Source organism: Oncorhynchus mykiss, chromosome 11 (assembly GCF_057628025.1).
Source record: "Oncorhynchus mykiss isolate SJ-2025 chromosome 11, ASM5762802v1, whole genome shotgun sequence".
Lineage (NCBI taxonomy): Eukaryota > Metazoa > Chordata > Actinopteri > Salmoniformes > Salmonidae > Oncorhynchus > Oncorhynchus mykiss.
This window is the reverse complement of record NC_143032.1, coordinates 23,809,062-23,939,953: the sequence shown is the minus strand read 5'-3', so window position 1 is coordinate 23,939,953 and position 130,892 is coordinate 23,809,062. Positions and strand designations below refer to the sequence as shown.

Below are 130,892 nucleotides of genomic sequence, written 5' to 3'. Positions count from 1 at the left end.
AGTTGGGCGCTATAACTGCGTGGACTTCAGCCAGATAGCGACAGACTGCAGATCAGAAGCTTGCTGGGAAGCGTCGTAGGCTATAGGTCGCGCTAATCCCCGGGCGAATGTGCATTGTCATCCTGAGAAATTAGTCCCCGGATGCACGAGACCATGCAAATACAAAACATGATTTGACAGGTTACCTTCAAAGAGCTCTGTTGAAAATACATGTTCCGTATCCACTCAGATATCATGGATAGGCTAATTGAATTCACTTGCCTTAAAGATCTATAAAACTACAGTAAAACAATGTCCAATCAGTCGTCTACATTTTAGGTCTCAACGTAATCGCTACATTTTAGTTTAGCATACTTGTGAATGGCGCATTCCCTGATAGTTCTGCGCTGGGGCAAGATGTGTAGTAGGCCTATCGCTGGGTCAAATATTGTACCTTTCAATTGAAAACCAATGCATATTTGAAGATAATTAAGTTTATTAACAAACATTTTCCAAAGAAGAACCATTAAGAACTAATATAGACTAGCTACAAAGGTTTTAAAATGAAATACAGAATATGAGCCATTACCTTCTAATATCTAGTACTAATGAAATACAGAGTACTAGTCATTACCTACTAATATCTAGTACTAATGAAATACAGAGTACCAGCCATTACCTTCTAATATCTAGTACTAATGAAATACAGAGTACTAGTCATTACCTACTAATATCTAGTACAAATGAAATACAGAGTACCAGCCATTACCTACTAATATCTAGTACAAATGAAATACAGAGTACCAGCCATTACCTGCTAATATCTAGTACTAATTAAATATAGAGTACCAGCCATTACCTGCTAATATCTAGTACTAATTAAATATAGAGTACCAGCCATTACCTGCTAATATCTAGTACTAATGAAATAGGAACACCTCTAGCTTTTGACAGACTGGTGCAAAAATGATACCTGTGAATTAACAAGTGCTTTTGATGAGCTTGTAATTCTTGGGCTGCATATGTAAGTGTCATATAACCCAGAGTGGTGATATTTCACATGATGAAGAGAGAAAGAGCCTAGCAGACAGCATATGTTCCTATTTCAGGAGACAAAACTGTCTCCTGACAGAGGCCCACAAAGGAGCAGAAAAAACTCAATGTGTACTACATCTATCCAAGCCTTTTTGTCACTTAGTTACTGTATTAACAACTTCAAGATTGATGTGTGTTATGCTATATAAAAGGTGTTATAAGAATTAACTGTAAAATGTGGCTGAGAAAAGCCTACCATATCCGCATCCACTTAACTTTCTTTCTTTGCCAATGGAACCTGGGACAGTTTTCACTTATCACATTTTAGGGCTGACCTATGATCTGTAGAAGAGTGGTTTATTGACCTAAAGCCAGCTAACCGATACCAGCCTTTCATCAATGCCCTTAGTACGGATAGCTCTGTGTGTGTGTGTGTGTGTGTGTGTGTGTGTTGGGGGTTAACAGACACCTGAGTACCTCTATAGAGAAACATCCTCCTGAATGAATAGCCTGTTAATAATACCGTCCCCGTAATTACAAGTGAAACATGTTGTGCTCCTGTGATGTTGATTTATCTGTGTGGGGCTCCATGACGGTGGCCCACTCTCCACCTCTACTTCTACTTGGCTCAGAGATGTCCCCCTCTCTTTCTCTCACCCCTCACACACACTCTCTCTCTCTCTCTCTCTCTCTCTCTATCCCCATCTCTCTCTCTCTCTCTCTCTCTCTCTCTCTCTCTCTCTCCCTCCCTCTCTCCCTCTCTCCCTCTTTTTGTCACCGTTCCCACAATTTTGCCACAAGTCCAGGGTCTCAGATGGTGTGCGATGCAAAATGTCCCCCATTAAATTCCTAATAATCTTTTTGGGTGGGTTGCAGTGGGGGTCTTGGCGAAGAGATTTCTTGTTTTAATTAGAAGGTTTAAGGAGCTAAGCCCTTCAGAAAAGCAGGTCCTCTGAGAGGTGGTGTGTGTATGTGAGTGTGTGTGTGTGTGTGTGCCCTTGGAGAGGTGGTGGGTGCAGGTGATCCTCCTAACAGAAGTTGCACCACATCGGCAGCCAATAACTCGTTTAAATATTAGATTGGTGTCGGCTTGGCACCCTTCCTGGTCCTGGTCCGTAAAATAACCCCCCCCCCCCCCCCCCCTATTTCTACACTTGGCACATTCTCACATTTTGTCTTGGCATCAGGGAAATTAAATCAGGGGTTCTTAGGTTCTAATACTACTGAGAGGTAGGCCTAACTAGTAATGTCTGCACATAAAATGGAACAGAATTATACGATAATGTGGTATGGTAGACCTACAATTGTTGTATTGGCTGAAATGTTCTGGAATGAGCTATATGACATGTTGGGATGTTCGGCATGGTGTATGAAAACAGAAAGCGACAACACCGTTGGTATAAAACAAATATTCTAACTTTAGACTTCTTCAGTATATTATCTGAACTTCTGTATCTGGGGGTGTCACTTTTGTGTGCAACATCCCTTTCAACTGCCAACAAGTTACAGTTCAGTCTAGTGGAATGAGAGAATATAGCCCAACCATTGACCTCATCCATCTACAGGACCATTAGTAGAACTAGAGAACCAGAGATTAAATATGTAAGAACTCTTCCTATCTGGACAAATTGCATGAAGTTTGTCTGCACTAGACACAGGCTAATCAGGGCCACATTAACAGTCATTTGGAAAGGGGTTGTCAGACACTTAAAGCCATTTATATTATCTGCTAATGCTAAGCACAAAAATGCTAATGAACTAAAGTCCCTGAACAATGTCATCAGTTTCATTCTGCGCTAATTTAGCACACAAAGACACATCTAGTGCAATATCGGAGTAGACTGCTGCTAGATGCATCTACTTCTGAACAGTATGGTCACTGCATGGTCCAGAGGTTAGCTCACTGAAATGGTCCAAAAGGTTGCTGGCCTAAATCTGCATTGGCGTAACGCATTTAACCTTGACTTATCCATCCGTTATCAGAAATCACTGTCAATGCTAGAGCCCTGTTCTGTTTCAGCTACAAGGCCAAATATGCCGTTGGAGCTCTACCATTTAATGATGATTTTGTTTTGTCATTCATCTACACAAAATACTCTATAATGTCAAAGTTTTATTTTTGTATTTTTGTATTTTTACAAATGTTTACCAATCAATACTAATTAAATAGCTAAAATATTGTTGTTGCATAAGTATTTCATCCTCTTTGTTTAGGCAAGCCTAAATTAGTTCAGGAGTAAAAGTTGGCTTAACAATTCAAATAATAAGTTACATGATTTTTAAATGACTACCCCCTTCCTCTGTCCCCCATAGATAAAACATCTGTAAGGTCCCTCAGTCAAACATTGAATTTCAAGCAGATTCAAATACAAAGACCCGGGAGCTTTTCAACGCCTCATAAAGAAGGGCAGTGATTGGTAGATGAGTAACATTAACAAATCAGACATTGCATATCTCTTTAAGCTTGGTCAAGTTAATAACTATGCTGTGGAGGATGTATTAAACCACCCAGACACAACAAAGATACAGTCGTCCTTCTGAACTGAGCTGTAGGACAGGAAGGAAACTGCTCAGTGATGTTACCATGAGGCCATTGGTCATCTTAAAACAGCTACAGAGATCAATGGCTGTGATGTTAGAAAACTGAGGATGAGATCAACAACATTGAAGTTACTCCACAATAATGACATAAATTACAGAGTGAAAAGAAGGATACAAACATACATAATCAAAATATTTCAAAACATGTATCCTGTTTGCAACAAGGCACTAAAGTAATACTGCTAGAAAAACACGGCAAAGGAATGAACATGTTGGCCTAAATGCAAAGCCTTATGCCTCCTTATTTTCAAGCATGGTGGTGGCTGCATCATGGTATGGGTATGTTTGATATCGGCAAAGTCTGGGGAGTTTTTTGGGATAAAAATAAACGGGTTAGAGATAAGCACAGGTAAAATCCTAGAGGAAATCCTGATTCAGTCTGCTTTCCACCAGACACTCGGGAGAAATGTACCTTTCAGCAGGACAATAACCTGCAACCTACGCGTCGAGAAAATTCAAATTAAAGGTACACCAAATTTAAAGGGATGGCTTTTAAAAAATGTACAGAAAACCCTATTGAATAAAAACTTCACAATAAATTATGTTGACCAGCAAGTGGGAGGGTTTTCAGTGGTTGAATTACATTTATTCAGCACATGCAAGGGAACCACGCCAACAAAGCCCATTAAGCACCTGCATACGGTAAGTCTGAATACCAACTACTGACATTTGCGTAGGAAAGGCGTACATTTCCTAAGTCTGAATCGGGCCCGTAGAGACTAACCCATTGCCGAAATTGCCACAGGGAATGGGGGAACAATAGGCAAGCAGCTTGGTGAGGCAACAACTGTTGGCGCAATTATTAGCAAATGGAAGAAGTTCAAGATGACGGTCAATCACCCTCGGTCTGGGGCTCCATGCAAGATCTCACCTCGTGGGGCATCAATGATCATGAGGAAGGTGAGGGATCAGGCCAGAATTACATGGCAGGACCTGGTCAATGACCCGAAGAGAGCTGGGACCACAGTCGCAAAGAAAACCACACTACGCCGTCATGGATTAAAATCCTGCAGCGCACGCAAGGTCCCCCTGCTCAAGCCAGAGCATGTCCAGGCCCGTCTGAAGTTTGCCAATGACCACCTGGATGATCCAGAGAAGGAATGGGAGAAGGTCATGTGGTCTGATGAGACAAAAATAGAGCTTTTTGGTCTAAACTCCACTCGCCGTGTTTGGAGGAAGAAGAAGGATGAGTACAACCCCAAGGACACCATCCCAACTGGGAAGCATGGAGGTGGAAACATCATTCTTTGGGGATGCTTTTCTGCAAAGGGGACAGGACGACTGCACCATATTGAGGGGAGGATGGATGGGGCCATGTATCGCGAGATCTTGGCCAACAACCTCCTTCCCTCAGTAAGAGCATTGAAGATGGGTCGTGGCTAGGTCTTCCAGCATGACAACGACCCGAAACACACAGCCAGGGCAACTAAGGAGTGGCTCCATAAGAATCATCTCAAGGTCCTGGAGTGGCCTAGCCAGTCTCCAGACCTGAACCCAATAGAAAATCTTTGGAGGGAGCTGAAAGTCCATATTGCCCAGTGACAGCCCCGAAACCTGAAGGATCTGGAGAAGGTCTGTATGGAGGAGTGGGCCAAAAACCCTGCTGCAGTGTGTGCAAACCTGGTCCAGAACTACAGGAAACGTATGATCTCTGTAATTGCAAACAAAGGTTTCTGTACCAAATATTAAGTTCTGCTTTTCTGATGTATCAAATACTTATGTCATGCAATAAAATGCAAATTAATTACTTAAAAATCATGCAATGATATTTTCTGGATTTTTGTTTTAGATTCCGGCTCTCACAGTTGAAGTGTACCTATGATAGAAATGACAGACCTCTACATGCTTTGTAAGTAGGAAAACCTGCAAAATCGGCAGTGTCTCAAATACCTGTTCTCCCCATTGTATATACATATTTTTTTTCATTTGTTTTGGTGGGTTGGGGGCCCCCAGATAGCATATGAAAACGTCATAAGCAATGGCCAAATATGCAGAGTTGCAGAAAATGTGCATTAACGGTCGACTTTGTGCATGATAACCGGTCCAACACCTCTTTCTTAATTTTCAAACAGAAATGGGGTGTGCCTTTGGGGGTTCATCAAAGTGTCATTCTGGTTATGAGCACCACAATCGACATAGCTAGTCCATTAGCTAATCTAGCCACTTGTAGCTAGCCAGCAAACTGCTCCAGTATGTGTTGACGCCAAATTGACAGGATTTTTTGGTAGACAGAAGCTGTAGAGATTGGTAAGAAATGGCACTTCTGTAGCCAAATATCTTATTCATCCATTTAGTTTTTGTTTTTAAGCAATACATGACCTGATATGATGGTGCATTGATCAGTTATACAGTTTAAATATGTTATTTTATCATTTTTACCTTTAAAGTAACTGTCCAGTGTTTCCAGATTTCTATGAAATATGACCTATAATTGATTACAATATGAGTGAAATAGTTTTCCTTCCAAAAAATGCCAATTAAGTATGTTAAAATGCTGCTTTTCTGTGTTGGAATGGTACTGGTGTACCCCAACAACAGAAAGGTGTGACCGTATACCAGTCATTAAAAATATTAATGTAAGGAGACCAATGATTGGCCAGCACATCCTCCTCCTCTGGAGGATGACATCATCATCTATGAGGAAATAGCAAGCATTTTTGAAATGGCCTGTTAGAGATACAAGTTTGAAGTTTTTTTTCTCCAGTTTATGCTTTGCCACAAATATGAGTATAGGATGAGTCAACAGCATTATTTGGGTGTGAGTTTACAGAATATGAACTTTTAAAAGTGATATTTTCACAAGACAGTTACCCTAACCCTCCTGCTGTGTTCTGATCGAATTGGACCGATTTACAAGTTTTCTTTCTGAAAAATGTAGTAAATTTAATCTGATTGTCATAAGGTTCCATGACTTTGTCCACACAGGGAATCTGAACACACAAAATACATTTTCATAAAAATGTGGGTGTTTTATTTAACCTTTGTACACCTGTGGTGTTGACGTTTAACAATGGTAACGGAATGGGTGAGACTACAATTAGTGTATAAAATTGAGTTCAGGCACATGCCCATTCATCAGATGGACACACTTCCTCTCCCAGAACCCCACGTGCATGTGTGTTTGAGCACACACACACACACACACACACACACACACACACACACACACACACACACACACACACACACACACACACACACACACACACACACACACACACACACACACAATGACAATGACCAAACGATATACTGCATATGAGACTTTGATCATGACGCTGGTGAGGAGGAATGTGTAGAGCAGCAGGAAATGATCTTCGAAACTGCTCAATTTTCTCTCATCCTCATGGCAAAATATGAAGAATAGCATGAAATGAGCTATATGAAAAAAGCATTTGTTTTTCTCTCTGCCACATGGCAAAATGTGTAAAATTGCATGGAATTAGCTTTAAAACTACAAAATCTGCAGAATAGCATTTTAAAACTGCAAATGTTTCTCTCAGCCACATGGAAAAATGTGTTGAAATGCAGGAAGTTAGTTGTTTTCCTAAAACAAATACAGTACCAGTCAAACATTTTGGACACACCTACTCAATCAAGGGTTTTTCTTTATTTTTACTATTGTACATTGTAGAATAATAGTCAAAACTATGAAATAACACATATGGAATCACGTAGTAACCAAATATTTTTAAAGAAATCTAAATATGTTTTACATTTGAGATTCTTCAGAGAAGCCACCCTTTGCCTTGATGACAGCTTTGCCTACTCTTGGCATTCTCTCAACCAGCTTCATGAGGTAGTCACCAGGAATGCATTTCAATTAACAGGTTGTTAAAAGTGAATTTATGTAATTTATTTTCTTCTTAATACATTTGAGCCAATCAGTTGTGCTGTGACAAGGTAGGGGTGGTACACAGAAGATAGCCCTATTTGGTAAAAGACCAAATCCATATTATGGCAAGAACAGCTCAAATAGGCAGAGAGAAAAGACCATCATTACTTTAAGACATGAAGGTCATTCAATCCGGAAAATGTCAAGAACTTTGAAAGTTTCTTCAAGACCCAGAGTTACCTCTACTGCAGAGGATAAGTTCATTAGAGTTACCAGCTTCAGAAATTGCAGCCCAAATAAATGCGCCACAGAGTTCAACATCAACTGTTCAGAGGAGAATGCATGAATCAGGCCTTCATGGTCAAATTGCTGCAAAGAAACCACTACTAAAGGACACCAATAATAATAAGAGACTTGCTTGAGCCAAGAAACATGAGCAATGGACATTTGACAGGTAGAAATCTATCCTTTGGTCTGATGGGTCCAAATTTGACATTTTTGGTTCCAACCGCCAACCGCTGATCTCTGCATGTGTGATTCCCACCGTGAAGCATAGAGGAGGAGGTGTGATGGTGTGGGGATGCTTTGCTAGTGACCCTATCTGTGATTTATTTAGAATTTAAGGCACATTTAACCAGCATGGCTACCACAGCATTCTGCAGTGATATACCATCCCATCTGGTTTGCGCTTAGTGGGACTATCATTAGTTTTTCAATAGAACAATGACACAACACACCTCACGGCTGTGTAAGGGCTATTTAACCAAGAATGAGAGGAATGGAGTGCTGCATCAGATGACCTGGCCTGCACTATCACCCGAGCTCAACCCAATTGAGATGGTTTGGGATGAGTTGGACCGCAGAGTGAAGGAAAAGCATCCAACAAGTGCTCATCATATGTGGGAACTCTTTCAAGACTGTTGGAAAAGCATTCCAGGTGAAGCTGGTTGAGAGAATGCCAAGAGTGTGAAAAGCTGTCCTCAAGGCAAAGGGTGGCTACTTTGAAGAATATAAAACATATTTTGATTTGTTTAACACTTTTTTTGGTTACAACATGATTCCATATGTTTAATTTCATAGTTTCGATGTCTTCACTATTATTGTACAATGTAGAAAATTGTAAAATTAAAGAAAAACCCTTGAATGTAGGTATGGCCAAACTTTTTACTGGTATTGTATGTTGGAAGACACATTTCATTTGAAGGCATTCAACTGACTAGGTATCCTGCTTTCATTTCCTTTCCTTTGACCTAAAAACAGATTTTGGGGGGTTGGGGGGCCTTCTACTTATCATTACACTTATACTGTGTTTTCCTCCATATACCTCCATATACCCCACCAAATATCCCTCAAGAGAGACATAATGAGTCATGTCAAACTGTGTAGAATTGCAGGAAAAAATGTCTGGGGGAGGACCCCCGGGACTCTTTGTCCCCCCTCCCAAATGTCTACACCACATTTTTGCCCTTGGACTATCTCAAAAAGACTCACAGCTGTAATTGTTGCCAAAGTTTTTTCTAGCATGTGGATACCTATCTATTCAAAGTATATTAGATTTTACTTTTTCTTTCATTTTTAAGAAATACAGAGTATTATTTGCAGATGTTTGTATCCCACTTTGTAACATAATACAATTTACTGAAATCCAAAGGGGTTGAATATGTATGATACCCAAAATAGAACAATTTTGAAGGCTATACAGAACCTTTTGGTTGTTCCTAGATATAGAACAGTAGCTTTTGGCATTTCTAGAGACCTGCTACAGATCAACTGAACAATACTATATGTGTTATTGTTCAGATTAGACTGATAGGAAGCAGTATTATCCATCTCAGTTGTAAACTAACTACTTGATTTGAGCTTTGCTTATTGTCAAGGAACAAACAGTCACCAGGTTGTGTTCTCCCTATTCTCTCTCTTCTCGCACAAGTGTTGGCTGATTTGCAGGAGTTGTTGCCTGCACATATGTTGCACATTTCTGCATGTGCACATGTGTGGGTGGTTGTGAAGGGGGTGGTGGTACCTTGTAAGATATAGCGCTGAATTTTTATATCTTGTTTTTCATAAGCATCTAATTGCAAGAGCCAACCTGTGAAATAAATAAAAAAAAACACCACTCCCAACACCACATTGGGTCTAAACATATTCCTCCTCCTATGCAACATACAGTGCACAAACACAACTACCCTGACTATATACAGTCATCTATAGGGGATGCTAGCCTGCGATGGACCATGGTACTCTCCTTCTGGCATGGTGCCATCTCCCTCCTTCACTATACCATGCCCTCCTGGGGGACCAACTACTATCCCAGGATTCCACTGGTATACATGCCTCACTGCTGCTGCCTTGTCTGCCCCACCATGGAGGCATAAGAGAGGGGGAGGAGGTGTGTGTTTGCGCATGTGTGTGCATGCGTGCGTGCGTGCGGGCGTGTGCGTGCGTGTGCGTGCGCGCGTGTGTGCGCGCGTGCGTGTGTGTGTGTGTGTGTAGGGAAGGCCTGAGGAAACAAAGAGGGGGAGGGTGGAGGGGTCTGCAGTCTGTACATGATGGGTGGAGGAGTGGAGGGTGGGGGGAGGAAGAATAATAGGGTTGTCGTTTGGTCGTGGTCCAACAAAATGTCATGCTAGTCAATGTATCACCAGTGGAGGCACAGACAGAGGCACTAGAGGCAGACACACACACACACAGAGTTAGAGCCTCCGACAGCCTCTGCAGGCCCAGACACCACCCATCTGGGAAAGACAGGAGCACAAAGACTGCAATAGGCTAAACATGTTCACCAATAAAGATCTTAAAGTCCATAGTCTACAGAATGTGAACTGTTCACCAATCGACAGAGGATTGAGGTTCCTTCACGTCGGAAACAAAGGATGGACTTCTGTAGAAACATTTACAATTATAAAAAAAATGTAATGTCAAGGAATTCTGTTATAATTATGAAATGTATTGTGTACGACAGACAGAGTTACATGTTTGGGCCATTGCTAATCATTCTTATACAACAATGGTAACAATGCCAGAATGTAATTAAAGCACCATGGGTGATTTCCTTGTTCACTATGTGTATATGTGGTTTATATCAGGTTTATCTTTAACTCCAATGTCAGTGAAAGTTTTTTTTGTGTTAATTTTGGCACAAATTTAAAGTCATTTCCTCCAATTATTTCCTCATGTCCGAAGACACAGTGTCGTATTATTGTGGAAATGAAACAAACACACACACCACCCATCACTCCCGGCAACAAATTCATTCTCCTCTCAACCCATTTTTTGTTGTTGTTGATTCCATTAAAGTGGTCTTTTTAAAGAGAAAAAAAAAAGAAAAAAAAAGAAAAAAAAAAGGGATGAATAAAAAAAGTGTGAGCGATAAACATGCAGGCAGGTGTTGACGATGCAAATGAAACAGAGGACAGATGGTTAGCGGCTCCATCACTCACTCAGAGGAAGGAGGATAATAAATAGAGGTAATCAAATTCCCTCAGTGGGTTTGGGACTTTCTTCAGAACTTTCCTGTCTGTGCCACCATCAAACAGGCACCGTGTGGCACAGCTCTGGAGGATAGCCTAAACGGGATGATGGCCTAAACTTCTGAGAGGCTTTTGAGAGTTTTTCTACCAATGCCATTTTGCTCTCCCGCATCGCCTGGAAATGTGCCAACCTCAAAAACTTCAAGTTTTTTGTTTTGAAATCATAGTAAAAAAGAGGGGTTCTGTGTGTGTGTGTGTGTGTGTGTGCCTGTGGTGGCCTAAGGGTGTCAGAGAGGAGCAGACATATAGATATGGTTATGGTGTGGTATTGTGCTTGATTACAAACATCAAGCTCAAAAACAAAAGCACTCACATGCACATACACAGTTATATAGTATTGTGTGACCATTAGGCAATACAAAAACACAGAAAAGGCCTTCAGTATGTCAATACATATGTAGACGTCATTGAAGGTGTCACAGTCATTTGTATACAGTCATAAATACACACACACACACACACACACACACACACACACACACACACACACACACACACACACACACACACACACACACACACACACACACACACACACACACACACACACACACACACACACACACACACACACACACACACACACACACACACACACACACACACACACACACACACACGTGTGGGGGGCGGTGCAGCCATGGAGCTGCTTGGTTGCAGGAATGCTGCCTGGTATCCTCGGGCACCACACGTGCCAAGCTGCCAGTCTGTGCCGTCACACCTTGCTACCTTTTAAGATTGCCCTGCAGAGACGGCGGGGGGGAATGCCAGCCTCTACCCGCCGCAGTCTGGAGGCCCTGGAGAACCATGAGTCAGGGACCGTTGCCAACATTATACCCAGGAGAGCAGCTGAGGCAGGGGGACTAGGGGAGCTACAGCCTCCTGTCCCGCACCCCAGGACCAGGCACCACACAGCGGGTCCAGATAGTAGCAGCGACATTCTCTGGATGAATCTCCCATTACACTATACATCAAGATAGATTTCACTAGTGAATCTATAACATGTGTGACATACATATCTACAACATCTATACATCAGTCTGAGGCTGTGGATGATCCATTAAGAGAAGTGTGCAGTATCTGTGAGTACGTCACTTTTTTTTGGTCTCATCTTCGTCTACAAATGGCGTCGGATGGCAGAATGTAAATTAGATGGTTATTACGGCAGTGTTCATCAAGCCAGGCTGGAGAGACTTCAATAGCTTGATGAATATGCATGCAAATTTGTTAATTAAGTTAATTATTCTGCTGAAAATTCATTTGTCTTCCAAGGACTTCTCCTGCAATGATTCGAACATGTTTCTGTCATTAGTCATGCACCATGCTATTTAAAATCACTTTGGTCCACTTTTTAAAAGTTTGACAGGGCCAAAAAAGACAGAGGGGGAAGTGTAAGACCAAAAAAAGAGGGTGAGCGATAGAACGATAAAGGAGGGATGGAATCTGTTTTTAGCAACTGAAATATTTCTGGACTGCTCCAAGGGAAGGGGCTGACTGGTTGCCAGTAAAGATGGCAGAGCAGAACAGAGCTTAAATACATTGGGTGAAACGTTTACCACTAAAGTACAAACCCATTGACCACCCAAACCCCTTCATATCAGAGATGTTTTAGTTCCCTACATTTAATGAGTTTTACTGTATAAGACATTAAGTGTAGCTGGGAGTTCAATAACAAAATAGAGAGGTATTTTGATGAGCTGTAATGTATTATTTACAAGTTGGTGTTCACAATATATCAATAAAGCTATTCGTGGGGGAGCCTTCTTCTTCCAGGCTTCTTGTTCTTTTGGTCAGGCTTTGTTGTGTACATTTTTAGGGATTCTCCCAGTGGGGAGTGACTTCGCCTTAGATGGCAGCTGTCCACTGTTATGTGGTGCTGAAGTTCTTCATTCTGACGCCGTCGATGTCAGTGGTGCTGAATCTCTGATAGGCTAAGGCTTACCTACATGAAGTTTATGACTCAACATAGTTTGTGTAAGACTATCCTCAAACAAAACTTGATCGGTTGTTTTTGTTGTTGTTGTGGGCTTCCTGTCAGCATATAGACCTTACTCAAGAAGTGTGAGGAAGAAAGCTCACGAAGTATAACGGCCCCCGCTGAGCGCCGCTACCGCAGTGACAGGTGTTTGAGAAAATACCGCGTGTTTGAACGTTGTGTAACTCCCACCGTTGGAGGGACATCTGAAAACCACACCTCACAGCTGCCACAACAAGTGGACTAAGGTAATAATGCCAAACGGTGTTTCTTCTTCCTAATTTCAGATTCAGGCAGCCTACATTTTCTGTTGAGAGAGAGAGAGAGTGATAGGTCAGTTTGCCTAATGTACATACACACAAAATATTCTTCACAGGCCTACTTTACTTCTCATCTCTTAAATGGAATGCTCAGAGGAACATATTGCAACATAACCGAACCCAACCATTCTCTGGCAGCGACCGCAGCAGTGTTCACGGGCCAATGAAAACACCTAGTCCCCTGTCTCCACTTTTAATTGGGGATCTTTAGTGCTATTAGCTGCAGAGGCTGCTTGCCTGCATTGGCTCCCTCAGTAGTGTCACTACCACTGTGTCTCTACTGACTATCACTTTATGTGTCTTGGCACAGCTCCTCAAGTGGGCACGCACACACATTATCCATTCTGTGCTGTAACACACACACACACACACACACTTGGGGAATACTGTTTAATCAATGATATAATTTTTTAAAATTAATTTATTTGTTCAATCATTAATTTGTGGTACATATGGAAATATAAGCTATAAACGTATATGATAAAAGGCAACATCATCCATAAACAGGTGAAAATGCTTTAGAGGAAGTTGTCTCCTACAAATAAAAATGTGTGAGATGGCCTCCCAATGATTCCCCTGACTGCTAATGCTTATCAATTAAACATCGCCATCTGGTGGGAGCAAGAGACATGACAAGTAAATAAATTCAACTAGACAGGAGTTGTTTGACTCAGAGCCAAATGCAAACCACTGGTACTGAACCTGAACCAGCACGTATCCAGTAATACCATGAGATTTATTTGCGCCAGATGTGTTCTGCTGAGAGTTCACTTTCTCAACATTGCACGTTATACCCATAAATAATGATAAACTTTAAATCAGCAACCCTGGCACAGAACATGCACAGTAACAGGTCTAAGTGTGTGTAAGGAGCTACATTCTTAGCTTGTACATATAGCTACGTAATATAGCTTTGGTGTCCATTTGATGTTGCACATACAGTGAATTTGCATCTATAGGCTGACGTCATTGGATTTAGCCAAGTTGTCAACAATCTCACTACCTTCAAACTAGTGAATAGGCTTACTGAATACTGAATGATGGATGGCTTAGGTTATAGTTTAGCAAAACTCCATGCAAACAATAGAACAAACATCATAATGTCCAAACAATAGAACATAGCACATAACACTAGCTGACACATCCACACTGAGTGTTTGTCAGCCTGATAGAATTCTGTTGGTTACCCGAACAGCTGTTATGATCACAGGGTTACACAGCCACACTCCAGATGTGAGGAGCATCAATTACAGATGCACCTGAGTCTGGTGATTGCATAAATTATTAAGTACAATATTGATGTCTAGAGCCGGTAGTCTCCTCAAGGGAGCAGGATTTAGGTAATATGAACTTTATCAAAGGCCCACTAGGCTTAAGTGGTTTTACTGTCTGTCTGTGAAATAAAATGCATTACTACAAAGATGATAATGTGGAATATCTACAGGACTCATTTGCAACACACATTTGATGACGCTTCTGATAAACAGCATCACAGACTAATTGCTTGAACAGACAGATGGTATAGGCTTAAGATTTTAGAGAATAACCCCAGGGGCTACAAAATAAATGCACAGATGTGCAATAACCAAACACATAAAGAAATATTGGATGAAAGGAGAGGAACGAAATAAAGAAGAAATAGAAACGTATGGGCTGTTTTCTTTTGTTTTCTCACTTCTATCTCTCTGGCATCTGTTGATGAAGAGTAATGTTAACAATACCAACTTACTAAAGGACCAATCCAGGCTAAGGTAAGAGGTGACATAAACTTTCCCTTACCCCCTCTGGTGGTCACAGCCTATACATACAGTTGGCATGAGCATGACGACTTAGCCTGAGAAACTGATTTACCGGCCATCTAACAGCAGGAGTTGAACATGTTTTTTTTTCTTCTCTAGAGTCTGGCACAACATTTTGAGGTAGTAATACACAAACAAATCATCGTAGGTTTGATATTTTTCGGTGCCCATGCTTTTGATGAATTATACTTTTTGTTGATAACCCTGATCATGTGTGGGCTTCTGCATCTGCAATGAAGTGGACTGAAATGCGTGAAATGTTCAGGAGGCAAGGAATGTGACATTAGGAGGGAGTGTTCAAATCAATCAAGTAAAAAAAAAAAAAAACATCTGCATTTGCCTCTAGCAAATATCCGACAAAACACTAGATGCTATTGACTGCCAAATCTAGTACCCAATAATTGTGTTGTTTTACATGTGTTGGCACCTCTACCAAATGCATATATGCATATGCATTAGCATTCAGCACCTTTTTGTCTGAAATATCTCAACACAATCTCAATTTTAATTGCTGTTAAATGCAAGTTTAATTCAATCGCTTACAATAAAAAGGCAAAATTCAATTGAGGCATCTTGCATTCTGACATAAATGTTGTTGTCATTAATAGTACGTATGGAAGAGAGAGAGAGAACAAGTGCCTGGTGAGGACTATAAGACATCCATCATTAACTTTGCCCATTTCTCTGTCGTCTTCTAGGGTGAATTAATAGAGTGTCACAGGGAGGACGGTGGGTTGCCTGAGGCTCCGAGGCAACACTCCCTCCACCGTCTGTTCCTGCTGCTGCGTTCTCACAACTCAACTGATGACGATTATTAGCTCACTGACTAGTCTCTTCTCACAGGCACTGTGCAGGATGCCCCGAGTCTGACGAGAGAGACGACGTACAGACAGACTGAAAGGAGTGAATCTCACCCTGACTTAACTGTCTGGCAGGCACAACAAGTCGACAGACACCACAGCTGGTGGTGGTTAAGAGACAATGGAATTCTAAAATAGCTACTGATGGGGAGTGTCTTCTGATAGAGTACCTCTAAAAAAAGAGTTAAAGTATATACTTTCAGGATGTTCCTCGGTATATATGTCATTGAGTCAGTGTCTCTGTTATCAGAAAGAAGTCATAAAACCCCTGTTGTAAAGTATAGAGAGGAACCTAAACTATGCTTGTCTGTTAATGAGGAGATGGCGTTTGTGGAAAAATAAATACTCTCTTGTAGTACATTTCAAAGGAGTGGACAAATGTCCTTTAGAATTGTCTGTATTTAAAGTAAGCCTCTGCTTCAAATTTCATATAGGTGCACTAGAGCGAAGTCTAGCCAACATCACAGTTAGCGGTTGTTGTCCACGGGCAGCCTGAATCTTTTCCTCTTATGGTCTGGCTGGCAGGCAGCAGTCATTCCCTACCACAGCCCCCCCACACACGCCTCCTCTAGCCTGTTTAAGAGGATTATGGGCATGTTTTGACCCTGTAGGACGGTCAGGAGACTGGCTGTGGATGAGACCAGAAGTAACCCGATTAAAGGCTAGAGCTCCAGAATGGAGGCAAATGCACAGTATGACAGAACCAGAGGTGAACCAAAATGAAACGCAACATCTATGTTTTAAGTGAGAAGTTACACTGGTCCGAAGCCGAAAAAATAAAGGAAATTCACATGAGAAACAGAAGGGACAATTTCACCCAGGCACTATCAAGGTTTTCCAGCACAGAGCTTTGACCTAGGACTCGTGTTGGGTTACTACTGTGCTGACAAACAAACATGGCAAATTCAAACAATGTATTGTGCAATTACATTTGTCATTAGAAGATATTATCATTGGGTCATATACAGTTTGCTCATAACAAGTCACACGGTCAATTGTAGATATGAGAGGAAATTGAAACATAGATTGTAACCTGATGGTATTATAGTATTAAGGTTAATATAGAGGATATGCTATTAAAAACTGTTCAGGGTCATTGATATGATAAATTAAATGAATAAAAGGTAAATACAGTATTTTGTCATGCAAGGAAGGAAGGATTTGTTACATATATAGGGCATGGTTTTCCATATCAAATATTCATAAAACAAACTGCACTTACTGCATTTTTACAACAAAAAAACATTTAGCAACAAATCTCTGAGATCCATGATTAGACTATAATAAAACCCATTATATTGCTTTGTAGTTTGTAGTAACAAAATGACACATTCTAACAGCCCTATTCCCTAATAGGCACTAGAGATTAAGATGAGAAAGGTGATCAAATGCCCTGGGATTTTATCCTGTAATCCTGAACGTCAGACATCAAAAATCCACCCCCACCCCCCCCCAAAAAAGGTAGCCTGGTAACCCAAAATACACTGCTCACATTCTGTTGTGAAGTAAAACAAAAGGCAAACATAACATTTCAGTTTGGTTCCAAGCTATGATCAATTCCAATAGTATCAAAGTATGCGAGTGATTTGTCTTCAACAACTACCAAGTAACAAGTGATGGGATCGTTCGTAAACGACCGGCTTTTTGGTGAATGTCGGGAACCGAATCACATTAGTGAAAAAGCCATTAATTTGGTATACTGTTGCTACTGCTTTTAGAGTTCCAGACAATTATCTGCAGATAAATTATATAAACATCCTCTGAAGATTGTAATTCCTCACTGCAGGAGCAACAGTGAGGAGACATTTTCAGGTCCACACACATTATGCAACTTTGTAGATTAGCCATTTTTTCAGTTTGAGGTAGTTTTAAGCGCTACTGAACAAAGAGCCATTTGGGAGCCAATTGAAATGCTCTTTTAGATGAACAGAGCCAAATAAGCAGGCTCACTGAAAAGACCTGAAACGCCAATCACTACTGGTCCCTATTCAGATGATCACCTGTACATAGTTCATCTTGGGAGAGTGATAGTTTAGATAAGTATTTTCTTTGAGGCAAAAAAACACAATGATCTCCCTAATATCATAAATACAGTTTAAACGGATTACACTTTTTGGCCAAATATGAACACAATGCACTTGTTAGGTTTGTCCATGGAAGACATCTGGGAGGCATCGATTGAGTCACTCACTTTTCCTTTGCTTGTTCGTACACCGAACACAGAATCTGATTACCCTGTGGCTCTAGCTACGTGTGGGATTTGTAGAAATTAATAGTGCAGCTAGGGCCCTTCTGTTCTGCTGCAGACTCCCCAATATAGGCTGGTTAACGCTGCAGTGTTTAATCTGGTTTAACCAGGGTATCCAGAAAAAGCAGACAACACATCAAGCTCTGACTGACTAATAACATGACCAAGAGTATCCATCCATTACTCTACAGCTGTGCAGGTCTGATAATCTAGGATATTGCATAGATGACAGGAATTGGCTAAGTGGAATTTTGTACCTCTGATAAGACCGCTTCCTGACAGCACCATTTTACATGCAGATGTTTCACTGGGCAGTGATGTTAAGAAAAACATGGGCCAGGTTACAGTCCAACACTGGACTCCTGTCAGACCCAATACCCATCTGTTACAGGCCACAATGGGCAAACACTGCATGCTTGGGTGTGCTGAAGGTAATGTTGCATACATACAGGACATTGGGAGTTAATTTACATTTTCAACAATTGTACATGTTTCTATAATCAGATCCGAGATGGAGGATACGGTGTGAATAAGAGGCGAGATTGTGTTATGCGCTTTAAAAAATGTGACATTGTGTTTTTATTGCCTCAGAGTTTTACATCAGACATGCGGCTGAACTTTATTGGTCAATACATAACAGAAAAGTCTAAAAGCTGATGAGGTCCTGGTCTTGAAGCAACAGCATTACTTTAAAATCCGTGGACCTTCAACTGCTCCTCCCTGACAATGCCGATCTGTGTGGGGGGGGGGGGGGTAGACACAAATTAGGCTACACAGTGACAGTAAGACCACAGGACACACTAACAATACAAACAACAGCCAGTAGGTTACAGTCGATGTGACTACAGAGCCAAGAGTATGTGGGGAAAAAAGCCCATGTTATGGGACCAATATTAGCATTTTTCAAACATCATGGTAAAAACATCTATACATGACTGAGCTTCACAAATCGATTTTTCGATACTTCCAGATGATTTGGACAATGATACACGAAAAATTGTAATATCGGTCCCATGACTTGAGTGGGATTTGTGTCACAAATGCTAAAACTTTAGCAGGTGGAAACAGTGCCAGGGAAAATAAACCAAATCTTGGATTGCTGTCATACCTTGTCCGTAGACTGCTTACAGGGTAAGAAAACCAATGAATGATTTTATCATTTGGGTGAATTACCCCTTTAAGGATTCCAGCATTAAGTTTCTGCACCACTGACAACCCTGTTTTTTTTTTTTAAAGGGGCTACCAGATTCTTTCTAGGTGAAGTTCTACCTCAGAATCAAAACATTGTCACAACTTTGATAATGCTCCACTACAGTTTGGTTTTTCTATTGGTTTTCTGTTAAGTATTCATTTTAGACTATGCTTAAGTAGTATAGAGTATGTGTGTGACCAAGTTGTGTGAAATGCAGCAAAGTATCTAACATCTGATTACTTGAAGGCATTTACTTATCCAGAGAGACTTACAATCAGTGCATTCAACAAGTGTAGGTAAAACAACCACACATCTGAAAGAAGCTTACCTCCATGAGAAACTGGCAGATGTTTTTTCTCTGGTCTCCCTGCAGCTGGATGACCTCACCGTACTCAGGGTGTTCAATCACAGTACCATTGCAGGCAAATTTCTGTCAGGCACAGACACAACCCCAGTAAATCACATGATTAGCTTTGTGTAAATTAGCTGACATTGGCATGAAAAGTTGAAATAGTAAACAAACACTGTCTTGGGTATTTGTTTTGTAACACATTACAATTAGAGACATCTGAAAACATGACCAGTTAAATAATAGAAGACACAGGGAGAGGTTGAGAGGGGCATGTGGCCAAGTAACCTTTCTATTAGCATTCAGTGCAGGACAAGCCCAAAACCCCTTTCAAGCACTAGCTAGCTACATCTTCGTGTGTGTGTGTGTGGGGGGGGGGGGGGGGGGGGGGGGGGGGGGGAACCCCAGTAAATTCCCCAGTGATAACTGGTGGCTTATGGAATAAAACAGACCTATTGATGCTGCAAATAGATTTTCCACTCTGCAAAGGGTAATAGCCATAGGGGTTCAGCATCATGCACTTTGAGTGTTGCTTGTCATTACAAATGGATGTAAACAAAAAGTCCTCAAGCTAATCCCTGCCTACACATACCTCAATACTCCAGTATCTCTGCACATTCGGTACTGACAGTGTATATAGCTTCGTTTGTTTTCTTAGACTTTAATGTTGAATGTTTCACTAGGCTGGGGCTTGCAAGTTAAGATTCTTGTACATAAAAAAAATACAACTTGAATACGTCTAGACCGCATCATCACCTTCTTGAAGGCCTTCACAAGCTTCTTCTTGTCGTAATCGGCCGCGATCCCTTGAACAGTGGTTAGGGTCTTGCGTCCGTTTCGTTGCTGTATCCTTATGTGGATTTTATCTTCTGTCCCTGCCGGGAGTAAGTCGTCACCCTTGGTTGCATCAGCAAAGGGATCTGAAAAGCGAGGGGGGGGGGGGGGGGGAGATCCTACGCGTTTATTTAGCTACTCATGCAAGGCTAAATTCGGTGACGGGTGTCATATCAAATATGCACTGTTAATAGCTAAAAAAAAAAAAAAACATTTTACCTAGAAATACCACTTTCTCTCGTCCTGGCTGGCTACTGTAATCTATTAGATGGTTAGCTAGCTTGGATTCAACGTTCACTAGGTGACTGACTGGTCGTCTTGCCCCGTTTAGACACCCAACACGATAGAAGCGTAAAACATGGATAACATCCCTAACCAACGTTAACGCGTAAGTTAATGACAGACCGTAGCTAACAGTTCAGCAGTTGCCATGGGAAGTTGGCCAGCCAACGTTAGCGCCAGCTTTTAGCTATACAACTAGTTTACAATAATTTAGCCGGGCCATCGTATTTCATTAAGCTGTTTATTTTCAAAACAGCCGTGGCTAAATTGTACCATCAAGTCAAGGATGGTCTAAATGTACATTTGCTAACGTAGTAACGCTACAGTCAATTAACGTCAGCCTTTCTAGCTGGCTAGAATTTGCGCTTTAACTTACCAAAAGATTGGAGGTTCTGAATAGAGGACATGCGATATTAGGACGATAACTTTGTGGAGATGAAATATCTCGGCGATGTAATGCCGTGCCTATTTATACGAGTATTATTTAACAAAGTAGCTCAAATAAAAGGACAAAAGCAACCTCAGCGCACGACTCGTATCCTTGACAAAATGGCTTCGAACAAAAAGTATTCGAATCCGTTTGCTTTTGTTCGACTTCATCGTTGGTGCTGCTAGCAAGACATCCACCACAATGAATCTTTGGACTCAATACTGCCATCCACCTTGTTGGAGGGACGTTGCCTAACCAGTAACTTTGGTGAATATAAATAGGAAATGCATAGTTTGCACAATTGTTTATTACACATTTTGAACAATTACTTTATTATAAGTCACTTACAGTATTAATAATGATATACATGTAATTTAAACATTATGGGTGAAGTCAATTTAAAATACCGTTTTATCATCCAGTGTAAACAAGGTATCACAACTATTTTCGGTATGATTCTGAGCATAACGTTATAAAATGTCAAATATACAGTCAAAGTGAGCTATATTATAGAAATATCATGACAGCGCATCTGTCCATTGCTCAGCAGCTCATGACATGGCAATTCCAACAAGTAGTGCTCCCAAAAAGGCCATATTTCCTAGGAAAAACAGGACCAGTAGTAACAAAGCCTTGCATGCCTGTGGGGAGAAATGAAAAGTCAAATCACACCTTAACAGAATAGTTAAGAATGTATCACTTTACAAATCATTAATAAAGTAAGCATTTAAAAATGTGATTCAATGGTGGGATTCAGCCTACCGATTCAGAAGCACCCTCTTCGTTATCTAGAAAAAGGAAAAAAAGTTAATTGATGTAGTATTTTTAAAGAAAAGTGAAACCTGTACACTGCTGTTGCTGGTATTCGTTTGTTTATTCAAGCTTATGTGTCGCCTATCGTCCTTCATCAGAGCTTTAGACAAAGGCCAAGAGTCATATTTTTTTGGGGGGGGAAGAAATCGTCTTTAAGATACAAACCCCTACAATATTGAGCAACCTAATATTGTGGATAGCATTAACCGGAATTTAATATTGTATATATTGTATATTTGTTTTCGCTCACCACTGCACTTGCAGCGCATGTGAACATCTAGCAGGATGTACAGTGTTGCCTCCCATCCAACAAAACCACCCATCACCTTCAGAAGCCACTTATCCTCAGAGCTGTCAATCAACGACAACCCAGTGAATATGGCCACCACTGGAAGAAAATGTGAACACAATTACTAACATGTCCATAGAGCAACAAACGTCTGACAAATACTGACTGAGAAAATAAACACTTTGTACTACGCAAATAAAAAATATATCACAATTCCTTACCAGCTAAAACTTTTATCGCCACTGCATTTAAAGCATGCGACCAATTAAAGAGGAATCGCCTGTGAAAAACAGATAAAATATGGCACATAGTTTATAGACAATTACACATACGCAAACTCCCATACAGGAGGTATGATTATAGATCCCTTACCAGCGATGGTGAGGTCCACATCGGAACATGGCAACGATCGGCTGGAAGAAGGCCAGAATCATCATGACGCAGCCCAACACAGGATGGGCTCCCTATGAACACACTGGCCTCATAAAGTGTCTCGTAACCATTTCAATTATCTGAGCCTTCCATAATGAAGTAGGTTTGTTTTAGTAAGAAAACTGTAGGCTAGCCAGCATTAGTCAACTTCATTCAGAAGAAATTGGCTATTAAGACTGACGTTTGTTTTAATAATAAATGTATAGGCGCAATAAAAAGGTTTGATTACATACCCCACTCCAGCCTCTAACATGTGAGAAGGACAAGATGAAGGCAATGATGGTGGCAGCAACAGTTAGTGTCATAAGAAACACGTGTACCTGATGAACATAAAAGCCAAGAGGACATAATGTGGCATCATTATTTAGTACTAAGAACTTTCCACCTAATACAATCTAGACCAGGAGTTCTTAAACTTGATCAACTCCAATGAGAAATGTACCATCCTCCCGTGACGCAAATAGTCTTCCAACAAGCCAAATTAAGGCAAGGCGCGACAGGGTGAAATTACATTTTGCATTGGTCCTTTAATATTAGAAAACAAAATCAAACTTGATGCAAACTCTTTTGTTTTATCATACTGTCAATGTTATGGAATTTGAACCACATTCAAATTGACATCGATAATTTCAAAGCTCAATACATTAAATCACAATCTAAAAGCCCATTACATAGAGAACGTTACAAACTAATATCTACATAGTAACTTACTTTGTGACGGTGATATATATATACATATACTTTTTTTTATGTGTGCGATTGATTGGCTAAATTCGGCAGAGTTGTCTTTAACTGCCATTTTCCCGAAAGTTGGACGGTTCAACTAATTTCTCATCTATCGTCATTCAAAGTGTGGTTACATTAGATAATCTTTGTACACGTTGAATATACTGATGTGGCAAAACATTTATTCTAGATAACATTTTAATTTTTAAAAAATGCACTTCATGTACACGTGTTTAGTATTTTGCATTGAAAGATTAAGTTACACCAAGTATACCAAACATTGGGAACACCTTCCTAATATGGAGTTGTGCTTTTTGTCTCAGAACGGCCCCAGTTCATCGGGGCATGGACTCTTACAACGTGTCGAAAGTGTTCCACAGGGATGCTGGCCTATGTTGACTACAATGCTTCCCCTAGTTGTCTGGATGGTGGCTCATTCTTGATACACATGGGAAACTGTTGAGCGTGAAAAACCCAGCAGTGTAGCAGTTCTTGACAAACCGATGCACCTGCTATCTACTACCATACCCTGTTCAAAGGCACTTGCCTTACCCATTCACCTCCTGAATGGCAAACAATCCATGTCTTAATTGCCTCCTTTATCCTATCCTGCCCCCCACCAGGGTGTGTTGCCTCGCCTTAAAAACAAAGTGTTTGATTATAGATGTATTCTCATAACTACGACACACCTCACATGCCTAGGGCCCACATCCTGACCCATAGACAAAGAAACCGTTATCTAGACGTGCCAATGTGATTGACATCTATGTGCTGGCTTAATATAGCTTCAGATGTCTGCGACTGGGAGTTCCAGGATTTCGGCCTCGCAAACACACGTGACAGCCCGCTTGACACTTAGCCAATCATGCTATAGTAAAAGGTACCAATTCGATAGCAGTGGGGTGGAGACATTTCAATCTAAGGCGGGCGATTAATCGAACGCCGTTATACTGTACCCAATATGTTAGTGTAACAGAAACTCACCAGAAACCAAACATCGTGCCAACATTCCTTCCCATTGGCCACACCTTTGAGATACCTGGCTGTGATCATTCCTAGACTACCTGTGGTCATCCATGCTATCAACATCAGGGCACCTGAAGCGCAACAGGATAACCAGTCATCAATACACTAGTATCTGTAGTTATAATCAGTATATTACAATAACGTTTGAGGTTATGCATGAAAAGTCTGCTCCCTAGGACAACAGTAACATTACCATGTGCTTTGATAATAGGAGGCTGGATTGCATTGGTGATGCCCTGAGGTCTTGAAATATCCATCTTAGTGTCACTGAGGAAGGTGCTTGTATGATGCCCAATTTCCCCTGTAAAAGTCAACCAAAAAGAGAAATAGGATAACCTTAGTTCAGCATTCATGTGTGTCGTATGTTGGCTTGACGTCATCGGTACCACGCCCAAAATATTATAATTAAGCAATAAGGCCTTAGGGGGTTGTGGTACATGTGCCTTCGGGAAAGTATTCAGACACCTTGACTCAGGTTCCAGCCTTACTCTAAAATGTATTAATTTGTTCCCCCCAAATGTGACACTTGGCATTCAGTCCAAAGAGTTCCATCTTGGTTTCATCACACCAGAGAATCTTGTTTCTCATGGCCTGAGTCTTTTAGGTGCGTTTTGGCAAACTCCAAGTGGTCTGTTATCTGCCTTTTACTGAAGAGTGGCTTCCGTCTGGTCACGCTACCATAAAGGCCTGATTGGTAGAGTGCTGCAGAGATGATTGTCCTTCTGGAAGGTTCTCCCATCTCTACAGAGGAACTCTAGAGCTCTGTCAGAGTGACCATAGGGATCTTGGTCACCTCCCTGACAAAGGCCCTTCTCCCCCGATTGCTCAGTTTGGCCGGGCGGCCAGCTCTAGGAAGAATCTTGGTGGTTCCAAACTTCTTCCATTTCAGAATGATGGCAACCACTGTTCTTGGGGACCTTCAGTGCTGCAGACATTTTTAGTACCCTTCCCCAGATCGGTGTCTCGACACAATCCTGTCTAGGAGCTCGACGGACAATTCCTTCGAACTCATGGTTTGGGTTTTGCACCAACATGCACTGTCAACTGTGGGACCTAATATAGACAGGTGAGTTGCTTTCCAAATCATGTCCAATCAACTGAATTTACCACAGGTGGCCTCCAATCAAGTTGCAAAAACAAGGATGAGCAATAGAAACAGGATGCACCTGAGCTCAATTTCAAGTCTCATAGCAAAGTGTCTGAATACTTGTTTTTTACTTAACACATTTGCTAACATTTCTAAACCTGTTTTCGATCTGTTATTATGGGTTAGTGTGTAGATTGATAAGGAAAAATAATTAAATACATTTTAGAATTAGGCTGTAACGTTACAAAATGTGATGGAAGGGGTCTGAATACTTTCCGAATGTACTGTACCAGGGCTAAAGGCTGGTCTTCTGCACGACAAGGCTTGGATAGCCCTTAGCCTTGGTATATTGGACATATTCGCAAAGCACCTTATTGCTATTATAAACTGGTTACCAATGTAATTAGAAGTGAAAATAGTCATACCCGTGGTATACAGCCTGATATACCACGGCTTTCAGCCAATCAGCACTCATTGTTCGAACCAACTAGTTCATATTCCTTGTTAGATAACAAATCTGTTATAGTAATCTGAAAATCAAATGGAAGAGGGATACAACCATGTCCTCTCCCTCATACTCTACCATTACTGGTTGGTCCGTGAGCAAACATGAGGTAGTAGGGGGAACTGGACCGTACCGATCGCGGAATTGAGATGGGGCTCCTAGTCGTGAAGGAACAGCTAATGATATCATCCTGCATTGAGGATTTAACATCAGAAACTTTTCCCTACAAAATGACAAACAAGAAACATTTGCATCAATACCGATTGTTTTAGGATTTATTAAGCATCAGGGTTGTGGTCAATTCCATTTAGATTCAGTCAAATCAGGAAGTAAACAGAAATCCCAATCATTGGAATGGACCCCAACCCTATTAAGCTTTATGTAAACACCTACGTCATTCATGTCATAATAACAAGCGAGCGTGAGAGAAGTGCAATACCAGAGGAACTATGTCCGGCCGCCTTCTTCCTGTTGAATAGGCATGTTGCAATTGGATGAACCCGTTACTGTCCCGGCCACAAATAAAGATATCATCATTTCCCTTATGGGAAGAGGAGAGGAACACAGTCACATCTGTTGAATTTGCTCATTCAAATGTAGAGACATTCAGTCCAGTTACTTTTATATAAATGAAAAAGGAACAAGTTTAGTTAGAAAATTGTTTAAGGGATAGCCTGGTTACAGATCTGCTAGCCCAGTCTTGCCAACTCCTAATGGGCATTGTCATGCCAAACATGTTTGACCATTATGAGTACCAGGCTAGATGAGGGCAGGTTGAAGGCAGTGAGCGTTACCATCATCTGGTCATCTGAGAAGCCGATGGCGATGTAGCCATCTGAAGGGCCAGTCATTTCCAAATGGATGGCTGCATCCCTGGTAGAGGTCATAGCAGATAGGAAGTAACAGTCTGGGCTGACCCCAGGGTCACAGTTCAGAGGTTGCCTGAAACAGACCTTACTGCTGCCACATCCAGCACTCGAGATGGACAACTGTTGCAAACAAATCAATCTTACTGTAAAGCACTTGGGACAACTGATGTAAGTTCTTAAAAATATATAAGTCTGAAAATCTAATATGGCAATATTGTCAGAGAGTCAGTTACGTGTGATACATTAAGACAGATGTTTCAAATACTATTATCCAACACCATACGTACTGAGGATTGGGATGGAAATACTGCTGTAGATGAGGCGGAGGTGGTCGAGGTGATGGGTATGGATGTGCTGTTAGCTGGTGTTGCAGTAGTGCCACTGAACGTGACTGGATAACTTGTCACGCCAACCCAGAAGGTGGAGAAATCTATTACAAAGGATGCACTAGCAGAACAAATAGTTAATGTAATAGCATCAAGGATTGTTTTCCCAGACTCAGTATTACACTAAAAATCATGTTCAATGGTGGTTCTCCATTGAAAGTGCTTTTTAGTCTAGGACTAGGCTTAATCTGTGTCCAGGAAACCAGATCTGAGGGTATAAGTACTGAACATTCTGGTTCAGGAGCTACAGGATGGATGAATCACCTGAATTGGATAGAGTTAAGGCCATCTGATGTGGGGGCCCTCCATGTTCCCTGGATGGATAATTTAGCTGATGCTGATGTGTGAGAAACTGCAGACTTCTGGGAACAGGAACAAAATGATCCATGAATATTTAGTTAGGCTTTATTCCGACGCAGCAGGGTGATTCCACACCAGGAAGGCCTAAAAATGTCTGGTATCGCAGATTTTCTATGTGAGAATTACCAGAAGACGTTCTAGAAAGGATGTTTTATATTCTTTTTACATTTGTCTCAAACCATGAAGAAAGTGGCCATTTTAGACCTATACATGCCTCCTGTAAGACCCTATCAATCGTACATGACATAGACATGCTGTCATTTGTTTTACATTAACATCAAATCTAATTTATTTATATAGCCCTTCGTACATCAGCTGATATCTCAAAGTGCTGTACAGAAACCCAGCCTAAAACCCCAAAAAGCAAGCAATGCAGGTGAACATGAATTTATTTAACATTATATATATATATATATACACACATACACAAAAAGATGCATGCCTAAAGAAAACAGAGCACACTTGCCATGGGACAACCACAGCAGGTTCAACTTGCCCGGCTCCCATTCTTTGTCCATCTTTCACCAACGTGGATGAACAAGAGCTCAGTTTTAGGCTTACTGGAATTCAGTAAGCCGCAAGTTATTTTTTTTAATTAAAAAATAACAATTGTTTAAAGGTCCCTGCTACTACTAGGTCTCAGAGTTTAACCTGGTCTCCACACACACACACACCTTAGACTTGTGGTGCAACCTCTAAATTATGAGCACCACCAACACAGTTAATGGAAGCACTGGTTAAAAGGGAACTCCCTCTGCTAGTGATTCGCTGAATGTGCGATCTTAGAGGGCTGTGGTTAACAACCTATAATGTCAATTTATATCTATAAAACTGGCATCATCTTCAAAAGAAATAGCCCACTGGAAATTTGAGCAAATTGAAGAGAATGTAAATAAAACATTTTAAAAAATCAAATTATTTATATATTAAAAGGGTACTTGAGATTCAGATTTCATGTTAATTTATTCAATGTGAAAAAAGATTTGAATCTTGACATATTCCATATTTAGATCACTGTTAGGAGTATAATGACACCAAGATAGCTGCATCATGTATGGTTCACCGATCATAGGGTCTTACAGGAAGCATGTTTAGGGCTAAAAGGCCTAAAATCATAATGATTTTCCCCCCAAAAGATTGTAATAAATATGCCCTCCCAAATTAAGTTCCTATGTGAAAATTTCCAGGCCAATCAGATGCCCCCCAAAAATTGCCTTCCTGGGGTCAAATGGCCCAAAACATATTTCATGAGCAAACTACATAATGTAGGCTAGTGGGTTTGGGGTAGCAGGAACAGCAATGTGGGAACAGGATATTTGATCACTTTGTAAATAGAGCGTTTCTTACATCTCAAATACATTTAGGGCTAAAAAGGGTTAAAAAAAAATACCCTTTCAATGTTATGTAATACTGTAGCTCTCATAACAGCAAAACAGGCTATAGGCCATGTGGGAAGACATAATTAAATTACACAATCTCTATGGGAAAAGACTCACAGGTTGCCCGTTGCAGGTGAGGAGCTGGGCCTCTCCACCTGTTACAGTGAAGACTCCCAGAGGACTGCTTCCATTAACTGCTCTGGCTTGTAACATGAACCCAATGAATGGAGTGGAATCTGCCAGGAGCCGGACTGTCAACACAGTGTGTAATTGATTTAAAACACCAGTTGCGTCACCATAGAAAATGGAGACAGAGATTCAGCTAAACCATAACATGAGTAAAAACTATAGTGGTGAGTGTTCAAGATCACTGCATGAAAAATATGACATGACTTTTCACCTGTGATTTCATCGCCCTCCTTGAAGCTGGACCGGTCAGCGGTGACAGAGAATGGTGCAGGGCTCTGCTGTGCGGTTACGAAGTGTTGCGGTGTCATATCGTCACACGCCTCAGTCACCTCTCCGGAGCTGTAGCACCGCACGATCCGCAGAACACACGCAATGATCAATATGTATCGATCCATCTAGATTAAATGAAACCGAAAAATAATTAAGAACAGGCTACTGATGGAGAGCGTGGCGTACCTGAGTCGACAAGTTAGGGTGTTTGGGTGAGGGCAGAATTTCTAGTTTAGTGCCTTGTGTGAGGTTAACGTTAAGACAGAGAGAGGACCTCCCTTCTGGATACTAGTGTGACAAGTACGGCGGTTGCCTTAAGCACTTAACCCTGTGAGACCAAAGTGTTTTTACAACACAAAAATACAGCTAGTTCTGGCTCAGAACAGTTCGTGTCATTACTATTTATTTTCTACATAAACACTACATCTTATAGAAGACAACAGTTGCTACTATACACCTGGGTATAAGGACATGAATTATGTAATACAAGTAAACTGAGGATGCAACTTAATAGAAATACTTAATTGCGCAAAATAGATTGGTATTAGGTGATCAAACAAAAGCTCGCCTTTCAGACAAACACACTACACAGGGAGTCTCCAACCCTGTCCCTGGAAAGTTACCCTTCTGTAGGTTTTCACTCCAACCCCAGTTGTAACTAACCTGATTCATCTGATCAACCAGGTCATTATTAGAATCAGGTGCGGTAGATTAGGGTTGGAGAAAAAACGTACTGCATGGTAAACTCTCCAGGAAGAAGGTTGGAGAGCCCTGATATAGAACAATCTGAAAACACCATTGTTGCTCTATCTGGCTTGAGCAATTAAATAATCAGGTACACCTGAAGTGTTACCTACCATGCAAAATTAAGCCAATAAAAATGAATACAATTTAAATACTTAAAGTAACTGTCCATTGTTTCCAGATTTCTATGCAATATATTACATATAATGAATTACAATATGAGTGAAATAGTTTTTCTTCCAGAAAATGGTAATTATATTAAAACGCCACTTTTCTGTGTTGGAATGGTGTAGGCGTACCCCAACAACAGAATGGCATGGAATTATACCATCATTAAACATATAGATGTGAGTGGACCGCTGATTAGCCAGCTCAGCCAATGAGCTAATATGACATGTTCTTTGAGGAAATAGCAAGCAGTTTAAAAACTGTTTGGATTGAGGTGTGGTTTTATAAGTGTTTTTTCTCTAATGTATGCTTTTGCCACAAATACAACAATAGGACAAGTCAACAACTTTATTTGGGTATGAGTTATATACAAAATTTTAAGTGACATTTTAACTGGACATTTATTTTAATTTAACTGTTGGTAGTTGGGACTTATACACTGCTCAAAAAAATAAAGGGAACACTTAAACAACACAATGTAATTCCAAGTCAATCATACTTCTGTGAAATCAAACTGTCCACTTAGGAAGCAACACTGATTGACAATACATTTCACATGCTGTTGTGCAAATGGAATAGACAACAGGTGGAAATTATAGGCAATTAGCAAGACACCCCCAATAAAGAAGTGGTTCTGCAGGTGGTGACCACAGACCACTTCTCAGTTCCTATGCTTCCTGGCTGATGTTTTGGTCACTTTTGGTCACTCAGGTAGTGCAGCTCATCCAGGATGGAACATCAATGCGAGCTGTGGCAAGAAGGTTTGCTGTGTCTGTCAGCGTAGTGTCCAGAGCATGGAGGCGCTACCAGGAGACAGGCCAGTACATCAGGAGACGTGGAAGAGGCCGTAGGAGGGCAACAACCCAGCAGCAGGACCGCTACCTCCACCTTTGTGCAAGGAGGAGCAGGAGGAGCACTGCCAGAGCCCTGCAAAATTACCTCCAGCAGGCCACAAATGTGCATGTGTCTGCTCAAACGGTCAGACACAGACTCCATGAGGGTGGTATGAGGGCCTGACGTCCACAGGTGCGGGTTGTGCTTACAGCCCAACACCATGCAGGACGTTTGGCATTTGCCAGAGAACACCAAGATTGGCAAATTCGCCCTGTGCTCTTCACAGATGAAAGCAGGTTCACACTGAGCACGTGACAGATGTGACAGAGTCTGGAGAGGCCGTGGAGAACGTTCTGCTGCCTGCAACATCCTCCAGCATGACCGGTTTGGCGGTGGGTCAGTCATGGTGTGGGGTGGCATTTCTTTGGGGGCCACACAGCCCTCCATGTGCTCGCCAGAGGTAGCCTGACTGCCATTAGGTACCGACATAAGATCCTCAGACCCCTTGTGAGACCATATGCTGGTGCAGTTGGCCCTGAGTTCCTCCTAATGCAAGAAAATGCTAGACCTCATGTGGCTGGTGTGTCAGCAGTTCCCTGCAAGAGGAAGGCATTGATGCTATGGACTGGCCTGTCCGTTCCCCAGACCTGAATCCAATTGAGCACATCTGGGACATCATGTCTCGCTCCATCCACCAATGCCACGTTGCACCACAGACTGTCCAGGAGTTGGCGGATGCTTTAGTCCAGGTCTGGGAGGAGATCCCTCAGGAGACCATCTGCCACCTCATCAGGAGCATGCCCAGGCGTTGTAGGGAGGTCATACAGACACGTGGAGGCCACACACACTACTGAGCCTCATTTTGACTTGTTTTAAGGACATTACATCAAAGTTGGATCAGCCTGTAGTGTGGTTTTCCACTTTAATTTTGAGTGTGACTCCAAATCCAGACCTCCATGGGTTGATACATTTGATTTCCATTGATAATCTGTGTGAGATTTTGTTGTCAGCACATTAAACTATGTAAAGAAAAAAGTATTTAATAAGAATATTTCATTCAGATTTAGGATGTTATTTTAGTGTTCTCTTTTTTTTTAGCAGTGTAGTAAGCACTGTTTATGGAAGGATTTGAATGTTGATGAATGAATACAAAATATACAATTATAGTTGCTTTAAATTAATAACTTTCATACACATTTAAAGAGTCCAATGATGTCTCTAGTGAAGGAGCCTCTCCTTCAAAGCTAGCCTACATGACATCATCCCAACTTAAAGAGCTTCAGAAGGACTTTATTACAAGAATACTGTCAAAATAATTTAAAATATATACAATACTTAACTTTTTAGATGGACATGTTACATATTTAAATACAGCATTTGTTAAAGCTTACATTTAAATGTATCTACTATCAGCTCATAATAACACTAAAGGGCATTGAGAATAAATAGTTGAAATAAGGTTATTGTTCACTTTATACTAACTTCCAATAGCAGGCCTATGTTACCATTGGTAAGTGATGTTATTTCACTAGGTGGAAGGCTACTCCTCACTCTGCGCTGCAGACTTACTTGGATGCTGTCCTGGACACAATTAAAAAGGAAGTGTCTGGTGAACAAGACTGGGGAGAATCTCAATTGCCTACTTCTTGTGTCCCCTCTGATCGCATCTTTCTCAAAATCCATTAGAGAAGGTCAGAGGGGAGGGACCTCTTGCGTTCTCATCCAATGGGTTTTGAGGAGGTGAGGAGAGGGTGTGAGGAGTATGCAATTGAGATTCTCCCTAGGACATACAGTGCGTCAGAAAGTATTCAGACCCCTTGACTTTTCCACATTTTGTTATGCTACAGCCTTATCCTAAAATTGTTTAAATACAAACATTATCTCAATCTACACACAATACCCAATGACAAGGCAAAAATACTTTTAGAAATGTGTGCATAAGTATTCAAAATAAAAAACGGCAATACCTTATGTAAGTATTCAGACCCTTTGCTATAAGACTCAAATTGAGCTCAGGTGCACCCTGTTTCCATTGATCATCCTTGAGATATTTCTACAACAACTTGGAGTCCACCTGTTGTAAATTAAATTGATTGGAAACGTACACTCATATCTATATAAGGTCCCACAGTTGACAGTGCATGTCTGAGCAAAAACCAAGCCACGAGGTTGAAAAAAAATTGTCCGTAGAGCGCAGAGACAAGATTGTGTCAAGGCACAGATCTGGGGAAGGGTACCAAAACATTTCTGCAGTATTGAAGGCCCCCAAATACAGTTTGGAACCACCAAGACTCTTCCTAGAGCTGGCTGCCTGGCCAAACTGAGCAATCAGGGGAGAAGGGCCTTGGTCAGGGAGGTGACCAAGAACTTGATGGTCACTCTGACAGAGCTCTAGAGTTCCTCTGTGGAAACGGGAGAATGTTCCAGAAGGACAACTATCTCTGCAGCACTCCCACAATCAGGCCCTTATGGTAGAGTGGCCAGACGGAAGCCACTCCTCAGTAAGAAGGCAGATGACAGCCCGCTTCGAGTTTGCCAAAAGGCACCTAAACACGCTCAGACCATGAGAAACAAGATTCTCTGGTCTGATGAAACCAAGATTGAACTTCATTGGACTGACTGAATGCCAAGCGTCACGTCTGGAGGAAACCTGGCACCATTCCTACGGTGAAGCATGGTGGTGGCAGGATCATGCTGTGGGGATGTTTTTCAGCGGCAGGGACTGGGAGACTAGTCAGGTTCGAGGCAAAGATGAATGGAGCAAAATATAGAGATCCTTGATGAAAACCTGCTCCAGAGCACTCAGGACCTCAGACTGGGGCGAAGGTTCACCTTCAACAGGACAATGACCCTAAGCACACAGCCAAGACAATGCAGGAGTGTCTTTGGGACTGAATGTCCTTGAGTGGCCCAGCCAGAGCCCGGACTTGAAACCGATCGAACATCTCTGGAGAGACCTGAAAATAGCTGTGCAGCGATGCTCCCCATCCAACCTGACAGTGCTTGCGAGGACCTACAGAGAGGAATGGGAGAAAATCCCCAAAAACAGGTGTGCCAAGCATGTAGCGTCCTACCCAAGAAGACTCTAGGCTGTAATCGCTGCTTCAACAAAGTACTGAGTAAATGGTCTGAATACTTATGTAAATTTGATTTCAGTTTTTGCTTGTCATCATGGGGTATTGTGTGTAGATTGATGAGGAAAATAAACAATTCAATCAATTTTAGAATAAGGCTGTAACGTAACAGAATGTGGAAAAAAGGAGTCTGAATACTTTCTGAATTCACTGTATGTGCTGAAACACCCACACTTCCCATTAGTGACAATAAAAGACAACGTGAGCGAAGCCTGGAGCCGAGGCTTTAGAAAGACGAACTGTGTCCACAGAAGATTTAATTTTACCTTTATTTTACTAGGCAAGTCAGTTAAGAACTAATTCTTATTTTCAATGACGGCCTAGGAACAGTGGGTTAACTGCCTGTTCAGGGGCAGAACGACAGATTTGTACCTTTGTCAGCTCGGGGATTCTAACTTGCAACCTTTCGGGTTACTAGTCCAACGCTGGACTAGTAACTTTGTATGGCAAGAACTGTTTGAATCAACATTGTTTCACGTAATTTCTTAAATAAATAACCAAAATCCAATGGCAGGGTGATATTTCTTTGATTTCACATTGAATACATGGAAGTTGACAACTCAACCAAATGTAAATCAAAACTAGACGTTGAACTGACATCTGTGCCAGGTGGGACCCTTGCTATTCCCAACAATAGGTAGAACATTATAATAATTTCACTGAAATGACTGAATACAATCTACCACCAATCTATGACAAAGGTGCCAAGGGTGATGACTGGAATTATACAAGAGTGTTTTCCTTTTTGTAATGATTAATATTGACAGGATAATTGAAAATGACAGGATGTGAGTGGCACTGAAACTGTGCTGTTGGTTGAGTCTCCTTTGTTTCTACACAGCTAATTGGTAAAAATGTCAGTACGTTGGGCAATGCCACTTCCAGTATGTACAGTAAGAATCCATAGGGGGTGAGGTCTTCCAGTAACAGGGGATAAGTGAACCATGACTTTGCAGAAAAGAGGGGGTGAATCATGACATTGCACAAAACAGCAAGAGAGGATTACTTCATGATTTATTTCTACTGGTGTTATCCACACAAGTTTGGACTGGAACACAAATGTGATTTTTTTTAAATACATTTTTTATTATGGTGGTGTAGCATGTGAAGCATATTCTTGTGGTGGATCTGATTCATATTTCTGATTCACAGTTCAACGTCTCATCAGTCACAAGGACAAAATAATATATATGAGACAGCATTTAGAATGGGAAGAAGGGACAATTCATCCCTGCAGCGATGAGAATGCAGAATTAAGAAAAAAGTACTTCTGAATGTATTGAATAGTCTAACCGATTTTAAAGCAATTAAATATGTATTGACTACAATGAACATGCAAGCCACATTTATGAAAGCATACATTGACATGGATATCAACATGTAACAAAGAGGTTTAGGGGTTTGTTGTTTAAGGCAGTTTTGTAGAGATGGCCACATGGTTCTAGCTACGGTATGTGATAATGGTTAAAAGGGCTTCACGAAAATATTGCATAAAGGAAATATTTTTGAAAACTGCAAAAGAAAATAAGATATTCTCCATCTACAGATCATGCAGCACCTCCAGTATGGTGGCGATAGACCAGGCCTGAGTCTCACAGCTGAAGGGACAGTACTGGCCATTCTCATTAGTCAGCTCAGGTAGACCCTTCCAAGACGATCTGGTGGGTGATAAAAGACAATACTGATTATGTGACAATTATAATCAATCACATAAATTGAGTGAAACAATAAAACAAAGTAATGTACACCTTCTTAAGGATAGGGGGCAGCATTTTCACTTTTGGATAAATAGCGTGCACAATTTTAACTTCCTGCTACTCATGCCAGGAATATATTAAATGCATATGATTAGTAGGTGTGGATAGAAAACACTCTGAAGTTTCTAAAACTGTTTCAATCATGTCTGTGACTATAACAGAACTTATGTAGCAGGCAAAACCCAGAGGAAAAACTGTTCAGAGTTTTTTTTTTTTTTTTTGCCTGACCGTTCCATCAGATGTCTTTGCCAAGGGATATTTGATAGCGTCCATTTTACAGTTCCTACAACTTCCACAGGATGTCACCAGTCTTTGGAATTGGGTTGAAGTTAATCATTGGTGCAACGAAGAAGAAGCACATCCTGGAACAACCTTACACTGTTGAAAGTTACGCAGGATGAAAAAAGGTGCATGGTTTGTTTACTTGCTCTATTGAATACAGATTGCCCCGTCTACAATTTGATCGATTATTAACCTAAAGTTGTATTACAAAAGTAGTTTGAAATATTTTGGCAAAGTTTATAGGCAACTTTTGAAATGTTTTGTAGTGATGTTGTGTTTTGGCAAGCAGTTTTTTTCTGGATCAAACTTGCTTTATAAATGGACATTTTGGGTATACATGGACGGAATTAATCGAAAAAAAAAGGACCAATTGTGATGTTTATGGGACATATTGGAGTACCAACAAAGAAGCTGGTCAAAGGTAATGCATGTTTTATATTTTATTTCAGTGTTTTGTGCAGCGCCTGCTACGCTAGTTCTTTTGTTTACTACTGGTTGATGGGTGCATGCTATCAGATAATTTGCTTTCGCCGAAAAGCATTTTTAAAATCTGACATGTTGGCTGGATTCACAATGAGTGTAGCTTTAATTGAGTATCTTGCATGTGTGATTTAATGAAAGTTTGAATGTTATAGAATTGTATTTGAATCTGGCGCTCTGCATTTCCCCAGGCAATTGGCCACTTGAGACGCTAGCGTCTCAGTATCCTCAAGAGGGTACCTTTCACCTGAATTGTTGTTAAAACAATTGAGAACATTATAGCATTTGAAGTCACCTAACAAGTCTTTGTGCTTGTGTCTTACCTCTCGAAGTGGATGTTATGCCTAGAGAGGACATTCTTCACCAGGTACACAGTCTTGTCATATATATCTGGCCCCATCTTCTTGGCAAAGTACAGTTTGGCTCGTAGGAAATAGCCGACTGGCCAGAGCCACTCCTAAGAGAGGGAAACACACATTTACAGTTACCATAGTGCAGGGGCTACCAAACTTTATTGGCCCGTGGCCCCATCCAGGCTGTATCACAACCGGCCGGGATTGGGAGTCCCATAGGGTGGTGCATAATTTGCCCAGCGTTGTCCGGGTTTGGCCGGTGTAGGCCGTCATTGTAAATAAGAATTTGTTCTTAACGGACTTGCCTAGTTAAATAAAAAGGTGAAATGTAAAAACATTTTTTTTATATAAAAATATTAGTGATATTTAAAAAAAAGCACGACCGCACCATGCAAAAACAGTGATGCAATCAGCAGCCAATGTAACTTTTTTATTTGGGGCCTTGACAGTATTACAAATCAGTCAGATTACGTTGAAAGAATCTTAATCTGAAGTAAGTACGGCTTGAAGTGGATAAAATGCATCCCAGTACCACCCACGTGACTGCAGTGAAACATCACTCTGTGGGGGCTCCTAAACAACTATTGCCTGATGATCTTTTGAATTTCCCAATAGGTTTCTATTGTGAAATTCAAAAGATCATCAGGCAATAGTTGTTTAGGAGCCCCCACAGAGTGATGTTTCACTGCAGTCACGTGGGTGGTACTGGGATCCCCTAAATCTGCTGTTGGAGCCCATTCAAATTAGCCCCAACATTGCCTTGCTAAATCTAGTTAATTCTCTTAAAATGAAATACCATGACTGTTTTCTCATTAGTTTGACATTTTATTTGAAATGTCTGATACAACATACTCTGGTGATATCGTTATCTACAGTGCCTTGCGAAAGTATTCGGCCCCCTTGAACTTTGCGACCTTTTGCCACATTTCAGGCTTCAAACATAAAGATATAAAACTGTATTTTTTTGTGAAGAATCAACAACAAGTGGGACAAAATCATGAAGTGGAAAGACATTTATTGGATATTTCAAACTTTTTTAACAAATCAAAAACTGAAAAATTGGGCGTGCAAAATTATTCAGCCCCTTTACTTTCAGTGCAGCAAACTCGCTCCAGAAGTTCAGTGAGGATCTCTGAATGATCCAATGTTGACCTAAATGACTAATGATGATAAATACAATCCACCTGTGTGTAATCAAGTCTCCGTATAAATGCACCTGCACTGTGATAGTCTCAGAGGTCCGTCAAAAGCGCAGAGAGCATCATGAAGAACAAGGAACACACCAGGCAGGTCCGAGATACTGTTGTGAAGAAGTTTAAAGCCGGATTTGGATACAAAAAGACTTCCCAAGCTTTAAACATCCCAAGGAGCACTGTGTAAGCGATAATATTGAAATGGAAGGAGTATCAGACCACTGCAAATCTACCAAGACCTGGCCGTCCCTCTAAACTTTCAGCTCATACAAGGAGAAGACTGATCAGAGATGCAGCCAAGAGGCCCATGATCACTCTGGATGAACTGCAGAGATCTACAGCTGAGGTGGGAGACTCTGTCCACAGGACAACAATCAGTCGTATATTGCACAAATCTGGCCTTTATGGAAGAGTGGCAAGAAGAAAGCCATTTCTTAAAGATATCCATAAAAAGTGCTGTTTAAAGTTTGCCACAAGCCACCTGGGAGACACACCAAACATGTGGAAGAAGGTGTTCTGGTCAGATGAAACCAAAATTGAACTTTTTGGCAACAATGCAAAACGTTATGTTTGGCGTAAAAGCAACACAGCTCATCACCCTGAACACACCATCCCCACTGTCAAACATGGTGGTGGCAGTATCATGGTTTGGGCCTGCTTTTCTTCAGCAGGGACAGGGAAGATGGTTAAAATTGATGGGAAGATGGATGTAGCCAAATACAGGACCATTCTGGAAGAAAACCAGATGGAGTCTGCAAAAGACCTGAGACTGGGACGGAGATTTGTCTTCCAACAAGACAATGATCCAAAACATAAAGCAAAATCTACAATGGAAAGGTTAAAAAATAAACATATCCAGGTGTTAGAATGGCCAAGTCAAAGTCCAGACCTGAATCCAATCGAGAATCTGTGGAAAGAACTGAAAACTGCTGTTCACAAATGCTCTCCATCCAACCTCACTGAGCTCGAGCTGTTTTGCAAGGAGGAATGGGAAAAAAAATCAGTCTCTCGATGTGCACAACTGATAGAGACATACCCCAAGCGACTTACAGCTGTAATCGCAGCAAAAGGTGGCGCTACAAAGTATTAACTTAGGGGGCTGAATAATTTTGCACGCCCAATTTTTCAGTTTTTGATTTGTTTGAAATATCCAATAAATGTCGTTCCACTTCATGATTGTGTCCCACTTGTTGTTGATTCTTCACAAAAAAATACAGTTTTATATCTTTATGTTTGAAGCCTGAAATGTGGCAAAAGGTCGCAAAGTTCAAGGGGGGCGAATACTTTCGCAAGGCACTGTACCTACTGCATACCCCTTAAAAATATACATTTTTGTGTACATGGTGTGCTATTAGCATGCTAACACTCATTAAAACAGACTGGTAGAATAGCTAGCCATTGTTAGCATTCATTGGTTGAAGTAACTTTTGGAGTTAGAGTTTACTGGTGACTATGACATGAATATATATAATTCACAACATTTAGACAGGAGCTATAATCCAGTTACAATACAAAACCTTTTTAGTTTTTACTTTGTGTCATTATCGCTTGAATTCAGGCTTGGCTGAACTGGTTTCAATAGGGAAACATTTCTTCTGTACCCCGCTTCCATAATTTTAGTTGAAAACATCACTTTACAGTGTCGACCTGATGACTTTCTGTGTAGAAAAGAACATCCAGGTATTGACATTAAGGGTTGACCCATTGCCTGAAGCAAGTGAACTGAGCAGTCACATAAATTAAGCCTGCTCTGAGGTTGCACCATTCGGCAGGTGATTGAGTTTTTTGTATTAATAAATCATTCTAGTAGCCTAAAAACTGATCTTTGTGGTTCCTCCACATCGACAGATAATTTATGGAATTCATGGCAGTCAGCATGCAGTGAGAATTATTTAACTGACAACCAAAATACAAATAATTACAGTAATGATCTTCTTGGTTCCCCCTTATGTCATACTAATACAATTGCTCAGAGAAAGAGATTTTCTTTAACAAGTAGTAAAACAAAGTCTAACAAAAATATAGTTTAATACTCCAGCACCCTCATGATGCTGTTGACTTTAACAAGGGCCACAGGACAAGTGGAAGCAAAATAGCCCCATAACATCAATGATGCACCACCATATTTTACTGTAGGTTTGAGGTACTTTTCTGTATATGCTTCCTTTTTGAGACGCCAAACACACAACTCGTGTGCGTGTATCCAAAGAGCTTTTTTTCTTCATGTCATCTGACCATAGCGCCGCCTGGAGTTTGATAAACGGCATTGGCACTTGGATTGGAACCGGTGCTATGGTCAGATGACATGAAAATAGAGCTCTTTGGCCACACAGTGGTGGGTTTGGTGTTGAAAAACAGAAGCATATGCAGAATATATACTGTAAAAAATATGTTGGATATTTGATGCTATGGGGCTATTTTTGCTTCCACTGGTCATGGCGCCCATGTCTAATTTTCATTTTCTGGCAAGTGATCATAATTTTTTTGGAAATCCCAACATACTATTGTCTTGCATGATGGGCAAGTGCCTTTCAGACCTTAATGTCAATCCCTGTCATCATTGCTTTCAATGTTCTTTTTTGCCCAGTTTGATTTGGTGCCTGGTCCTGTCCACTCTTCTAACGAGTCCTGCTTGGCTTCTGAGGATCGTGGAGGAATACAGAACGTCCATATTCATGAGAGTCTAAGCTTTCAGGATTGTGGTCATGACAGCATATAGCTTCAACCGTTCAAAAGTTAGAGCTACATTTGTTGGAAGAAAACAGAAACCATTATGTTTGCCACAACAGCATTTAGCAGATGTTAGAGGTTACTCACGTAACCGCGGTTCTATGAACCAAGTTTCTCTGGCGACCTCATTTTCAAATCAGGTGACCCCACATGGGAACACGAACCCTAGTTTGGTACCATACAATCACCATTAAGTTCCTGTCTACTGACTAATGTTTATGTGGGCTGCAATAAATGTACTTACAGGTCCTTGATGGTAGTTGAAGCCCTTAGCAACATTGAAATTCTCACTATCCAGAGCATTATCGTAGACACCACAGTACTTCATGTCACTTTATGAGGGGAAAGAAAGAGAGAAAATGTTAACTGTGGGACAAGGAGGACAGGAATGAGATAAAGAATGACTGTGGTGCCAGAACTGGGTCTAGTCCAGCTTTTCCCAAACTCAGTCCTCGGGACCACAAGACGTGCACGTTATGGTTTTTGCCCTAACACTACACAGAGTTTGGGAAAGCCTGGTCTAGTCTAATGTGTGTAAACCCTACATGAAGGACAGGGGGCGCTGTTTTGAAGCCCTGCACACCCATTTTTCTAATCTTCCACCATTGTAAAAAAAAGAGTTGAAGCTTTAAAAATGCATTTACTAATGTCTACATTCATTTTTGCTAAATATATTACAGACAACTTAATAAATACTTTTAAATTATATTATGTGAACTGAACATATTATAAATATAACATTTACCTTAAAAAGGTGTATTTTTTGAGAGTACTACCGTTACTGCATGTCCCCACTACAATAAATATATTCCTAAATACCTGTCAATTTGTCCATTAAATAATGAATTGGAATACTATAGAATACCATTTGTTCCTACGGAGGACTGCTTCTTGTGAGGAGTACCAATGCGGTGGCCGGTGGCTTCAAAGCCTCTCATTGGCCAATACATAGCATCAGAAATCCAGGGTTTGTATACACCATTGGTCTAGTCTAGTAGGTCTCCAAGACTACTTTGTAGCGAATTCCTGATACGCCACCAATTTCGTAACTGTTGATCTTCTTGATCTGTCCTCTACCCTCTCTGCAGTTCCGAGCTGTCTAAATAAAGCAACAGAGTGAATGTGTTACTGTAAATGAGGGTATGGATGAAGCATCCCACTCACTCTGGATCTAACGTCTTCATTCCCAGGGGGCCGAGCAGCTTCTTCTCTGCCATCTCTAGTGCCTCCCAGGCCCTTTCCACTGTGAACAGCTCTGGAGCCTGGAGAACACAGAGAGAGAAGGTACACACAGAGCTGAGATACTTGACCTAAGACGACAACTTGTACAAGTGATACATCTTTGTAAATTGGGTTTGCAAGACTCAAATAATGTTCAGCACAAATACATTGGTAACCTCAGTACACCCACATTGAGAGGGTTAGTGTTAACCAGAGCACTGACTAGCCTAGTCTTTACAACACCGATGAGGTAAGTAGGTAAGCCTCATCAGTGCCAGATCGGCCCATATAGTAGGGGCCTATCTTCCCGTTTCTTTAGCATGAGGCAGTTTGATGTTGTCCATTCCTTGGACAGGACGCTAGGACATTAGTTACAAGGCCAATGAGGCAGTTAAAAGGAGCCGTGCTTACCACCACCATGGTGATAGCAAAGTTGGGCCTGAGCTGGTAGTCACACCAGGGACTGGAGGCCCCATAGCTGTCCTTGTAGATGCCTCTCTTGTGCACCAGGTCTGGGTGTTTCTCATTGGGGTCCTGAAGGTTGTGAGACACGTAAAACATCTTCTCAAAGTTCTCCTGGATCTTTCTGTTCCACTCTTCATAGGACACAGAGATGTTACGACCTAGAAGAGAACAGATATGTCTAGCTTCACTATGGCTAAAAAAAAACAGCAATTTTACAATTTTAGTGAGGTTATTGTTTAAAATACAAATTTCAACATCTGAAATTACTATGTAGTAGTATCCCAATTGTCATAATTGTCTAATTTTTTAACATTTGAGAATGTGAGAAAGCTGGGAAAAACATGAAGATTTGGGTTTATTCCAGAACGTACCATCACTAAGGATGGTGAGGGTTGCGTAAGGGAAGAAGCCGTGCGTATGAAGGTCCACTAACCAGCGCACTGTGGACTTACAGAGACCCACTATCTCCACTGCAGAGCCATCCCTGGAAGACACACAGGCACAAACATGCACACCCTTGTGAAAACACTTAACTCGAGGGGAAAAGAACAAGCACTGCACATACTACAATAGAGTACTATGGATATGTAGGCTTGTCCTAGACTGAGTGAAGACAAGCAACTCTTTACCAAAGGAGAGGAAAACAGTACCTAGGTGTAGCTGGGATTCCTTTGTTATGAGCCTTGTCACTCTCTCCCATCTTGTCCATCCATGTCCCGCAGTTGAAGCGATTTCCTCCATAGACAAACCCAGTGTCTTCATTCACCTTGGCCTCAACATTAAACCCTGGTAGGGAAAGACAAAAATCGGTATGATAAAACACGTAAATAGCTGATCAACCACGCCTCTAGATTTGCATGTGTGTCTAATGTGTGTGTGCGCGTGTTTATCTTGCCTTCATCGGTCATGTTGCGATCTATCTGTGGTCCAGTGTTCCTCTCCCTGAACTCCGTCCCCTGCATATGACGCGTCATCGCCTCATGAATGACATCATACAGGGGCTGGATCTGCAGAGTTAACATCACAGATACAATTTAACATGGGCAGACATTAAGGAATGACTAAATGGTCCTGTCTAAAAGTGCTTGTTTGAACTTTAACAATAAGCACATTTTTTTGGACTGCATCGTCAGATCTACACAGAGTATGACATATCAATAGGCTGCTATAACCAAGCTGTTTGACCCCAGACATGCCCTAGTCTCATGAGCCAGACTTAAAGTCTTGCGGTGACGAAGCGAGACCACCATGCCCCTTACTCATGCGCTGGCGGGCTGTAGAGTGTGTGTGTGTGTGTGTTTGTGTTTGTGTGAACCCACCCAGGCTCCAGCGGGCTGTGGCTGGGACACATTGGTGGGATACATCCTTGACACAGGGCACATGAGGATGTTGACTCCGTCAGGCACCATGTTGCAGTAGTCCTGGATGCACTGCAGCCACCACCATACTGCGTCACGGCAGTTATAGCGGGCGCCAGTCCCCTGTCCCAGCAGGTTGGGGATCAGGCCATACCTCAGGGTGCCAGCGAACGCCAGGATTATGTTTCTATGGAAAACAGTGACAGAAATTAAAGGATTCATCTTTATAACTCTGATGAAGGGCAAACAAAACACTGGTGTGAAATCCATTCAATTGTTTGGCAGCATCCAAGACCACAGGTGTACTGGAGTTTGTTACTTTAAAAAAAAATCATACTTTAATTGAAATATATACCCATTCATCAGATAGGACACCGATGTTTTACTGGAGAATGTGACACGTACCTGGCCTCCAGGTGTCTTCCTGTCACCAGCATCAGACCTCGCAGTGCCATGAAAGTGTCCCGGCCCCAGCAACGGACCATCCCAGTCGCAAAATGAGGAAGACCTGTGACATCAGACAGACAACCATTAGCCAACCGGTAACACACACAGAGACAGAGAGAGAGAGAGAGAGAAAGAGAGAGAGAGAGAAAGAAAAAGAGAGAGGGAGCTAAAGTGTGTGGATGTATCTGTAAGTGTATAGACTGATTGGCTGGTCCCCAGTAGGGATTGCCCAGAATAAAGTTGTATTGAATTGAATGAAATGCCTTACCTGCAGCCAGTGACACACAGCACTGCTCTTTCTCGTTGGTTATGCCATTGAGACGGTAGGGCACGTCAAGCAGGGTGGGTGCCAGGGGGGGAAGGGCGGGGTGCAGGCCCACTCCACACATCTGTACTGAGCCCAGAGCTAACTGCTTCACCAGGGTGGAACCGGTCTGGATGAAGCTTAGAGAACCAGAGGACAAACACACAGAGATGACAAGCTGAATTTAGAAGTTTGAGGAATGATTTCAAGTTTCACCTTTCATTCAGAACAGAATTATTTTTGTACAATTGTTTTTTATTTTTAAGTACTACAAATTCAGATGTTTCTATTTAATTTATGAATAGGAATAGCTGGTTGTTATTCAACCTACTTTGACATTTTATTGAACACAATATCCAAGGCGGTGGTATAAGCCCCAACAATGATGGAGTCGAAGTAGCATGGCACCAGGTAGCGAGGGATCCGCTTCAGATAGGTAAACATGGCCTGGAACCACTTGCCTACCTGAAGGGACATCAAGAGACATATTAATTAAAACGGCAAAGCTGTGTGTGTCCATGGCCAGTTAGCAGGCTAAATAGACATAATCAATGCAATACAACAATGATGCTGAGTGTATGAGTGGTAAGGCTTGGTAAGGATCTGTAAAGTTCCAATTGAAGAATCACCATGGCTCTCAAAAACATTTGAGTGGACTCAAAGGAATAGACATCATCTTGACCAGATCTGGGTGCCAAATAGCAGCCTACTCTCTATGAACAGTAGTGCACTACTTTTGAGAGGTGCACTACATAGGGAACAGAGTGCCATTTGGGATGCCAGCATGGTGAGGTTCGTCATGTCTTACCTCGCCCAGTGCTCCTCCCTTGATGACCAGCCGGTTGCTGACGTAGTCGATCATCCAATCGCCCCGTCTCAGGTTGTCACAGAAGGGGTGTCCCAGGTCGTTTTTGGGACGAATGTCCCCCATCACTGACATCAGACCTGTGAGTGTCAAAAGAGGTTACTCCATCTGACAAACAAACTCATCATACATATCCATTTCAATGTAATTAGTCCCGAAAAGGAGGAAGGGTAGCTTGGCGGTCCTGACTGGTAAATGGAAGATCATAGTTTTACGGTTCCCGGCACAAAACGGTTAACACTGCAATATGCATGCAGTAGGAGTCATGATTTTCCTGAAAGCCCCCCCCCCCCGTTTTGTACCTTGCAGGCCTCCGTACTTGAGACTCATCCAGGAAGGGATGTTGTAGCAGCCTCCACCGTCCTCCTGCTCTTCAGCGTCACAACGGAACAGCAACACGTTCATGTCCGCCAGGGTCACCTTGGACATAATACTGGGAGGGAGCAGACAGGTAGGAAGATTAAATGTAGGCTGGATTAACATTTACCAGTGGAAGACAGCCTATGAAAAAGTCTTACAGCAGTTGCTTAATTAGTTAACATGTCTTATGTTGCAAATGCATGGGTCAGATATTAGCAGAGATATGGGCTGAGATTCCTTACAAAAGTAACCATCAATTTACCAAGTGAAAGAATTATCTAGAATATACGTACGCTGCCAGTGGAGTAGTGAGTATGGCTGGGGCGTTGTTGTCAGGCATACTGCCCGTCTTGTAATGGTCACTGAACTGGACCAGGTGTCTCCTCAGAACCCCCACCAGCTCCTGGGACCTGGGGTCCAGACTCACCCTGGGGACAAAGACCACGGGTTACAGACTCGTAAGGCATGACTCAAGAGTAGGAGTGCCGATTTAGGATCAGTTTTGGTTTTTCCGATCATAAATGCATATGGTATGGACACGGGGGAGACTCCAACTCCTAGACACTTGATATATACAGCACGTGAAATGACCTCAATAGGACAGTGTATTCTTACCTGAACACTATCACACTACCAGGGCTGAGGTGTTCGAATTCAATCTCCTGGACAAATTCACTGCGGCCCTTACACATGACATCATCCTGTTTCACAATCTTGCTGTCATGTAGCTGCAAGACAGTTGGAGTAGAAAGTGTTCACACCATCAGTGTCTTTCAAATTAAGTAGAATTCATATACAGGTGGTTAGACTGAAGAGACCCGAGAACAAAACCTGTTTTGTGCTACACTACACTCTGTAATTTACCAAGTGTGTATGAGACTACCATAACCATTCAACAAGAAAACAAACATTGCCAACTCTGCGACCTGAGCAAATCCTGGCCCACTTCTTTCAAAAGAAAGGAATGATAGACTAGAGGGATAAGCTTGCAACTAGTATTCTAAACCAGGGTGTAAAGTAGTAATTCCATGGTGCTATTCTCGTGTTACCTGGATGTGTTCTCTGATCTCTAATGTGTGATCAGGGAGACCGTTGATGCTCTTCCGGTCTTTCTGGTACGACCCAGCTATCCTCTCCACGGTCCTGGCCTCCAGTACCACCTCCTCTATTTTACCTGCAGGAGAACACAGTCGACACTGACCTGATCTGGGTTTTCATGGAAACTACAAAAGGAAGTGATATCAAGATGATTAGTGATAGATAGCCTACTGCGGTGATACTCAATCTGGCTCCTGGAGAGCCACAGTAGTTCTGGCTTTTGTTCTGTTGGCTGTGGCTCTACAGGAGTAGGATTGAGGGAAACTGGGGTACTGTACCTGGGATGCACATGGGGGGAACCTCCTGTCTATATTGATAGGTCTTGGGGTTCCTGAAGGCAGTGTGACACACAGCTACCACAGACTGGTGTGTGCTGGGACAATGTCTGGTTACTGCCACTATGTCCTCATCCACCTGGTCCACATAGACCTGCAAACACACACACTCTTCTTTGTTGTGTTCTTCAGTAGAAGCACTTACTCTGCAACTCTACAATTCAATATTCCCTAAAAAGTGTTTCCGCTTCTCTCAGGTTAAGTCCCTTGCTGAGCAATTCAGTTTAGTTCCCCATGTCCAGTTTCTGGATGGCCATTTTCAATAAGCCTGGTCCTGGACTAGAAAGCACTTTCCATCAAGATTCTGTATTGAGCATGCTTTATAGTCCAGGTTTAGGCTAAATCTGGATCTGGGAAAACAGTCAAAAGACATTTGCTGGCTGCCCATCCGTACCCATGGCTATGTGCCCAGTGCATGTCTCAGAGTGGATCTTAGAAGTCCCTCTAACCTGCGAGAAGCCCTTAGAGGCCAGTTCCTGGTGCAACTTGTTGAGTGCCAGTTTCCCAGCGATGATACCACTCTGGGAGTTCACCTCCCCTGCAGAGGAGGGCTTGGCCTCCGAGTTCCACTTTGGATAGAAGCGCTCCTCCTTCACAACAGAGATCTGCACAAGAACACACAGGAAGTTGGAATCAAACGTAGAACTAAACACTGTCCGTTTCATACATTGTCAGCAGTTTCAATATAGACGAGATACATATAGAAGAGATTTTAGCTTACAGTTTTGTCTTTGAAGTGAACTCACTTTACAACACGCTCACAAACACACACACTTTTGATAATCATGGCCCTTATTCATACCTGGTGAGGGACCAGCTCGTCATATCCTCTAGTACTGCCTGTAGCACAACTGGCCATGGAGACGATAGCAGAGCTCGGGAGGGAGTCGTACACAGAGCGAATCTACAACACAGAAGAGGAATAGTAAATAAATAACACCAACAAACAGTCACAACATCGATCAACAATAACACTACTACAAACTCAGCAAAAAAAAGAAACGTCCCATTTTCAGGACCCTGTCTTTCAAAGATAATTAGTAAAAATCCAAATAACTTCACAGATCTTCATCTTCAATGAGCCATAAACAATTAATGAACATGCACCTGTGGAGCGGTCGTTAAGACACTAACAGCTTACAGACAGTAGGCAATTAAGGTCACAGTTATGAAGACTTAGGACACTAAAGAGGCCTTTCTATTGACTCTGAAAAACACCAAACGAAAAATGCTCAGGGTCCCTGCTCATCTGCAAAGACTTTACTCAACATTCAATTATCTGGCAACATCTCTGGTGGACATTCCTGCAGCCAGCATGACAATTCCTCAAAACTTGAGACATCTGTGGCATTGTGTTGTGTAATGAAACTGCACATTTTAGAGTGGCCTTTTGTCCCCAGCACAAGGTGCACCTGTGTAATGATCATGTTTATTCAGCTTCTTGATATTCCACACCTGTCAGGTGGATGGATTATCTTGGCAAAGGAGAAATTCTAACTAACAGAGATGTAAACAAATTTGTGCCCAAAATCTGAGAGAAATAAGCTTTTTGTGCTTATGGAAAAAAATTGATATTTTAAGTCAGTTCCCGAAACAAACCCTTTACATGTTGTGTTTATATTTTAATTCGGTATAAATACGGATGTTGACAAATTCCAGTGACATATTGTATACTACCTAATTAGGACACTCATTGTCATGGGTAACAACATACTGTACACTACCTGAATAGGGGGACTTGTCATGGGTAACCCCAGCTACATACTGCAAACTACCTGGACAGGGCACTCGTTGTCATGAGTAACATCCAGGAACATGGCATGGGCGATAGAGGGCACCAGAGGTCTGAGGCTGGGCTGGACGAAAGAGCCCACAGGCTCTCCACCAAACCTGTAGACCAGCCTGCCCTCCTCATGACTGTCCCCTGCACTCATAGCCTCTGAGGAAGACAGAGAGACAGATTATATTGTTATTGTAGAACAGGCAAATGGTTATAGCCAATATGGTCATTGCAGTCATTTATAAGAAAACAAATAACCCAGGCTGATTTAAATAGTGAATGAATTCAGTTAACTTCAAATATTACCACCAACGGTCCTTTTTTAGCCAAGAGGCGATCAATTGCAGATTCATTCAGTTTCCAGTGTATCAATATTTTATAAAAAAGGTATTTCATACCATGAACAAAGCCAGTAGCCAACTTCACTAAACACATATCCATGCCACATGTTGAAGCAAAACAGAAAACAGTAAACATGTATTTTTCTATTTCTATCAAATGTGTAGACTGGTCTCAGATCTGTTTGTGATCGTCAACTCCATTGCTCATTGTCAAGGAGTTGGCGAGACTGCACAAATAGACTGGCAGACAGGCTATAGATTAAGTGCCATTTGTGCATTACCCAGGCTCTTACCTCTGATGAGGGAGGTAATGGCCAGTCTAGTGACAAAGACATTGTCCAGCTCCTCGCTGCCCGTGAACAGCTCAGCCACCACATACAGGTCAGGCTTCAGCTCGCGAGCTCTCTCCAACATGTACTACACACAGCACAGCCACCCACACCACAGGCCAAAGCCAGGGCATGCAATGCAAGAAAGGCATGTGGGGGGGAGATCAGACAGAGATGAAAAAAGATAGGAGGAACAGTTGAAAGAAGGGGATTTAGAAAGTGAGATTAGATATGAGACAAGAGAGGAGGAGAGATGTGAAGGGGGACAGGCTAGGCAAGAAAGAGGGAAAATATGAAAACATCTCACACAGGGGGTGGGGGGTAGACATGCAAAGTGTCAATTACCATGCAACAAAATGTTAAGAGGGAAAGGAGGAGAGAGTGGTGTTGGGAAAGGTAGTAAAGATATATATTAATGAAGGAGAATTTGATCAGGATAAGTATGATGAAAATATCAGATTCAAAGTAAGCCCGTGGCAGAAGAGGGGAATAAGATTATTGAAAGAAAGAAAGAGAAGGAAAGAAAGAACCAACATTTAGCATCATGCTCAGTCAGAATGCATCAGTCCAGTTCCCACAGTCCTACAGTACGATAAGGCAGAAGCAGTACCTCTGACCAGACTGGTAATCCCCAGGCGGTTTACAAACACATTGTCAATCAGCTCGCTGCCCGTAAAGAGTTCAGCTATCACATAGAGGTTAGGTCTGACCCCCCTGGCTGTTGCCAGCATCGCCTACAGAGCACAAGGTAAAACTTCACTTAGAGTGGTGACATGTAGCATTCATAAAGCCTTAATATGCATGATGATGTGTCATAATTCCCTACATAATAACATTAAGGGCTACATGGGGTTCAATTGTTTTGTTGAATACTACGTACATATTTATTTGACACTAGCTATTTTAACATTCTGAATACCCATGTAAATAAAGTATTGCCGTTTTATTTTAAAGATATATACACATTTGCAAAATAAAAAAATAAAAACTGTTTTTTCACTTTGTCCTTATTGGATATTGTGTGTAGACTGATGAAGAAATTACATTTAATCCATATTAGAAAAAGGCTGTAACGTAACAAGATGTGGAAAAAGTCAAGGGGTCTGAATACTTTATGAATGCACAAGGGCAGGAACAGCCAATAGAATCTCACATTCTGAGACTAGGGGAACCCAATTTTGAATCTAGAAAACTTTTAAATATCTTCAGAAAGTTGTTCCCCGAGCAATAAAAATAAGATCATTTTTTAAAAAACCTTTATTTAACTAGGCATGTCAGTTAAGAACAAATTAGAATGTACAATGATGGACTACTCCGGCCAAACCCGGACGACACTGGGCCAATTGTGGGCCTAGAATCGAACCAGGGACTGTAGTGATGCCTCTTGCACTGAGATGCAGTGCCTTAGACCACTGCTCCACTCGGGAGCCCAAGAATAGTAGCTACTGTATGTTTCCATGAATTTGTCCAGTGTTTTTTTCCCCTCTACATTAGAAAGTTAGAAAATATTCTGAACAAAAATATAAAAAGGCAATATGCAACAAGTTCACTGATTTACAGTTCATCTAAGGAAATCAGTCAATTTAAATCCATTTATTAGACCCTAATTTATGGATTTCACATGACTGGGTAGGGGTGCAGCCATGGGCCTGGAAGTGTTTTTCCCCACAAAAGGGCTGGTCTCAGACAATCAAGCAGGTGAAGAAGACAGATGTGGAGGTCCTGGACTAGCGTGGATACACGTTGTCTGCGGTTGTGAGGCTGGTTGGATGTACTGCTAAATTCTCTAAAACGACGTTGGAGGCAGCTTATGTTAGAGAAAGGCACATTCTATTCTTCGGCAACAGCTCATGAAACATGGGACCAACACTTTACATGTTGCATTGATATTTTTGTTGAGTACAGATGCAACAATTTCCTGCTAGGGTGCATTTCCATTTAACTATCTCGCATCAGTAAAAACAGCTGGACATAATGACGTAATTATTTTTTTGTTTTTTGCAAGTGTCGAATAAAAACCACAAAAGTCAGCAATTTATTAATGTAGGCTGAATGTCCTCCTACCTATTTGTTTAATGTCTCAGGTAGCCAGCAAAAGCCAGCACAGATAGAATGCAACATTATTTTTATAGCCTAGTTGAAAAATTTGATAAAGCAAGCAGTAGACATTTAGAATGAAATGTGGAGTGGAGCTTTATAGTTATCACGTGCTCAGCGTACTATGACTTATTATGACTTCCAATGTGGCACCGTCATAGGATGCCACCTTTCCAACGAGTCAGTTCGTCAAATTTCAGCCCTGCTAGAGCTGCCCCGGTCAACTGTAAGTGCTGTTATTGTTAAGTGGAAAGTCTAGGAGCAACAACGGCTCAGCCGCGAAGTGGTAGGCCACACAAGCTCACAGATGTATACAATGTAAAAAAGAAATTGCCAACGTTTACTGACACCGGTCATATTCAGAGGGTGTTGCGTGTTCGTAAATTCATCAGTTATTCTGCGCTCTCGCACTCTCAGATGAGAGTGCTCTGAAATCGGAGTAGATAGCCAAAGTGAATTTACGAACGCACCCTAAGTGTATCACTGAAAATATTCACCAGGATATGTAGCTATGAATGATGCACCTACAGTCAGATCAGCATACTGTACCTCGGCCACATGTAGAGGAGTGGAGTGACAGTTGTCCAAGCGCACGCCCGCAAAGTGTTGGGCTGTGACCTCTGTATACTTCTTCATGTGGGCCCACAGGTAGGGACAGTCCGCTGGTTTCTCACCGTAACGCAGCTTCACACTGTCTCCCCAGCAGATCAGCTCCCTCCTCAGGTACACGTTAGAGCCTAGAGACAGGGAGGACACAGGGGAGTTGCACACCATCACACTAGTTGGGTTGAAATCAATGATATCTAAACCTTATATTAGAAAATAGTCACATTTCTCAAGGAAAAGTACATTATCATCTGGCATAGGATGGATATAACAATCCTAATGTACCATAAATCAAATGTTTTTATTTCACCTATAAAGGTGAAATAAAAACATTTGATTTATGGTACATTAGGATTGTAGGCAAGTCAGTTAAGAACAAATTCTTATTTACAATGACGGCCTACACCAGCCAAACCCGGACGACGCTGGGCCAATTGTGCGCCGGCCTATGGGACTCCCAGTCACGACCCATCGTGACTCAGCCTGGATTCGAACCAGGGTGCTTGTAGTGACGTCTCTATGACTGAGATAGAGACGGCCTTAGACCGCTGCGCCACTCGGGCACTACATATTTTCATGACAAGTGGTCAGTAAATACACAGGGGGTGTGAAAACATGTAGTGCCCGCGTGGCGCAGCGGTCTAAGGCCATCTCTATCTCAGTCATAGAGACGTCACTACAAGCACCCTGGTTCGAATCCAGGCTGAGTCACGATGGGTCGTGACTGGGAGTCCCATAGGCCGGCGCACAATTACAAACTTTTCAAAGACAAGTATGTGAATACTGAGCATGTTCTATCTGTTTAACTCGACCGGTCTGTAGAAATAGTTAGTTCTGTTCTATCAGCTGACCTGGCTCTGCAAAGTTCCTCAGGGGGTCGTCTGACATCACCCAGCCGTTGTGGGCCAGGAAGTGACACGCTTTGTCTGTCTGGCTCATCAGCTGCATTTCCTGGTCAAAGGTCAAGTTGTCCTCAAACGGGAAGGTGAAATATCCACACACCACTGGATGGTTCCTGGTAATAGGTCCCAACTTAGGCCCGTGGTCTGCAAGGCGTTCGTACACTACATTTCCCACAATGCAGTTGGTGGCCTGTTCCTCATGGTAGTGCATCTCCTTATAGCTCTCCACATTCAACTCCTCCAGTCTGTTCCTCAACCAGTTACAACACTCTTGGATGGATGAGGGCTCATTGCTGGAAATCAAAATCGAATTTTATTGGTCACATCCACATATTTAGCAGATGTTATGCCGGGTGTAGCAATATGTAACTATATGAGTGGCACAGAAGCATTTGTAGACCCAACAGTGGTGACAAAGCAAATCCCATCTTAAGATAAATCGGGATCATTGCTTCAAAGAATTCCTGTTTATCTCAAATGGGTTTAAAGCACCCTTGCAAAGTGTCTTAGCGGATGCAAAGATGGGTTAACAAGCATAGTAATTGTCTTATAGAAGGTAGAATACGCTACAAGAAAGGTGATCGGCATAGCAGTGACTCTATGAGCAGGTCTGCTGCTGTATTTATTATAGATCCCCATCAGTTCCTGCCAAGGCATCAGCTAGTCTTCCTGTGGTACAGTTATACATTACAGTACATTCATAACAGATTTCACAACATTAAGTGTGTGAACTCGGGCCTTTACTCTACTACTATTTATCTACTACACAAAATCCATGTGTACATGTGCGTATAGTATCGTGTGTTCGTATACATGTGTCTATGTTTGTGTTGCTTCACAGTTGCTGTTCCCTAAGGTCTATTTTTAAATCAAATTTTACTGCTTGCATGAGTTACTTGATGTGGAATAGAGTTCCATGTAGTCATGGCTCTATGTAGTACTGTGAGCCTCTCATAGTCTGTTCTGGACATGGGGACTGAAGAGACCTCTGGTTGCATGTCTTGTGGGGTATGTATGGTTGTCCGAGCTGTGTGCCAGTAGTTCAAACAGACAGCTTGGTGCAATCAAAATGTCAATACCTCCCACAAATACAAGTAGTAGTGAAGTTAATCGCTCCTCCACTTTGGACCAGGAGAGATTGACATGCATATAATTAATGTTAGCCCTATGTGCTCTCTGTAATGGTGTATCCTAAAGCGAACCCACCCATTGGGTATGAAGGTCTCCAAGGCTGAGGTCATGTCCACGGTGTTACCGAAGCGTCGACAATGGGGGTCCGGGAGGATCCTCAGACGCTTCTTATCCTCATTCTCTAATCTCACTGCTTTGCCTCCTGGGTAGAAAACATCAAACACAAAAATACTGAAGAAGATTAGTGCACCAGATGTTTAGTGCGAGCTGATTGCTACTTCAACAGTGGAAGCACAATATCTGGAACACAAATAACTTGGCTCAAAAGAGATATTAAAAACATCATTCACCATTCATCCCATTCAACATAATTCAATGTAATGACACTGAAATACAAGTCCTGAGTGGTTGGTAGCCCTTACCTGCCTGAAGCAGCTTCCTGAACTGTTCCACAGCCTTCTCCACGTTCACCTGGTAGAACTCCCACAGCTTGGTCCTGGGGTAGATCTCATCCCACAGGACACCTCGCAGCATCTACAAGAGGAGGCAATCAATCAATCCAACTTTGTCCTAAGAGGGACACTTGGGTTGAAAGTAGGGTTACTCAAAATATCTCTTCATTAATTGGATTGACAATTTTCCTATTTCAATACAGTACAAAACAGAAGGGTAACCCAACCAACTCACGTGGAGTTGGTGTTCATTCTCGATGTGAGCAGGAACACCATGGCCACTGTACTTCCCGTCTGCGATGTCACAGGTGAGGTGCCACAGAGCCCTGTCCAGCACCCAGGCTGGCTTCAGGTGAGGCGAGTTCACCAGATTATAGCCACACTCAGGGTGTAGACATAACCACCTACTGTTAGCAGCTAGGGAGAGAGAGGGGGCTGTTACTAACTGTTACTAGGTTGTAGCCATACCCACTGGGCACAGACGTCACTTCATTGAAATGACGCAGAAACAACGTTGATTCAACCAGTGTGTGCCCAGTAGGTGCAGCCACAACAACTTACTCACAGCTAGGAGGGAAAGAAGGTAAGTTGTTAAAAATGACAGAGGAAGAATGGATCCAACCCCAGTAGGGAATTCTCTCCAATGTCATGGAGTAAGACATATTTGGAACACATTCAACAATGGTCATTTGCGGGTCGTACTTAAGTACCAGAGATCAATAAACTTAAAAACACTAAAGGGGTAGGAGTTGTGCAGTGCACCCTAACACCGTTGCCCTTTACATAGGACAAACATTGCAGAGGCAGCTGTGGCTCTTGCATCATGGTCTCAGTTTCCTCGGTCAGCATTTAGCCTCTTCACATTGAAGGTCAGATTGAAGTATTCCCCTTTGCAATGAACCAGCCAATCACTCCATGACACTGCCTGTGTCCCAAATGGCACCCCATCTCCTATATAGTACACAACTTTTGACCAGAAGATAGTGCAGGGAATAGGGAATATGATGCCATTTGGGATGCATCCTGTGTCTTCAAAGGCAACTGAGTGAGGGGGGTTTAAAATGTTGCCACACTGCCACACCATGTTCACACCTTCATTAGTTATTGGTGCTTATGATAGGGGTGGAAAGATAACCATGGCTCCCCCATGTCTGCAGCACAATGTGTGAAGCTGAGCTTCTGATTACATTTTTGCCTAATAGTGGATTGTAATAAATGTGGTTGTTTGACTGTGCGCTCTCTGTGACATGATTATGTTTCAATTTATGACTAAGTGCTTCAACTTTCACCGTTGCTATGGACATCCAACACATGATTGTTCTATTAATTTGTACTGTTAGTGTTATCACAATGGTTACCACCATTGATTTGGTGACAAGAAGTCAAACATGTTTATTAAATCAGTATTTTCATTGTGTACTTCTAGTAAGGATATAGGATAACCTGCTGTTCACATACCATCTTCCTCTGTCCATTAACACGTGATGTAAAGGTTGCAAATCTCTCCTCGCATACTGGCTAATGCATTGGCAGTAGTCCTGCTGACCATACTTGAGTGGATGCCAAAGTCCACTACAACCTGGCACCAGTTTCTCTGTCATAGCCTTTAGACTACTAGAAGGGCATGAGTCACCATGACCCTGCAATATATTCATGATACAATTTTGATAAATATACATGCATTTCCTTTTAAGCTGGACTCTTGGGTAACATTGTTTGTTTTGCTGTATAAAAACACCCTGTATTGGGCCTCCTGAGTGGGGTTCGATCCCGGGTTGTATCACAACCAGCTGTGATCGGGAGTCCCATAGGGAGGCGCACAATTGTCCCAGCGTTGTCCGGGTTAGGGGAGGGTTTGGCAGGGTGGGCTTTACTAGGCTCATCGCGTTCTTGTGGCAGGCCAGGCACCTGCAGGCTGACCTCAGTCATCAGTTGAAAGGCGTTTCCTCTGAACACATTGGTGAGGCTGCCTTCCGGGGTAAGCAGGCGGGTGTTAAGAACCGCGGTTTGGCGAGTCATGTTTCCAAGGACGCATGACTTGACCTTCGCCTCCTGAACCCGCTGGGGAGTTGCAGCGATGAGGCAAGATCGAAATTGAGGAGAAAAAAGGGGGTTAAACACCCCCAAAAAATAACACACTGTATTTGGTATATTTGAAAGGGATTGGGGGTAAGAAACATGGGACATTTTCAGTCAGGTATTGAGCTCTTGATATTTACCCCATTGCATTTTATGATGGGTTCACACCATGACTATGAAAGATTTACAAGCATATGTTTTGTGTTGGATTCTAAACTTGTGAAGTATGCACTTGTCCTTTTCAAAGATCTGAACATCCTGGACACTAAAGCCACTTGCTGTCCTGAAGATTATGAAGAGTATTAAGGCTATTTTAAAAAGGGAGCTACTACATATCACCTCTGCAAAGTTATATATTATATCAAACCCAGGTTATCTGAGAAGAGACTTTGCTAACCAATATTTTACTATCAGTCAGTCCTGCAAGCCTTCCCTGTGGCTTGGGAATAGTACCCAGAAGGTCACAGTCATAACTCTTCATGAAACATTATCTTCTGAAGAGCTTAGAGATGAGATCCCCTGTCTCTATAAATGGCAGCATGGATAGGTATGTTACATATCCAAGCGGTATGTTACATAGCCTACCACACCACCATTCACAAAATGGGAATGCATTCATCCTACAGTGTCGAGAGAGTGTGAGCCGATGCTCATGTGTAGAGTGCACCAAATGATGCCCTATTCCTTTAATAGTTCATGACTTTTGACCAGGGACTATAGTAGTGCACTTTACACTAAAACAATACCTGTATGGTTGTAGACCACGTCAGTGATGCAGACCATGTTCCACTCTTTCTTCAGTTTCTCCACCAGGTTGCCCACATCCATCCAGGTGTAGTTCTTCCCTTCAGTAGAGAACTCTGGGTTGAGCTCCAGTTGGTCGGCCAGAGAATAGCAGGAGCGAGACATCCCTAACTTCTGCAGCGGGGTGAAGTGGATCATGTTATAACCTATGGAGAGAGAGAGAGTTTAGATAAAAATATATTATGAATGAGAAATGTGAATCTATGAACGCACAGTAACAATTATGCTATAGGTACGTTACATGTTTTGCAATGAACCCAATGCGTGTCTGGACAGACAGATACTAAGAAACGGCAAACACTGCAAATATTTTTCGCAGATATTAGAATGGGTCAATGCCCACCAGTATAACCAAACAGATCTCAACCACTGTGTGATTATCCCCCAAACCACAACTCTTTGTACAGCACAATCTATACGATGAACCAATAAAGATGAACTCTGTATTTGTTAGTATCTGTACTTTTGAACTGCAGGCACATGATTAAGAACAAGCAAAAACAATTGCTGTGCTTTCAGAAATAATTATTTACTTCAGCAATTTAAACCAAATTAAATATGTGACAGTGTGACACTTATGAGTAAGGACAGGAATTTTTCCTGACCACGTAACCCGAGCAGGAGAAAAACCCATTTATATTGACGAAGACAATAGCCATGCTTCTGATTGTTGGCCAGCTGACTATGGTATCCCATTCTGCCTCTCACCGGTCTCCTTGGCAACCCTGAGCCTGTCCTGCCATTCGTCCAGAGGCCCCAGGCACTTGGCCAGGTATGTCTGAATGGCAATACAGTCCAGGGGTAGGACATGGTTATCAGCACCCACACGCAGCACTGGGTCCACCACTATGTAGCCACTACCAGTCTTCTCTTCAGTCCTGGGAATCACACAGACCACATCAGGCAATACAACAGGCAACGAGATCAATCAACAGCATAACGTGTATGGGATAAAAGGGTTGACTATTGAGGTTGAGCCCCAAAATCACCTGTAGGTTTGTTAAATAATAATATTTATTATTAGAATTATTATTAGGGTTATAGGGTGCTTATATAGTCCTGTTTCACTGCATGTGCAAGTGGGTAACCTGTACAAGTGTGAGGCGTGAAATGGAAATACGTTTTTTGCATATCTCACTCCCCCTGAGACACTCTCGGAGACTGGTGTCACAGACAGGGATTTAACTGTGATTCACCAGTTTACATTGTGACTCTTATGTCTTGTTTTCAATCAAACACATCATGATTAGATGTCAGAAATCAAAAAGAACAGTGCATAAACAGTGCTGGCTTACCACCACCACATATCTAGTACATTTTGATTCAATGTGAAAGTACTGCACACAGAACAGTGAACGGGAATCTATCTTGTACCCTGCAAATAACTAGATGTGTGTACACTCCTTCTGAACAAGAAACAGTGCTTTCTTACCCAGCACAAAAGTAATACTGGTAGGACCCTGCCACCTGCAGGTCCAGTTTGCAGTACTTGTCCGAGTCATCGTCTCTCCCCGTTGGGTTTATCCAGTTCAGAGGCCAGAACTTAAGCCGGTCAAACTTCTCTCCCTCCGCAGGGTAGTTAGTGTGGACCTGCACATGCCTCCCCTGCAGAGTGGGCCCCAACCGGAACTGGAGCTCAAAGCCTGATGGTACATAATAATAGTATGTCATTATCATTACATAATAACAAGTAATACACAAGCAGGATATGTGCTAAAAGCACTGCTGGAGTCTACAGTGAAATCAGAAAGGTTCACCCTGGACAATGACTGGAACTAATAATGTCCTAATGGGAAAATGTAAACTTGGATAACACATAGGCAGCTGTTATGGTGTCCTGCCAATCAAATGTGCATTAAAACTCAGTTTAAAAACAAATCCAATGTCTGAAGTGATGCCCGCCCAAGCAATTGATCTTGCCAAACAGTAGAAACAGTACAGCTAAGCCACAGAGAACACAAGGCCTTTTACCTTGCTATTTATAGCTGCAAACTTTTCACTAGAATATTTCAAGATAGGCTACTTCACTCAAGTGTCAAATGCATAGCAATGTTCAGCCCATGCCTAGCCTACCACTCCCCCATTAACTAAATGTGCATTTCAATGTCTATATTTTCAACAGCAGGAATAATATCCATCCTGGGGGTAAAATACAAGCAAGATAGCACCATACAAAAAAAAAAATGTGTCTAATAATGACAAACTTCAAATAGCCTATAATTCGCTGGGGGGGTGGTGTCTGTTCCAAAAACTTCGTAAATAACAAGGTTGCCAACGAACAACGCATACAAAGTTGTATAGCGGCAGAATAAGATACTGCAGTGGGCAGTTTAATTATCTTTTTCACTCACCACGTTAATTAAAACGTTAAGAATAAACTACGTGGTTAGTTGATACCTATTCTGCAGCTAGTTAGCGAGGTGAATTGGTCATGCTACTTTGTATGCGTTGTTTGTTGGCATCCTTGTACTTTACGAAGTTTTTGGAACAGATTGCTGTTGGAACGTTCCACAAATTATACCCAGTAGTTTTTGTTTGTATTATTCGCAAGTGCAAATGTGAAGTTGCCCAGGATTTGAATGGCCATTGCCTACATACCTTGCTCTAGTCGGAACAGAGTCCTCTCTAGTCGCTCCATGTCATTCAGGAACAGTACTCTGGTCTGTCTGCTTCGAACCATTTTGACGTTCCTTTTTTAGGGTGTCCTTTTCAAGCAGGAAGCGGTGCCCCCAGATTCCTACATGACACTCACTTCAATAGGGGGAGAGACCGAAGTCATGAGAGATAACGCCACCGTGTGAAAGAACACGCTATCCTGCAGCACAACGTAAATTCATTAGGCTAGCCTACGTGCATGTATGTGTGTCCATGGGTTTCATATGTACATAACTGGCCACGGTAGCCTATTCATAAATGTCTCTCTCTAAACGTAAGGAACAGCATAGGCCTATACATGTCGCTTTTATTGCTGTTCACACACGTTCGTGATTTTTATTCAGATCCCCATTAGCTGTTCAAGAAGCAGGAGAAATTCTTCCTGGGGACCACATTCATCAAAAGTAAGTTAAATAATAGTTGCTCTCTTACTAAAAACAACACAAAAACTGTTTGGCTGTATTGAAATATAGATTTATATTTATATCTTCAGCCCTGGTAGAAGAAACGACACATTGTAACTATGAACGATTTTACACGTTACAATAGTTGCAACATAATAGTAACATGTTTCTTTGCTAGAGGTGATTCATCTTGTTTTTCCGTGTGCTCACTGCCAGTGTTGCCAACTCATTTTCAGGGTAGGTTGCTGGAGGCAGGTTTATTTTGTTGCTAAAATGACGTTGTGATGTCATTGCGTGATAACGTAAAACTGTGTCATTACGTAGAATACACATTAACGTTACTCAAATTGAATACCGGTACATTGATATCAAAATATTTACCCCTGATACGAACCTTGTTAGAGCATCCTACTGGAAGCTAAATAGCTCATTATTAAATAATGATATAGTTAAATTTGAGGTTAAAGATCTGCTCTCACACGTTTGGGAAAGGGCTTGTGAAGAAAAATCTTATTGCAAGAACTGGGAGCTCTTTAAATTTGAGGTGTCCAAATACCTTAGAAAATATGGTAGTAATCTTGCTAAGACCAGAAGAGCTGAGGAGGAGAAGGTGATCATTAAGATAACTTCCCTTTCTCAGAGGTCCCCAGCCGACCTCTTGGGGGAGGAGAAGATGGAACTAATTGAGTTACAAAATAAACTGGATAATACAGTATATATAAATTAAAAGCAGAAGGAGCCTTTATTAGATCTAGGAAAAAAATTGATTGAGGAGGGAGAACAGAATTCATCCTATTTCTTTAGACTTGAGAAATTTCACTCTAAAAATAACACTTATCCATAAGTTAAACATTGATAGTGTTATTACAGATGACCAAAAATGAATTGCTAAATACTGTAGCAATTTTTACAGAAAATTGTATAGCTCTACGTACTGTCAGGAATCCACAGATTTGTTTTTTTAACTCACTGAATAATGTTCACTCTATCAGTGATATAGAATCTAAACAGTGCGATGAACCCATCAAAGTTGAAGAGATTATAGAGTCTATCAAACATCTAAAGAACAATAAATCACCAGGTGTTGATGGAATTACATCAGAATTTTACAAATTATTTTCTGAACAAGTAGCTCCCTTCCTATTTGAAGTCTTTTTAGAGAGTATTAAAAACAATGTTCTCCCTCCTACAATGAGTCAGGGGTTAATAACACTGATACCTAAGCCTAAAAAAGAAGTGCTGCTCATCGATAACTGGCGTCCAATTTGTCTTCTTAATAATGACTATAAGATATTAGCCTTACTACTTTCAAAAATAATTAAAGAAGTCCTGGATGCAATCATTGATGAAACACAGTCTGGCTTCATGAGGAACAGACATATTTCTAACAATGTCAGACTAGTATTAGACATACTTGACTACTCAGACCTAATAACTGAGGATAGCTTCATATAATTTTTTTGATTCTTATAAAGCATTTGACACAGTAGAGCATCAGTTCCTCTTCCACTCCCTTGAGAGACTTGGCTTTGGGGATTTTTTCTGTAAGGCTATTAAGACTCTCTATGCAAATGGTAACAGCTCTATCAAATTGAAACATGGCACCTCACCGAGATTTGAGTTAAAGAGAGGAATTAGGCAAGGTTGTCCTATCTCTCCGTACCTGTTTTTATTAATCACCCAACTTGCAAATTCTTTAAATAATATTCCTGTACAAGGTATTTCCATAGCTGGTAAAGAAATTATTATAAGCCAGCTGGCTGACGATACTACACTTTTTCTGAATGACGCTAACCAAATTCCCATATAGATCAAATCAAATCAAATGTATTTGTCACATACACATGGTTAGCAGATGTTAATGCGAGTGTAGCGAAATGCTTGTGCTTCTAGTTCCGACAATGCAGTAATAACCAACAAGTAATCTAGCTAACAATTCCATAACTACTACCTTATAGACACAAGTGTAAGGGGATAAAGAATATGTACATAAAGATATATGAATGAGTGATGGTACAGAGCGGCATAGGCAAGATACAGTAGATGGTATTGAGTGCAGTATATACATATGAGATGAGTATGTAAACAAAGTGGCATAGTTAAAGTGGCTAGTGATACATGTATTACATAAAGATGCAGTAGATGATATAGAGTACAGTATATACGTATACATATGAGATGAATAATGTAGGGTATGTAAACATTATATTAGGTAACATTGTTTAAAGTGGCTAGTGATATATTTTACATCATTTCCCATCAATTCCCATTATTAAAGTGGCTGGAGTTGAGTCAGTGTGTTGGCAGCAGCCACTCAATGTTAGTGGTGGCTGTTTAACAGTCCGATGGCCTTGAGAAAGAAGCTGTTTTTCAGTCTCTCGGTCCCAGCTTTGATGCACCTGTACTGACCTCGCCTTCTGGATGATAGCGGGGTGAACAGGCAGTGGTTCGGGTGGTTGTTGTCCTTGATGATCTTTATGGCCTTCCTGTGACATCGGGTGGTGTAGGTGTCCTGGAGGGCAGGTAGTTTGCCCCGGTGATGCGTTGTGCAGACCTCACTATCCTCCGGAGAGCCTTACGGTTATGGGCAGAGCAGTTGCCGTACCAGGCAGTGATACAGCCCGACAGGATGTTCTCGATTGTGCATCTGTAGAAGTTTGTGAGTGCTTTTGGTGACAAGCCAAATTTCTTCTGCCTCCTGAGGTTGAAGAGGCGCTGCTGCGCCTTCTTCACGATGCTGTCTGTGTGGGTGGACCAATTCAGTTTGTCTGTGATGTGTACGCCGAGGAACTTAAAACTTACTACCCTCTCCACTACTGTTCCATCGATGTGGATAGGGGGGTGTTCCCTCTGCTGATCAATGTGATACAATCCTTTTCCAACGCGTCTGGTTTATATCTTAACATTAATAAATGTGAACTCATAGCTGTCAAAGATTGTGTGACACCTTCATATTATGGTATTCCAGTAAAATAAGAACTTACATATTTAGGCATAACCATTACAAAGGATCAGAAGTCTAGAGGCTCACTAAATTTTAACCCTCTTATTAAAAAAACCTAGAAGAAACTAAATCAGTGGCTACAGAGGGACTTATCTTTAAAAGGTAGAGTCCTAATAACCAAGGCTGAATGTATCTCTAGACTAACATATGGTGCTCTATCTTTATATATTGACAGTAAAATAAGCAAGGAGATAGACCAGATGCTTTTCAACTTTCTTTGGAGAAACCGTACCCATTACATTAGGAAAACTGTTGTAATGAACACTTATGAGAATGGTGGACTGAATTTTCTGGACTTTAAATAATACTTTTAAGATCAATTGGATAAAACAATTCCTAAGAAGACTCACTTATATCTGGAATTTTATTCCTCATCATGTCTTCTCTACTTTTGGTGGCCTTAACTTCATGTTGTTTTGCAATTATAATATTGACAAAGTTCCAATGCAACTTTCTGCTTTTCATCGGCAGGTTTTCTTGTCATGGTCCTTAATTTAAAAACACAATTTTTTTCCACACAGATATTATATATGGAATAATCGGGATATATTGTATAAAAATACCTCTTATATTGGTTCCAAAATAATATCCTATTGGTGAGCCAACTGGTAAATGCAGAGGGTCTTTTACTCAGTTATAAATAATTATTATCACTTTACAAGGTCCCTGTAACACCTAAAGATTTTGCAATTGTTTTAGATGCCATTCCCTCAGGTGTTGCTATGTTATTCAGGAACGTGTCAAGACCTGACCCTCAGAGCCTACCTTCTATTGACCCTGTTGACTCATCAGTAGGAAAGATTTGTTTCTCTTTTGGTCCATTCAACAACAGAGCAATACGATCCTTGCTTCAGCAGGATATTGTATCTATACCTTATGTCATGCCTTATTGGAATGGATTTATTGATAATATCTGTTGGAAAAAAGTTTGGATGTTGCCACACACATACCTACTACTTGTTAACAAAATTAAGGAAGTTTCCTTTAAAATGATTCATAAATATTATCCTGCCAACCACTATATGAAGAAGTTTAAGGAAAACATAAACTCAAATGGCTCCTTTTGTAATGACCACCCAGAAACAGTGTTGCATCTTTTTTGGCATTGTATGCATGTAAGAAACCTGTAGCAAGACATCAGTGGGTTTATAATTGAACACATTTATGAAGATTTTACACTATTGTGGAGAGATGTACTGTTTGGATTCTTTACATACAAAATAAATAAGCTGAAACATTTTTATGTAATTAATTTCATTTTTCTTTTGGCCAAATTTCATATACACAAATGTAAATTTACAAACAGAAAACCACATTTTCGTACCCTACAAAAATAAATTGAACTGTATTTTAAGACGGTTAAATTCTCTACTAACAAAAAAGCTGTTAGAATTGTAAGTATATGCATGTCCCTTAAGGTCCTTGTGTAATTGTGATATTGTACCCCCAAGCTCGATTGTCCATTGTTTGTAATCTATGTATGCTTGTGTTCCCTCATGTGCTTTATGTATTGATTTGTTGTTAATAAAAATAATAAAAAATTCAATTCAATTTAAAATTACTCAAATTGACTGGCCATCTCGGCAAAAAAATATGATTTGACATTTGTTCAGGTACAGAGTCCAACTCTTTTTCTGTACAATTTTGATTGAGACTTGTTGATTTATGTTGTAAGTTCTGTTCAAGATCAAACATTCGTGACCAACTATATTGGGTTTGGCTCGTTGAACCCGTACTACTGCTGCTGCAGTCAGCCAACAATGATTTGCAATTTGCTGAAATTGCTGCTGGCCTGCTGCTGCCTGGGCACGAGCTGAGCGGCTGCTGGTGACGTCACTCACAAAGCACTTTTGCAGTTGTGTGTTGTGACTGAGTGTGTAACATAAATCGTTTTTTGTGTCATTTAGAGGGAAAATTCATGCATTTTAGCGTTTGAGTCACTTTTCAAAAGTTGCTAAAAGTTCCAAATATATTTTTTTAAATAGCTACATTTGTTGCTAGGTGCTGTTTGAAAAAAATATCTTGCCAGGGTAGTCTGAAAAGTTGATAAATCTAGCAACAAAATTGCTAAATTGGCATCACTGCTCACTAAGCAGGATCTGGGGTGTATTCATTACGTCATAAAATGTTTACCGTTAAGAACCAAACGGAAGCAAACGGGAAAACGGGGAGGGTCTCACCCGAATTTATCCAATAGAAACTCTCGTTTTCGTTGCAAACAGAGGAAAAGTTTTGCAACAGAATCTGTTAAGCAAACGGAACGAAACGGGGCGGTACCTACCTAAATGTGTCCAATAGAAACTCTCGTTTTGCTGTTCGCTTCCCTTTGGTTCGTAAATGGTTTCCATAATGAATACAAATGCTTGGCAGCTAGGTAATATTTCCCCTCCAAAAAATTTGGGTTGGATTATTTATGCTAACACGTTTGCAATCCCTTTAGCTTTGCTTACAAGCTTGCACTTTTTGGACAATTTTGGATGATCCACACTTGGATGAAGACAGTGTGCAATATTCTAAATTGTCAGACAATGGTGGTGGAAAATGGTGCTTAATAAAGAAAGTAGCGTGAATTCGGGAAAATAAGTGGGACACGTTTTGCATTTCTGTCTTCTGTACCCTCTTTTGACATCTATTCAACACATTAGCCCAACACATGATCAATTTCTGGAATACTCAAGATGTTACCTAATCTCACACACACACAAATGTTTTTGACATCATATTCACAGGAGGCATGACACACCCATTTGTGTACACTGAGTCAAAAACTAATTCAGTTGGCATTTGATATACTGGGACACTATTATCATAATCCTATTTGTATCCCAATGATAATACAATTCACTCAAATAACAGTACTACAAGAAAATTATCAGAATATAGTACAAGAACAAGAGCCTTGCCTAACCCTAATGTAAACTGGATCTCCTTGCTCTTTTGGAAAAGTCTAGAAGACTGTACCACTTTAGCTATTCCATGCTGTCCTACTTTATGGTTGACATAGGGGGACAACACAAAAAAAGACAATTACAAAATGTAAACATAATATTGGCAACTTTTTTTGTATTTTGATGCACCAGTACATATTATGCATATTTACATCACAATTTTGCACAGTAGCTTATTTATGACCTTTTATAACCTTAAAACCTAACAGAAATAAACTGTCACTGATCATACTGTGTGCTTTGTGGAGTGAGCTTCCTGTTTGAAGCTTGCTCCGCCCCTCTCTAGGATGTCAAACCAATGAAATTATGTGATTTTGATCATGTGGTTTCTCTGCAATATTGTGGTTTCTCTGGTTTCTTAGCAACAATAGTTTAGATTTTTCTCCTCAGACTAGAGGTCAACCGAATATGATTTTTCAACGCTGATACCGATACTGATTATTGGAGGACTAAAAAAGCAGAAACCGATTAATCAACCGATTAATTTTTTAAAATTTGTAATAATGACAATTACAACAATACTGAATGAACACTTATTTTAACTTAATATAATACATCAATAAAATACATTTAGCCTCAAGTAAATAATGAAACATGTTCAATTTGGTTTAAATAATGCAAAAACAAAGTGTTGGAGAAGAAAGTAAAAGTGCAATATGTGCTATGTAAGAAAGCTAACGTTTCAGTTCCTTGCTCAGAACATATGAAAGCTGCTGGTTCCTTTTAACATGAGTCTTCAATATTCCCAGGTAAGGAGTTTTACGTTGTAGTTATTATAGGAATTATAGGACTATTTCCCTCTATACCATTTGTATTTCATTATCCTTTGACTATTGGATGTTCTTATAGGCACTTTATTATTGCCAGTGTAACAGTATAGCTTCCGTCCCTCTCCTCGCTCCTCCCTGGGCTCGAACCAGCAACACAACGACAACAGCCACCATCGAAGCAGCGTTAGCCATGCAGAGCAAGGGGAACAACTACTAGAAGGCTCAGAGCGAGTGATGTTTGAAACGCTATTAGCGCGCGCTAACTAGCTAGCCATTTCACTTCGGTTACACCAGCCTCATCTCGGGAGTTGAAAGGCTTTCAAGTCATAAACAACGCAATGCTTGAAGCACAACGAAGAGCTGCTGGCAAAACGCACGAAAGTGCTGTTTGAATGAATGTTTACACGCCTGCTTCTGCCTACCACTGCTCAGTCAGACACTTAGATACTTTTATGCTCCGTCAGATTATATGCAACGCAGGACACGCTAGATAATATCTAGTAATAAGATCAACCATGTGTAGTTATCTAGGGATTATGATTGATTGTTTTTTATAAGATAAGTTTAATACTAGCTAGCAACTTACCTTGGCTTACTGCATTCGCGTAACAGGCAGTCTCCTTGTGGAGTGCAGCGAGAGAGAGGCAGGTCGGTATTGCGTTACACTAGTTAATTGTTAGGTTGCAAGATTGGATCCCACGAGCTGACAAGGTGAAAATCTGTCATTCTGCCCCTGAACAAGGCAGTTAACCCACCGTTCCTAGGCCGTCATTGAAAATAATAATGTGTTCTTAACTGACTTGCCTAGTTAAATAAAGGTATAAAAAAATTATAGTAATATATTTTTTTAAATCGGCGCCCAAAAATACAGATTTCCGATTATTATGAAAACTTGAAATCGGCCCTAATTACTCGGCCATTCCGATTAATCTGTCAACCTCTACCTCAGACCAAGAAAAAAAATTAAGCTGTCCCAGTTTATATGAAGTCCCACTCGTTCCGAATTCACCCTACGCATATTTCTCCCGTTTTTTCTGCCTTCTCACCATTAAAGCTTGTGGATTTAAAGTATGCCTTTGTCGCCTGAATGCAGGATGCTTTATGTACAAGCAGGTCCATGAGGGATACAAGTGTATTACCGGGAATGCACACCAAGCATAGACCATAGCAAATATTGTGGATATACTGACAAGATACATATCTCTCCGCCCTAAAAATGTGAGTCGTTGTCCACAAAGTGGCGGCGGGCTGTAGCTCCCGCTCATCCTTTCTTTGGATTGGTGGAAACATATCATTATTGTAATAATTTTTAAAATAATCAATGAGGATTGTTGACGTCAACCACCTGTATTCAATAGAGAGATGCTATGCTACGAGCCTCATGACATGAATATGCATTGCCATCTTGAGATATCAATTCAATTTAAGGGCTTAATTGGCATGGGAAACCATTTTACATTGCAAAAGCAAGTGAAATAGATAATAAACAAAAGTGAAATAAATGATAAATGTACAGTAAACATTACACTTACAAAATAATAAAAACATTTCAAATGTCATATTATGTATATATACAGTGTCGTAATGAAGTGCAAGTAGTTAAAGTACAAAAGGGGGAAAAAATAAACAGGTTGTATTTACAATGGTGTTTGTTCTTCACTGGTTGCCCTTTTCTTGCAGCAACAGGTCACAAATCTTGCTGCTGTGATTGCACACTGTGGTATTTCACCCAATAGATATGGAAGTTTATCAAAATTGGATTTGTTTTCACATTTTTTGTAGGTCTGTGTAATCTGAAGGAAATATGTGTCTCTAATATGGTCATACATTTGGCAGGAGGTTAGGAAGTGCAGCTCAGTTTCCACCTCATTTTGTGGGTAGTGTGCACATGGTCTGTCTTCTCTTGAGAGCCAGGTCTGCCTTCGGCGGCCTTTCTCAATAGCAAGGCTATGCTCCCCGAGTCTGTACATTGTAAAGATTTCCTTCATTTTGAGTCAGTCACAGTGGTCAGGTATTCTGCCGCAGTGTACTCTCTGTTTTGGCCAAATAGCATTCTAGTTTGCACAGTTATGGAAGGTTTGGGAATTGCATCCTTTTAGGTGGTTGTAGAATTTAACGGTTCTTTTCTGGATTTTGATAGTTAGCGGGTACAGTCCTAATTCTGCTCTGCATGCATTATTTGGTGTTTTACGTTGTACACGGAGGATATTTTTGCAGAATTCTGCATGCGGAGTCTCAATTTGGTGTTTGTCCCATGTCTCAAGTATTTTTTATCTCTCAGTATAGTCAAGATTACTTAATCATTAAAAAACTTATATTCGATCAAATAAACTCACAAAGCAAACAAGCCATTATTTTTTGGTTGTCCAAATTCAACTCTTTGACCTCCATACAAAAACGCCTTGTTTGGTGAGCGAAACAACGAAAAAACACCACCATCTGGAGGGCGACAGATTTTCCGCAGAGTTCGGCTTCTCTCTTTCACTTCCTCTCTGAAGATAGTATGCTTGATCGGCATTATCGTCTGCCTAGGCTAAGAGACAATTTATACTTCATATGAAATGTTGTCCTTGAAAGGTTGAGTATTGCTTTTTTAAAGCTGAAGGTATCTCCAGACTTACTTATGCAGCCAGTCCCTATATCTTGACAACAAAATAGGTAAAGCGGTTGACCAGGTGCTTTTCAACTTCATCTGGATAAATCGTACACATTATATTAGGAAATCTGTCGTTATGAACTCATATGAATATGGTGGTCTCAATTTTTTAGATTTTGCTACTTTGAATAATACTTTTAAGATAAATTGGGCTATACATTTTTTAAAGAATCCAACTTCAATTTGAAATTTCATCCCTCATTTTATCTTCTACCGTTTTGGTGGCCTCAATTTTATGTTACTTTGTAACTATAACATTGATAAGATTCCTGCAAAATTATCTGCTTTTCATAGACAAGTATTCATAGCGTGGTCGTTAATATATAAACATACTTTTTCCCCGCATAGGTATTTCATTTGGAACAATAAGGACATTTTGTATAGAAACAAGTCTTTGTTTTTTAAGAACTGGTTATATAATCATATCCTGCTGGTAAGTCAACTTTTTAAGGCAGAAGGATTGTTACTGAATTATGATACATTTTTATCTCGTTACAATATCCCTGTAACACCTAGAGAGTTCACCTTAGTCTTTGATGCTATTCCATCTGAAACGCTCATGTTATTTAGAGGTGTAGCCAGACCTCACCTTCTTGACCTACCCTCGCTTAATCCAGTTGACTCTCCAATAAGGAAAATATGTTTCTCCTTGCTCCCTCAGAACAACAGATCTATACGTGCTTTATTTCAAAGGGACATTGTATCCATTCCTTATGTCACAAGTTACTGGAATATATTGGTCACTAATATCTGTTGGAAAAAAAGTATGGTTATTAAGACACAAATACTTGCTTGTTAACCAGGTCAAAGAGGTCTCTTTCAGAATGATCCATAAGTATGACCCTGCGAATCATTACCTGAAGAAACTCAAAAAAGACATTGATTGTACTTTTTGTGTTGAGCATCTAGAAACAGTTTCACATTTATTTTGGCATTGTCTACATGTAAAACAATTATGGAAAGATATTCACAGTTTTATAATTGTTAATATTCTTGATGACTTTTGTTTGTAATGGGAGAATGTGCTGCTCGGTTTCCTTAACCATAATAAAGAAAAACAATTTTACCTCATAAATCGAATTGTGCTAATGGAAAAATGTCATATTCATAAATGTAAATTCACTAATAAAAATAAAAAAAACTCTTCCATGTTTCTATAAGGAATTCGAGCAGTACATTAAAACCATTCTACACTGCTCAAAAAAATAAAGGGAACACTAAAATAACACATCCTAGATCTGAATGAATGAAATATTCTTATTAAATACTTTTTTCTTTACATAGTTGAATGTGCTGACAACAAAATCACACAAAAATGATCAATGGAAATCAAATGTATCAACCCATGGAGGCCTGGATTTGGAGTCACACTCAAAATTAAAGTGGAAAACCACACTACAGGCTGATCCAACTTTGGTGTAATGTCCTTAAAACAAGTCAAAATGAGGCTCAGTAGTGTGTGTGGCCTCCACGTGCCTGTATGACCTCCCTACAAAGCCTGGGCATGCTCCTGATGAGGTGGCGGATGGTCTCCTGAGGGATCTCCTACCAGACCTGGACTAAAGCATCTGCCAACTCCTGGACAGTCTGTGGTGGATGGAGCGAGACATGGAGCGAGACATGATGTCCCAGATGTGCTCAATTGGATTCAGGTCTGGGGAACGGGCGGACCAGTCCATAGCATCAATGCCTTCCTCTTGCAGGAACTGCTGACACACTCCAGCCACATGAGGTCTAACATTGTCTTGCATTAGGAGGAACCCAGGGCCAACCGCACCAGCATATGGTCTCACAAGGGGTCTAAGGATCTCATCTCGGTAGCTAATGGCAGTCAGGCTACCTCTGGCGAGCACATGGAGGGCTGTGTGGCCCCCCACCATGACTGACCCACCGCCAAACCGGTCATGCTGGACGATGTTGCAGGCAGCAGAACGTTCTCCACAGCGTCTCCAGACTCTGTCACATGTGCTCAGTGGGAACCTGCTTTCATCTGTGAAGAGCACAGGGCGAATTTGCCAATCTTGGTGTTCTCTGGCAAATTCCAAACGTCCTGCACGGTGTTGGGCTGTAAGCACAACCCCCACCTGTGGACGTTGGGCCCTCTTACCACCCTCATGGAGTCTGTTTCTGACCGTTTGAGCATACACATGCACATTTGTGGCCTGCTGGAGGTCATTTTGCAGGGCTCTGGCAGTGCTCCTCCTGCTCCTCCTTGCACAAAGGCGGAGGTAGCGGTCCTGCTGCTGGGTTGTTGCCCTCCTACAGCCTCCTCCACGTCTCCTGATGTACTGGCCTGTCTCCCGTTAGCGCCTCCATGCTCTGGACACTACGCTGATGGCAAACCTTCTTGCCACAGCTCACATTGATGTTCCATCCTGGATGAGCTGCACTACCTGAGCCACTTGTGTGGGTTGTAGACTCTGTCTCATGCTACCACTACAGTGAAAGCACCGCCACCATTCAAAAGTGACCAAAACATCAGCCAGGAAGCATAGGAACTGAGAAGTGGTCTGTGGTTATCACCTGCAGAACCACTCCTTTATTGGGGGTGTCTCGCTAATTGCCTATAATTTCCACCTGTTGTCTATACCATTTGCTCAACAGCATGTGACATTTATTGTCAATCAGTGTTGCTTCCTAAGTGGACAGTTGGATTTCACAGAAGTGTGATTGACTTGGAGTTACATTGTGTTGTTTAAGTGTTCCTTTTATTTTTTTGAGCAGTGTATATTAATCTAATACGAAAGTTGTTAAAACAATCAATATGTGTGTTTCTTTTAAGGTCTTTGTATAATCTGTAATTTGTTGTACCTCCTATCATATGTTATCATTGTCTATTTATGTACTTATTGTATGTATACAGATTTTTCTACATTGGTAATAAAAATTAAAAAAAAAAAAAATTAAATTATTTTTTATTTATTAATTATTTAATTACAAATGTAAAAACTTCACATGACATCGCGGAGCATCGAGGCACGCCAGGCCAAATTGAGCTCTTTACTTCATCGCTATGCGTCTCTCAAATGTTGTAACAATGCCATATTGACATGATTGGTTGACGGTAGATGAGGGCGGGGGGTCCTGTATGAACACAAACTCACTTCCTTAACAACTTCCTTCCCAACAGCTCTGCACTGCTCAGCGAAGCTGACGTGCGAGCACAAGTTAGCCAGACAGACTACTATACTTCATGATCAGAATACAAAACCAGAATGAACTGGTAAGAGACACAGTCTTACTTAGGTTGTGCCTGTTGTTCATATGGTTATCTGCCCTCTCATTGGCTTGAATGGTCCTACCTGATCTCGCCTGCCGTCATTCATTGATCACAAGCGGTCACTCGGCTCTCTTGTCAATATAATAGATACTCTTTCCCTTTACATCTCCTCAACACTCACTGAGTAAGGACAGCCCCCCTTTTCGTTGGCTTTTTGCCGACGGACTTTAATTTGGTTTCAAGAGTTGAGTGAGACAAGGTAAGGTATGCTCAATTACATGTTTTATTTTAAAGAGTGAAATAGATAAACATTCTTACTGTCCTGCAATAGGTAATATAGCCTACCTTCTTCACACGAAATCGTATATAAGAGAGCATTGCGAATTGTTTTGGTTTCTTTAGTTTACAGAACACACTCAAGAAGAAAATATTTGTTTTGACAGTAGGTTATTATGACCCATCCTCCACATTCAGATTTTACCCAAAGGAATCATTGCTTTGGTCTTATTTGCCAATATTGTTTGGGCTGTCAATGACCGCATATTTAGAATACAATGGATTCACTGATTAACAATTATGTTAAAGAATGAGATTTTCTGAAGAAATATTCAATGCCAAATGTAACTTTGTTAGAATTAGGCCTATTATTGGCAGTGAGTTAAATGTATACATGTAAAAAGAAGGTTCAATAACTAAGGCAAAATTGGTCCCATTCCTACATATTGTAGGCTACTGCTCTACGCATTATGTATTTGTCTAACAATTTATATGTTTGAATAAATTGTTACATGTACCCTACTGGGACCTGTAGGCTATAACTATAAAAACAGTAAACTCGTGTTTCAAGCAGCCACTACAGTTGGTCATGAGACTACTCGTTTTTGTAACAACCATAGTTCAGTTATTCTTTATCTACAGCAGACTGATAGAACCAACTAACTGTAAATGGGAAGTCGATTAACATTTCTCTTCCCACCGTCTTAAGAAAACACCATACGATATTACTGTTGTGAGTGTGAGCAGTATTTTGGGGGGTTTTGTCTTAAAATAATAATAAAAAGTTAAATGGTAAGCTAGACGCTAACTACCTTTAACGCACAATATAATATCTTGCGCAGGAAGTTTTGTTAAGAGCTCCGATGCTTGTTCTGAACAATAAAACGGATCGCTTGCGTTCCGGTTTTGGGAACGCATCTTTCATATAATCGAAAAATAATAATACATTAAAAAAAGGTTAAATTACTAAACACCTTATTTAGGGTTAGTGTTCCCACATGGCCATATCTCCACGTTACAGCGCGCGTTTACGAAAGACAAACAACCGGAAGACACGCGAACACTTGTGCTAATTAGCTACAGTGCCTTCAGAAAGTATTCACACCCCATTACTTTTCCACATTTTGTTGTTTTACAAAGTGGGTTTAATATTGATTTAATTGTATTTTTTGGTCAATGAACTACACAACATACTCATGTAAAAGTGGAATAAAATTGTAACATTTGTTTAATTTTTTAAAATTTTAATTTTAATGTGTATATATATATATATATGACTAGTGTTTTATTTATCTTGATTACATAAGTAGTAAGGGGAATCAATTCATGTCAGAATCACCTTTGGCAGCGATTACAGCTGTGTTTTTCAGAGTAAGTGTCTTAATAAGAGCTTTCCACACCTGGCTTGTGCACCATTTGCCCATCATTCTTTTAAAAATTCTACAAACTCTGTCAAATTGGTTGCTGGTCATTTTCAGGTCTTGCCAGACAACCATTTTCAGGTCTTGCCATAGATTTTCACTCAGATTTATTTCAAAACTATAACTTGTCCACATTCGCTGTCTTCTTGGTAAGAAACTCCAGTTCAGATTTGGCCTTGTGTTTTTATGTTATTGTCCTGCTGAAGGTGAATTCATCTCATAGTGTCTTGTGGAAAGCAGACTGAACCAGCTTTTTCTTTGGGATTTTGCCTCTGCAGTCCTTAACGATTACAAGCATACCCATAACAGGATGCAGCCACCACTATGCTTGATAATATAGAGAGTTGTTCTCAGTTATGTGTTGTATTGGATTTGCCCCAAACATAACACTTTTTATTCAAGAAAATAAAAAAAGTAAATTGTTTGCAACATTTTTTGCAGTAGTTTTTTAGTGCCTTGTTGCAAACAGGATGCTTGTTTTGGAATATTTGTATTATGTACAGGCTTCCTCCTTTTCACTCGTCTATTCATTTAGTATTGTGGAGTAACTACAATGTTATTGATCCATCCTCAGTTTTCTCCTACCACAGCCATTAAACTCTGTAACTGTTTTAAAGTCACCATTGGCCTCATGGTGAAATCCCTGAGCGGTTTCCTTCTTCTCCCGGGCAACTGCGTTAGGAAGGACGCCTGTATTTCTGTAGTGATACACTTTGTAGTGATAGTAGACCCACACTAATTCGCTTACTGCCCCAAATGATCCACAGATTACGTAATCTCAATCACACTCTACACTGCCCTTTCCCACCTGGACAAAAGGAACACGAATAGTGCCCACAAAGCTCAGCACTAAGCTAAGGACCCTGGGACTAAACACCTCCCTCTGCAACTGGATCCTGGACCTCCTGACGGACTGCCCCCAGGTGGTAAGGGTAGGCATCAATACATCTGCTCTGCTGATCCTCAACACGGGACCCCTCAGGGGTGCGTGCTTAGTCCCCTCCGGTACTCCCTGTTCACTGACGACTGCATGGCCAGGCATGACTCCAACAGCCTATAGGGAGGTCAGAGACCTGGCAGTGTGGTGCCAGGACAACAACCTCTCCCTCAATGTGAGCAAGACAAAGGAGCTGATCGTGGAATACAGGAAAAGGCTCCCATTAACATCGATGGGGCTGTAGTAAAGCGGGTCGAGAGATTCAAGTTCCTTGGTGTCCACATCACCAACAAACTATTGCGGTCCAAACACACCAAGACAGTCGTGAAGAGGGCATGACAACAGCTTTTCCCCCTAAGGAAACTGAAAAGATTTGGCATGGGTCCCCAGATCCTCAAAGTTCTACAGCTGCACCATCGAGAGCATCCTGGCCGGTTGCATCACAGCCTGGTATGGCAACTGCTCGGCATCCATCCGTAAGGCACTACAGAGGGTAGTGCATTGCACCCAGGACTTCACTGGGGCCAAGGTTCCTGCCATCCAGGACCTGTATATAGTATACTATACTATACTATACTATTGTCAGACTCCAGTCACCCAAGTCATAGACTGTTCTCTCTGCTACCGCACGGCAGTCGGTACTGGAGTGCCATGTCTAGGTCCAAAAGGCTCATTATCAGCTTTTACCCCCAGGCCATAAGACTGCTGAACAATTCATCAAATCCCCCAGAGTGCCAGAGCCAGTCTACCTCTGAAACTAACATATACGGTCACCTTAAGGAGTAAGAATAGGCTCCTCGAGAGAACATTCTTGGGCAAGTCATGAGAATACTCCTTGTTGTTATCTGTGACAACCAGCTCAGTTTTTCTTTATCTGTAACAGACTGATGAGGTAAATTTCCCTTTGCTTCTTGAATGTCCTATATCTTGAAAACTTGACTGCTGAATTGCAAAACATTTTGTAACTGTCTCAATAGTAGACTAACAAAAAAAAAATCTAAAGATAATTATTTTGTAGATGTTTCCTTTTAAATGGCAATTCCATCACTTTTCAACCTTATTGGTTATCTCCATCACAAAACAAATGTCTACATATTTGAAAACGGCACATTTTCTATGTTTTGTGTAAAAATTAAAAAAGTTCTACATCATGCGAAGCCAGAACCCTCTTTCTAGAAACTCAATGTAGGTTTTGAAAACACGTTTTGCTCTTAATCTTACCCCGTGATGATGCAGAGAAGCATTTTATAGGATCTTTCTTCTCATAGAAATGCTCTGTTTTCAGATATGTAGACACTGGTTTGGTGCGAGGGCCATAACTAGGGTTTGAGTTTTAGTGAAATCCGGAAGGAATAACTTAAAAAAATATTTGTTTGAAGTTAATTTACTGCATTGCTATACAACAACAAAAAAGACACGTTACAATGCTATTTGGAGAACAGCAAACACAAGAAAAAATCACCCCAGCCATTATCACCTTGGCTGCTCTAGATTCATTCACTTCTGTCGATTTACAAAAAAACACAAAGCCTATCTATACAATTGTAATGTTATACCCTTGAAAGGGGGGAAATATGATAAATGATTCACACTGACATGTAGCATCAGCGACGAAACAAAAACATGACATTTTTAGGACTCTTTTGATTGCATTTTAATGTAGTCCTATAGGGAAGATGTTCATACTGAAACATATATTTTTTATGTTCCTAACATGTTTGATGAGATTAGTGCAGAATTTCTCAGGGGACCACAAATGGGGCGCAGACCCCAAGTTTGGGAACCACTGTACCAACCTCTGTCTCTGTGCTTGCTTCCTCTGTCTCGTCTCTCTCTGCTTTAAAAAAAATAAAAATATTTATTTCACCGTTTATTTAACCAGGTAGGCCAGTTGAGAACAAGTTCTCATTTACAACTGCGATCTGGCCAAGATAAAGCAAAGCAGTGCGACAAAAACAGAGTTACACATAAACATGTACAGTCAATAACACAATAGAAAAATCTATGTACAGTGTGTGCAAATGTAGAAGAGTAGGGAGGTAAGGCCATGGAGGTGAAATAATTACAATTTAGCATTAACACTGGAGTTGTCGATGTGCAGATGATGATGTGCAAGTAGAGATACTGGGGTGCAAAAGAGCAAGAGGATAAGTAACAATATGGGGATGAGGTAGTTGGGTGTGCTATTGACAGACTAGCTGTGTCTGCTCTGACAGCTGATGCTTAAAGTTAGAGAAGGAGATATAAGGCTTCAGTGATTTTTGCCATTCGCTCCAGTCATTGGCAGCAGAGAACTGGAAGGAAATGCGGCCAAAGGAAGTGTTTGGCTTTGGGGGATGACCAGTGAAATATACCTGCTGGAGCGGATGCTATGGGTGGGTGTTGCTATGGAGACCAGTGAGCTGAGATAAGGCGGGGCTTTACCTAGCCTAGACTTATAGATGAACTGGAGCCAGTGGGTTTGACACTACAGTGGTAGGCTTGATTACCAACAATGGCGAGACAGCCTACAGGGAGGATGTGAGGGCCCTCGGAGTGTGGTGTCAGGAAAATAACCTCACACTCAACGTCAACAAAACAAAGGAGGGCCTCCCGGGTGGCGCAGTGGTTAAGGGCCATCAGAGTCCCTGGGTTCGCGCCCAGGCTCTGTCGTAACCGGCCGTGACCGGGAGGTCCGTGGGGCAACGCACAATTGGCCTAGCGTCGTCCGGGTTAGGGAGGGCTTGGTCGGTAGGGATGTCCTTGTCTCATCGCGCACCAGCGACTCCTGTGGCGGGCCGGGCGCAGTGCGCGCTAGCCAAGGTTGCCGGGTGCACGGTGTAGCCTCCAACACATTGGTGCGGCTGGCTTCCGGGTTGGATGCGCGCTGTGTTAAGAAGCAGTGCGGCTGGTTGGGTTGTGTATCGGAGGACGCATGACATTCAACCTTCGTCTCTCCCGAGCCCGTAAGGGAGTTGTAGCGATGAGACAAGATAGTACAACAATTGGATACCACGAAATTGGGGAGACAAAGGGGTAAAAATTCAAAAAAAACAAAGGAGATGATCGTAGACTTCAGGAAACAGCAGAGGGAGCACCACCCTATCCACATCGACGGGACAGTAGTGGAGAATATGGAACGTTTTAAGTTCCTCGGCGTACAACATCACGGACAAACTGAAATGGTCCACCCACTCAGACAGTATGGTAAAGAATGCGCAACAACGCCTCTTCAACCTCAGGAGGCTGAAGAAATTTGGCTTGTCACCTAAAACAAACTTACAGATGCACAATCGAGAGCATCCAGTCGGGCTGTATCACCTCCTGGTATGACAACTGCTCCGCCCATAACCGTAAGGCTCTCCAGAGGGTAGTACAGGATGCACATTTCTGTTTGAAAAAGCTAGCCTTAGCTTTCCTAACAGACTGAGTATATTGGTTCCTGACTTCCCTGAAAAGTTGCATATCGTGGGGGCTATTTGATGCTAATGCAGAATGCCACAGGATGTTTTTGTGCTGGTCAAGGGCAGTCAAGTCTAGGGTGAACCAAGGGCTATATCTGCTTCCTCCTGCATGCATCGCAGCCTGCCTCAGCCTCTCCACACCGTCTGTCTCAGTAGCCTACTCTCTGTAAAGTTTGCTTCTTAATTCATCCTTCTAGCTGGCTAAGTAATACTAGCCAGAGCCCTTCAACATTACTATAATAGAGGTCTCTGTCGTCAGAGACTGACTGAAATATTTATAAGTGACTATTTACTACTTGTACACTCATTCTCCGAGAGTCATTTTTTGTTTGTTTGGGATGTCTGTAGACACATTAGGAGTTGTGGGACGGTTTTAAAATGGCCTTTTGTCTGGCATCTTGCGAAACATAGTCGCTTCTAGACTATTTGCCTATTGAGCCGACTGTGATCTTGGGTAGTTAGTTTCCCTCGACCTGTGCCGCGAGAGTGCGGAGTTAGCCGTTTAAAAGAGTGGTGAATGTGCTGTTAAAAAGGCAAATCCAGGGGACGCAGGCGAACATAACGAACAAACCACTGTTCATGATTCCATTCTTTTGCAAAGAGACAGGTGCGATTAGAACTCAGTCAGATCAAAAAAATGAGCATTCTGAGCTTTGATCAACGCTGGGAGCAATATTTAGATGTTGACCCGTAATTGATGTTGCTTTATTTTGTACTTTGTTACAGCCTGAATTCAAAATGTATGATTAAATTTTTTTTTTTTACCCATCTACACAAAATACCCAATAATGATAAAGTGAAAACATGTTTTTAGAAATGTTGGGAAATGTATCTATTTTTTTGCACATTTATAGAAAATGAAATGCAGAAATATGTCATTTAAATAAGTATTCGTACCCCTGAGTCAATACTTTGTAGAAGGACCTTTTGGCGGTGATTACAGCTTTGAGTCATCTTGGGTATGACTGTATCAACTTTCATTTGGATTTGGGAATTTTCTTCAATACGTACTACCCTCTGTGGTGCCTTGCGGTCAGAGGCCGAGGATTTGCCATACCAGGCAGTGATGCAACCCGTCAGGATGCTCTCGATGGTGCAGCTGTAAAACCTTTTTGAGGACCATTGCCAAATCTTTTCAGTCTCCTGAGGGGGAATAGGTTTTGTCGTTCCCTCTTCACAACTGTTTTGGTGTGCTTGGATGATAGTGGGAAGAGTTTGTTGGTGATGTGGACGCCAAGGAACTTGAAGCTCTCAACCTGCTCCACTACATCCCCATCGATGAGAATGGGGGCGTGCTCGGTCCTCCTTTTCCTGTATTCCACAATCATCTCTTTATTCCACTGTTGTCATCAGCAAACATAATGATGGTGTTGGAGTTGAGCCTGGCCATGCAGTCATGAGTGAACAGGGAGTACAGGAGGGGACTGAGCAAGCACCCCTGAGGGGCTCCCATGTTGAGGATCAGTGTGGCGGATGTGTTTTTACCTACCCTTACAACCTGGGGTTGGCAGGTCAGGAAGTCTAGGATCCAGTTGCAGAGGGAGGAGTTTAGTCCCAGGGTCCTAAGCTTAGTGATGAGCTTTGAGGACAATATGGTGTTGAACGCTGAGCTGTAGTCAATGAATAGCATTCTCACATAGGTGTTCCTTTTGTTCAGGTGGGAAAGGGCAGTGTGGAGTGCAATGGAGATTGCATCATCTGTGGATCTGTTGGGGCAGTAGGCAAATTGGAGTGGTTCTAGTAGGGTTTCTGGGATAATGGTGTTGTGAGCCATGACCAGCCTTTCAAAGCATTTCATGGCTACAGACGTGAGTGCTTACGGGTCGGTAGTCATTTACACAGGTTACCTTAGTCCCTGTCCCCAAGAATACTATGGTGGTCTGCTTGAAACATGTTGGTATTACAGACTCCGACAGGGAGTGGTTGAAAATGTCAGTGAAGACACTTGGCAGTTGGTCAGTGTATGCTCGGATTAAACGTTCTGGTAATCCGTCTGGCCCAGTGGCCTTGTGAATGTTGGCCTTACTCATATTGGCTGCGGAGAGCGTGATCACATAGTCATCCGGAAAAGCTGATGCTCTTATGCATGCTTCAGTGTAACTTGCCTCAAACCGAGCATAGAAGTTATTTAGCTCGTCTGGTAGGCTTGTGTCACTGGGCAGCTCTCGGCTGTGCTTCCCTTTTGTAGTGTGTAATAGTTTGCCAGCCCTGACACATCTGACGAGCATCGGAGCCTGTGTAGTAGGATTCGATCTTAGTCCTGTATTGATGCTTTGCCTGTTTTGATGGTTCGTCGGAGGGCATAGCGGGATTTCTTATAAGCTCCTTGAAAGCGGCAGCTCTACCATTTCGCTTTGTGTGAATTTTGCCTGTAATCCATGGCTTCTGGTTGGGGTCTGTACGTACGGTCACTGTGGGGACGACGTCCTCGATGCACTTATTGATAAAGCCAGTGACTGATCTGGTGTACTCCTCAATGCCATCGGAAGAATCCCAGAACATATTTCAGTCTGTGCTAGCAAAACAGTCCTGTAGTTTAGCATCTGCTTCATCTGACCACATTTTTTATAGACTGAGTCACTGGTGCTTTCTGCATACATTTTTGCTTGTAAGCAGGAATCAGGAGGATAGAGTTATGGTCAGATGTGCCAAATGGAGGGCGAGGGAGAGCTTTGCACGTGTCTGTGTGTGGAGTAAAGGTGGTCTAAAATATTTTCATTCAGGTTGCACATTTAACATGCTGATAGTAATTTGGTTAAACTGATTTAAGTTTCCCTGCATTAAAGTCACTGGCCACTAGGAGCGCTGCCCCTGGATGAGCGTTTTCCTGTTTGCTTATGGCGGAATATAGCTCATTTAGTGTGGTTTTAGTTCCAATCTCGCTCTGTGGTGGAATGTAGACAGCTACGAAAAATACAGATAAACTCTCTAGGTAGTTAGTGTGGTCTACAGCTTATCATGAGATACTCTACCTCAGGCAAGCAAAACCTTGAGACTTCCTTAGATATCGTGCACCAGCAGTTGTTTACGCAAATGCATAGGCCCCTGCCCCATGTCTTACCAGAGGCTGCTGTTCTGTCTTGCTGTATAATGTATAATTTGCCAGTTGTATGCTAATGTCGTCGTTCAGCCACGACTCGGTGAAACACAAGATAGTACCTTTTTTTTAATGTCCCATTTTGAAGGATAAATGTGCTTTCAGTTCGCCATATTTATTTTCCAGCGATTGAACGTTCACTAGCAGAACGGAAGGCAAGGGCAGATTAAGTCACTCGTTGCCTGATCCTCACAAGGCACCATAATATTTTGCCTCAATCTCAGTTTCCTTCTCCAGCGAATCACGGGGTTTGAGCCTGGTCGGGTGTCTGCAGTATATCCCTCGTGTCCGACTCATTGAAGAAGAACTCCTCGTCCAATTTGAGGTGAACAATCCCAGTTCTGATGTCCAGAAGCTCTTTTCAGTCATAAGAGACGGTAGTAGCAACATTATGTACAAAACAAGTTACAAACAACGTGAAAAAAACAAACAAAATAGCAGGATTGGTTGAGAGCCAATAAGACCGCAACCCTACCCTCCGGCACCATCATCTGTACACATAGGTTGACAATACACAGGTTGACAAAAAATGTGGCTCAATTCAGTTGGTTCAGAGTCCCACAATAAGAGCTACAACGCTAATGTTCTCTGGGTGTCACTGAGTAGACTGATACCCCATGTCATTGATCCACAATCCATAGGTAAGCCTGTACATTGAAATAAGTATGCCCCCAATGCAATTCTAAAGTATAATACATCCAGTGTGATTTCAACAGATTTTTGTCAAATTAACAAATTGTCTTTTGTTGATTTTTATCTAACAACATTCCAACCTTGTTTAGCATGATCTATTCAATTATGGCATAATTATACTATTTGTATTAATTTGCATTACTGTCGATGACATACTTTTATTTTGAAGGGTAACCGCAAAGTCCACTATTGTGGCTAATCCTTATTGTGGCTAGCTTCACATAGATGGGTCCGACCACCATTAATCAAATAAGAACTGCCTTGTAAATTCTGGTTATTTTAGATGATTACACCTAACTATATAGCTAGCTAACTATAGCTACTAAAACAGATTGTCGTTTTGCTATGTTTTTGGGGAAGAACATTGTTTGCATCCATGCGCTAGCAAGGTTTTTTTATTGACCAGCACTGTGGGTGCGCGAGACAACTTTACCAGCATCATAGCATACGCATCGATGAATCAATATGACATATGAAGTGTAATCAATGTGTAATAACTACCTAAAAGTATGAACGCGTTAAGTTAAAATGTGACATGCAGTCATATTCAGGTCCTGATTGGTCAACAAGCTTAATTGACAAGTGAAATGTTATTTGACACGCAAAGACCCAAAAGGGGGTTCCATAGAATGAGAAATCCTGGTTGAGAATGAAACGACTGAACAAATGAACAATGAAACAGCACAGCAAGTAAATGAAAGAAATATAGGTTTTGATGATGTTTTACCGGTAATGGGGATATACGTAAATGCCAAGAAAATGTATTTTTGTTCTCTGTGTGTGTGTGACATTTTTATTTAACTAGGCAAGTCCGTTAAGAACAAATTTCTATTTACAATGCCGGTCTACCCCAGACGACGCTGGGCCAATTGTGCGCCGTCCTATGGGACTCCCGATCACGGCCGGATGTGATACAGCCTGGATTCAAACCAGGGACTGTAGTGACGCCTCTTGCACTGAGATGCAGTGCCTTAGACTGCTGAGTCCGTGTGTGTGTGTGTGTGTGTGTGTGTGTGTGTGTGTGTAACTATTTAACTGTCCTAGAATGCTTAAAAGGCCATTAAAATGTTAAATATCTGTATTGGTTTTTTTTTGGAAAGGAAAATATCGGTATCGGCCAAAAATGTCATCAGTGCATAAAACTAAAACGAACCATGGCAGAGCTAGTGCCTGCAAAAAGACGCCATTACTATAGCTCTCTATTGGACACATCAAAAAAAATTTCACAATGAGCTATCGATTTGAATTTATACAGTTAGAAATTCCTTGGCTTTTAAAGACTGCAAAAGGCATAATTGGTTGACCTTAAATCAAATGCTAGTGTATTGTTGTTGGGGTTACCCCTGTGCTGTGATGTGGGTTTTATATGGTGTGTATTCTCTTTTCTCTCCACTGGCTATCTGGTAAACAGGCTACACTCTAGGCAGTCTCTTCTGCTGATGTGTGTGGGTCTGGTAGTGGTACTCTCTCTATTCTACTCTTTTCCTTTCGGCATGGTTAATACCTGCCTGGCGCCCAAACAAAATCTTTCTTTACCCCTCTCTAATAAATACCGCTACAAGAGTAATTATTGATATGACTGTGAGCGTGGACCAAACAAAGTAAGGTGAAGGTGAAAGACTCCTTGCATATCTCCAATCACAATGGCTATTGTGATGTTATAAATACTGGGGTAATCCTCCAGCATAATAGGTAACATTTGGGCTTAGATTAAGTAACATGTAGACAATCAAATCGGTGCAATAGCAGGAGTATAAGGGGAGACATTAGCCCAATTAGGCTTAATGGAATGCCCACACTGTGCAAGGATGGCGATAGGCCACATCCTCACACAACTGTAAATCGGAAGTCAACTAACATTTTCCTCTTCCCACTCTTTCTTTATGAAGTGCCTTCAAATAAATTCAATATGGTTTTTCATCCTCTCTGGCGCCATACTGTAGGCCTATGTGTAAGCTATTGAGTAGCCTAAGAATCATTTTGTCTTTTGGAAAAAAATAATTAAAAAAAATGTTTTTAAAATTGCAAGCTAGCTGAGAACCAGAATAAGCATAGGTCTACCCATGACCTAAAATACCATTAGTCAGTTACAGTATGTTGCATGACCCTGAACTCTCATACAAACTCCGTCTTCATAACCTTCATTATAACCTCTGTATTGTCTTGTCCTTCCAGATGCCGGGTCCACATCTCTTGTTAGTGGTGGTGGCTGTGTGTTTAATAAAGACGGCCTCTGGCTTCGCCAATGGAAAAGTGTCTCTGTCGTGCGGAGATATGACACCACGGCATGGCCATGACTCCAGCTCTAAACCTGCCCCTTATAACATCACCCTGGACAAACACACATTCAGCCCTGGTGACCGTATCACAGGTAGCCTACTATATATTTGTTTCTGTTTTTTTATAGGGATATTGCTGTTCAATATCAACATTAGTGTTCACATCGGTGTAAATGTGTCCGAGTTAGCAAAATAGCTAATTCTCATCCATAATCCCTGGAATATTTCAAAGAGCATATTTAACTGAAAAAGTTTTGTATTCTAGAAACCATCTCCTGCCAGTGTGCCGTTGAGCAAGTAAATTAACCCCAAAACTGCTCCCGGGGGTGCTGCACTGTGTCTTACCCATTCCTCCTACCTCTTTGTGGGTGTGTGTATTTGTGTGTCTCGGGGGGTTGAGACAATGGAAAAATGAAAATGTCTTGAGTTTTTTGCTTTCTATTAACAGTGACCTTACGGGTTGTTCCCACATCTGGGAGCATCCACTTCAAAGGTTTCCTGATTGAAGCGAGGGATGCTGGGAACCCGGACGGTCCCGCTGTTGGATCATTCAGCCTCCTCAACCCTTCTGAGTCACAACTCCTACATTGTGACCACACACAGGTAGAGATGATGTTACCCGACCTCAATTATATACTACATGATTGCTGGAAACACAAGCTAAGTATTGTAAAGCTCTGGCTGTCTGGAATTACTATTCGGTTGCGTTTGAATATCATGCCGTCTTCAACAACCTTCACCAGCCATATCATTAGTAAAACAGACAAGATGCTACTTGTCTCAGCCACACACCTCCAATGGAGTTAGTACTGTGCAAGAGAAGTTTATTGTATGATAAGCAACCCTGTCATTTTGAAGGGATCTGCAGTAAGCCACACCAGCAAATCCAAGAAGACAGAGATACAGGCCGTGTGGGAGGCTCCAAAAACCCCCCCATCCGGTGTCCAATTTATGTGCGTAATTATCTCCTTTATTCTCATTATGCCAATCGCTAAATGTGATATTTTTCCATTCTATTGCTAAGGTGTTGTTGATGCTGTACTGAATCAATGCTGACAGCTATGTAAGTTGCTGTGGATAAAAACAATCTTCTGCTAAATGACTTAATAATATCATTATATTGTTGTTTCAGGGCCACAGTGGTGCAGAAGTATAAAGTCTACTGGGTGCAGATCCCAGGGCCGGTGGTGTCTCTGAATGGGGCGACTGGGGTTCCACCACCAAACCCCACCCCCACCACCACCACTACTGCTGCTGTGACCGCAACTCTGTCTGCGCTGACCAGACCTGTGAGTCACTCACCACCAGGATTGTCTCTAAGTATAGAGAGAAGAGACTGAGGATGAATCAGCATAATGTTTACGCTGACCGACAGGCTGTGGATGATGATTAGGTGTGGTGGTGATGGAGAATTTAACCCTCTCCCTCTCTTCCTCAGTTCAGCTCAGAGGGTTGTGGTAGGAGTAAGTCCTGCCTGCGTGACCCTGTGGGATGTGACCCAGGCAGAGACCCCCTGTGCTTTTTCCTCTCCTTCACTCCAGAGGAGCGGACTGTGCTGTTTGAGCTCAGTGGACCAGCTGATGGATACCTGTCCTTCGCCTTGTCGCTGGACAAATGGATGGTTGGTATGACCCCAGAAAGACTACCAAAGAAGTATTCTATAACCACTTGGAGCTTGTGTGGACTTAAATGATATGCCAAATCTCGGGCTACTATCTGTGGTATTTCAATATGGCATATGCACAGTGAGATTTGTTTTATGAAACCATACAATATAATTGTAACTCATTTGAGTTTTGTATTTATGTGTAGGGGAATGATGATGTATACCTGTGTGTGAGAGATGGGGACAGTGTGGACATCAATGCTGCATATGTCTCTGGCCGAGCTCACCCTGAATTGGCCTCTGAGGTATACACAATTTATGTTTTGCAAAGTTCTGATAAAAATATGAAATAATAGTTCTGTGAATGTTTTTTTTTTGTGTTATTTGTGTGTTGCTTGTTTGTTTTAGATGGTTGTTTCATAGATTGACCTCTATAGTTACCTCACTGATCTTTGACCTATGACCTTTTTGTGTTCTCTCCAGAATGTTCTTTCAGACACAGCTTGGCAGCTGGCAGATGGGGTCATTCAGTGTCGTTTCCGTAGAGACATACTCCTCCCCCGTCAGATTGAGAGCAGGTTCAGCCTGGACCAGAGCTACTTCCTGTTCATAGCCCACGGGAGGGCTGAAGATGGTATGACCATGTGTCTTTTTGTAATGCTTTTCCTATTTGTTTACCAACATTTGGTGTTATACTATAGTCTCATACATATTATTGATTATTCCTATTGTGCCAGATATATATTGTAGATGCTGGTACTGAACTTGACATCTACTAGATTAAACATTCCTGACCTCAACCCCTCATTGTTGACTCAGGTGTGGGCTAGGCTGTGCCAAGTGTTTTGAACGAGCTCACTGCTGTTTTGTACGTGAGATTTCTGGTTTAAGCTGTGATTATCTAGTACAGTAGTCATATGTGTGAATCAAGTGCCAATAATAAAACATTGGTAAATAGTTCCAACATCTATTTACCACAGTGCTTAACTGGCAGTGCTGGATCTAGTGTTGGTCCCAGACATAGACATTATCTTCATCCATCCATCCATCTTAAGGTGTGATCTATAGACATGACCGGCAGCCTCTGATATCCACTCATCAGACAGTCATCACAGGTCTCCCCGAGAATCTAGCTGGCTCCAGGTCTCCCCTGCTCATTAAGTTCCATGGTAAGCCTGTAGTTTACAGAAAGATAAGCCTTTTATGACCTGCCTTGTTTGAATAGGAAGTGTTGCAACAAAGACACACATTTCATTACTTAATATAACACGCGTTTAACACTTAAGTTCCATACACTTGTTTCAGTATATGTCTGGCTCATACAAACACAGAGAACTGCGTGTGTATCCCTCTGTATCCCCAGGTGTGTTTATGCTTGTGGCCTGGATGACGACAGTGACCACAGGGGTCATCATTGCACGCTACTTCAAACACGACTGGCCAGAAACGAGACTATTTGGACGCAGGCTATGGTTTCAGGTAAAGACGATTTGTTTAAAGTGTTTTGTCTTGATTAATATATTTGGTTAATTCTTAAGGATTGTTATCAGAGATGAGTTAGTGATGGATAATGCTCAAACCACCATCTTTCTGAATCTCCTCCTGAAAACGAGTGTTATTTCAACCCTATTTTCACCATGGTGATGATGATGTAGGATTTTGTGAATGTCTCTACAGGTGCACCGAGCCTTGATGACCCTGACCGTGCTCCTTACCTGTGTGGGATTCTCACTACCCTTCATCTACCGAGGCGGTTGGAGCAGGGTAAGACTGGAAATACCTCCCTCGGTCATCACCACATGCTACACATCTGACAGTCAGTCACTCCATCTGTCCGTCTGTATTTCTGGCTGGCTGGCCATATATTGTGTCATAATAATTTAGCTGCTTGAGTGCCTGTGAGGTGTGTGTGTGTGTGTGTGTGTGTGTGTGTGTGTGTGTGTGTGTGTCTTAGAATCAAATTTATTTGAATTGTCTGTCTTAGAACTGAATCATCACCACTCAGCTGTGTGTCATGTTCTCCCTTTTCTCTCATGCTGCCTCCTCCACCAAGCTGTCTGTCTGCCTTAGTCATTCTGGCCCTGCTGGACAGAGAAGGACAAGAGCGAGAATGTTGAGTGCTGTAGTTGAGCCAAGTAACCAATTATCACTGACTTACAAAGCTGAATAACTAGCATTACTTCAGCGTAAGCATGTATGGGAGAACAATAATTTGTTGGAGTGACATTGATCGATGGTTGAAATTATCTGCACCTGTTTATCTTTTTAAGGAAGGCTTTTTCAAGCGTTTGTCCACTTTGCGTCCTGCCAAAATATATATTTTCATTTTGGTGCTATTCCCCCCAGTGACCATTTAGAGGTCACCCTTCCCTTCAAGTGCTACAGAGTCAGCTGGAAGACCAATTTAGTACAACCGCCAAAAATTCCAAGATATTTATTTTATTTTGAGGTTGACTGTATCTTGTGTGCCAATTCAATTCCTGTTATTTACAGGGACTTCTGTACCCTGGATCCATCGAGTTGATCCTCTCCTCTCTTATCTTCCACTGTTGTTCAGAGGTTTCTGTAGTGTTGTTCTAGTGTTTGCTCAGATACCTATAGTGTTGTTCACCTCTACTGCGTCTAATTCTGTACTGTAATACTGTTGCTCTGCGCTGTCTCCATCAGCATGCCGGCTCCCACCCTTACCTGGGCTGTACTGTCATGGCTCTATCTTTTATCCAGCCTATCATGGCCCTCATCAGACCCGCCACAGACTCCTCACGGTACAACCTAAATCTCCCTACAGTGATCCGTTTCTGAGATCCGTCAAACATGTTAGCTGTCTATATTGTGTAGCAGGATCCAGGAATCAACGGTGCTGTATTTTACGGTCTTTCCACAGAAGGTACATATTCAACTGGATGCATTTGGGAACAGGCACTATTGCACGGGTACTTGCAGGTTAGAGATTCATCTTAATCTTAACAATGTTGACATGATGATGAAGACTATTATTATCTTGATATACGGATAATGATGCCAACAATAAAAGCAATGTTTAGTACAATGACTGCAACAGCAACAATGGTGTATCCAAACCTAGTGATTGCAACAACCTTCTCTACCCTGTCAATCATAACCCCAGTATCTCTCCTGTTGTAGTTGTGGCCATCTTCCTGGGTATTCAGCAGCAGGCCTTGCTTCTCCCTGGCCCCTGGTCCACTGGTGTCCTGGCAGGCTGCGTTGTCTGGGGAGTCCTGGTAGACCTGCTACTTGAGTTCCACAGTAAAGTAGTCATCGTAACAGGTTGGTTTCTTTTGATTTATTCAGGTAAATCTTTTTAAGAATTAATGATTATTGACAATGACAACCTTCTCCATGCTGTTCTTTCCTTTCCCACTTCCTATTCGTTCCAACAATTGTTAACTTTTAATATGTCCCTGGTTCTGGAACCACTGAATTAGACCTTATAACAATGTAATTATTTGACTGTTCAATAATCAATGTTGTTTTGCTTGGAGGGAACAAATCAATTACACAGTCTGATTCCATTAAGCATAGAAGAGAATTGAAAACAAATTGTTTGGTGCGTGGGCAGGAATGCTAAGCAGGTTTAAATGTCAACAAAAAAAAACACTAGTCTTCATAACGACAGACTTGAGTATGTAAAATCATTTTTCACTTGTTGAGATGTCTTCCTTGATTACAGTAATACATATTTCTCTTACAGTAATGTGTATATAAGGTTTAAATATATATTAAATTGTTATTTTCAGGGATGTAGTAGTCACACAGAATGCCAAATATCTCTATGTATTCTGAATACTGGAACTTTGTGGTAAATCTCTAACCTCTGTACAGGGAGGACTCTTGCTGAGGACGAAGATAAGATTCTGGGTACTCACTCGGATAGTGAGAGACAGAGAAAGGTAAGCTTGAAATAAATGTATAAACTATGTATGTTTTGGATATATTTTTGAGAAGTGTTCTTTTATAATAAGTTTGTCCACACTGATTTTATTTTTACTCCAATTTCTTTCAGGTATCTCGATTCAAAAAGATTGTCTTGGCTGTGTTCCTCGTGGGAAATGTTGGATTTTTGTCTGTTCTCCTAAACACAATAAGAAATGTGTGACTGGGAATCACATACTCCTTGTTAGGGGTCATTGTAGACAATAATAGTATAGATGATGTGTTACTTAATTAAGCCATGTTGCTCTTTTTTACACACTACTGCCATTTCCTTTTTAAGATTCCACTGAACATATTAAAACGTGTGTCCTTAAAAAATGGTAAATGGATGAACAACATTTGTATTTAAGAACTAAATCTGTCTGCTGATTTGAATAAATATGTTACATCATCTTAAGATACTCTTTATAAATCATTCCCCCCGTCATTAAAATAAAGACTTTTGAACAAATGTATTCATACGTGGTATTTATTGTTGCACTAATCTATTGAACACTTGCAGTAAGAATACAAGGAAAATCACCTGAAAAATAATGTAATAAAGTGGCCTCTCTTATTTTAGGTAATTTCCTTACACAATTTCAAATGCTAGCAAGCAATACTGGTGATTGTTTTTGTATAAGCAAAACCGTAACAAGTAAGCATACAAACATACTTAATGAAACAATGTCAATTATTTTTTGTTTCATGAACTCTATTATCAGCGTTAAATGGCAATTCTCAAAAAATGGAGCTTGTTTAATACTCTGCCTCAATAATTATTTAAAAGCAGAAACATTTTCCTCCTTTGAAAATTGTAAACATCTGACATTTGTAGGGAAATGCACAATATAGAAAAGTTTTTTTTTTTTTTTTTTAATAAGCTTTTTTTTTTTACTCTTTTCCTTTTTGATTCTGGAAATAGTATTTTATTTTAAACATGGAATCCGTAATAAGGGAAACGGCGCCACTGGCTGCCCATCGCCGTTATTGTTTTTAAAGTATCGCAAAAGGATGTGGTGGTTTCACCATTAAGGATTCCAGCTTTTAAGGGAATGTTAAAAATGTATTTCAATCAAACATGATTTCACATGGTGTATAATGTCCGTTCAACATATCTCAGATTTCAGCAACTGATTGAATATATTTTTTGATACAAGTTACATGTTATAGAATTGTATCATACAGTATGTTATATGCCCACACCAATATTTCTGGAAAACACAGTACGAAAGTACAATAAATATAAGCTTCTTTCCTTTAGCAAGACAATACACCAAAATATGTTTTCAGATTTGCTCACATTAAAATTTCATAAAATGTTAGCATCTGTGGACTAAACATTACATTCATTTACATTCAGGCATCTTGGCGGGCGAACACACAATACTATTTCCTGGCACTTGGACCAGAGAATCGATAACATTACAGAAGCAGCAAGTGTGGTTAAATGTCGCAACATGAAACAAACATGAGTTTGCAGCACTGCATTAAGTCTATTAACTCAGCTGAAAGTGGACCGACAATATTTTCACCAGTGACTGCGGGTTGTACTCTGTTCTTCACTCGGCAAACTCCCCAGCCTCCCAGCGCAGCGCCAAGGCGCTCTTACGCCTTCCTCCGGCTCCATACACCTCAGGAAACTGGGAGACAATCACCTGATTTGAGCTCCTGTGGCTTAATTTCAATGATATTTATGCTTTACATCAAATGCGATATTGACACTTGACTACGGTAGTTGTATGATAACACAACAGAATTTTGGTTCACTTACTCTGTGATCACAGGATAGGGCTGAGCGATCCATCTTGTATGCCGTTTTCATTGGTGATGATGGCGAAGACTTACACTTCAGTGGCGCATCAGCTGAAATATGGTCAAGACACAATGTTTTCAATTGGTTGATATTCATAGACAAAAGCACAATATGTTCCGGCTTAGTTTAAGAGTAGGGTCAGAAGTTCTTCCTGACCAAATGAGACAAACTTTGTATAAACTTACCTTCAAACGACAAGCTGTCCATGAGATTCTCAGCCACTAGGCCTGTGTTGTTGTACATCCCTTTCGGATAGATGTTCGCTCTTTCTTTCTTCAGCTCCTCTTCGCGCTGTTTCACCATCTTGATCTCCTCGTCCACCAATGACAGCTGGCTCCTGGAGCGCAGCTTGAAGAAGGGGTTGTTGAGGAACGTTGAGGAGCACTCCTGGCCCTGCTGCTCACAGGCCGTGTTCAGGCAGAACTCTGAGGCGCTCCTGATGATCAGGTTGGATGTCTCTAGGATGATAAAGTTGGCATTGGAGGTTTCATCCGAGTGCCACTCGTTAGCTCTGGAGGTGTCTCTGGCGCCATGTCTTGGACTTCCTTCCGGTTCTAGTATAATGATGCTGTTGGCAGGCAGATCGTGTTTCAGTGGCCCCTTTGCCGGCGAAGACGTAATAATGAATGATGGAGTAGTTTTGGATCTGGGTATGTTGCAGCTGCCGTCCTCCATACTCTCAAACGTCTTCCTCTTTTCGTCAACCTCCTGACATAGCTTCGCTGGGAGCAAGATGACTGGCTTGGCATTTGTCTGAGCACATTCTGTAGGTTTCATCCCATTGGAGAAACCCCTGTCCCGCTTAAAGCTGTCTTCTCTCTCCATGGCCAGGCGGATCTCCCTCTCAATGGAGGTCTCTGGGAATTCTTCATAAGGGGACCTGTAGCTGGAATCGCCCAGGCCTGAGTCCTCTGAGCAGGGGCTAAACTGGGTGTGGGGATACTCAGCTCCACCCATAGCCAAATTCTCTAGGCTCGTATCTCTCGTCTTGGGCCTGTCAATGTTCCTGACTGGAGTGTACATGAAGCTGTGGCTGCCCATGAGGGGCCCACACTGCTTTGTGGTGGGTGACAGCACCAAGTTCTTGGTCTGCTCTTCCATCTCCCTCCACTGTTTCCGGGCCAGCTGGAAGTCCACATGCTCTGTGCTGACGTTCTCACTCTTGGTCTCCTGGATAACGCAGAAGTCCTTTGGAAGCTTCTTGTTGGGATCTGCCTTGCAAGATGTATTGTGCCTTGAACCATTGCCATTTCCCTCCTCGTCTTCAGAGATTTTGGACAGGCTTTGGAGCAGTGCTGCAGGGTTATATGTCACTTCCTGTGCAATACCAGTGAGGTAATCTGGTTGCTCCAACACTTCCAGTTCCTCTTCCTTTGGTATCTTCACTTGAACTTCCTCCTCGTTATCGTCATGGTTGTCAACGTTTTGCACTTCAACCTTTTGGACGAAGAGATCCTGTGCACTCAGTTGGAGGCTATCCAGATAGTCATCATCGTCCTCATGGTTGATCGAGGAGGAAAATATCGCCCTCCATTTATTTGCTCCATCTTCACTCTCATCGTCTGAAGAGGCCTCTGCTATCTCAACACGCAGGCATTCATCCACCTCGTCTGGGTCCAGACCATGACAGGACTCGTTGGAGACATCCGACAGAACCTCCTCTCTGATGTACTGTTCTAGTAAAGACTCCTCTGGGACATCACTGATGTAGTTTTCTAATGGGCCATATTCAATCTCTTTTGTGTCTTCATCCTCACCATCTTCATCATCCTCTGGGTTGGACACAGTATCTTCAGGCTGTTCTAGTTCTTGGGTGTCCTGTCTCTTACGATGAGCTTCGTTCTCATACACACTGTCAACACTTGACGGTGTGTCAGAGACAGACGAAGTGATGGATTCGTTTCGGTTGAGTTCTTCATGGCTAGACAAAGCCTCCTTTCGAAATGGGTTACCTGTGCAGAGCCCGTTTCCTAAGCCGTCAAGCTCATCGATCATACTAGCTGGTAAATCTGCTAGAATTTCTAGCAACGCTTTCTTTCCTATGGATTCTAGTGAGTCAGCCTCTAAACAGACTTGTTCCTCTTCTGTTCCTCCTAAGCCCTTTTTGTTTTCAGTTGAGTCAGTGAGCGAGAGTTCCTTTTCATAGGCAATTACGCTGGTCATCTCCGTTTGTTCACTGGTCTCCATGGTTACTGCCTTCGGGAAGGATCTGGGTTCGTTTGGATTGTGATTCTGAGGGTTACTGCAACCTTCGTTCAGTTCTTTACCATCCGTCACACTTGCCACAGCGGTAGCTCTCTGAAAGAAATGAAAAGGTATTCACCCGTCAGTAAGGGAGATTGGGAATTGTTACAGTGTTACATGTTATTCCCTCACTGAGTGCAGTATCGCTGAGTTTGGCACTTTTGTATATGAAAATCATTTCCCTCTGTAGCCTTTCTCTAGGCTTTAGATTGGTTTGTTCTTCCTCTCCTTCTTTCCCCCTTCTTACTTAGTTGAAATGTCTCTGTTATATTGTCCCCTTATTTCCCAAGTGATAGGTAAAGCCTTTTCTACACAGCTCCTTTCGGCCAAACAATAGACCTTATTACAGTGACCTGTATGTTACACAGAACAGACAGCAGATCATTTGTGAAGAGTTTTTGCTTGATTCTATATCTAGGTAAAATGGTTTGGTATTCACTCAGAAATATGTTCATAAAATGGCAAAAAAACATTTCTACAGAGTCTATCTGAATCCTGTGGAACACATAAGAAACCAATCCAAGCAAATCCTATCTTTGTCTTTTCCCATCTATGGCCACTTTACAATTTGTACCAAACAATTTGAAAACAAAACAGAGAGGATCACATGTAATTGCAGAGGGGTGGACTCATCAAAGTTGTTTGTTTACTATTGCAGTGAATTGACAAATTGGGTTAATCCACAGTGAGGCTGAACAAGAACACCAGTCGTACCAGCTGAATTAGATGGCTCTGGCTCCGGCTTATATAAGACTGCAGGATTGACTATCACCCACGCTGTGTGTGTGTGTGTGTGTGTGTGTGTGTGTGTGTGTGTGTGTGTGTGTGTGTGTGTGTGTGTGTGTGTGTGTGTGTGTGTGTGTGTGTGTGTGTGTGTGTGTGTATGTTATTATACACTACTTCTGTTCTGTGTGTGTACACCCGCAGACCCCCCCAGCATGCCCAGGGGTAGTGGTGTCCCCATGTCGCCGCTCAGCACCACCACCATGGGAGAGACAGGAAACTGACTGCTGATTGGTGTCATAACAAGGGAAAAACTTAGATAGAAAAACCGTGACAGGCTGAGCAGAACACACAACACATGTATTTCCAGTCAATTAACCTGAGGAAATGAATTTGTTTGCTTTTAGAAATGTAATGATTCTTAAAAATGTTATAGTTGGAACTGTTCGTGGTGAATTTGAAATTTGTTCTGTGCTCTGAAATTACTGTGAAAATAAAAGTATTTTCTCAAACAGTATTTACATGTCACATTTGTGATTTATGCTATCCACACTTTACTGTGTATAGTTTAGACTTTTTTTTCTACGGATGGTGATTCATTATCACCTACTTTTCACACACCACCCAGGGATTGATTAGATGCCAACACCAAAACTGACTGTTTCAGTGGAATATACAGCGTCTCCATGTCTTGCTTTGATTTGATCAGGGAAACAGTGTTTTCCTTCTCATCTTAACTCCATCATTCCACCCACGGTTCTGCATCTATGACCGGACAAGCTAATCAAAAGCATCTCTGGTATCCTTTCCGTTGTGTAAAATGTGTTGTACATCGTGAGGCTTTTTCCCAGACAAAGATTAAGCGTAATCCTGGACTGAAAAGCACATTCAATGGAGATTATCCGGGAAACTGCCACCTAAATGTTCAACCTGGGTCTTTGCCAAGCCCAACTCCAGAGAAAGGCTCACATCAAGCACTGAGCTGTGGCTTCTTTCACACCAAAGCTCGGAGTATTTAACAGCTCCAAACAGCAAGGACTGCCAACAGTCATTCATAATGAGACCATAATCCTCATCTATCCTATGACTTTCTTTACAACTGTCACTGTGGGCAAATTCCTTTGTGTTGTTACAGAGCTGTTGCTACAAAAAAACACTGTGAAACAAGATTTTAATTGTGACTGTTATTAGCTGTTATTGTCAGGATTGTTTTGTTTGGATGTTTTGACAATATGTCAGACAAATCAAATCAAAACATATTTTGTGAAATAGCATAACATATTTATAACGTTATATTTCTTCTCCCTGTGAATGTGTTGAGATAATAGTTTAGTCATTCAAAATATTTCTTAGGTGGAATAATTTGGCAAGGCACAACGATATGATATCCTGCCTCCATTGTCAGCTCAACAACATCTCCCAGATATTTCTCTATCCCTGCTTGATCAGAACCAGATAGCTAGTTCAATGCAGTCTGTATTGTGTAGCTACAAACAACAGAGGTGATACAGGGCTTAAGGTATTTCCGCTGGTTGACAGCACCACTAACCTTCCTCTCTTTTCTTCCTGTCACCGTCATCATTTTGAACCATCTAATCCCACACAAATGCTACACAAACATTCCTCGGCGACAATACAACGGGGCAAAGATGGATAAAACAACGTTTCCTTCTGTCCAAGGTCTGAAATAGACACATCATCAAGCCAAACACAAAAAGCCATTAAGTCCAATCAAAAATAAGACAGAAGTGCTGAGCACCATGGCAACCCCCAGTAGTCATACCACTTAGCACACAGTTTGAGTGTCACAAACTTCCACCACAGTCTCACAGGCTCTCGGGCATGAGCTGTCGTGTCCTAAGTATCTGTATGCAATAACGAATGCAGCGTCAATGTGAGATTAGCATCAAGCACACAGAAAGAGAGACAGAACTGATGTGTTGGAACGGAACGGAACATCATAGCCGTAGAAATATAATCAAATGCACATGACCCTATGGTACCTACCAGAAGCTTCCAACAGATGAGCCAGAAGGAGATCATCTTGATCTTACTGGTCCAGACAAATCAAAATACACTCTTCACAACAAACACCCAACATGGACTCTGAGTGACTGTGTGTGGTGCAATGGGAGAAAATACACGGCCTTATTGATAACTGATCGGAGGTGTTGATCAGTGAAGGGTACCCATGTTGAAAGAACTAGAGGGGCACTCTATTGGCAGAAATGCCATTGTGATGAGGTTGATGCTGGAGATGGTTGTTCCTCAGGCTACTTCCTAATCACGGATGTGGCTACATGTTATGGTGGTGTCCTAGTGCACTCCCAGTCACTGAGTGGCCATTGAGTGCCCCCTGTGTAATCCATGGACTTTTAGCAAGCCACTCAATAGGTGACCAAGGTCATGATGGGATTGATTTTAGCCTGAATGGTGGCATCATGGAGATATTTTCTGCAGGGAATGAGATTGAAAGCTGCATGTGATATTTGTGATGTGTTTTTGTTGTTGTTGTGTGTGTTCCCAGCTTGCGAAGCATCATCCAAATTACACATCAACTAAATGCCACGTTGAATTCTGAAGTCGCTTGCATGTGCGTCATTCGTAAGTGCCTGCAGGAGGCAGGATGCTTGGCAAGAAAGCTGTTGTACACTCTGCTTATGAGTTTCAAGGCTGTTCTCTATACAAAAGGAACAGTAGCTGTGAAGTTCAGGAACAGAACAGGCTCGGTGAAAAGAGACATGGTGTACGTGGGTGGGTTGGAAACATGGAGTATGACCAATGATGTATATAAACCCTGAATTGCTCATGCTATGTACTGGCCATTAAGAGGCTTTGAACTGACCGGTCGGGCATATTGTCACTGGAATTCTACAGTCTTTTGATTAAATGTTTAAAGTCAAAATTGTAAGTGTATTTAAGTATTTTGTTGTTTTAGTGGGGACAGTAACATTTCATTTTCAGGTTTAACTCATATAATATAATTTAAAAGTATGCATTAGTGTGTGTAATAGAATAAATGTGGCCAAAACTAATGTAGACATTAATAAATGCATTTAGCTTCCAAAATATTTGTACAATGACGAGGCTTCAACACAGTGCCCCCCTATGAGTCATCTAGTGTATGGAAATCATTGAGGACAACCTGAAGGAAACTAGTGTGATAGAATATTTCTAGGAAACCTTGAGCCCTGCAAGGTTTACATGTTCATCTCGTCCGAGGTTAACATATTGAAACACCCAACATTGACAATAAGAACATGAAGTCTGTCCTCTGGTGTTGATAGGTCAAATTTAACGGAAAAATGTGGTATAGTGATTTTTTGCCGGAGATTGTGTAACTAATACATGTGGTGTGTTCCTGCACTTTTGAGAACACTCTACACTGCTAGCTTGTTCACTATTACAAACGTCAATAGTAGTGACGTTCTAATTGGATGGAACGAACTACATTTGGAGCTTTTGTTGCTATGCACTGCTAGCTAGTGAGGGTGATGTCATTATCATTTTAATTTATCAACGGGACTTGATACAGCTGTAAGAGTCACAGCCTCTATAGTAGGAGGTTAGAGAGGGTGTGTGTGTGTGTGTGTGTGTGTGTGTGTGTGTGTGTGTGTGTGTGTGTGTGTGTGTGTGTGTGTGTGTGTGTGTGTGTGTGTGTGTGTGTGTGTGTGTGTGTGTGTGTGCGTGTGCGCACCTGGCTATCTCTCCGGGCTGGAATGACTAGATGGAGTGGTGATGATGGAGGCCTCTTCAGCAACTCGCTATCTGCATAGTCAAGTACCTAAAACTCTTATCTCTACCTGACTCCCAGACAGCACAATGTAATGCATGTGTAATGAAATGCATGCCGTACATGCAAGGACACCTGCTGCTGCTTTCAGGCAAACACAGAGAGATGAGTTCTTACTATTTTACCTTTGTTATTTGCAGTGCACTTGTGTGCATGTGACTTGTATGAAATTGACAAACAAATTCCTTCATTTTGATCTTGTTGATGTACCTGTAGCAGTCAGAGCATTGGGCCAGTAACCGAAAGGTTGGTCGTTTTTATTCCTGAGCCGACAAGATGAATAATCTGTCGACGTGCCCTTAAGTAAGGCACTTAACCCTAATTGCTCCAGGGTCGCCGTTGATAATTGCAGACCCTGGCCGTGACACAGGGAGAGTTGGTATATGCAAGAATCACATTTCCAATTTACACAAGTATTAATAAACACTTCTACATGTGTGAAATAGGACAATTATAAGCACACACCAAATAATTATTTGCAAATACAGAAAATAAATGAATAGAAAGGAGGATCTTTCCATTCAGAGGTTTTATGATCGAAGAAGAAGTTTTAGTAAAAGATCAAATGAAAACATTTGCAATCTCTTTCTACACACTTAAATTTAACCCCCAAAACCCCCAAAAACCCCAAACCCTCTCAAATGACCTGAATACGTCAATTCATTCAGCAAGGATTTAGATTTTGGCTATTACAGTCCAAAGTGAAATATAAATATAAAATATGAGCATTTGAATATAATCCAAATGTATTGTCAGAACATCTTCATTTTGTTCAGAATGTAATCATATATTTCCGTTGTACCTGAGGCTGTGTCGTTTTTCTGTATTACAACAATTATACCGTCTTTGACCAACCTCAGCGGATCTATACCTAATCTAACGCACCATCACACATTCACACACTGTAACACACTCCAATTCAACACCCACTTCTAGTCCACTATCTATATGATGCCCTTTCACCATCATAATCCTTTTAGACTTTTACAAGAGACAATTGCAGCAAACCGATACAAGTTACATCATGCAATAACAGTTCTGGTCTATAAAACCAGCTGGTATTTCTAGTCCCTGTCAGTACTCCGTACAAAGGAAAAACTCTTCTGTCTGTGTTATTGTTGCTGCGGTCCTACCTTATGCCAGTCCAGCAGGTGATTGTAGACTGGTTTTGGCTAGCAGTGTTAAGCTGGCGCTCTGTCTCTCTGTAGCCTCAGAGACTAGAACTCTGATTATGAATGTGTGTAGAGGGGAAGCAACCAATAGCAGAGCAGTGTGGATGGTGCAAAGAGATGGTCTCTCTCTCTCCTTTTCCCTTGCACACACACACTGTCGCATATTCATAAAGAGCGTACCCAAGACTTCTCTGCTGTGAGTAACGTTGAGAATGCTGATGTTTTGTACTATGATAACCCTGTGACGCATTTAGTCAAAACCAGGAACTTACTGTTCAAGTCCTAATCTTTCCAACCTTCTCTGTTTTTTTTTCCTGAGGTTTGTCCAGTGTGCTGTAACTTGAACTGATGATTGCATGTATTTCGAGTTCAGATATGCTTTTTTTGACTATTTCAATTGATAACAATCCCTTCACTGAATGTATGGTCAATCAATGTACAAGCTCTCAACCATAGAAATAACATGTTGATAAAAGTCTTTCTTATTCATTTTCTTTGGTTATTCAGATAACACATTTTTATTTTCCAATTTAGTATGCAATATTACCAATGGCATTAATAATTCAGGAATGAATTCCTCATTGTAGATTTTGTAAAAGCACTGACAGCAGAAAAAGGTCGGTCACTTTGGCGTTAAAACACCTTCACAGCCATTTTAGAAATGATCAGCAAATGTCTTTAAATAAATATTGTTGCTGATTGAACACTACACCTAATAAATGTAACACAGGCATACCATAAATGCATGATTGACATACAGACATTTTCAATTTCACACATTCATAGACCATCTTGGCACTTCCATGATAATATAAATACAATTCTGATCATCTGTCTTGTCAGTGGTCTGTCTCTTAGAAGACGTCCTGTATCTGATGAGCAAAATAGTGTGTAGAAAAGGTCTGTTTCATAGGACCACTCTTTTCTGTTCCTTATTCTTCACAGAATAGTAACGTCAGGGACGGGTATCAATCACTTTGCCGGTTACACTTTTCCCCCTAGCTTTGCCATTCTCATTTTCAAAGCTGTGGATAAGAAAAATGGAAAATGTTTAAGTTCAATATTTTTTGACTGAATCTTGATTTTCACCTAAATTAAAGTCAATCATCCCACAAACCCAGTAATATAAAATGTTCTCCTGAAGGTTTCCATGGTATAAGAAGAACAACCTGTGTGAATATCCACACGTAATACTTGTGCATTGTCTTGCTGTCTCTAAGATTTCTTCTTTACGAAAACATTTTTTAGGGTGGAAAGGATTTTTTCCATGGAAATTGTAGCTTATATAATGGTAAGAAAACGCTTATGTAATTATTTCTCAAGCAAATGCCACTTCATGTTCCTCAGCGTAAGTCTGGGCTTTTCAGATGGATTAGGAAGAAATACCCAACGACATGCTTGCCAATAGAGACCCAAAAGAAAACAGCGTAGACAGAACGTTACCTTGAACATGGAACACAGTTCAACGTCTGTACCAATGCAACACAACAATGGAGAGTGAGTTTCAGGGAGGAGGAAAAACACAAAACAACTAAATGGTGATGTATAAATGATCGCCCTTTGAAGTCAGTTAAATCATTATATTGAACGAGTATTGTAGGATTGGCGGTATAAGTCAGTTAGTCAGCAGTTTAGCCATGCTGTGAAGTTGTAGTCTGAATTGACAAAGAGAGAACTGCAACCAGTGGATAGTATGACAAATGAGTTTTAATTATTTTAGATTCAAGAGCAGACATTATGCAGAACAGTTAAGTTAGATAGCACACACATACATTAGAAATGACCAAGCACTTAATCTTATATAAAATCAAATAAACATCTCATTCGAGAAATGTAATGCCTTTCCTTACAAGCAGCAGCATCATCTTTGGCATTCAGTACACCTGTACCCAGAACATGACCAAGCAAATGTTGATGTGTTCAGCAGTACGGCCACTGGATGGAGCTAAAGTCTTAAAAAAAAAACAAGTTAGTGATACACTGATTTACATGACAACATCTCTCCGATATTGTTTCCGTTCAAAACAGTTAAAAGCTTTCATTCAGTTGTCAAAGCTGACTATAGTTCAAATAAGGCCACATAAAGTAATGCCAGGTGTGGTAACCGCTCTAAAACTGTGCCTTATTATCTTGTTAAAGGAAGACAAAAGAGGGTGAACGTAGGGACCACGGGTTAGAGAATGCTGTACATGCTTGGGCTGTGGGTAGGTTGGCGCAGATGCCACAGTGTTCGCGTGAGAGAGAGTGTTAGGCTGTTAGAGTAGATGAGAGGCTAGGTTAGCATTTGATGAGAGGGATTGAAGAGCCCCAGCCCCCTAAGCAGCAGCAATTTTTTTTGCCCGTCTTGATACCTGCGCTCATGGGCACTTCCATGGCCAGGGGCTGTTGGTCTGGGTCAGAACTGCGCTTGCCAGGTTTGTGGGTGAATGTGGGTCGGTGTAGCAGACTCTCAGAGTTTGTGGAATCTGCAATATAGTCTGTGTTGTTGTTGCATATAGCTGTGGGTTGGAAGATCTTGCTTCGGTATCCCTCGGGGTGGTATGAGGGTACGTTGTTGTCATCTTCTTCATCATCATCATCGCCGTTTCCGATGACGACCAGCTCGGCCTGGATATTCTCCTCATCTTCCTCCTCTGCTGCGTTCTGGTAGCCCATGAAGATCATTGTCACTGGTTCAGAGTCCAGATCAGGTGGCAAAGTGTTCATGATGTTGAAGGAGGACTCACCACTGTCACTGGTGTAAAATGGTGACTGTCGATTGCTGGGGTAGAATGGAGACTGCCTGTCCCAATCTGTGACAGTATTCTCTATCAGCGGTATGGGAGTGCGGCTTTCTCCTGAACTCAGGACTGCGATGATAGCTGGTCTGTTCTTATCTGGGTGTGGGCCTTTTCCACTGCTACCATTGGTGAGGCTCTGGCCAGTTTTGAAACCTTGATGGGGGGGTGATTGAGGCTGCACTAGATGCTTGTCGGCGTGGATGTTTGGAATGTGAGTGGGGGCAGAGCTGGCTACTTCTTCCCTGCTCTGGGCTCCATCTCTGGGCAGAGCTTCTGGAAGCATCTGGAAAGGGCTGGCTTGAGGATGGCGGGTTGTAATGGATGTCCGATGGCCATTGGGCTCACCAGGACTGGGGCTGACGTGTCCCTGCTCAGGCTTCCATGCAGGGGTTGAAGGCCTGCTGGTGTAAGGAGCAGCGTAGACGGGCCTGTGGTACTGGACCTCGGTGGGGACCTTTGCATCCCCAGCCTGACGCAGGAGCGCCTCTACCTCAACGTTACTCAGTTCGCCCACCCCCACCCCATTCTGGGTCACCTGTCCCTCCGAGCGTAGGGCATAGACAGACTTCTTCCCATCATCGTAGACCTTCACACCCTTCTGTTGGAACTCTTCAGGGGTTAGGGTGGTCATGGACACAACTTGGCTCTCTCCTGTTCTTATGTCCTTCTCTACACTGATCTCCATGGCGAACATAGCTACGGAGAGAGAGAGAGGACATAGGATGGACAACAACTAGAACACAATGTGTATGATTCATATAACATCCTGAATGTATTTTGAATGTACTACAAATATGTACAGTAGGTTATAACTCCTGTCTGTAAACTGTTTTCATGTATTTATGTGTTCAATCAATAATCAAAGTATAGATCCTTGACAAATGAAAAAAAGCTTTTTATCCAATTTCCGCCATGCTAAAAACATTAAATTACAGGCTTTGAGTCCATGTTCTAGGAATCCAAATGAGTCACCGACAGAGAACGATCATATAAAGGCCCATATCACATAAAAAATACACTGTGATGTACAGGTGAAGTGCTTAATAATTCCAGATATCATCCTGCTTTTTCTGTTTTCGACACTCTATTCATTCCATTATCCTGCTTGCTGAGACCTACGGGCCTTTGACATGACGCAATGTTGTGTTAAGCACTGCACTATAAAAGAGTGCAGATGGCCACTCATTGCGTGTACACAAATATTCACTCTAAATAACATAGGCCAGATATCGCATACAGAATACTGTATATTGTTTATATACCCTGCTTTGGTTCTTCGCCATCAAGTCCTTCCTGTGGATTTTGTATTTTCCTCAGTGGTCTACTGGTAGGTGTGATGGACCTTTGCATCTGGAAATCTGGCATATTTGGAATCGGTGCGTAAATGTATTGTATCGGGTCTGTAAAGATAACATCCCAGTCAGTTCACATATGCCAACAGGTCCACCAGAAGATGTTAACATGGAATAAATATAGGAATATAATGTTAGGAAGACGTATTTACCTGCCTGGTACTCTGCATTTAACTCCTGTGTGGAGATACAGGTGTTCACAATCAAAACCGACTGAAAGGATGATGTGAAAATCACAACAGGCCAGGTGAAAAAGAAAGGATGTTAGTAATTAGTGATGATTTCCAAACGTCGCGAGGTTTGTTTCCGCTTAGTGATTAGACACCATATCCAAGGAATCAGAAAACATGCAACTAGAACAGTGGCACCTTCTGCCCTCCATCAATATAATTGCCTTCCATTTCACATCACCTTTTCCTCTGAAAGCAGACCTTTGCCAAACGCCGCACACCCACACAGTCATTTCACAGTAACCTCTTGGTGGGAAAAAAAACGACTTTAACACAAATCACTACCTGCATATTCAATTAATATCCTCCATTTCATTGGAATGAAGCCATGCCCCATAGATATAAAGAACATAGACACAGATTATTAGACATTATCCATCACCCCATTGCTGTTAGTGTAAGGCTGACGGTGAGAATGATAATCCAAGTACACTGCAAACTCAAGAGTCAAGCATTAGGCTTAATACCCAGGAACCCTTGTTGTTCTCCCAAAGAACCAGCATAATGGATATAAATACAAGTCCCACATTATAAGCACAAAGTAATGGTCTAATGTTAGTATTAGACGAGCAATACCTTGATGATGTCCTCTGCAGTCCTTTCCACCTCCTTCAGTCTCTTCAGAATCACTTCCTCGTTGGCTGAAATCTGCAGCTCCTGTGTTTCCAGAGCCTCTATTTCCGTCTCCATTCTGTAAAGTGGATGCAAAACATAGAGCAGCTCAGCAGCTGCAATCAGCCCAAACAGACAGTAATCACTCAGCAAGCAGTGGTATTCATATGGAAATTGGGAAAAACAAATTGACATTTGCATGGAAATGACCTTATCCATTGCAACCGTAATCATTGGTAGTCGGTCACTAATAGCTTAGCATGTAAATTAGCATATGCAATGACTGCTTGTTCTTTGATAGAGATAGATTGCTTGATTGAATTTGTGTTTATCAGTATGCGGCTTGGATGTCAATCAAAACAACACTGAATATTTGGCTCATATCAAATAGAAAAACATGACTATTGTACTTGCATCCAATATTGACATATTTTACATTCAATCATACTCTCATTAAGGTGAAAATTGATAGGCTGTTTATGTGTTTTTCTAAATGTGGTTGTTTTGGTCAGGGGTCAAAGTCTATTTCTGAACCCTCATCCGGATCCTTGATAGGTTGTTTTGTCCAGGTGATGAAGAGGATTTCTCTCTAGATTGGTTTGGCGCTTTTGTCTGCATCCCAAATGTCACCCTATTCCCTATATAGTGCACTACGTTTGAATAGTGCACTACTCTTGACCGGGACGCAAAGGGTGGGAATAGAGTGCCATTTAGGACATAGCTTTATCACACAACTCTGATACTGTCCAGTGAACAGAGCCCATCTCATCACATCACTGCTGGCAGGCAGGATGGCAGGACAGACAACAGACGGGTCCCTCCAGTTCACTCGTCTCTCTATTAATGTTCTACCATCAGAAAATATAACAGTGCCTCTCTCTGATAGAACATATTATCACTTACAGCTATACTCTGAGAGCTATACTAAAAGCTATATACACTAACACTATAACACTAGAGAGTAACACTCTATACTCTCAAGAAGTTAGTATTGTTATTACATAATGGTACTATTACTCTCTTAAAGTACTTATTATAGACTGGGTGGTTCGAGCCCTGAATGCTGATTGGCTGAAAGCCATGGTATATCAGACAGTATACCATGGGTATGACCAAACATGTATTTTTTATGCTCTAATTGGTTACACGTTTCTAATAGCAATAAGGCACCTCGGGGCTTTGTGAAATATGGCCAATATACCACGGATAAGGGCTGTGTTGCAGGCACTCCACATTGCATCGTGCTTAAGAACAGCCCTTAGCCGTGGTATATTGGCCATATACCACACCCCCTTATTGCTTAAATATATCTGCATTGACTCTGAGGGAGTAATCCTCTCTAAGGGGGTTGGTTTAAGCAGGCAGGGCTATAAGAACAGTAGACAGGTTGTTACGTAACAATGGTTGGGGTGGGAAGACTGTCTGTACGACCGTTGGCTGACACACAAAGCCTCTCACAGGGGTTAAGCAGTGGGTTAAGGAGCACCATCTCTGTATAATCCTTCCAATCGTTTCCCACTCATAGTAGCTCAGGCTAGAAAGGGAAAGCGTTTGAAAATCTCATGTGTTGCCCTTTGACTTAGAAACGTATGCTCTTGACTCACTAACGCGTGAATGTGTGCACTGCACTCAGTCACACACAGGCAAACATGGACGAACGCACAAGCACACTAGTGCCGAGTGATTTGTGTTTTTTGAGGTCAGTTCAGTTGCGGTTCGGTTTTTTAAAAATAATCACTGTTTTCGATTATATATATATATTTTTTTTACATTAAATGCATTCTGAAATATGACCTTGGAATTATTTTGTAGCTTTTTAAATGAAATTCCAAAGTCAAATATTTAGAACATTCAATTGCCAAAACATTGAAAACACCCCATTGTCGCTTACCAACACAGAATAAAGAAATTAAAAGGACCCCATGATGTAGTGCCTACCATCACTCCTTAGCACTTACAGTGCCTTGCGAAATATTCGGCCCCCTTGAACTTTGCGACCTTTTGCCACATTTCAGGCTTCAAACATAAAGATATAAAACTGTATTTTTTTGTGAAGAATCAACAACAAGTGGGACACAATCATGAAGTGGAACGACATTTATTGGATATTTCAAACTTTTTTAACAAATCAAAAACTGAAAAATTGGGTGTGCAAAATTATTCAGCCCCCTTAAGTTAATACTTTGTAGCGCCACCTTTTGCTGCGATTACAGCTGTAAGTCGCTTGGGGTATGTCTCTATCAGTTTTGCACATCGAGAGACTGACATTTTTTCCATTCCTCCTTGCAAAACAGCTAGAGCTCAGTGAGGTTGGATGGAGAGCATTTGTGAACAGCAGTTTTCAGTTCTTTCCACAGATTCTCGATTGGATTCAGGTCTGGACTTTGACTTGGCCATTCTAACACCTGGATATGTTTATTTTTGAACCATTCCATTGTAGATTTTGCTTTATGTTTTGGATCATTGTCTTGTTGGAAGACAAATCTCCATCCCAGTCTTAGGTCTTTTGCAGACTCCATCAGGTTTTCTTCCAGAATGGTCCTGTATTTGGCTCCATCCATCTTCCCATCAATTTTAACCATCTTCCCTGTGCCTGCTGAAGAAAAGCAGGCCCAAACCATGATGCTGCCACCACCATGTTTGACAGTGGGGATGGTGTGTTCAGCTGTGTTGCTTTTACGCCAAACATAACGTTTTGCATTGTTGCCAAAAAGTTCAATTTTGGTTTCATCTGACCAGAGCACCTTCTTCCACATGTTTGGTGTGTCTCCCAGGTGGATTGTGGCAAACTTTAAATAACACTTTTTATGGATATCTTTAAGAAATGGCTTTCTTCTTGCCACTCTTCCATAAAGGCCAGATTTGTGCAAGATACGACTGATTGTTGTCCTATGGACAGAGTCTCCCACCTCAGCTGTAGATCTCTGCAGTTCATCCAGAGTGATCATGGGCCTCTTGGCTGCATCTCTGATCAGTCTTCTCCTTGTATGAGCTGAAAGTTTAGAGGGACGGCCAGGTCTTGGTAGATTTGCAGTGGTCTGATACTCCTTCCATTTCAATATTATCGCTTGCACAGTGCTCCTTGGGATGTTAAAAGCTTGGGAAATCTTTTTGTATCCAAATCCGGCTTTAAACTTCTTCACAGCAGTATCTCGGACCTGCCTGGTGTGTTCCTTGTTCTTCATGATGCTCTCTGCGCTTTTAACGGACCTCTGAGAATATCACAGTGCAGGTGCATTTATACGGAGACTTGATTACACACAGGTGGATTGTATTTATCATCATTAGTCATTTAGGTCAACATTGGATCATTCAGAGATCCTCACTGAACTTCTGGAGAGAGTTTGCTGCACTGAAAGTAAAGGGGCTGAATAATTTTGCACGGCCAATTTTTCAGTTTTTGATTTGTTAAAAAAGTTTGAAATATCCAATAAATGTCGTTCCACTTCATGATTGTGTCCCACTTGTTGTTGATTCTTCACAAAAAAATACAGTTTTATATCTTTATGTTTGAAGCCTGAAATGTGGCAAAAGGTCGCAAAGTTCAAGGGGGCCGAATACTTTCGCAAGGCACTGTACTTACCATAATTTATTCACATTACTTAAATAAAATATTTTTGATATGTATATTACTTATTTTTCATATAAGTACTTTATTATTTCATTTCTTCGCATCTCATCTCTTCTGAGGCAGTAGCAGCAAGACTACCAGACAACCATCTAACGCTATCTCTGTGCTCCCCAACGAGCCAAGTTCCTCTTGGCTAGCGAAAAGTTTAGCCCATGATCATTGGGTTGCCACAGCTGCCCATGCTGCAGAGCTTTCTGACAAAATCACTATTTTAGTAGTTCTTCAAAGTAGAGGCATTTTCAAGACTGCTACAACTATCAAAAGCTACCTCACAAACTGTCTCTATCCCTCTTGTCGCTGTGTTGTGTACATTCCTCTCCCATGGCGTACATTTTGTGTGCGGGAAGCTGTTCAACCACACTAAACTGTTGATTCTTGTCACACCCTGATCTGTTTCTCCTGTCTTGTGATTGTCTCCACACCCTCCAGGTGTCACTTATTATCCCTGGTGTATATATCCCTGTGTTTCCTGTCTCTCTGTGCCAGTTTGTCATGTATGCTTTTCAGTGCTTTTCCTGTACTCCTGGTCCTCCCGGTTTCCCGTACTCCTAGTCCTCCCGGTTTTTGACCCTTGCCTGTTTTCTGGACTCTATACCTGCCTGCCTGACCATTCTGCCTGCCCTGACCTTGAGCCTGCCTGCCACTTTGTACCTCCTGGACTCTGAACTGGTTTTGACAATTTTGCCTGTCTACGACCATTCTCTTGCCTATCCCTTTAGGCTTGTTTAATAAATATCAAGACTCAAACCAGCTGCCTCCCGTGTCTGCATCTGAGTCTCGCCTTGTCCCCTTATAGATGCTGGTAGGATTTAATACCAAGATATTTAGCGATCTACATTTTAAGTGGTAAATAGTTCATTGCAATAGGCTTATATTTAAGGCTACAGCTTGGCAGATAAGTTATGGTGGCCTACACATTTTGTGGAATTAGTCATTATTGTTAGTGACAATTATGGTTGTAAGTAACGTTAGCTATATCTGATATTATAATGGCTCAGTTCAATGTTATATTAAATGACTCTCTCTTAGGGGACACTATTCTGACATCACAATGAAGGAAGATGGCCACAATGAAAGAAGTAAGTTTAAATCAGTCACATCAAGTAAACAGAATATGCATATGAATATGCAGAATATGCATATGAATGGGAGATGAAACAACATTTTTCAGAGAACATAATTGTTATGCCCCCCCCTGTGGTACATGGATGCCATAATGGATGAACAGTAACATAGTTATGATGACAGAAATGCATAATCTACATACCTAGGAGAGACAGGGAAGAGAGAACAGAGAATCTACCAACTGAGTTTAGGTTAGCTAGTGAGTTATTTTTCATAATGTGAAATCAATTCGACAGACCAGTAGTCATTTAGGACAGGGGCGTGTGTTTTATTTGGACTGGCACACCACTGTATGTTTTCAACAGCACTAACACTGTTACTGTAGAAATTCACAGGTACCTGAAACAACATCTGCCCGAACACTGTTGTTATAGGAATCCACAAGAGAACCAACATGAACTTTCCAAACACTGTTACTATATGATCAGAGAGAGGGTACTAAATATATTGTAGCACATGATAGGTTTTATCCTCTGGCTGGTCAACAGTGTTCGTGTGGACAGTTCAAGACATTTCAATGCAAAACATGTTTTATGTTATTTAAATTCAAGTACTGCCTCTCAGCGCCCGACAAAACAATTTGGGTGGACATCAATCGGGCTGTGCTGGACCAACCCATGTGGATGGCCTTCGTCCTCATCCCGATCTTTGTTCTGAGGTAGATGGTCTTCAATACAACTCAGAAGATGATCTAGTCCCAGATGACTGAGACAGACACGGAGCCCAAACAGACTTAAGAACTAAATGAACTTCTGCTTCTGTCTGTAAAATTTAAGTATAGTTTGACCAATGATTGCCAAGAGGACATCATGAATCTTGTGGGTGGGAGTAATTCCGTTAGTGTCTCAAATTTATGTGTTTTGATGACATGAAACAGTACATGGAAATTCACTACGTGTGAGAATTGTTGTCTTGGTGGAACATTCTGATGTGAAGGTGCATTGCAGGAGCTGTGAGACGGCAATCGAAAAACCAGAAAGACAAAGACGGTATCTAAAAAATATATATTTGCCTTTGGAAGAGCAAATAAAGAATATGTTGCAGGAACCTGAGATTGTAAACGATCTAAAGCATAGATTTGATAGTTAAAGAGAACCAATCTTCTATAGATAATATATATAATGGGAAGATGTATAAGGAACTGTCGCCTCTAAATTCTCCCGACAATCTGTCCCTTCAGTTGTGAGTTCCAATTTTTAAATCCTCATCTTTTTTAGCATTTGACCACATCTTCGTACTGTTAATGAGCTTCCTGTACATCTGAGAACGAACACGTCCTTCTCTGCGGTTTATGGTTTGGGCCCCAAAAGCCACACATGAACACATGCTTGAAACATTTTGTAGCTGAATGTATTACTTTGCAAGATCAAGGTGTCAAATGAAAAAATCCTGAAGGTGAAATTGTGACTAACAAAATCTTTCCTTTAAATTTAGTCAGTTACACAGCTGCCAGACCTCTTCTTCAAAACTTTAAACAGTTTCATGGGGAATTTGGCTGCTCTTTTTGTCTCCATAAAGGTACTGTAATAGCAAAGGGAAGAGGGCATATCCTTTTGAGGAAAACTGTCAACTCAGAAATCAGTCTTTAGAGTAATTTATTTATAGATTTAGCAACATAGTCTGGGATAGCTGTAAAAGGAATTTAAGGCCCCAGTATTTTATCTCGGCTTGAACATTTTGACATAATAGTGGGACCTATCCCAGATTATATGCATAATGTGCTATTGGGGATTGCCAGAAGCATGACCAGTTTATGGTTAAACAGAGAAAATCATGAGATGTCATGGTATATAGGTTGATCAACTCAACATCTAGATGACATGCTTTTGAATATAAAGACATCATACAACGTCTCACTTGTAACACATTCAATCACCCAAAGAACATTTTGGAAGGCACACAAATGGTACACGTGGCTCCTGTACACTCTTAGAAAAAAAGGTGCTACCTAGAACCTATAAAGGTTCTTTGGCTGTCCCCATAGAAGAACCCTTTGAATAACCTCTTTTGGTTCCAGACGGCTTTACCTGGAACCAAAAAGTGTTCTACCTGGAACCAAAAAGGGTTCTACCTGGAACCGAAAAGGGTTCTCCTATGGTGACAGCCGAAGAACCCTTTTGGAACCCTTTTTCCCTAGAGTGTGCTATAGTCTTCCACTACTTTAAGGAATCAGATTGTTACCTAACTCATTGGTTAAAACTCGCTAAGAGGTTTTACCACGTATTAATAGGTTGAATATTTCCCTATTAAAAACACCCTACAGCGTGCCACAGTTCGTTCTTGATGCGATGTTTCACGTGCTTGACATGATTTCTCTCTATGGAATTTCTCTCAAGTAATTAAATGTCAGTCAATTAGTTGTTTAATAACTGGAAAAAAGTAAGACATTTTGGTTAATCACAGCACTAACACACACACGCACACGCACACACACGCGCACACGCGCACGCGCACGCACACGCACACACAAACACCTCACCATTCATCCCATTCTAAGATGTACCTGTCAATGTTACTCTGCAGTAATAGGGTTTGCTCCTGGTCGCCCTGGGCCTGTAGTTTGGTGGCCTCCTGGTCCTCCTCACTCTGAGGGCTTAGCCCATCCATCAGCCATTGCTCTCGAAGGGCTTTTTTCTATTTGGGGAAACCATCAATAGACTATGTTACACCATGAACTATAGTGTTGTAACTCAACAACTGTTGTGTGTGTCCCCAATGACTGCGTAGATATTTAAATTCTATTCCATTCTTTTTGACTTCAGATAAAATGCACATGCACTAGGTTTTTAACAATGTACAGTGCATTCGGAAAGTATTCAGAACCCTTGTCCTTTTCCACATTACATTACAGCCTTATTCTAAAATGGATTTTTTTTTAATATCTCATCAATCTAAACAAAATACCCCATAATGACAATGCAAAAACAGGTTTTTAGACATTTTTGCAAATGTATGGAAAATGAATTAAATATAATTTTTACGTAAGTATTCAGACCCTTTACTGAGTACTTTGTTGAAGCGCCTTTGGCAGTGATTGCAGCCTCAAGTCCTCTTGGGTATGACGCTACAAGTTTGGCACACTTGTATTTGGGGAGTTTCTCCCATTCTTCTCTGCAAATACTCTCAAGCTCTGTCAGGTTGGATGGGGAATGTTGCTCCACAGGTCTTTTCAGGTCTCTCCAGAAATGCCTGTGTGCTTAGGGTCATTGTCCTGTTGGAAGATGAACCTTCACCCCAGTCTGAGGTCCTGAGGTGCTCTGGAGCAGGTTTTCATCAAGTATCTCTCTGTACTTTGCTCCTTTCATCTTTCCATCGATCCTGACTAGTCGGCCAGTCCAGGCTGCTGAAAAACATCCCCACAGCATAATGCTGCCACCACCATGCTTCACCGTAGGGATGGTGCCAGGATTCCTCCAGACGTGGCACTTGGCATTCAGGCCAAAGAGTTCATTCAGGCCAGAGAATCTTCATGGTCTGAGAGTCATTTGGGTGTCTGTTGGCAAACTCTAAGCAGGCTGTCATATGCCTTTTACTGAGGAGTGGCTTCTGTCTGGCTACTCTACCATAAAGGACTGATTGGTGGAGTGCTGCAGCTGGGCAGCTACCTCTAGGAAGAGTCTTGGTGGTTCCAAACTTTTTCCATTTAAGAATGACGGAGGCCATTACGTTCTTGGGGACCTTCAATGCTGCAAAACATTTTTGGGACCCTTCTCCAGATCTGTGCCTCGACACAATCCTGTCTTGGAGCTCTACAGACAATTCATTTGACCTCATGGCTTGATTTTAGCTCTGACATGCACTGTCAACTGTGGAACCTTATATAGACAGGTGTGTGCCTTTCCAAATCATGTCCAATCAATTGAATTTACCACAGGTGGACTCCAATTCAGTTTCTAGAAACATCTCAATGATTATCAATGGAAACAGGATGCACCTGAGCTCAATTGTGAGTCTCATAGCAAAGGGCCTGAATACTTATGTAAATAAGGTATTTATGTTTATTGTTTTTAATACATTTGCCAACATTTCTAAAAACCTGTTTTCACTTTGTCATTATGGGCTATTGTGTGTATATTGATGTGGAAAATTTAGAATAAGGCTGTAACTTAACAAAATGTGGAAAAAGTCAAGGGGTCTGAATACTTTCCGAGTGCACCGTAAATGATAGTTTGTACTAAAACGTACCTTCAAACATTGGAGTTTTAATTTTTCCTCCTCAATTTGTCTCCTTTTTTTTGCGATGTCGTCCTGGACTCTTCTTTTCTCCTGTGAAGACATTCAAGCATGGCTTTGTCAATGGAGAGATTCCACCTGTTTTTGTCGTTTCATAGATTGAAATTAATCTACAGCTAGTCATGGCTATTCCAACCAATGGGAATGCCCCAGCTCCCCACTGTGTCCAATCAAGCAGGGAGGTGCCTGTGACATCATAGCACGTCAGATACAACCTGTCCACAGTGTCCATCTGCTCAATATAACAGTTTAGCAGTTTCTCTCTATAAATACCCTTTGGGTTGGTTTCCAAGACACAGATTAAGCCTAGTCCTGGACTTAAACACTATTTCAATTGCTCTGTCTAGGAAATCGGCCCAATGCGTATAGGCCTACCCTGTATGGTTGGATTATTAGGTTGACCCAACTGCTGGGTACAGGCTTTGGGTCACTTCGTTGCGATCTATTCTTTAAAAAGAGCAGGGTTGGGTTGTTGATGTTGGGTTATTGGTGCTGGTTTATTGAGATCAGAAGACTGGAGGTGTAGCTTAGTAGGAGCGTGGCTTTCAGAGAGTTATGCTTAGCCACCCGTGAAATGACATTCCTGTTCATCTGTTCTGTTGTATAGTTTTCACATGTTAAGGGTGAACATTGACATTTTTGTAGCTTCAATGAGGCTTACAGAAGTGTATTAGTTCCCTAAAAGCATATGCAAATCCCATTGTTGGGATGGATACCACCTTATCACAATAATATTAATATTCTAGAAGATTGTGCAAAATCCCCCAAAAAACACATGTAATTTGCAGTATGTGAACTTAACATGACAAACAGGAATGGAATTTACTCTCACGGGTGGCCAATAAGATCTATCTGAACTCCACACCTGTCACGACTTCCACCGAAGTCGGCTCCTCTCCTTGTTCGGGCGGCGTTCGGCGATCGACGTCACCGGCTTTCTAGCCATCGCCGCTCCATTTTTCATGTGTCCATTTGTTTTGTCTTGTTCCATACACACCTGGTTTTCATTCCCCAATCAATCTACATGTATTTAGTCCTCTGTTCCCCATCATGTCTTTGTGTGTAATTGTTCATTGTTAACGGTGTATGTTCACTTGCAATACTTTTATAGTTTATGTTCCGTGTTTTTGGGTACTTACGTAATTTTTTGTGCTTATTGTTGAACGGAGTAAAAGTGTGCCTGTTTACTCTACTCTGCTCTCCTGCACCTGACTTCACCTCCCTTACACAGCCATAACAACAACCCTAATAAGCCAGGTCTCCTGAAAATAACCTAAGGATTACATTAAAATAGACCCAGCTGCTATGTGAACCAAGCATGAAACAAAAAAATACCCAACTGATGCTTAAATTAACCGATGTTTACTTAATCCCCAAAACCCAACATATTGGGTTATTCAGGAATTCCAACTAGCTCGGTCAAAATAACCCACCTTGTTCTGTCCAATATTCATCCAACGCTGTGTTACCAAAGAACCCAAATTGGGTTGTTTTTAACCCACCATTTTTGTGTGTGTAGAACCACACAATACTTCATACATTAGATCAGAAGATGTAATGCTTATTTTCTAATGGTTGTTAGCATTACCAAAGAGAAATAATGCCTGTCTGTCTTCATTTTTGTGGAAAAGTTATAACTGCATAGACATATCTGTCATGTAAAGTGTGGTGGTCAGACATATTGTTGTCTATTAATAGTCCCATGTTTGATCCTTGTATTACTAAGCCCCAGGGAGAATGGATATCCCAGATGAAGTCTAGTCCACTGACAGCTAGCTCTGTGGATGCACAGCTAGAGCGAAGCAAGTTTACTGAAATCAGGGAAGCGTGAAGACAGCCAGACAGGAAAATCAGATGAGGAAAGAGATCAGGTCTATAGACCTCTTAGACTACATACTGAACTGAAGTGATGAGCTCACTCTCACTTCCTGACACTAAAGTGTTTGACCTTCATTTCTAAAACAAGATATCCTGATGATTTCCTAGCTCTCTTTCACAGCTACTAGATACCGTTGCCGTCCATTCTCATTTGCAGAATCATCACAACACAAATAGCTTCATAAATGCCTCTGACCTATTTAAATGTGTAGCTTTCAGAAACACCACTCTTTCTTTCACATGAATAGAATAATTTGGGTACTGCGACAGCAAAAAAAGGATCAAATGTCTGTTGTCTCTGTGTAATGGAACAATAAAGATGTATTGTTTTGTAGCTTTACCGTTATGGCCTGGAGCCGCTCCTTCAACAGGTCGGCCTCCTCCATACTGACCCTGAAACACAAAGAGGAGCGAGAGCGTTACCCGGAAGTGTATAGGAGAGTGTGAGAGAAATATAATTTGTGAGAGCGCATGTGTGTGCATGTGTCTGTGTGTATGTATGGTTGAGAGAGGGGGTGTGGGGGGGGGGGGGGGGCATAAACAAAGAGAAAGACAGAGAGAGTTAGTATGCTTGGCCTGGCAGGGTCTGTGACAGAGACAGGAGGCAGTGATGTGATGGTGACAGCAGGCTGGAGAGAACATAACAGAGTTGGCCTGGAAGCTTGTGACAGGAGTGTATCTGCTTGGGCCTGGGTCTGGGGAGGAAGGGAGGGAGTATGTGTGAGGCAGCCTGTGAAGGAGGGTGTGTGTCACCAGGAAGGGTTCGAGGGCTAAGCCCAAACCAAGGCCAACTGGGATAACAGGCATGTCTCTGTGACACGTCACATGGCAGAGTTATCCAGGCGAGGGGTTGGTTTATAAAGGGATGGGGCAGGCAGTTAGGCAGACACACATGCCTCTCTGGGCTGTGTATGGAATCTGACATAGCGTTACTAGATTTTTTACATGCACCGTGATGTGATCACGGTAAATAACTGCAGATAAAGAGGACATGGCACCCACCATGCAAACAGAGAGAGGAACTGACAGGTTGTACTATGACCTATGAGGATTTTAACTTGACCCCAAGGCTGATGTGCTGTTATGTAGTAAACGAAAGGGGGAAAATATAGCTTTAGTCCATGTGACACTTCAATCTGAATTGAAGTTGGATTGATGATAATAACTTGTAAAGTAAGTATGTTGTGCCGAGACGTGACATCATTCTATGATCAACTATAGCAAGATCACAGAGTTTTTCTTCACCGTGTCACCTGACCAGGAAAAACTTGAGTCATATTTGGTAACCGTTTTATAAAAGCAATACGGCACCTCTGGGTTTACTCCTAAGGACTAGGCTTAATCTGTGTCTGGGAAACCGGCCCATAGGGTGTTTAAAGAGATAAACTGCTAAAGTGTCATATTGAGCAGCTGTTTCCAGGCACATCTCTTTGCGTCATGTACTACAGCCCCTCCTACCTTATTGCTAAAGTATCCCCCTCAAGATAAAGTGAGCTGTGAGCTCTACCTGCATGCTGTCTATTGTGAGTCAGCTCAGCTCTGGGTTTATCACATGTGATTTAAGGTTGATCTGTTACTAATTGTGCGGAGTCAGCTCACTCTGTCCCCTCTTCAAATAAACACATCAGGAGGCAGGATATATCTTTCCGCAAGCAGGTCAGGGCAGGACTCCAAGGTTAGGGGGCATTCAAATAACATCCCTGAGCTATGGACCCAGCCAGGATCAGATAGCATGGCTGCCTGACAATATGCCCCATGGAAAGGCAGGGCAGCAGCCTCCAATGACATTGAGTTCCAAACAAACAATGACAGAATAATAAAATATACTAGAAATACATTAATTGACAACCCCCAAAGGGAAGGGATGTTAAAACAATCGTTTAGTGTCCTTGAAGAGATTTAAATAGAATCAACACTGAGTGACTTTCTCACAGGCCAAACATAGCTATTTTATTTCCAGCCATTACTACTGTATAAGAAAAGGAGAGCACATATAGTTATTGTTGTATTATACCTACTGTTGCATCATTTGGTAACAATAGACAATGTTCAATATGACTGTCATAATAAACTGTGCAGAAATTAGAGCTGAACTGGACAGGTTTAGTCTCATGTATGCAGAGGAACTGCAAATAGTGTCCCAGTATTCAAAAGGCACATTAGTAGCAAGCTCCCTCTGAAACCACAGAAACTTAAGATAGGAATGACGGGTGCTGAGAGTCGTGTTGAAACCGGGAAAATATGATGTGTGATTTAAAAGGTGTGTGGAGGCCTTGGCTTAATTTCTATCTCTGTCTGAAGACAGATGGCTAGATGGCCAAGTATCTGGCCAGATATTCTCACAGGCTGAAGGACAGATTTCCTCTCCCACATGTCTATGGCAGGGCTCCATTTAAAACCATTCCTAGATCTATCTATCTATCTATCTATCTATCTATCTATCTATCTATCTATCTATCTGTCTGTCTATCTGTCTATCTGTCTATCTGTCTTATCTGTCTTATCTGTCTTATCTGTCTTATCTGTCTTATCTGTCTCATCTATCTTATCTACAGCGCATTTTGTAATTATTTTTTTAACATTACAGCCTTATCCTAAATGGATTTAAAAAAAAATAATCTTCAGTCTACACACAATACCCCATACTGACAAAACCACTTTTAAAAAATGTGGCTAATTTATAGAAAGTAAAAACTAAAATATCACATATAAGTATGCAGACCCTTTACTCAGTACTTTGCTGAAGCACCTTTGGCAGCGATTACAGCCTCGAGTCTTCTTGAGTATGACGCTACAAGCTTGGCACACCTGTATTTGGGGAGTTTCTCCCATTCTTCTCTGCAGATTCTCTCAATCTCTGACAGGTTAGATTGGGAGCGTTGCTGCACAGTTATTTTCAGGTCTCTCTAGAGATGTTCGATCGGGTTCAAATCTGAGCTCTGACTGGGCCACTCAAGGACATTCAGAGACTTGTCCCAAAGCCACTCCTGCATTGTCTTTGCTGTGTGCATATTGTCTTTGTTCTGTTGGAAGGTGAACCTTCGCCCCAGTCAGAGGTCCTGAGTGCTCTGGAGCAGGTTTTCATCAAGGATCTCTCTGTACTTTGCTCCGTTCATCTTTGCTTCGATCCTGACTAGTCTCCCAGTCCCTGCCACTGAAAAACATCCACCACCATGCTTCACCGTAGAGATGGTGCCAGGTTTTCTTCAGATGTGACGCTTGGCAATCAGAACAAAGTGTTCAATCTTGGTTTCATCAGACCAGAGAATCTTGTTTCTGATGGTCTGAGAGTCTTTAGGTGCCTTTTGGATGTAATGTTCCTTTAACAGAGGCTTCTGTCTGGCCACTCTACCATAAAGGCCTGATTGGTGGAGTGCTGCAGAGATGGTTGTCCTTCTGGAAGGTTCTCCCATCTCCAAAGAGGAACTCTGGAGCTCTGTCAGAGTGACCGTCGGGTTATTGGTCACCTCTCTGAACAAGGCCCTTCTCCCCTGATTGCTCAGTTTGGCCGGGCAGCCAGCTCTAGGAAGTCTTGGTGGTTCCAAACTTCTTCTATTTAAGAATGATGGAGGCCACTGTGTCCTTGGAGACATGTTTTTGGTACACTTCAGATCTGTTCCTCGACACAATCCTGTCTCGGAGCTCTACGGACAACCCCATGGCTTGGCTTTTGCTCTAACATGCACTGCCATTTCAAGGATTATCAATTTAAACCTGAGCTCAATTTTGAGTCTCATAGCAAGGGTCTCAATACTTATGTAAATAAGGTATTTCTGTTTTTTATTTTTAATACATTTGCCAAAATTTAGAAAAACCTGTTTTTCACTTTGTCATTATGGGGTATTGTGTTTAGATTGCTGAGGGATCATTTTTATTTATTTATTTAGAATAAGGCTGTAATTTAACAATATGTGGAAAAAATATGAATACTTTCTGAAGGCACTCTGTCTGTCTCTGTCTGTCTGTCTGTCTGTCTGTCTGTCTGTCTGTCCGTCAGCTTTCCAAAAGTGTCTGATTGTGTAACGTCTGCTTCCAATTCACACCCTCAAACGCATAGATCCACTGAACGCAGCTCACTTTCCAGCTCACACTCTCAAACACCTAGATTCCCTGAACGCAGCTCATGCTCCAGATCCCATCCACCTGAATTCTAATCACCTGTTCACACACCTGTATGTCATTATCACACACTATTTAGTTCAGTTCTTTGCACCCCATCACTGTGAGCTATTGTTTGTTTTGTGACACACGTCTTTCAGAGCTCCGGTTTTCCTGTGAATGATCTACCTATTGCCTGATCTCCCGGACTACGTTACTAGCCTTTTCCCTGCCGGTACTGTTGCCCTTTTGGACCCCCTGTGTATGACCATCTACGCCCTGTGTTTGAAACCAGCTCTCTGTCTCCCCTCGTGTTCATTATAGAATACCTCACCAAATACGACAGATGGATTCAGCGGTGCTGCAGCTGCGTCTGGCCCGACAGGAGGAACGAATCGATGAACTCTGCAACCTCCTTCGCCAGTCCATTCCTGTTTCACCCAGGAACTCGGCCGTGCCCCTCTCACGCCTGCCTAGAGACGCCGGAGGTTACGTAAAAACCTGTGCCTCTATTGTGGCAAGAGTAACCACCTACTCAATAGCTGTCCAATTTGTCCTCCACGAAGGGGTGACCACGACTGCTCCACTTCTGCCCGGGTAAGCATCTCTACGTTTTTGAACATTACCTGAAGGCAGTTTGGGATCCCGGCTCTTCTTTCTGCTAATGGGGTCACTCAGTTTGTGGAGGGATTAGTGGACTCTGGGGCTGCAGGAAATTTAATTGATGAACAATTGGCACAACAGTTAAGGGTCAAGCTAATCCCTGTTAATCCTCCCTTTAGGATTAATGCGCTGGATGGACAACCTCTCAGAAACTGATCTTGTGAATCGCATGACCGAAAGTACCACCCTTCAGATTGGCCTCCTTCACTCAGAGGTCATTAAGTTAATGGTGTTGTCTTCACCTAAATAACCCCTCATCCTTGGTCACCCCTCAAGGCTTAGCCTTCACGACCCTGCCATCTCCTGGTGGCAAGGGGAACTCCTGTCATGGTCTCCCGTTTGTTTTAAGAACTGCTTCAGTCTACCCTGTCAAGTCACCTCTATAGAAGGATCGGGGTCTGCCATTCCAACCCACATCCCACCTATATATGCCCAGTTCCTGAGTGTCTTCAGCAAGAAAAAGGCGTCTATTCTGCCCCCTCATCACCCGGAGGACAGCGCGATCGACCTCCTTCCTCGGGCATCGCCCCCTAAGTGTCGGACCTACCCCTTGTCCATCACAGAGAATGAGGCTATAGACATCTATATAGGAGAGGCTCTCGCCAGAAAATTCATCCGTCCATCCACGTCTCCGGCTGCAACCAGTTTCTTTTTTTGTAAAAAAAAAAAAAGCATGGTAGTCTCCATCCCTGCTTAGATTACCAACCCCTCAATGCCCTTACCATCAATAATCGCTTCCCTCTTCCTCTGATTCCGGCTGCACTAACAAGTAGGACAGGCTACCATCTACTCCAAACTGGACCTACGTAGTGCTTACAACCTGCTCCGTATCCAAAGTGGGTATGAGTGGAAGACGGCGTTCATCACCTCTAGGGGTCATCGTGAATACCTGGTTATGCCCTACGGTCTCACCAATGCTCCCGCAGTCTTCCAGTCTTCATGAATGAAGTTTTCCAGGACATGATCAACCAGTTCTTCATCGTGTACATTGATATCTTGATCTCTCTCACTCCCTTGCGAAGACATGTCCATGTGCAACAGGTCCTCCAACGGCTACAGGACCACCATCTTTATGTCAAGGCTGAGAAGAGCGCATTTTATGTTACTACGATAACCTTCCTAGGGTTTGTGCTGACACCAGGAGGGGTCAACATGGACAAAGGCAAAGTCACAGTTGTGCTTAACTGGCCCAAACCTACCACCGTAAAGGAACTACAATGTTTCCTAGGATTCTCCAACTACTACCGCCAGTTCATCCGAAACTGCAGCAGCACAACCGCTCCTCTCAGCTCTCACCAGTCAAAAAACCCGTACCCTCCAATGGACTGATACCACCCTTAATGCATTTGAGACCTTGAAATGCCTCTTCACCTCTGCACCCACCCTTAGGCAGCCAAATCCTACCCTTCATTTTGTTCTGGAGGTGAATGCATCCAAGGTCAGCGTGGGAGCGGTTCTTTCTCAGTGGGTCGGGACACCTCCCAAATTACACCCACGTGGCTTCTTTTCCAAGAATCTGTCACCCGATGAGAGGAACTATGATGTTGGGAACCGAGAGCTCCTCGCCATTAAGCTGGCTATTGAAGAGTGGTGCCACTGGTTAGAGGGAGCTCGTCACCCATTCCTTGTTCTTACCGACTACCGCAATTTGGAGTACTTAAGAAGTGTTAAGAGCTCAACCCCAGACAGGCTCGCTGGGCACTCTTCACCCGATTCAACTTCACCAGCATCTACCTGCCCTGCGAGAAAAATGTGAAGGCTGATTCTTTATCCCGTCTATTTGACGCCCCTTCCTCAACCCAGCTCCCGAGCCCATCCTGCTTGTGTCGTGGGACCCATACAGTGGGAAATCCAAGCAGCTGTCCAAGAGGCCCTACACCATGACCCAGCACCTCCCGACACCCCTGCAGGCAAGACCTGCATGCGTCAGACCCCAACTAATCAGACCCCATCCCGGAATCACCCGAACCACGGAGTCCCTAACAGCCGACGTCTGAGATGACGTTCTTTCCTGTCCTGTCTGTGCCTGGGCAAAGAGCCCTCGCCAACTACCTAGCGGTAAGCTCGAGCCTTTACCTACAGCACACCGACCATGGTCCCACATTGCCATGGATTTCCTCACAGATCTGCCGGACTCTTCAGGCTTCATGACTATTTTAGTTGTAATGGAAGATGTGCCGACTCAACCCCCTTCCGCATCTACCTAATCCCATGGAAATGGCGTCCATGTTCCAACAGGTGTTTCGTCTGTAAGGGATCCCGGAAGACATCGCTTCGGATTGGGGACCCCAGTTCGTCTCCAGGGTGTGGCGAGCCTTCTGCGACCGACTGGGGGTCTCCATCAGCCTATCCTCGGGATACCATCTCCAAACCAATGGGCAGACTGAAAGCCTGAATCAGGAAATAGAGAAGTACCTTCGCCAACACTGCACCCACCAACCACACTAGTGGAGTTGCTATCTAGCCTGGGCTGAATACGCACAGAACTCCCTGGTGCATTCCTCACTCCATCTCACTTCTTTTCACTGTCCTCGGATACCAACCCCCCGTGTTCCCATGGGAGACAGAGCCCAGAACTGTGCCTGCCATCGATGAGTGGTTTCGACAGAGCAAGCAGGTTTGGGAGACTGCAAATCGGCACCTCCATCACACTTCCCTTTCCCCGAAGCGGTTCACTGACCGGTGTCACTGACCTACTCCACTCTTTCACCCGGGGCAACGGGTGTGGCTCTCTACCCGGGACATCCGGCTTCGTGACCTCTGCAAAAAGTTCAGTCCCCAGTTCATTGGTCCCTTCAAAATAACACACCGCACCAATCCTGCCACTTACTGTCTCCAGTTGCCCCGCCATTACAGGATCTCCTTATCCTTCCATGTGTCCCTTCTCAAGCTTGTGAGGTACAGCGCTCTCCATCCTCCTGTGGCACACCCCCTCCGTTTGACACCGGCAGTGCATCGGCTTATTCCTTCCGAGCCCTCCTTGACTCCAAGTGCCTGGGTGACATCCACTACCTGGTGGATTGGGAGAGGTACGGACCCGAAGAACGCTCCTGGGTCCCCGTCCAGGACATCCTCGACCCAGCCATGATCCTGGCTTTCCAAAGTCACTGTCCTGACCGCCCAGCTCCACGCCCCTGGGGGAGGCCCCCTGCTCAGCTTCCTAGGCTGTTAAGAGTGTGTGGGGGGGGGGGGGGGGGGGGTACTGTAACGTCTGCTTCCAACTCACACCCTCAAACACCTAGATCCCCTGAACGCAGCTCACTCTCCAGATCCCAATCACCTGAATTCTAATCACTTGTTCACACACCTGTATGTCATTATCACACACATGTCTTTCAGAGTGCTGGGTTTTCCTGTGAATGATCTACCTGATCTTGCAGACTACTTTACTAGCCTTTTCCCTGTACTGTTGCCCTTTTGGACCCCCTGTGTATGACTTTCTGCCTGCCCCTGGACCCAGCTACATGCCTCCTCCTGTGGTCCTTTGCAATAACCACCTGCGCTTGAAACCAGCTCTCTGTCTCCCCTTGTGTTTATTAAAGATTGCTATTAAGCTGACCCTTTTTTCGATGCACTATTGCTTAAATGTATTTTCTCTAGGAGTTAAATTCACTATTTTGAAGCATTTTGTGAATGTCAGCATCTACAATTATAGGGAATTGTATCTACATATTCCAGATATGGATTGAAATCCCCAAAATATGAGGTGAAGTGAGGAGTCTCATGTCAAATGACCAAGGAAGTTTATTTGTGTGGCAGCGAAGTTAACATTTCAGTTAGCACCTGGATTACTCAAATGTCACCGTGTCCACCTTTATCTGGGCCTTGTCACTATGTCTATGAAATATAATACACCATGATACCACAAGGCTGCAGACTTCATATGCATTCCATACACACATGAACAATGCAGCACGTACTGCCCAGTGTGCCTACATGTATGTGCGAGTGTGTGTGTGTGTGAGAGTGTTTGGTCCGCGCACATGCACGTGTGTGAAAGTAATTATTGCCATGCTCCACACTTAATTGCAGCAACATCAGACACAGACGTTCTGATGCCGACCCCTCTGTAGCCTAATAACTTCCAACATATATCAGGAACAGTTTCTTCTCTATAGCAGGTATTTCATCCATGCTTGGAGGTCTGGAGTATCGCTGTTCTGCCTGATCATTAATTGCACCCACCTGGTGTCCCAGGTCTATTTGCCTGTTCTATAGCATACAACTCATATCTGGACCAGAGTTCGATTGACTCCATCATGACTTGTTTTCCCTGACCACGTGACCGGACCAGGATCAACTCTGGGCCCCAGTATCCAGTGACGGTGTAGTTCTTTCCGCTAACCTGCAGCCCTAGCCTGGGTAGGATATTAGATTGGTAATTAGGTTACCATTAGGCTACCAGATCGGTAACAGCCTAACTAGCTTTCAGATCGATGTCCTGAAAACCAGTCCAGACTAAACATATCCCACAGTGTAAGTGGGTATCAGGCGTTGACACATATAGGTATTAGGCCATTGAATTCTTCCTGACCATGTGACCTGTCAGAGATGTGCTCTATAGAATGCTATATCTGTATGTGACGATGCTACTCAGGCCTGTAATGGGAGCAGTTGAAATGCAAGCCTATAGAATTAACTAGAATCACAATTATGTTGAATAATTCTATTGAATTATAGGATCTTTATGTAAAACCTGCCATACACAATGTCTATGGATCTTATTTATATAACCAGCGAATTAGACACACTGGGAAATGGAGAGAAGGCAGGAGTGGGTGGCGATATGGGACTGAAGAGGAGTGCAGTGTTAGTCACAGCTGTAACCTCACATACACTGTACTGTACATACAGTATGCTGAAATAGAGACATGTCTCCAGCATACACACACACAACCTGGAGATGGACATCCTTTGGCAAATACACACACTGGCCCATCCCTCTATCTCCCACCTACACACTCATCCAACCCACCTACACACACACGTGCACACACACGTTACCAATTGGGGAGACACACACACACACAAACACACCCATGCTTCATTATTGTCCTCATAACCTGAAGCCGCAGCCTACAGGAGCTGAGACAAGACAGCTAGCGTGGACAGAGAGGGAGGCTACAGAAGGTCGAGGCGGTTAGCGTCGCCCCACCTGTTGGCACTATAGCGTGCTCCTCTCTACCCTGATCCAGCCAGGCTCAAAATAGAGACCTCTCTCACAGCTGTACTGTTACCAGCAAGTCGCAGTGTGTGTGAGTGTGTGTATGTCAGCATATGTATGTTGCGGCTTGTTTGAGGTGAAGGTTTCCAGCAGGTGACGTAGCTGCTAAGAGCACAGAGGATCTAGACAAAGCACCAGCGACATGTCACTCATGTACACACTGATCTTTAACCTCTAACCCCTTGGCCACTACTCAGCCAATCAGATACTGCAACCACAGGGAGGGAGACATCTGATGTAATACAATTGGCTAATATACAGTAATATTGGCAATGTGGTACTACTCAGTTTCCAAATATTGTTATAAATCATATCACAATGGTTAATTGTTTGTACAATAGCTATGCAGTATATGATCACATTGAAAACCTGTAACCAAAGCACACAGCTAGTCAAATGTTAAACAATAAGTTCCTTTAAATTAGAGTTTTACCCCAATTGTGAGCATACTGTTTGTCCAGTGTAGCATGGGATCATTCGAATATGTCAAGTTATCTACTGCTATAATAATCTATAATCATAGTTATATGCCTCTATAATGATGTATAACCATAGTTACATACTGACATTCTCTAATGAGATGGGTCTGCATGGTGAGAGGCCAGTTGACTCATAGAGGTCCTATAATCCACTAGAGAGGTTGATGTCATAGACCTGCAAAGCTCTAGAATGTGCAGATCATGTCAACCATGTTGGTCAATAATACATTCAATTGGAATAAATGTTAGGAGAGACATAGGCGTGTTCTATTTAATTATGTGTTCTAGCCACAATAACCTGAGCCCCAGCTATCTCAGACTGGCCACCGTCACAGTCCAGATAGACACACCTTGTAATCTCTCATCCCTAATCTGATCACTGGATTAAGGGTTAGGGTTCCCAATCTAGCTCTTCTAGCATCTGCCTCTAGCATGGAAACTGGACATACAGTGTATATATATATATATATATATTTACATGATCCACTGGCGATACACTGACCCATATACAGTAGCATACTGTACACTCTTAGAAAAAAGGTGTTATCTGGAATCTTAAAGGATTTTTCAGTTGTCACCATAGGATAACCCTTTGAGGAACCATTTTTGGTTCCAGGTAGAACCCCTTTGGGTTCCATGTAGAACCCTTTCCATAGATGGTTCTACATGGAACCCAAAAGGGTTTTACCCGGAACCAAAAAAGATTATCCCATAGGGACAGCTGAAAAACCCTTTTGGAACCATTTTTTCTAAGAATGTACTGTACTTAAAGGTGCAATATGCAGAAATCGCTCTGCCATTTTCTGTTTGCTAAAATTAGAATAGTTTCAGTTGATGTGACCAAATCAGCAGTCATTGTGTAGAGAATCACTGTGCCATCTAAACTGCTGTGAAATATATTTTCCATAAGCCAAATATATTGTATTTTCAGCTGTTTGAAGCTGGTGTACCAAACCGAAAGTAAAAGACTCAAAAACTGAACCTAAGAATGGGGAGCATAAAAATAGCACACATAGAACAGATCTACCGCTTCTTAGACTTGCGTTCAACGAGAATGACATATCTATAGCTCACATTTCTATGTGAATTTGGTCGGGTTGCCCAAAAAGTTGCATATTACAGCTTCAACATGTCGTGTTAACTAGTATGAAGATACATTTACATTTACCACTGGCTGTAGACTAGGCAAGTCAGTTAAGAACACATTCTTATTTACAATGACAGCCTCATAGCTCTTTGGGCTATGAGAACAGTACCAAAATCCATGTAATAGTGTTTCTATGAAGTAATTTTCTTCACTTAACTACAGAATCTCTCTAAGGTGATGAGATTCAGTATGTGGGTGTACAGAGTAAGGAGGTGATTTGTGTGTTTGGTTGCCACATTTGCGTGTGTGTGGGTGTTAGTGTATTTGTGTCTGTGTACATGTCAAGGACAATATCCACAAAGCATGAACTAAAACGTAAAGACACTCCCATCCAGTAGTAAATGGATAGAGAAACTACTAAACTACTAAAGTGGAGAGGAACTATGTTAGTTACATCTGGTCCAGTTAGTTAGTTAGAGGGTGACTCTTCGGGCTTTCAGATTGTGTCTAGAAAGGAAAGTGTTTTTGCTTAATAATGCCCAGACCCCTTAAATTAGACTGACAGACCCCCCATGGGGAGAATCGGACAGCAGAGCACAAATGTCCAGGATTACACAGATTAAAAGATTACTCAATCAAGAGACCCCTTGGCATGATATTTTTATACCAGAAACAACAACAGTGCAGTTAGCTAGCCACCTCACGAACCAGAGAAACAGTTAGGCTGTGTTGTCTTTATATTTCAACCAAACTGAAGAACAGAATCAGGATACAGCCAGTTACAATCCTATGATGCTAACAGTATGAGCCATCCCAAAAGTCCACTCACAGCAAATATGCTGCTACTACTTCTACTAGAAACAAGCAAAAAGCCAGAAATGAACAGCCCAATAAGCACAGAAAAACAAACACAGAAAAGGTAGAAACTCACCGGTTGTGTTTGGCTGAGAAGAGAGTTGTGTGCTGTGTTGTGTGGTGTGTCAGAAGCAGAAGGAGCTCACTCTCAGCACAGCGTGTTGGGATCCTGCATCACTGTGTCTGTGAGAAGATAGCAGGTAGGCTGGGGGTTGAGATAGGGTTAGCTCTGACTAGTGGAATGCCGCTGCTCGTGCTCGCTCTCTGTCTCTCTCTCTTTCTCTCTCTCTCTCTCTCACTCCGCTCACTCTCTCACTCACTCACTCACTCATTCTTCTCTATCTCTCTCTCTCTCTCTCTCTCTCTCTCTCTCTCTCTCTCTCTCTCTCTCTCTCTCTCTCTCTCTCTCTCAGCCCCCTCAGCTGCATATGAGCCTGCCACAGTGGAACTACTCAACCATGTGCCTGCCAGCATACCAATGCCAAAACAATGGCTCAATTCCATACACACATGTACACGCATGCACGCGCACACACGCGCACACACACACACACACAGACAGACAGACAGACAGACAGACAGACAGACAGACAGACAGACAGACAGACAGACAGACAGACAGACAGACAGACAGACAGACAGACAGACAGACAGACACTGTATACAATCTCAAAAACACTACTGCAACACAATGATAAATGGTACATGTTAAACCTCTTCCCTCAGTCAGTGTGAGTCTGTCCCTCACCCCTCTATCCCTATGTTAGTGTGATCAGCTGTTCCTGCCCCTGATGGACATCCACAGACATCAGTGCTGACACACAATTAGTAAATTACTCCACTCCAAAATGAGCTACAAAAGTCTCTGCTCTGCTGTGTTGTTAGGAGTCCTGTCTGAGTGTGGCCACTGACCAGACTACCATTAGTGTAGTAGGGGACCAATACAAGATGGTGTTCCATCAGTAACACTCCTACAGTGACATAAATACCAGACTCATGGTAGTGTAACAGAACATACAGAACATAAAAAATATAAAACATTCTCCTTAAGGAAAAACAAATAAATATCACATGATCACATGATCTTATGTGAAGTTAATGTGATAACATGTGACATGTGAATGCAACGTGTTAACATGAAGCTATACGTGAAAACATTTGAGCATGTGAAAACATGATCTCATGTGAAATAAATGTGATCAGATGGGGATGCAACATTTCAACATGGGATACCATGAGATGACACGTGACAACATTTGAAAACTGAAAATTTGATTTTCAAATGTGAACGTTCTTCAGTTGTGAA

The 130,892-nt window shown here is 41.9% G+C and overlaps 5 protein-coding genes and 1 pseudogene across 19 annotated transcripts; 2 read left to right on the top strand and 4 right to left on the bottom strand.

Annotated features, from left to right (window-relative positions):
* Positions 1–18,732: 18,732 nt before the first annotated feature.
* Positions 18,733–21,492, bottom strand: eif1b (eukaryotic translation initiation factor 1B). The gene is made up of 4 exons (XM_036935212.2): positions 21,216–21,492; positions 20,480–20,643; positions 19,703–19,804; positions 18,733–18,916 (listed from the first exon to the last, which is right to left on the bottom strand). Exons 1-4 carry the CDS (start codon positions 21,244–21,246, stop codon positions 18,872–18,874), a joined length of 342 nt encoding a protein of 113 aa, XP_036791107.1. The 5' UTR covers positions 21,247–21,492; the 3' UTR covers positions 18,733–18,871.
* A 66-nt stretch (positions 21,493–21,558) lies between these two features.
* LOC110535505 (ferric reductase 1) lies at positions 21,559–30,241 on the bottom strand. Of its 3 annotated transcripts, none has more exons than XM_021620541.3 (16): positions 30,169–30,241; positions 29,542–29,725; positions 29,259–29,392; positions 27,667–27,764; positions 27,304–27,463; positions 26,942–27,136; positions 26,587–26,688; positions 26,226–26,370; positions 24,749–24,856; positions 24,514–24,626; positions 23,037–23,123; positions 22,744–22,835; positions 22,593–22,651; positions 22,333–22,470; positions 22,032–22,057; positions 21,559–21,910 (listed from the first exon to the last, which is right to left on the bottom strand). In XM_021620541.3, the coding sequence occupies exons 2-16, from the start codon at positions 29,723–29,725 to the stop codon at positions 21,821–21,823; spliced, it is 1,731 nt and encodes a 576-aa protein (XP_021476216.3). In that variant the 5' UTR covers positions 30,169–30,241; the 3' UTR covers positions 21,559–21,820. The 3 variants fall into 3 exon arrangements, with proteins under 3 accessions (XP_021476216.3, XP_021476217.3, XP_021476218.3); XM_021620542.3 differs by having other exon boundaries at positions 27,667–27,761; XM_021620543.3 differs by lacking the exon at positions 30,169–30,241 and adding an exon at positions 29,787–29,887 and having other exon boundaries at positions 29,542–29,669.
* Positions 30,242–35,477: 5,236 nt separating this feature from the next.
* On the bottom strand, positions 35,478–61,076 carry aglb (amylo-alpha-1,6-glucosidase and 4-alpha-glucanotransferase b). Of its 4 annotated transcripts, none has more exons than XM_021620532.3 (31): positions 60,848–61,076; positions 59,682–59,892; positions 58,958–59,127; positions 58,192–58,395; positions 55,602–55,783; positions 55,337–55,448; positions 54,990–55,116; positions 53,733–54,076; positions 52,825–53,012; positions 50,143–50,266; positions 49,504–49,667; positions 48,531–48,632; positions 48,178–48,333; positions 47,672–47,822; positions 47,345–47,469; positions 46,911–47,023; positions 46,589–46,723; positions 46,238–46,368; positions 45,879–46,015; positions 45,402–45,535; positions 45,035–45,210; positions 44,725–44,827; positions 44,281–44,506; positions 43,857–43,968; positions 43,612–43,747; positions 43,333–43,445; positions 42,908–43,119; positions 42,440–42,537; positions 41,520–41,607; positions 37,323–37,456; positions 35,478–36,138 (listed from the first exon to the last, which is right to left on the bottom strand). In XM_021620532.3, exons 1-31 carry the CDS (start codon positions 60,927–60,929, stop codon positions 36,021–36,023), a joined length of 4,608 nt encoding a protein of 1,535 aa, XP_021476207.2. In that variant the 5' UTR covers positions 60,930–61,076; the 3' UTR covers positions 35,478–36,020. The 4 variants fall into 4 exon arrangements, with proteins under 4 accessions (XP_021476207.2, XP_021476208.2, XP_090045883.1 ...); XM_021620533.3 differs by lacking the exon at positions 50,143–50,266 and adding an exon at positions 50,789–50,912 and having other exon boundaries at positions 60,848–61,056; XM_090189757.1 differs by lacking the exon at positions 50,143–50,266 and adding an exon at positions 50,789–50,912 and having other exon boundaries at positions 49,453–49,667; positions 60,848–60,982.
* frrs1b (ferric chelate reductase 1b) lies at positions 36,573–92,063 on the top strand. 7 transcript variants are annotated; one of them, XM_090189761.1, is made up of 18 exons: positions 36,589–36,940; positions 42,466–42,559; positions 46,245–46,386; positions 85,949–86,144; positions 86,501–86,655; positions 86,911–87,005; positions 87,185–87,341; positions 87,491–87,673; positions 87,865–87,963; positions 88,142–88,292; positions 88,714–88,827; positions 89,022–89,137; positions 89,336–89,422; positions 90,326–90,423; positions 90,543–90,601; positions 90,803–90,946; positions 91,502–91,569; positions 91,683–92,063. In XM_090189761.1, exons 3-18 carry the CDS (start codon positions 46,339–46,341, stop codon positions 91,773–91,775), a joined length of 1,863 nt encoding a protein of 620 aa, XP_090045887.1. In that variant the 5' UTR covers positions 36,589–36,940; positions 42,466–42,559; positions 46,245–46,338; the 3' UTR covers positions 91,776–92,063. The 7 variants fall into 7 exon arrangements, with proteins under 7 accessions (XP_090045890.1, XP_090045887.1, XP_090045888.1 ...); XM_090189762.1 differs by lacking the exon at positions 42,466–42,559; XM_021620539.3 differs by lacking the exons at positions 36,589–36,940; positions 42,466–42,559; positions 46,245–46,386 and adding exons at positions 60,767–61,076; positions 61,249–61,308.
* A 2-nt stretch (positions 92,064–92,065) lies between these two features.
* Positions 92,066–130,319, bottom strand: palmdb (palmdelphin b). Of its 4 annotated transcripts, XM_090189760.1 has the most exons (9): positions 129,663–130,319; positions 117,522–117,573; positions 115,255–115,335; positions 113,573–113,703; positions 106,278–106,392; positions 105,624–105,684; positions 105,382–105,519; positions 103,691–104,815; positions 101,829–102,364 (listed from the first exon to the last, which is right to left on the bottom strand). In XM_090189760.1, exons 2-9 carry the CDS (start codon positions 117,564–117,566, stop codon positions 102,324–102,326), a joined length of 1,737 nt encoding a protein of 578 aa, XP_090045886.1. In that variant the 5' UTR covers positions 117,567–117,573; positions 129,663–130,319; the 3' UTR covers positions 101,829–102,323. The 4 variants fall into 4 exon arrangements, with proteins under 4 accessions (XP_021476209.3, XP_021476210.3, XP_090045886.1 ...); XM_021620534.3 differs by lacking the exons at positions 101,829–102,364; positions 103,691–104,815; positions 105,382–105,519; positions 105,624–105,684 and adding exons at positions 92,066–93,234; positions 93,366–93,457; positions 93,593–95,705; XM_090189759.1 differs by lacking the exon at positions 101,829–102,364 and having other exon boundaries at positions 103,029–104,815.
* On the top strand, positions 110,996–113,021 carry LOC149979525 (uncharacterized; annotated as a pseudogene).
* Positions 130,320–130,892: the final 573 nt, after the last annotated feature.

What these genes read in the sequence shown, in the direction of transcription:
- eif1b (XM_036935212.2), bottom strand. Translation starts at nt 21,246, where the DNA reads ATGTCCTCTATTCAGAACCTCCAATCTTTTG. An exon ending in TTGTGAAGGCCTTCAAGAAG is followed by an intron (nt 19,805 to 20,479) that starts GTGATGATGCGG and finishes TGTGCCTGACAG; the next exon opens with AAATTTGCCTGCAATGGTAC. An exon ending in TCTGCCAGTTTCTCATGGAG is followed by an intron (nt 18,917 to 19,702) that starts GTAAGCTTCTTT and finishes CCCCCCACACAG; the next exon opens with ATCGGCATTGTCAGGGAGGA.
- LOC110535505 (XM_021620541.3), bottom strand. Translation starts at nt 29,725, where the DNA reads ATGGATCGATACATATTGATCATTGCGTGTGTTCTGCGGATCGTGCGG. An exon ending in TCCTATTATCAAAGCACATG is followed by an intron (nt 24,627 to 24,748) that starts GTAATGTTACTG and finishes GTTGCGCTTCAG; the next exon opens with GTGCCCTGATGTTGATAGCA. An exon ending in AAGAGGGTGCTTCTGAATCG is followed by an intron (nt 21,911 to 22,031) that starts GTAGGCTGAATC and finishes TTCTCCCCACAG; the next exon opens with GCATGCAAGGCTTTGTTACT.
- frrs1b (XM_090189762.1), top strand. Translation starts at nt 46,339, where the DNA reads ATGTCCGCCAGGGTCACCTTGGACATAATACTGGGAGGGAGCAGACAG. An exon ending in CCACGGGAGGGCTGAAGATG is followed by an intron (nt 88,293 to 88,713) that starts GTATGACCATGT and finishes ATCCATCTTAAG; the next exon opens with GTGTGATCTATAGACATGAC. An exon ending in ACCGAGGCGGTTGGAGCAGG is followed by an intron (nt 89,423 to 90,325) that starts GTAAGACTGGAA and finishes TGTCTCCATCAG; the next exon opens with CATGCCGGCTCCCACCCTTA.
- aglb (XM_021620532.3), bottom strand. Translation starts at nt 60,929, where the DNA reads ATGGTTCGAAGCAGACAGACCAGAGTACTGTTCCTGAATGACATGGAG. An exon ending in CAGGAAGCTGCTTCAGGCAG is followed by an intron (nt 55,117 to 55,336) that starts GTAAGGGCTACC and finishes TTTTCTACCCAG; the next exon opens with GAGGCAAAGCAGTGAGATTA. An exon ending in TCCCCCCATGTGCATCCCAG is followed by an intron (nt 47,470 to 47,671) that starts GTACAGTACCCC and finishes GTTCTCCTGCAG; the next exon opens with GTAAAATAGAGGAGGTGGTA.
- palmdb (XM_021620534.3), bottom strand. Translation starts at nt 117,566, where the DNA reads ATGGAGGAGGCCGACCTGTTGAAGGAGCGGCTCCAGGCCATAACG. An exon ending in CTGCAGAGGACATCATCAAG is followed by an intron (nt 95,706 to 106,277) that starts GTATTGCTCGTC and finishes CATTTCTTTCAG; the next exon opens with AGAGCTACCGCTGTGGCAAG. An exon ending in CCCTATCCTGTGATCACAGA is followed by an intron (nt 93,235 to 93,365) that starts GTAAGTGAACCA and finishes ATTGTCTCCCAG; the next exon opens with TTTCCTGAGGTGTATGGAGC.